The sequence below is a fragment of the Pteronotus mesoamericanus genome, unplaced genomic scaffold, assembly GCF_021234165.1.
Source record: "Pteronotus mesoamericanus isolate MK-2021 breed Mesoamerican mustached bat unplaced genomic scaffold, CSHL_Meso_final contig_591, whole genome shotgun sequence".
NCBI lineage: Eukaryota > Metazoa > Chordata > Mammalia > Chiroptera > Mormoopidae > Pteronotus > Pteronotus mesoamericanus.
This window is the reverse complement of record NW_026555208.1, coordinates 868,062-1,003,819: the sequence shown is the minus strand read 5'-3', so window position 1 is coordinate 1,003,819 and position 135,758 is coordinate 868,062. Positions and strand designations below refer to the sequence as shown.

At 39.8% G+C, this 135,758-nt stretch overlaps 4 protein-coding genes and 3 pseudogenes across 4 annotated transcripts; 5 read left to right on the top strand and 2 right to left on the bottom strand.

Moving 5' to 3' along the window:
* Nucleotides 1-2,866: 2,866 nt before the first annotated feature.
* On the bottom strand, nt 2,867-3,817 carry LOC129076505 (olfactory receptor 52B2-like). The gene has a single exon (XM_054580662.1). It carries the CDS (start codon nt 3,815-3,817, stop codon nt 2,867-2,869), a length of 951 nt encoding a protein of 316 aa, XP_054436637.1.
* A 15,219-nt stretch (nt 3,818-19,036) lies between these two features.
* LOC129076445 (tripartite motif-containing protein 5-like) lies at nt 19,037-70,836 on the top strand. The gene is given in 12 exon segments (XM_054580613.1): nt 19,037-19,351; nt 19,353-19,496; nt 20,077-20,169; nt 20,614-20,634; nt 20,845-21,062; nt 41,212-41,680; nt 42,268-42,363; nt 43,008-43,238; nt 58,768-58,790; nt 68,964-69,064; nt 69,354-69,380; nt 69,644-70,836. Coding segments are annotated over 12 exon segments (2,325 nt in total). The 5' UTR covers nt 19,037-19,072; the 3' UTR covers nt 70,267-70,836.
* A 697-nt stretch (nt 70,837-71,533) lies between these two features.
* Nucleotides 71,534-74,598, top strand: LOC129076444 (olfactory receptor 52H1-like; annotated as a pseudogene).
* Nucleotides 74,599-78,219: 3,621 nt separating this feature from the next.
* Nucleotides 78,220-91,896, top strand: LOC129076443 (olfactory receptor 52H1-like; annotated as a pseudogene).
* An 8,098-nt stretch (nt 91,897-99,994) lies between these two features.
* LOC129076504 (olfactory receptor 52H1) lies at nt 99,995-100,942 on the top strand. Its single transcript, XM_054580661.1, has one exon. The coding sequence runs from the start codon at nt 99,995-99,997 to the stop codon at nt 100,940-100,942; it is 948 nt and encodes a 315-aa protein (XP_054436636.1).
* A 2,542-nt stretch (nt 100,943-103,484) lies between these two features.
* On the bottom strand, nt 103,485-104,160 carry LOC129076503 (membrane-associated progesterone receptor component 2-like; annotated as a pseudogene).
* A 22,319-nt stretch (nt 104,161-126,479) lies between these two features.
* LOC129076441 (olfactomedin-4-like) lies at nt 126,480-135,462 on the top strand. The gene is given in 8 exon segments (XM_054580612.1): nt 126,480-126,548; nt 127,914-127,973; nt 127,975-128,031; nt 128,240-128,392; nt 129,404-129,628; nt 132,497-132,659; nt 133,065-133,224; nt 134,739-135,462. Coding segments are annotated over 8 exon segments (1,611 nt in total).
* Nucleotides 135,463-135,758: the final 296 nt, after the last annotated feature.

The window sequence follows — 135,758 nt, the reverse complement described above, 5'->3', positions numbered from 1 at the left end:
GAAATTGGGGGAAGGTGAAATAAAGAGTGACCCGTTAATGAATATGGGATTTGTTTTCAGGGCGGAAGAGATTAGCCAAAGAACATATACGCATATATGCGTAGCCCATGGACACAGACAACAATGTGGCGAAGGCAGTGGTAGTGGTTGTGGGGATTGGGGAATGGGAGGGATGGGAGCTGGGTGGAGCGTATCGGGGGGGAAATAGGGGACACCTAGAATAGTGTCAACAATAAAAATAAAAGTTAAAATAACATTAAAAGTAAATATTAGTTATTTCTATTTCTAAAAAAATGTTCTGGAATTAGTGATGATAGTTGTACAACATTGCAAATGTACTAAAAGGCATTAGGGTACACATTATAAAATGGTTGAAATAGCAAATTTTATGTTATGTGAATCTTATCTAAATAAAGAAGTTAGAAGCTATGCTTAGTGTCATACAAATTATATATGATGAGCATATAGCAAATAAGTCTGCTTGATTCCAAAGTTTTTGTTCTTATCAACTCATTTTCCTACCATTTATTGAGGTAGGATTTCTCTAGCACAGTGACCTCACCCTTTCACACCTTTTCTGAGTTAAACCAAAGCTGCAATTTTCAGGCTTATCCTAACACCAATATGTCAGACCAAATACGAGCTACAATTGGTAATGTGCTAGAGACTGTTCATTCTGACTTATGAGAGCAAAGTCTTAAATTTTTAGGAATTTGGCCAGGAGGCCATTTGAAATTTGCCATAGTGGAATTATCTACACTTTGTGAATCAGCAAATCTACAAATCAAACCCCTAAACATTAGTTATTATGCATTCACCAGCACAACACTGGCTACTGTCCTTGTGAAGTCCGCTCACAGGCCTGGGAGTGACCCTAGCCATGACTTCTTAACTTAAAGCCTGTGCTTTAGCCACTATTGGGCTCTTTTCTTCTTACCTCTGATTTTTATGTCCCTTGGTCATTTTTTTCCCCAATGACCCCTTATATTCTAAACTTGATAGTATTGTTGGGATGGGGGAGGGACACATTATTTTATTGTGATTTAGATAGGCCCTTTTAGGTATGTGAACTTAAGTGGCTACAAGTAACGGAATGGGAAGGAGAGACAAGGAGAGACATAGGGACTGCAACCATCCAAGACTTACAGGGTTGAGAAGACCATTTATATTGGAAGTTTGTACAGATCATGTGTTAGTTCTTAAATATTAATGCTATCGATCTTATCCTGAATGCACACAAGTGTTCTAAATCAAGGACTGATTATCGTTATTCACATAAAAAGCAGATAATTATTGTGTAAGCCTTCACACCCACTCCTTAGCCCTAGGACTATATAAATGTCCTATTCATATAAAGTCAAGAAATGAAGAAAACTGCATTTTCTCTGCTTATAAAAATCCAGAGAGACTATTTTTCCTCTCTCTACCTTCCCTTCTTCTGAGGAAGTTTCTTTGGAGATTGATGGGAAATAAATCTCTCTGGGGAAACGATAAGATCATTGTCTCTATCTCTAAAACCTGGCCATGTCCCCATACTCCTGGAGTTAGCTTAATCTCCTGGAGTTCTCTCACTATCTATAGTTATATCACTAACTATAGTTATAAATTAATTTCCCAAGACTTGGTCTTAGTCCAGGATCCCAAGATTTTGAGAAAATTTATTCAGAAAGTCCAACTCAGAAAAAACACAGAAGTATTTTCTCTATATCCTACAATATGCCATACATCTGAGCAGACAGCTTGGAAGAATAAAGTTCCATGGTTATGGAGCAAGGCAAAATTTCCTTTGAAATTCCCAAAAGGACTTTTAAAGGATGGAAGGACAGGGCTAGCGCATGCTACCTGGAAGGTGGACAGTGTAGAAGCCTGAATTGTGGCCTGATGTCATCTTCTGTTTAACGTGGGTGGTGCACATGTGATAGGAAAAAGTTGTGGGAGGCTGCCTCACTGTAGGTCGATGAATTCTGATTGGAAAAGAAAGAAGAGACTTTGCTGTAGACAAAGGACAGGTCTTTTCATTTGTTTTGTTTTTAACCTTTGACCATAAAAAGGGTAAAAGCTCATACCAGGGAACATAATAATATTAACTATAGTGCCACAACACATTCGTACAAAATTTTATAGTTTCTAAAGTACTTTAGCATCCACTTCTTTATTGGGTCTTCATACAACAACTTTGTGAGACTGATGTTAATAAGTTTAAAAAGAGGGTTGCTCAACTGCAAATTGGGAAGGTTGCATTGGACACCCAGCATCCAAGGCAAGTTTTATCTCCAAACACTTAATTAACTTGTTCTTTTTTTTTAATTACTCCCAAATCATGCACTTATAGCAGTAAATATCATTTCATTTGTGTGAATGGTATTATCTAGTATTGTTTGGTATTCCCATTTGTATTACAATATTGTTAAGATCTTTTGTGAATAAGATGAATGAGAATCGGGGAGGGTAGGGGAAGGCTCTTATGTTTCCTTTATTTGTATACAATGTTCATATTCACTCTTTCTAATTTGTATTCATCATAGCTCTTGAGGAAGGCACATAGGGATCTAAAATTTAAATAGTAGATGAAGAAGTACTTATATTTCATAAACTTTATTTTATTTGATAGAAAGAGATGTTATGTTATTAAATACTACAGAACCCTACAAACATTTCAAAAATAGCAGTTCATGAATACACTGATTTTCAAGAATCTATTTATCTCTGAAATAAGGGCTTCATACCATTTGGATCATCCTTATTTAACAAAAACAGACTTAATTTCATAGCAAATATAGCCTATCCAAAATGGCAACTGTCTCCTCTTTTCTGATAGGACTTTTCCTTCTCACCTATAAATTACCACAATGTGATCCAGTCAACCTCAGCAATACTTCCTTTTTGAAGAAAACACAAGGGCCACTCGTTCACGAATCTGTTTGGTCTTTACTCCATAGATAATTGGGTTCATCATGGGGGGAACAATAATATAGAGATTGGCCAGCAGGATGTGGGCATGCTTGGGGATTTTTTGGCCAAAGCGCTGAGCAATGACAGTGAAAATCCCTGGAAGGTAGAACATGAGGATGACACAGACATGGGAACCACAGGTGCTGAGTGCTTTCACCTGAGCATTATGGGATGGCAGCCTGAAGACTGCCCGCAGAATGAGGCCATAGGAGATGACTATTGTCACCATATCTAGCATAACACTGAGTAATGGCGCAGAGATTCCATACCAAATATTGATGGTGATATCAGCACAAGCCAGCTTTGCCAGCCCCATGTGTTCACAGAATGTGTGGGCAATAATGTTTGTCCGGCAGAAGGGTAGGCGTTTCACAAGGAAGACAATGGGGAAAACAGTTGCAAAACTCCTGATCACTACAGTACTCCCAATTTTTCCAATGACACCATGGCTAAGAATGGTGGTATACTTCAGTGGGTAGCAGATGGCCACATAGCGGTCAAAAGCCATGGCCAAGAGAATGCCTGACTCCACTACAAAGGCAAAATGCATAAAGAAGAGCTGGGTTACACAACCACCAAAGGAGATGTCCACGTCATCAAACCAGAAGATGCTCAGGGCTTTAGGTACTGTGGATGTGGATAGAATCAGATCCCAAAAAGCCAACAAGGAGAGGAAAAAGTACATGGGTTCATGAAGACTGCGCTCCACTGCCACCACATAGATCAGGATAGCGTTTCCTGCCACAGCCACCAGGTACATCACGCAGAAAGGGATGGAGATCAACATGTGTAGCTCTCTCAGGCCAGGGATGCCAATGAGGACAAACATATCATAATTGACAGTGGAGTAGTTGGGAGCTGACATGCCTGAATTATGGCATGAAATTAAATTTCTATCATTTACCTGTAAGGAGAACGAGAGTTAGAGAGTGAGCCTGTCACAATTAACTAGAATATATATACTTACTAAGTCTTAGTAGGCTCAGATGTGCTATAGAAAATCTCAGTTAATGAATTTCCACCTACTAAGAGGTTTTAATTATGGACCAAAATGTGTGTAGTAGTCTGCTTTGCAGAGAAAGATTCCAAAGATTCGAAGTGGGATCAAAACATTTTTAAAAGATGCTTCCAGAGAAAATCCCGCAGCAGGCACTATTTTCTCACATAATTTATATAAACTTAATATGATGGTCCACAAAATGTTAAAATCTGTAAAAATTTTATTCCCTGGCTAAACATTTTAAGCCTTTTTATAAATAATATAAAAAATAAAAACACAAAGTTTTTTTCTTAGTGAACTGAACAACAGCTTTGTTATCTAGCACACATATTTATCTATTCAACTATTTTTATTTGTTTTTTTTATCTTTTCCTTTTTCCTTTTATGTTTGTATTCTTTATCTTTAGGCATATATGAAAAAACTGATGAATTGAGTTTGTTGAACTTAAATAACTATATAGGTCATAAATACAAATGTTTCAGGGATGTCTTATTAAGTGAAAAAGTCAATAATAGTAATTTAAATAATAATAAATAATACTAACTTCCAGCATCTTACCAGTTACAAGGTACTTTCATCCAAATCTCATGCGAACCTCATAGCAACCTACTACTGATATTTCATGTCTGTGAAAACCGAGGCACAATGCCAAAAGTGGACCTTGCTCTAATTCTAGTAATTTTCCCATCTTATTTTTCATGATTGCTTAACCAACTATTGATCTGTTGGTTACCTAAGCATCTACTGATCACTTACCATGTGTACAGAGACATCAACATGTGCACAAAGAGGAATAAGAGTTTAAAGCCTATAAAATAAAAATCCTGCACATATGGTTATAATCTATTGAACAAAAGTGTCAATATAAATGTTTTCTGTTTGTCTGTTTAATATTATTATCTATTAAGTACAGATTGTTTTGAAGCTACATTAGTAGAAGATTTTATTAAATTATAAAGTACTATCACTACAGTTAGAGATGATGCTACTTGAGAATGAAAGGAACTACAGTTGTAACATCTGATGAGTACTTTTTCTGAAATTCAGCATGAGATGCTATGCTGAAGTTTAACCCAGATTATTCAAAGGTATTACATTTCTATCCCAGAGTTTTCTTTATTAATACATCCAACCTTTATTCTGTAAAGCAGCTTGATCAGAAATAAGTAACCTGATCAAGTCAAAAATATAAATCATGGATAAAAGTGGATACAGCTACCAACCACTTCTTATTTAAACTTTTCTTAACATAGATTTCATATTTCTTTTTTTTTAAATTTTATTTTAATTTATTGTTTCAAGTACATTTTTCTCAAATATGAAGATTTCATATTTCTTTATTTGTTGGTTTTTAACTTCTTAAAGTTTTATTTGTGTGTGTGTTTGTGCCAGGACTGAATTTAAATAAAATTAGTAATGAAGGAAACTTTGTCCTTCATGGCCTTAGTATAGTTGATCTCCTCAAATCTCCCAGAGATTTTTGCGAAACCCTCACACCTCAGTCTAAATGGGTTTCATTACTGAATAAGGAAACTACAATGGAATAGGCTATACACTTCAAAGAAGACAGAATTAAAACTTTTAACCTTTTAAATAGCCTAAAATAATAATCTTCATTACAAAGTAAACTAATTTCCTCATTAACAAACAAAATGCTCTTTTTATTCTGTACCAGGAAAGACCGACCTACACAAATGAATGCCATTTAAAATTTAAAAAGAGGTTACAAAACAGTTATGTTTGGTGTCATTGTTGAACAATAGCAATGATGAATAAATATATTTTAAATATATTTTCATAGCTAGAATGTCTGATAGATAAAACAGAAATATAACTAATATATATAGGTAGTGAACTAATGAATAATTTTATTTTGTCTGATAATTTTAATTTTTCTATCCTATGAAAAAGTATTTTATTATTGTCATATGGCAATAATTTGATGAAGTTTGTTTTATTATTAAATTGAGAACTAAAAGTTTGGACTTTCATTAGAAATTATTTAATTTATATATTCAACCCTTAAAGAAATTTACCCAATATTTCCTCTAATCCATAGTGATCTAATTTACTGTTGGATTAACTCCAGGTTTTGAAGCATCTGGAGTTGTCCTTTGAGAAGTTCAGTATTGATTACTAGCATGACAAAGAGAAGGAAGTTACATTCACCAAAGAGTAGAGGTATATATAGAACAATATATACTCGTCCTTTACTTTATATTAAGATATCTTCCTAATGTTACTTAAAGTTAAAAACTAGGGCATTTTATGTACTTACGAACATTAGCTTGCTGGACAAAATAACATCTCTGATGTGGTGTCTCAAGCTTTTAAAATAGAAAATGTTGTATATGTGAGTCTAGACTTCATAGGTAACTAGGAAGTCAAAGTCAGGACCTAGCCAACCACAGAGACAAGATTTGAGAAGCACCCACAGCATTCCTAACCTCCCCAACCTACCAAGAACTCCCTTTCCCCAGACCACTCTCACCCAGGCACATTTCAGATCTGGAATTCTACCTTGAGTTAAAAGATTAGAGCACTCTCTTGAGATAGACCCTGCCTGTTTCTTGAGATAGACCCTGCCTGTTTCATTCAGGGGCCCTAGACTGCTGGCACTCTCCTCACATATGTGTTTCAGTGAGTAGAAAACTAGAATGAGATCATCACAGCTGCAAAATATCACTGAGGAAGGCTCAGAGAGCAAGGTGCAGGAGCGGACGTTATTCCTGGGGAAGAGCACTAGAAGGCTAAGCCTAGAGGTAGGGAAAAATTACTGCTTGGGGAACAGAGGGGAAATGAAGGTCCAGAGAATGAGAAGCATAGAGAAAGGTCATCAAAACAGTACATTTTACCTCCTGACCTCTTTCACCTCCTGAGGTCAGTAAGACACAGGAATGCCTCTTTGTAGTCTAGGTGGTTACAGTAACGTCTCTGTGTCTGTGTGTCTAAGTTCCCTGGAAATGTTGCACCTGCTATATGTGCAGCCTAAGTCACTCACCTGAAATCATTCCCTCAATCATAGAAGGGAAACTCCCTGCTGCACAGAATCCCAGGAAAACTTATTGCTCCTGGAAAGTCCCAAGGGAGTGACCTCTGGGACTTGGTACCTGGTACTGCCTCCAGCTAAGCTGCAGACAGGGACAAATGAGTCAAGAAAATAATTCCTTTTCTGCTGCACTGCCAATAACACCTTGATTGTTTGTGTACTGAGCAGTGAGCTCCAGAGGGGTGTTTAGGGCACAAAATGTAAGGGCTTACTTAAGATCCTGAGAGTCAGTGCCTCCTTAATTTTGTGCCCTAGGCATCTCATTAGCCTCGTATTGTTGCCAGGTCTGGAGGGAGCATTATTCAATTCCTTCCTGCAGCTTTTCAGCATCTATAACTCCACGTATCTGCCTGGACTACAGTTTAAGTTCTCAAACTATTTTTGTTGTCTCTAAAGATTTACTCCAGGTGCATCTCACATCGTTCCAGTAGTGAGTCCACATGACAGCAAGAATAAGCTTTGCACATTCCCAAATGAAACTTTCCATCAGTCCCCTTCATCCCTTTGACTTTAGAATAGGACCCAGGTTCCAAAGCACAAGGAACAAATTCCTTCTCCCCACCCCAAACCTTTCTAATCTTCCTCTTCTCTTTTCTCATCCTAGCTACATCTGAGGTGTGTCCACATCAAGGTGCACACAGTTCCTCAGCTTTCACTATGTTCTCATTTGCTTCTTCTCATTTGAAATAATGTTCTCTCTGTCTAGCATGTTTGTATTGACATAATTTGTCTTGAAAACTCTTATTTTTCTACGCTAAGTGAAATAAGTCAAAGAGAGAACAACAAATATCATAGGATCTCATTTATATGTGGAATCTAATGAAAAGAATAAACTGAAAACCACCCAGTGCAGGTGCACACACTCACCCTGAGTGGCTGCGAGGGTTGGCGAGCGTGTGTGTGGACCCATGTGGGCTGGCAAGGGCTCCCTCAGGTTGGCGCCAACAGGGCCTGCGATGGAGTGTGCAGATTGGTGGGGGCAGGCATAAACCGACCCGCACGGACCCCGAATGCAGAGTGGTCTGCAGAAATAGTGGATCCCAGGCCAAAGGGGTAACAGAGCTGCCCAGAGTCCCTGGAGGAGAGACTGCAGACAGGATTAAATGGAGAGTCCCGCAGCTGACTTCCTCCCATTTCTGTAGTCTCCATTTTACGCAGACAGGCAATGCACCCAAAGAGCCAATAGTGGGGAAAGCACACAATAGAAGACTCTAAACTGACCAGTGCGGGGGTACCCGCCGGGCTGGGAGGCCAGACGAGTACACAAGGTCGCAAAGAAGCCCCCTGGGCTGGGGCAAGGACGGGCGAGCTGAGGCGGGCCGGGGATCCTGCCAGGCCAAGGAGCATGATCAAGGAGCCAGCGTAAGAGCACAGAGTGATCCACAGAAATAGTCGATCCCTGGCCAAAGGGGTCACAGAGCTGCCCAAAGCAGGAGTCAGACACAGACAGTAGACTCCTGGAAGGCGCAAACAAACGACCCCAGGTCATATAGGGTCAACAGCTGACATCATCAGAGGCAGGCCCAGAAAGAAGAGTAAAGAAAAAATAAATAAATAAAAAGACCTGCCTACTACCACAGAAGTTAATCCACAAAGTCAGGAAATCTAGATGGCACAACTGAAGCAGAAGCAAACATAAATAAATAAATAAATAAATTACTTAACAGACTCTCACAAAAATGGGAAGAAAAAGAAGTTCCCCCCAAATGAGTGGAAAAGGGGACTCCCCACAGACAGAGCTAAATGAAATAGAAGCAAGGGAACTATCAGCTATTGAATTCAAAACAATGGTTCTAAGGAAGCTCAATGAGCTCAGCCAGCTCAAAGAGAACTATGAGAAACTGCAGAGAAACTATCAGGATCTTAGAGCAAACTATAGCAACCTGGAAAAGGACACAGAAACTATCAAAAAGACACAAGAGGATATGCAGAACACCATTTCTGAATTGAAGAACACAGTAGAAGGAATCCAAAGCAGGCTGGATGATGCCGAGGATCGAATCAGTGAGATGGAGGAAAAGATCGAAAAAAGCTCCCAGAAAGAACAAGAAATGGAAAAAAGACTCAAAAAGAATGAAGAGGCATTTAGGGAAATGCAGGACAACCTGAAATGGATTAATATCCATATAATAGGGATACTAGAAGGAGAAGAAGAGGAGCAAGGGATAGAGAACCTCCTCAAAAGAATAATGATGGAAAAGTTCCCCAATTTGAGGAGAGAAAGGGTCTCATGGATCCAGGAGGCACAGAGGGCCCCGCTCAAGAGGGACCCAAGGAGGCCCACTCCAAGACACATCATCATTAAAATGGCAACTATCAAAGACAAAGAGAGAATCCTCAAGGCAGCAAGGAAGAAGGAGAAAGTAACATACAAGGGGGCCCCGATACGCTTAGGAGCTGACTTCTCAACAGAAACCGTACAAGCCAGAAGGGATGGCAACAAATATTCCAAGTCATGAAAAGCAAGGGCCTATAACCAAGGCTGCTCTACCCAGCAAGGGTCTCAATTAAAATAGAAGGGGAAATACGGAGTTTCCCAGACAAAAGAAGGCTAAAAGAATACCTCTCTACCAAACCAGCACTCCAAGATATGCTCAAAGGACTGGTTTAAGAAGATGAAGGAAAGAGTGAAAAAGAGAAAAACACAGGTACAAAGAGAAAAAATGAATAAGTTTCTATCAGTAGTAACTCCCAATGTAAATGGACTAAATGCCCCAATCAAAAGACACAGGGTAGCTGAATGGATAAGAAAACATGACCCACACATATGCTGCCTACAAGAGACCCACCTCAGAGCAAGAGACCTATACAGATTGAAAGTAAAGGGATGGAAAATAATATTCCAAGCAAATGGGCAAGAGAAGAAAGCAGGGGCTGCAATACTTATATCAGACAAAATAGATTTCAAAACAAAGGCCATAAAAGAGACCCAGAGGGGCACTTTATGATACTTAAAGGAAGAATCTATCAAGAAGACATAAACATAAACTTATATGCTCCCAACATAGGGGCTCCCAAGTTTATAAGGAAAATCTTGGATGACTTCAAAAAAGATATAGACAGCAACACACTGATAGTAGGGGATTTCAACACCCTACTGTCAAAAATGGACAGATCTTCCAAACGAAACGTCAATAAGGATATTGTGGAGCTAAATGACACACTGAATCAAAGAGACTTAACTGACATATATAGAACTTTACATCCCAAAGAAGCAAAATACACATTCTTCTCAAATGCTCATGGTAGTGTTTCAAAGATAGACCACATGATAGGACACAAAGCAAACCTCAGCATTTCAGGAAAATTGAAACAATACCAAACTTTTTCTTGGACCACAAGGGCTTGAAACTCGAAATCAACCTCAAAGAGAAACTTCAAGAACTTGCAAACTCATGGAGACTGAACAGTAGACTATTAAACATGAATGGGTCAATAATGAGATATGAGAAGAAATCAAAAAAATTTCTGGAAACAAATGAAAATGAACAGACAACAGTCCAAAACCTATAGGACACAGCAAAGGCGGTCCTGAGAGGGAAGTTTATAGCAATACAGGCTTACCTAAAAAAGATAGAAACATTTCAAATAAAAGGCCTAACACTACAACTTCAAGAACTGGAGAAACAACAATAAATCCCAGAGCAAGTAGAAGGAAGGAAATAGTCAAGATTAGAGCAGAACTGAATGACATAGAGATGAAAAGAACAATTCAGAGGATCTACCATTCCAGAGGCTGGTTCTTTGAAAAGATAAATAAAATTGACAAGCCTGTAAGCAGACTCATCAAGAAAAAAAGGGAGAGGACCCAAATTAATAATATCAGAAATGAAAGAGGAGAAATAACAACTGATACCACAGAAATACAAAGGATTGTCAGAAACTACCATGAACAATTATATGCCAAGGAATTTGAAAACCTTGATGAAATGAACAAATTTTTAGAAAAGTATAATCTCCCAACACTGAAGGAGGAAGAAACAGAAAGCTCGAACAGACCGATAACAGCTGTGGAAATTGAAGCAGTAATCAGGAAACTCCCGACACACAAAAGCCCTGGGTCGGATGTTTGCACAAGAGAATTTTACAAAACATTTAAAGAACGGCTAACCCCTGTCCTTCTCAGACTATTCCAAAAAAATCCAGAGGAGGGAAGACTCCCAGACTCTTTCTATGAGGCCAGCATCACCCTAATCCCAAAACCAGATAAAGACCTTCCCAAGAAAGAAAACTACAGGCCCATTTCGCTGATGAACATAGATGCTAAAATCCTCAACAAAATATTGGCAAACTGCATCCAGCAATACATTAAAAAGATTATCCACCAGGATCAAGTGGGATTCATCCAAGCGATGCAGGGATGGTTCAATATATGCAAGTCAATAAATGTAATACATCACGTAAATAAAAGAAAAGACAAAATCTACATGATCATCTTGATAGATGCAGAAAAAGCATTTGATAAGGTACAGCACCCATTTATGATCAAAACACTCAGCCAAATGGGAATAAATGGGCCATTCCTCAATTTCATAAAGGCCATATATGAAAAACCTACAGCCAACATCATACTCAACAGGCTAAAACTAAAAGCTTTCCCACTAAGATCATGAACACAACAAGGATGTCTGCTTTCAGCACTTCTTTTCAATATTGTATTGGAAGTCCTAGCCACAGCGGTCAGACAAGAAAATAAATAAAAAGCATCCAAACAGGAAAGGAGGAAGTAAAACTATCATTGTTTGCAGATGACATGATAGTGTACATAGAAAACCGCGTAGACTCTACCAAAAAACTCCTCAACCTAATAAATGAATTTGGCAAAACAGCAGGATGCAAAGTCAACATTCAGAAATCAAAGGCATTTTTGTACACCAGCAATGAAGTAGAAGAAGAAGAAATCATAAAAAAAAATAACATTTGATATAGCAACAAGAAAAACAAAGTACCTAGGAATAAATTTAACCAAAGAGGTAAAAGACCTGCAGGCAGAAAACTATACAAATTGAAGAAATTAAGGAAGACACAAATAAATGGAATCATATACCGTGCTCATGGATTGGAAGAATTAATATCATCAAAATGTCCATACTACCCAAAACAATTTATAGATTCAACGTAATCCGTATTAAGATACCACTGACATATTTCACAGAAATAGAACAGACATTTCAAAAATTTATATGGAACCATAAACGACCCCGAATAGCCGCAGCAATTTTGAGAAAGATACACAAAGTAGGAGGGATCACAATACCAGACATCAAATTCTACTACAAAGCCACTATACTCAAAACTATCTGGTACTGGCACAAGAACAGACCCATAGATCAGTGGAACAGAATAGAAAGCCCAGAAATAAGCCCAGATCTCTATGGACAACTAATATTTAACAAAGGGGGCAGAAGCATAAACTGGAGCAATAATAGCCTCTTCAACAAATGGTGTTGGGAGTGCTGGACGGCTACATGCAAAACATTGAAATTGGATCATCAGCGGACACCATACACAAAAATAAACTCAAGATGGATAAAAGGCTTAAATATAAGTTGCAACACCATCAAAGTCCTAGAGGAGAACATTGGCAGGAAACTCTCAGATATCCCACGCAGCAATTTTTTCACTGATATGTCTCCTAAAGCAAGGGACACAAAGGAAAGAATAAACAAGTGGGACCTCAGCAAAATAAGAAGCTTCTGCACGGCTAAAGAAAACATCAGCAAAATGAAAACGGAGCCAACCATTTGGGAAAGTATATTTGCTAATGATACATCAGATAGAATTTTGATATCCAAGATATATAAAGAACTCACTCGACTCCACTTCAAGAAGACAAACGATCCAATCAAAAAATGGGCAAAGGACCTGGGCAGACGCTTTTCCAAGGAGGAGATACAGAAGGCCCAGAGACATTTGAAAGGATGCTCAGCATCACTAGCCATCAGAGAAATGCAGATCAAAACCACAATGAGATACCACCTCTCACCAGTCAGAAGAGCAACAAACAATAGGTGCTGGTGAGGCTGTGGAGAAAAGGGAACACTAGTCCACTGTTGGTGGGAATGCAGACTGGTACAGCCATTGTGGAAAGCAGTGTGGAATTTCTTCAAAAAGCTGAAAATGGATCTGCCTTTTGATCCAGTGATTCCCCTGCTGGGACTATACCCTAGTAATCCCAAAACACCAATTCAAAAGAGCCTATGCATCCCAGTGTTCAAAGCAGCACCATTTACAATAGCCAAGTGCTGTAAGCAACCTAAATGCCCATCAGTAGATGATTGGATCAAAAAACCATGGTACATTCACACAATGGAATACTACGCAGCAGAAAGAAAAAAAGAACTACTAAACTTGGCGACAGCATGGATAGAACTGTAGAGCATTATGCTAAGCAAAATAAGCCAGGGGGCAAAAGACAAATACCATATGATCTCACCTATAAGCGGAACCTAATGAACAATACAAAGATATAAGGAAAATAAGACCGGCAACACTGAAAGGAAAAGAAATGAACAGAGACAAGAGGGATGGAGGGAGGGGGGGACGGGGGGAAAAGGAAGAGAATGGGAGGGTCGGGGAACGTGTAGCAAGGTCTCATGGACAAAACCAAAGGGGAAGGATTGAGGGAGGGAGGTAGGAGGGGACAGGGGAAAGTGGTGGGGAGAAGGCAGAGACAAATGTATTTGAAAAAATAAAGAAAATAAATTAAACATAAAAAAGAAGAATGTACCTGTGAAGTTAAAAACCTGAAGATGATATATATCAGTGTCTAAAGTTGTGTTCACTGGTGTACAGAACATTCTATGAGACTAAGATTTGTAATTTGACACTGAGGGCTAGACAACATAGATGAACTCTTCTCTTTGTGTTCCTTGTCCCTTTTTTCTAAGGTTACCTGCTTTAACCAGCCTATCCCACTTTCTCAGATTCTAGTATAGTAGTTATAATAGTTAATGATAGGAAATCATAATCAAAGTAAATGTTGCAAATAAAATTGTAAAAAAAAAAAAGAATAAACTGACAGACAAAATAGAAACAGAGGCATGGATACATGGAACAGACTGACAGCTGTCAGAGGGGAGGTAGGAGCGATCGGCTGGATGAAAGAAAGTGAAGGGAGTAGCCAAAGAACATATATACAGGTGACCCAAAGACACAAACAATAGTGTGGTGGTGGCAAGAGGAAAGGGCGGGGCAGGGGCTGGGTGGAGGTGGGCAAAGGGGGAGAAAATGGGGACATCTGTAATAGTGTCAACAATAAAATTAAAGTTAAAAAGAAAAACAAAACAGCTTCAATATAAAATTCTTGACCATCTTGCCCTGTCTCCTAACAGCTCCCTGTGGTTTTTTTCCTACTTCTTGTCACTCTACACTGAAATTGCCTACTTCCATGTGTGTTTTTTCCACTAATGAGTGATCGTCTGGAGGACAGTAAAAAATTGCCTTAGTCATATCAGCATCCACAGCATGTTACACAGTAATTAGAGTTAAATGACTGATTGTATTTTTCCAAACAATGTACAAAGTGCCTTACATACATACATCACAATCAATCCTCAAATCTTATGGTATAGGTCAGGTCTCCATGTACACATGCACATGTGAGGACTGGTAGAGTTGGTAAATTGCAGCCAGTGTTTTGCCTCAAGCACTATGCCCTTAGTCACCTCTTCTACGTTGTCCTGTGGATTGCCTCAACATTTGGTGGTTGGATGAAGGTGTAAAGGAATAGATGGCAACCTGGGACAGGGAACATGCTGTTAACTTAATATAGTCTTTCAAGATAGTTCCTTAAACAGGCTACTTACATACTAAAAAAACTCCTTTTATTGCCCATAATTTTTCAAGTTTATTTTTTTAAAAATATATAGACCACAAATGGAAAACAAAATACCTGCTGCTAAGGAGATTATATTTATATCTTCTTTCATTTTCCCTAAGGGCCTTTGCACATACTTTGGTCTGGAATGTTCTCTTTCCTTTAGCCTACTTGAGATAAGACATCATAAAGTGAAATAGAAGTAGGGCTTAGGAGTTAGACTACCTAAGTTAGAAAATTCTCCACTTAAAAGCTGAACAATTTTTTATTTTTATACTTTCTGAATGTCATTTAATTCATTTTTCTTTAAATAACCAAATATTGAGAACTTTACAAAAATGCCAATTATATTTGTTAATATTCTTTTCCCTTTCTCCTAAGCATGGGTGGGTTTTTTGTAGACACACCTTTTAGTCCAAAGGGAATGTGATCGATTCTCTCTCAAATCAACTTTTCCAAACAGAAATCCCTGTGAATAAATAGGACCAGTCTGTGTTAATTTTCTTGTGATGGTGTTAGTTGCCAAAAACATCTTTAGCGAATGAATAAAGGGGAAATGTAAAGTACTGTGTTTTGCTTGGTGAATCTTGATTGCAAAATTTCTTCTTTCAAAACTTTTCTCCTGCTGCACTTGCTAGTTTTTCAGCCATGATCTCTTACTACTTTCTTTGGTTATATCTTCTGAACTCAGAATCAGCCAGAAGTTCTTCCACAATAGTTTTTTCTCTTTGTTTCTTGGGAATTCATGAGTGGTAGAAGTCAGCTGGATTGTCAACAACGGTTCCCATTTAAAAGTACTCAGGAAAGCCATCCCTATCATTTTTCTTATAAAGCCTTTTTGGGTCCATGACAGCTCTCATCTTCAGTCTTTGAGATCATTTTTTAGTTCATCTGACAATTCTGGAGCTTTCATACCAAACCAGCCATCACCTGTAACAGCTGAATAATTTAGATAAACTTTCTACCTGTCATTTTTCTCACTTGTAATATGGAAACAATAAAGGATCTATCTCACTGGGAGGGAGTAGGGACTAAATCTGATAATGTTTCTAAAGAGCTTGACCATGTAATTGACACACAGCAAGAGTTTAATAAACATTACCTGTTATGTTAGCTCTTAGTTAAAATTAACCTTGTCTTTCAAATATTTTCCTCAAAGGATCTTTTCCTGTCTCCCCAGGCCTGACTCAGATAGCTTTGCTATTTGCTTTCTTAACACTTTATAGTTTTCCATAACAGCTATCAAAGGTAGTGATTATTTTTATATACATTATCTGTTGATTATTTGAATAATATGTGTCTTTCACAACAGAATGAATACTGCATAATGAAAGGCATTCTATCTATTTTGTTCTTTACTATGTCCTGCTATTTAGCCAGAGCCTTGCATCTAACAGCTGTTCAATATATCTGTATTGAATGATTGAATGTGAAAATGCATGAATGAAGGTTCAGTTGTCTGCCTGCCTCAGCAGTTTCATTTCTTAGCACTTAACTAAATGTCCCTGGGTCTACTAAGCAACACGGATTTCCTGGAATACAATATATACTCTTAGACCTCTCAAGCCTTTGTACATGTTAGTTTTTTGGCCTGAAATGTCTTTTCTGTGTCTTGCTCTAACCCTTATTTATCGCTAAAACTTATTAAGTTACCCCATTCCTCAAGATTTTCCCTAATCCCTAGGTGGTGATATTACCCCTTCACTCAGTTTCCATGGACATCTTTGTTAGAGGAAGTCATTGAGAGCATGTGATGCCCTGTTGGCCCACAAGCTGGACCTGTGCAATCCAATGTTCTTGACCTCCTACCTTGTCCTTGGACTACACATTCCACCCACTGTTCCCATAGATGGAGCCATTATTCAAGAACACAGCCTTAAGAAAGCATTGTGTTGTTGACACCATCTGGATGGTATACAAAACTGTATCCTGTTAAAGCCCCTATTAAAACTTTTAAGATGCTGACAGGTGGATCCAGAGATCTATTTGTCTTGCAGCCACCCAAGACAAGTCTTGTATATAAGATCTCTTGCTTACTAAACCTGCCACCTGTCAATCTGGAGTGGTCTGTCTCTTTCGTTAATTTTTCCTTGCCCTCCTTGTACAGGGGCAACTTTCAAATTTCACCCAGGGAACTCCTGAGGTCATGAATCAACATCTTTGGATTTCCTCTGACTCTAATTCTTTCTTGAAATTGTATTTTACAAGTTTGTTGATCAAAAGTGACACACTTGGTTATAAAAGCTACCATCCCCTTATAAAAATGGGAGTCTAAGTTTCTTAACTAGCATTTGCAGTCTATGTAAAGTCCTCCTAGTCCAAATGAACTTTATACTTCAGGCTATGTTTATGATGGTAGGTTCCTCAAAAAAATTAAATTAAATTAAAAAAATGTAGTAAGAGAAAAGTAAGCCAACACTACATTTACAGGAAGAAGGAACCCAGGCCCGATGTTAACACTTTGTTCTCAGATAACTAATCTAAATGCCAATCTTTTCCTTTACCTCATGGCATATCTCACTCTCTCATCACCTGATCTCCATTTCTTTCATCTCCTTGTCCTGAAAGCTATCATCATCTTTCTGCTGGGCTATTGTGCATGCATCCTACTCATCTTCCCAATTACGCAGTGAACTCATTTAATATTCCACAGCCCAACACATGATAATTTTTTTGCTCCTGAAAAGGGGGTCCCTAAATGTTGCATAACTGGGGAACTGCCCTATATCATGGTCACTACAGGCTCATGTGATACTGAAAGCCCAGCAGTTTTTTCCACATCCAGCACACTGGCATTTTCAAACTCAGACAAGGTGGGGCATTTTTTTAACATAATACATTTTTTTCTTGTTTCCCATTTCTTTCATCTTCTTCAGGAACCCTTATGTTTTCAAGATAGAATTTCTGGACAACTCTTTATCTGCTCCCATAATTTGACTTCCCAACAACATGCACATCCCTCTAGTAGTATTTTTCATATCAGCTCATTTGTATATATATGGCTGATTATTTAATTTTATATTACTTTCCAGGCAAATGTCAAGGTAATAGAGGTTTAAACCCTCTATTTACTCATTTACTCATATTTGTGTTTATAGATGTTAGTCCAGTTGTTAGTAAGATAATTAGTTGAGTGATGTTTCTTAATATTTCGATACTTCTTTCTCAAGACTGACACTAATTTTATTTCATTTTTCATTTTTTTCCGGTATGTGATTTCCGTGTTCCTCTGAGTCTAGTTATGCTATCTCCCTCTTCACTGCCCACAAGCATGCACATGTTTAAGTTCTTATGAATGTCCTTGACATATTTCTAGGCCAAATTGAAATGTTACCATTTACAAACACAAGACTCTCCAGGATCTCCTAGCTGGTCTAGATCTCCTCAGTTCCACAGTTCCCATTATATAGTTATCGTGAGTCCATGAAGTTACCTCTGTTTGTCAATGATAAACTCAGTGGTGTAGGAACAAATCTCTGAAGGGCAATGTAGAATACATTAGGGTTCATCCCCACTCTGTGTATTGAAGATAAACTATCTTTACAAGTCACTTATTTTCTCTATGTATACATCTAATAAAGGTTTTGCTCTTGACACATACACAAACACATTTCATAATAGGAGAAATCATTCCAAACATTCAGCAAATATAGGCAGTTGGTTACACTATAAATAAACAAGTCAGAGCAGGTATGTCTGATAAAAAGAAAAAAAAACCATGTAAGGAGAGAGTTAACAGAAGGAAGAGAGTGGGTTCTACTTATAGCAAGGGCAGCGTTGCATGCTGAGAGAAAGGAAGTAATAAACCCCAGACACCTAAGAGGTTTGGTGCTTTTGTCATCAAGCTGTGCTTTTATCATCAAGAAAGAAGAATTGAGAAGATGTTGGGTCACACAAGGATCTTGGTAGAAAGGCCTCTGAGGTCATCCTTCTATTCAGTAGAAATAAAAGACAATAACAACCATCTCACACATAAAAATGAAATTTGTTATGTTAGATGATATAACAGTATTTAAAATTATTGTGAAATGTCCTTTTACCAGGTCACCAAGCTCCTTTCCTTGTCTCTCGACCTTTTCTTTTTTGTCCTTCAATATTTGTTTTTGCCCTGTCCTTGATTTTTGCAGAGTTGCTATGATTGTATGCTATCTTTCTTACTCTGTTCCCTTTTAACCCTTCCCACTAGGCCAGGATCTGTGAGCAAGAGAAATTTTGGACATCAGGACAAGTAGGAGCAGGGGAGCAGCTGCGATGGCTTCAGGAATCCTGGCGAACATGAAGGAGGAAGTGACCTGCCCCATCTGCCTGGAGCTCTTGACAGAACCCCTGAGCCTGGACTGTGGGCACAGCTTTTGCCAAGCCTGCATCACTGCAAACAACAAGGAGTCCATGATCAGCCAAGGAGGAGAGAGCAGCTGCCCTGTGTGCCGAATCAGTTACCAGCCTGGGAATCTGCAGCCTAATCGGCATGTGAGCAACATAATAGAGATGATTAGGAAGGTCATTTTTAGCCCAGAGGTGGAGCAAAAGAGAGACTCTCTGTGCGTGCCATGGAGAGGAACTCCTGCTCTTCCGCAAGGAGGATGGGAAGTTCATTTGCTGGCTTTGTGAGAGGTCTCAGGAGTACCGAGGTCACGACACGTTCCTCATGGAGGAGGTTGCCCAGGAGTACCAGGTAATGGACCAGGATGGAGGAAAGCCTGGGCAGAAAATAGTACCTGATTGGAAATCTGTACTTTGCATTTGGCTCTAATTACTTTGTCACGATAAGCCTGAGACCTGTGATCACTTTTGTTCCTATACTCACCTTCCAAGGCCTGAGGGACATTTCTGTGCATTCCACACAATTAAAAAATGATGAGCAGTCAAAACAGAAAGATAATTTTTATAGCTTCAGCTAATAGGTGGAGGTTTGGTCCCTAAGTAAAGCTGTCATTGCCCTGTAGGCAGGTGGAGTAAGTGGGCACCGGGGTGGATCAAAACCTACGTTCTTTCCTTACTACAGGACTAGGTTTCTTCTTCTAGGACACAGGGAATCAGTCTTCTGAAATGAGAATGGTGACTTCTACCACCTGAATCTTAAAGAACACGTTCACCATATTAGGTTTCCTTCCAGTCACAGATTCTAATTGTTTCACAGTTCCTGTAAACTATAGTCTCTTCAGAGACTAGTCTGATTTCCCCCCACTTGTCTTCTATTCTGATGCTTAGAAAGCCCATAGCCTGACTCTGGTATGATTCCTCTCTCACAAGAGAAACTCCAGGCAGCTCTGGACAGGCTGAGGGCTAAATAGCAGAAAGCTGAAAAGTTGGAAGCTGACATCAGGGAAGAGCGAACTTCCTGGGAGGTAGGAGGAGACTTTTCCTGAGGGAGTTAGACAAGAATCTGGGCATTTCCTTGGGTGTTAGTCCCAAGGAATTCGCTTTCTCTTGTTCCCTGACAGTCAATATATCCAATCATTGATTAGGCATTCTTTCTCCTTCTCCTTATAGGGGTGGGATAAAAATAAACCTGTCACAAGTTAACACAGGTAATTGTAGGTTAGTGATTCTCATAGAGACTCTCAGGTGAGATTGGCTAGTAAATTATGTTTTCATTTCTGTCATTATTTTGAGTCTTTAACATTTCCAGGGTAAGACAATTGACAATGGCTTGTGGCTCTTTCCCCCATGCTCAAAGTTAGGCTGAGGTTGAGGGTGGGGGTCAGGAGTAATGCAGGAGGCATGACTGTCCTGGGCAGCTGCGTGAGAGCTGAGCCACACCCAGGTGTCCCATTTTGGTACAGGGTTAGCCTGAATAATGCAGACTTGAGGCCATTACTTTGGAATGTGATGAAGAAAAAGTAATAGGAAAAATCAGCTTCCCCAAGCATTGCTCCCCTGCTTCCATCTCCCTTCCCTCTGAGAACTTCCACATCAGGTACTTTTTTTTTCTGGCTCCCAGTCTCTGCCTGATAGCCTGAGTCCCTCTCTGTCTTTCTCATTCCTGAAGAATCAAATAAAAACAGAGTTAAAGTGTCGAGGATTATTTTAAACAACTGAGAGGCTTCCTGGACCCTGAGGAGCAGGAGCTACAAAAGCTGAAGAAGGAGGTGACAGTTATTCTCTGTGTCCTGGAACAGTCTGAGAGTGAGCAGGTCCAGCAGAGTCAGTTGTTGAGAGATCTCATCTCAGATCTGGAGCATTGGTTGCAGGGGTCAACAGTAGAGACGCTGCAGGTAAGACTTGGGAAGAAGTCCCAGCATTTGACTTGAGGAAAATGAAAACTAAGTTTTCTCTGCTGTGTGGCTGTGCTGTTTCTGATGGTGATACTGAGATTTCTTTGGTCTTGCATTTCAGAGGTTGTAGGAATAATTTAATGCATAAATAACAAGGGAAAATCTTGTTTTAATGTATTAATTGCAACGCAAACATTTGAGTTTGGAGAAAACTATTGTGTCCAGTTATAGTCTATAGGCCTCTGCATCTAGCTTATGACACTTGAGATACCTCTTTATGATCAAATTTTTTTTTTTCATAGAAGGAGTTGAGATTTTTCTCCTCTTTCTGTATTTTCTGAATAAACAATTATGAAGAATTGTTATTATTTATTCTTTAATTATTCAATAGATTCACCAATGAAACCATCTCACTCTGGTCTTTCTTTTTGGAAAAGTTTAAAGTATTTTTTTTGTTTTTGTTTTTTATTAGGTTTTCTTAGGCTTTTTAAAAGAATATTTCTTCAGTTGGATTTTGATAATGTACATCTTTGTAGAAATTTGTCCATTGTAAGTTATCAGGTTTGTAAACATGAAGTTAGCCATTATAATCCGTCAGAATCTCTCATTTCTACAGTACTCACAGTAATGTCCTTCTTTTGTTTCTGATATTAATGGTTTGTTTTATTCTTTTTTTGGTCAATTCAGTTATGTTTGGTTAATTTTATTGATGACTTTCAAGGCTGAACTTTATTGTTTTATTGATTTTTCTGTTTTTGGCCTTTCTATACAACTGATTTTGTTCACTTATATAGTTTCCTTTGTGTGTGTGTATGTGTAAATTCACATGCATACATGAGTGCATCATGTTTAATTTGCTGTATTTTTTTTCTTGTTTCTTAATGTGAGAAACAAGAATATAAACATACCACTGAACTTTTCTGTTACAGTTTTTAATAATATACATGCATTATTTTAGCTCTATTGCATACTTTTAGATTATTTTTTATTTTGATTCGATTCACCTTATTTTCAAATTTTCTTTTTTTTTTTTAACACTTGGAATATTTGAAACTATGTTGTTATATTTACAAACACTTGGTGATTTTCATTTTTTCTTCTTCTGGATGTTTTAAATTTAATTCCTTTCTAATCAGAAAACACGTATTTTGTTATTTCAGCCTTTTAAATGTATTGACACTGTCTTACAGACTAAATTATGGTATATACAGACATTTTTATATGAATTTGAAAAATAATGTGTATTGTGCTTTCATTGGGTGACAGGTTCCATATATGACATTTAGGTAGAGGTGGTTGATAATGTTTGTCATGTTGTTTACATTCTCGATGATTTTTAATTCATTTAGAGTGGTTTCTTTCTTCTTTTTAATTTTATTTTTTTGTTAATTCTAGTACAGTTGTCCCAGTTTTTCCCCCTTTGCTCTTTTCTGCCCAGTCTACCACCTGCTCCCACAGTCAATCCCTGCACTGTTGTCCATGTCCACAGGTCATTCATACATGCTCTTTGACTCATCCCTTCCCCTTCTTTCTACCATTATCTCCCTCTCCCCGCTCCTCTGGCACCTGTCAGTCTGTTACATGTTTCCGTGTCTCTGGTTCTATTTTGCTCATTAGTTTTTTTTGTTCATTAGATTTCTCTTATAAGTGAGCTCATATGGTATCTGTCTTTTACCACCTGTCTTATTTCACTTAGCCTAACTGTCTCCAGTCCCAACCATGCTGTCACAAAAGGTAGGGATTCCTTCTTTCTTTCTGCTAAATAGTATTCTATGGTGCAAATGTACCACAGTTTTTTAATCTACTCATCTACTGATGGGCACTTACGCTGTTTCCAGCACTTGGCTATTGTAAATAACACTTTATGAGCACACGGGTGCATAAATACTTTTGGATTGGTCTTTTGGGATTCTTAGAGTATATTCCCAGCAGTGGAATTGCTGTCAAGAGGCAGCTCCATTTTTAGTTTTTTGAAGAAATTCAATACTGTTTCCCCAGTGGCTGTACAAGTCTGCATCCCCACAAACAGTGCACTAGGATTCCCTTTTCCCCACATCCTCCCCAGCACTTGTTGTTTGTTGATTAATGATAACCATTCTGACAGATGTGAGGTGATGTATTTTTTTGTGGCTTTAATTTGCACCTCTCTGATGGCTAGTGATGTTGAGCATTTTTTCATATGTCTATGGGCCACCTGTATGTCCTCCTTGGAGAAGTGTCTATTCAGGTCCGTTGCCCATTTTTAATTGGATTGTTTGTCTTCCTGGTGTTGAGTTGTATGAGTTCTTTATATATTTTGTAGATTAAACTCTTGTCTGATGTATCATTGGCAAATATATTCTCCCATACAGTTGATTTTCTTTTCATTTTGATGATGGTTTCTTTATCCAGGCAAAAGCTTTTAATTTGATGTAGTCCTATTTGTTTATTTTTCCTTTATTTTTCTTGCCTTAAGAGAGGAGTCCCTAATTCCTGGCCCCCACACCAGTCCTGGCCTGTTCCTTATTAGGACCTGGCCACACAGCAGGAGGTTAGTGGCGGGCAAGCAAGCGAAGCTTCATTTCCATTACCACCTGAGCTCCGCCTCCTGTCTCTCCTCCCCACTCCCCAGCCTTCATTGGAAAAATTGTCTTCCATGAAACCAGTCCCTGATGCCAAAAAAGTTTGGGGACCACTGCCCTAGAAGATACATTAGCAAAAATATTGCTAGTTAGGATTTCTGAAATTTTCTGCCTATGTTTTCTGCTAGGACTTTTATGGTGTCATGATTTATATTTAAGTTCTTTATCCATTTTGAGTTTATTCTGGTGTATGGTGTAGTTGGTGGTCTAGTTTCATCTTTTTGTGTGTGTCTGTCCAGTTCCCTCAACACCATTTTATTGAAGAGACTGTTTTTACCCCATTATATGCTTGTGACCTCATTGAAAATATTAATTGACCATGGTGACATATGTTTATTTCTGAGCTCTCTATTTTGTTCCATTGATCTATGTGTCTATTCTTATGCCAGTACCAGACTGTTTTGATTACAGTGGCCTTGGAGTAGAGTTTGATATCAAATATTGTGATCCTTCCAACTTTGTTCTTCTTTCTCAAGATTGCTGAGACTATTCAGGGTCTTTTTCATTTCATATATATTTTTTAAATATTTGTTCTAGATAATTGAAACATTTTAATAGGTATTTTAATAAGGATTGCATTGAATCTATAAATTACTTTGGGAAGCATGGACATTTTAATGATGTTAATTCTTCCAATCCATGAACACAGCATATGCTTCCATGTATTTATATCTCCCTCAATTTCTTTCTTCAGTGTTCTATAGTTTTCCAAGAATAGATCTTTTACCTCCTTGGTTAAATTTATTCCTAGGTACTTTATTTTTCTTTTTGCTAAAGAAAATGGGATTTTCCCTCTAGTTTCTCTTTCTGATAGTTTATTGTTGGTATACAAAAATGCCTTCAATATCTGAATATTGACTTTGTATCCCTATATTTTGCCAAATTCATTTATTATTTTGAATAGTTTTTGGTGGGGACTACGGAGTTTTCTATGTACACTATCATGTTGTCTTCAAACAATGAAAGTGTTACTTCCTCCTTTCCAATTTAGATGCCTTTAATTTTTTTTCTAGTCTGATCACTGTAGCAAGAACTTCCAGTACTATGCTGAATAAGAGTGATGAAAGCAGACACCCTTGTCTTGTTCCTCATCTTAAGGGAAAGCTTTTAGTTTTTGCCCATTGAGTATGATGTTGGCCTTTATTATGTTGAGGTATGTTCCCTCAATTCCCACATTGTTGAGTGATTTTATCATAAACAGGTTCTGGATTTCATCAAATGCTTTTTCAGCATCTATTGATATTATCATGTTAATTTTGTCCTACATTTTGTTAATGTGGTATATTATGTTTATTGATTTGTGAATATTGGACCATTTTTGCATCGCTGGGATAAATCTCATTTGATCATGGTGTATGAGTTTTTTAATGTATTACTGGATCCAGATTGCCAATATTTTGTTGAGGATTTTAGCACCTATGTTCATCAGAAATATTGGCCTATAATTTTCTTTCTTTGTTGTGTCCTTACCTGAGCATAGAAGTGCATAAGTACTTTTGAATTGGTCTTCTGGGATTCTTTTGTGTGTCTTAACCTGGCTTTGGAATTAGGATGTTACTGGCCTCATTAGAAAAAGTTTGGAAGTCATCCCTCTTCTTCAATTTTTTGAAATAGTTTGAGAAGGATAGGAGTTAGCTCTTCCCTAAATGTTCGGTAAAATGCACCCCTGAAGCCATTCAGCCTAGGGCTTTTGTGTGCTGGGAGCTTTTTGATTACTGCTTCAGTTTTGCTAGTTGTTATAAGTCTACTTAGGCTTTCTGCTTTTCCTTGATTCAGTTTTGGAAGATTGCATGTTTCTAGAAATTTATTCATTTCACTGAGTTTGTCCAATTTCTTGGCATATAACTGTTTATAGTAATTTTTTACAATACTTTGCATTTCTGTAGTATTGATTATTTTTTCTCTTTCATTTCTGAGTTTATTTATTTGAGTCCTCTCTCTTTTTTTTCTGATGAGTCTGGTGAAAGTTTTGTCAATTCTGTTTATCTTTTCAAAGAACCAGCTCCTGGATTCATTGATCGTTGAATTGTTTTTTTAGACTCTATGTCATTTAATTCTGCTTTGATCTTGATTATTTCCTTCCTTCTACTCACTCTGGACTTTGTTCTTGTTCCTCTAGTTCTTTCAGATGTAGGATTAGGTTGTTTATTTGAGATTTTTCTATCTCCCTTTGGTAGCCCTGTATTGCTATAAACTTCCCTCTCAGGACTGCCTTCACTGTGTCCCATAGGTTTTGGGTTGTTGTATGTTTATTTCCATTTGTTTCCAGAAACTTTTTGATTTCTTCCTTGATCTCATTGTTAACACATTTGGTATTTAATAACATACTATTCATTCTCCATGTATTTGAATGTTTTTGAGTTTTTTCCTTGATGTTGGTTTCTAGTTTCAAGCCACTGCTGTTCAAGTGAAGATGCTTGATATAATTTCAATTTTCTTGAATTTGTTGAAGCTTATTTTGTGTCCTACCATGTGGTCTATCTTTGAAAATGATTCATATGCATTTGAAAATAATGTATATTTTGCTTTTTGGGGGTAGAATGTTCTGTAAATATCAATTAAGGCCATTTGATCAAGAGTGTCAGTCAATGCCACAATATCCTTGTTGATTTTTTATTTGCATTGTCTATCCATTGTTGACAGTGGGTGTTAAAATCCTCTGCTATAACTGAATTGTTGTTGATCTCTTCCTTAAAGTCCTCCAAAGTTTTTCTTGTATATTTAGGTGCTCCTATTTTTGGGTGCATATATGTGTTTACAAGAGTTATATCCTCTTGTTGGACTACTCCCTTAAATATTATGTGTGACCTTCTTTGTTTTTTGTTATGGCTTTTGTTTTGAAGTCTATTTTGTCTAATATAAGTATTGTTACCCTAGCTCTTTTTTGTGTCCATTTGCTTGGAATATTTCTTCCATTCCTTCACTTTCAGCTTGTGTTTATCTTTTGTTTTGATTTGGATTTCTTGTAAACAACATATATGTGGGTGGTATTTTCTTATCCATTCAGCTACCTTATGTCTTTTGACTGGAGCATTTACTGTATTTCCCAATGTATAATGTGTACTTTTTTGCCTACATTTTTGAGGGAAAAATAAGGATGTACATTATACCTGGGTATAATGTATACATGGGTATATAATGGGTATAATGAAAGTTTGGGCAAAAAACATGGGTGCACATTATATACGGCAAAATACAGTAATCCATTTACATTTAAGGTTATTATTGATAGGTATTTATTCATTGCCCTTTTCTCCCTTTGTTCATGTGTTCCTCTTTTTCTTCATCTTTGTAAAGCAGTCCCTTTGGCATGCATTGCTGGTTGGTGGAGATGTACTCTTTTAGCCACTTTTTTTTTTTTTTTTAATGTCTGGGTAGCTCCTTATTTTGCCTTCCATTTAAATGAGAGTCTTGCTGAGTACAGTAGTCTTGGTTGCAGGTCTCTGCTTTTCATTACTTGGAATATTTCATTCCATTCTCTTCTGGTTTGGAGCATGTCTATTGAGAAATTAGCTGGTAGTCTTATCGGAGCTCCCTTGCATGGCAGAGCTCCCTTGCATGGCACTAGCTGTTTCTCAGAATCTTGCTGTGTTTAAGATTCTCTCTTTGTCTTTAAATTTTGCCTTTTTAATGATAATGTGTCTTGGAGTGGGCCTCTTTTGGTTCCTCTTGACTGGGACCCTCTGTACTTCCTGAACTTGCATGACATTTTTCCTCAGCAAGTTAGATTAGTATTCTGTCATTATTTTTTTAAACAGGTTTTCTATCCTTTGCTCATTTTCTTCTCCTTCTGGTATCCCTATGATACGAATATTGTTGCATTTCATGTTGTCCTGCAGCTCCCTTAAACTGTCTTTTTTTTTTTTTAAGTCTTTTTTAATTTTGTTGCTCTGACTGGGTATTTTTATCAACCTGGTCTTTCAACTTACTGATTCTATCTTCTGCTTCATCTAGCCTGCTTTTAATTCCTTCCAGTGTATTCTTCATTTCAGATTTTATATTCTTCATTTCTTCCTTGTTCTTATTCATAGCTTCTATGTCCTTTTTCATGCTGATGTAGTTCCCACTAAGTTCCTTGCAACTCCCATAAAATTCCGTGTAGTTCTCACTGAGTTCTTTAAGCACTTTGATAACCATTACTTTGAACCCTGTGTCTGATAAATCGCTTGCCTCAATGTCATTTAGCACTCTTTCTGGAGATTCCACTTCTCCTTTAGCCGCAGAATTTTTTCTTGTCTCCCCATTTTAGGTGATTTTTTTTGTTTGTTTCTGCATGTTGGATTGATCTGCTTTGACTCCCTATCTTCAGGGGGTGGTCTTCTGTGGTAGGAGACCTGTGAGACTCAGTGGTACAATCACCTTGATCCCCTGAACTGGGTGCTCTTGGGATGCCCTTTATACAGTTTATGTGGCCTTTCTTGTTATAATTGGGTTTTCATTGTTGTTGGCTCATTTGTTGGTAAGTTCTCCCCTCTGGCTGACTGACAGAGTCACAACCCTATCATGTCTTGTATGCTGTTTTACAGGTGCTGCCAGAATAAATCAAAACAACCCAGCAAACAAAACCCACACCAGCAAAAATACCCTGCAACCACAACTGCAATATCAACAACAAATGAACAAAGATTAATAAAGTTGTAAAGAGAATAAGAATATTATAAGAAAGGAAAAATAATATGCAGTGACTAATGGAAAGAAAGTTGTTTTGAGAGGATGGAGGGAGGAGAAGTAGTAAGAGTGAGAAATAGAAACACAGTATAGAAAGAAAAAATAAATTGAAAATGAAAATAATAAAGGGAAGGAAGAAATCGAAATAAAGAGAAAGGAAGAGTAAAATATGAGATTTGAAATAAAACTAAAATAAAAAATAGTGAAATAATAAGAAAAAATGAAGGGAAATGTTAAAAATGTATGCAGGAGGAAAAATAATGCAAATAATGAAAAAAAAAAAACAACCAAACGAGATGGAATTTACCTCACTAGAGTTTAGTGTTTGCCTACTGTTTTCTCCTTCTGGATCCATCTCTGGTAATGTCTGATGGAGTCTAGCTTTAGGGAGCCTGTTTGAGGCTATAAGTGATCCACAGTTTGTGGCTATCTCCTTCAGGATGGCTAGTCCTTGCTGTTTTGCCCTCCTGGCTTTTTATCAGCACAAGGCTTAGGGGTAGTTCATCTAACATCTGACAGCAGTTCATGTACCACCTTCACCTGCCTCTAGAGTGGGCTTCTGGTGCAACTGGGAATGTGGAATCCCTGTTTCTTCCCTGGGAGGGGCTCTTGAGTCATCAGGAAAGAGGGTGGATATGTTCTAGCACTCTTGTACCACACTTCTTGGTCTGTTTCAGGTTATTTTGAATAATATATAGTCTCTGATAAATTAACTGTGTGTTTCATGTGAGAGGCTAATCTGTGTAAAAGGATCAGCTTTTTCCTGCTTGGTGCTGATGGCATCTCTATATAAGAGCTGAGGGTAGGCAGGACCCTAAATACCCCTTGCAGTACAAATTTCTAATCTTTCTGCTCTGCTGTTTTCAGTGGAATAGGGTCCAAGGATGAACCAGTGTAGCTTTCACATTTGTTAAACATTCAGTGAGGGCTCATTTGGAGATTATTTTTATTTATCCTGTGGATGCACCAACAGGGAATTCTTGAGCTTGGCCATACTGTTCTGTGGAGTTTGCAATCCTGCAGGTGGGGTTGGGCACAGCTTCTTCTTCCCAGAGCTTTGTACTCTGCAGCGTGAGGGGAACTGACTGACTGCAAAGAATCTCAGGTGCTCAGTTCTTGCCCATCTAGCTAGCTCCCAGCCCACTGCTCTCTCAGGGGCTTTAGACTCAAACTCTTCGTTTAGCACACAGCCCTCCTCTACAGAGGTGCACTGGGTAGGGCCCCACAATTGCTTTGCTATCCAGTTTTCTAATCTCCCTGCTTAGATGGATTCTCTGGGTACAAACTGTGTTTTCAATCTGGTTTCTTTGCTAACTGAGCAAGCTGCACACACATGTGAGGTTCCTGCCCAGCCATACTTAAGTTCTCCTTTTTAAAGCTGTCTGTGTGGCACCCATACTGCAGCACCAAGTGACTGCCCAGATCTTCATACCCTCAACCTCCCCAAAAAGCAGAGTCTCACTCTCAGTCAGGGCTGGCTACAGTCTGTCAGTGCATCCGACAGTTTTAGATGATAGAATTTCTCTCTGGAACTCTCCTGGTTGATGCTGCAGCAATGGGCGGGCTGTTTGTTGTGTGTGTGCAACCTGAGTCTCCCAGGCTCTGTGCATCTTCCCAAGCCTCTCCTGATTAGGGATGGGGCTTCCATGTGCAAGACTTGTGCCTCCTGCTCTGAGAGGGGAGGGAGCAACTAAGCTGCATCTTCTGTCTGGTCTCCCCTGCTGCAGGCATGTCACACAGGGTATTTCCCCTTCAACTTATGAAATCTCTTACTGGATGGTACAAAGCAACGTCTGTACTCCTTGGCTTCAAAAATTCATATCAGCTGAGATTCCATTGATTGTTCAGATCACTTATCGGAAGATCAGCCAAAACTCTGTTCTGGGTGAGTGAGCAAGTGAGCTCAGCTTCTACCTATTCTGCCACTATCTTCCTCCTCTTCTTCTTAAGTCCTTTTTATATGTTTTGTAATGCTGGTTTGGTGGTGATGAACTCTTTCACCTTTTTCTTATCTGGGAAGCTCTTTATGTCTCCTTCTATTCTAAATGATAGTTTTGTGGGTCAGAGTAATCTATGTTGTAGGCCCTTGCTTTTCATCACTTGAGTATTTCATGTCAATGCTTATTGCCTGCAAGATTTCCAGTGAGAAATTAGCTGATAGTCTTACATGATCCCTCTTGTAAGTAACTAACTGCTTTTTGCTTGCTGTTTTTCAGATTCTCTCTTTGCATTTTTCATTTCTTACTGGTGTTTTTTATGCTATCTTTTTTTTTTTTTATGTTTCCTATTTCTTTGTTGGAGTTCTCACTAAGATCATCTATTCTCCCCCTAAGTTCAGTGAGCATCTATATAAAAAGTGTTTAGAATTCTTTATCTGGTAGGTTGCTCGCTTCCATTTTGTATAATTATTTTTTTTTTTGAAGTTTTATCGTGATCTTTGATTTGGGCCATGTTTCTTTGTGTTCTTATTTTTGCTGCCTCTCCATGTTTATACTTATGTATTACGAATATTTGCCAACTCTCCCCATTTTGGCAGAGTGGCCTTATGTAGTAAGTGTCCCTTAGTATTCCCATTTACCTGAATAGAGTGCTTCAGGGGTGTCACTAGTGGGGGTTGTGTGTCTCTTCTGTTGTACTGCTGTTGGTAAATTGGTGGATGTGATTTACCCTCAGGCTGAGTGGCTGTGAGGAATAGCATTTATTACAGTGAACAAGCTGACTCCATGGTGGGATTCACTTTAGTGGGGCTGTAGTGCCTGCTGAGTCCACCCTTTGGGTGTGTCATTTGTGGTGCTAATTGGTTGGAGTTCTGGTGTGGTTTGAATCTGGCTACCATGTTTGTTTGTTCTTGGGCCTTTTGGGAGGGACTCTGGTGTAGGCCAAGATCAGGTACCACCTGTGTCTGGCTCAACACCACCTGGTAGAAGCTACAAAGAGATGTGAGGTTGGTGGTTGCCTGTGCTGAGCTTGGGGGTGCCTTGGAGAGATAGCACTATGCAATTCATTAGTTTTATCTTCATTTTATTCATTTTATCAGTTCTGGTTTTGGTGGATGGTTTAAAAAGGAACAAACATTTCCCACAGAGAGTGAGGAAATTAAACAATCATGGAGGTGTCATTGTTACCTGGCTTAAGACTATACTTGAAGAGCACCATCTGTTAACCTCCATGTTCTTCCTGCCTCCTAGTTGCTGATAATATGTCACTGACACATTTCTACCACCATTATGTCAGGAAGGCTTCCTCATCTGTCTTTCCTAGGTCAGTAATAAAAACTGTTAATTAATTGGTGGAGCCCTAAGATTAAATGCTATTGCCCTGACCAGGTAGTTTAGTTGGTTAGAGTGTTGTCCTGATATACCAAGGTTGTGGGTTCCATCTTTGAGCAGGGCACAAAAAAGAAGCAAAGATTGCATAAATATGTGGAACAACAAATCGATCTCTCTCTCCCCTCTCTCTCCCTCTTTCTCTCTCTAAAATCAATCAATAAAAGTAAAAATATTCAATTGTATTGTGGAAACGTTTTTTCAATAGGCTCAAAAATTTTCTAAACAGCAGCTCTTTGTAGCTGTAATACCGATCATACTGCACCATAAAGGGCAGGTACTGAGGTTTTCTGGATCATGATTTTATTCTTAGTAAGTAGTTTAAGACATGAACATAAAATAAGCTTAACTAATAGTTACAGGATTGAATTAAAATTCTGAATATCCAGACATGCTGTACAATATATTAATAGAATTCACATTCTTATTATTTAAGTATTCTTGCTAAAATAATTTGCAAATGGAATAAAACAGAGTAATTGAGCGCCCAGCTGATGTAGGTGCTAGAACATACTGGAGAGTTAATTTCCCAAGTGTACCTCTAGGTGGCATTGTTCTTAAGTTTCTGTTCTCTTTTATTTTTGGTTTTGTTTCCAGTCCTGTAAGTTTAACTTTCATTTCCCACCCTTTTCCTGTGGGGAGCTCCTTCATGGATAGCTAAACTCTGGCTTGGTGAGTGAATCTGGACCAGTCCTGCAGCTGATATTCTCCACTGAGTTTTGACTTCTGTACTTCTGAAGGTAAGTGGGCCAGTTTCTGAAGGGAAGGGTGAAGGCTTTGGGGAAAGAGATTGAATGTGCTTGGTGACTTAAATCGTGGTTCTGAAGCTGCTCTGTTTGTGCGTGTTTTTTCTAAAGTGGCAGAAGAGGAACATTGAGTCTGGGGGAAGAGTGATTTTTAAAGAAGGGAGGTTTAGTAGAGCAGAGTCTTACTTGTTTCTTGGAGGAACCATTATTTCCTCATGCCGTGCTACCATCATCTCCTTCCTATTCTGTTGTTTTGACTTTCTACCTTGCCAATATGAAACAAAATAATAATATTTTTCTCCCCCCAGGAAGATAATCCCTTCATCTTTTTCTTCAGTGAAGTCTGTTTGATGGAGCCCTGCTTTTCTTCTTCATAAAGCAAAAGCTCCTGGTAGGGCCAGCTGAAATGAGAGCCCTTATCTGAATGCATGTGTAAGGGACAGGATCTTAGGGACTTTCCAGGAATCAGCGCTCTCATTGCTGATCCTTGTACTCTTGTCCTAGTGACTTCTGGGAAGCTGTGTACAACCTTCCTGGTAAATGATCAGCCCTTTGGCAAGCCTGATGAGGGAGGCTGGATGATTAGGTTGCTGCCCATCTCTGTGGCTCCCATGTTGTCACTTGTATCTTTGGGGGCCAAGCACAGGGAATTTGTTGTCCTCTGAGTGCCACAGCTTACTCTTACCTCTGTGCACCCCATGACCCGCTGGTGTTCCTTCCTGCTTTTGATCTTTCTCTCCATCATCTAGACATACCCTTCTGTTGTTTATTACTTCAAACCTAACTCAATTTTCCCTTATAGTAAGCTAAGAAATGGATTTGGTAGTTTTTCTGGAAACAAAACAATACAAAACAAAACTCTACTCTATTTCTTAAAATATTTAAAAAAAATTTTAGAGTTGATGTTTAGTTTGAAAAGTACAAACCCCTGACTACACATTTATATACCCTACAAAGAGATCACTCTGTATACCCATCTGACACCATATATAGTTAATACAATTATTGACTGTATTCTCTATGCTGTAGTTTACATCTGTTCTGTAACTACCAATTTGTACTTCTAAATCCCTTCACCTTTTGCTTATCATCCCCCTTCCAATCTGGCAACCATCAAAATGTTTTCTGTATCTGTGAGTCTATTACTATTCTTCTTTTTCATTTATTTTATTTTTGTTTTTGTTTTTTTAGATTCCACATACAAGTGAAATCATTTGCCATTGGTTTTTCTCTGTCTGACTTATTTCATTCAGCAAAATATCCTGTAGTTTCATCCATGTTGTTGCAGATGGCAAGATTTCACTCTTTTTTATGGTTGAATCATATTTCATTGTACATATGCACCGTTTCTTAATCCATCCATCTTTTGATGGACACTTTGGTTGCTTCCATATCTTGGCTATTGTAAATAATTCTTCAGTAAACATGAGTGTATATGTCTTTTAGATTTAGTGTTTTGGGCTTCTTCAAATAAATACAGAGAAGTGGAATTGTTGGTTCCTTCTTTGTCTGTTCTTATAGCATTTATATTTAAATCTATTTTGGCTGGTAGAAATATTGCTACCACAACTTTTCATTTGTTTTTATTTTCCTTCCATTCTGTGTGTGTCTTTTGATTTGAAGTGAGCCCCTCGGAGATAGTATATATAAGGGTCAGTCACCATATATCTTTTGATGGAAGAATTTAATCCATTTGCATTCAAAGTGATTATTGATAGAGAAGTATTTATTGCCATTTTACTATTCTTTTTTAAATTTTTTTATTCTTCTTAAAGAAGACTGTTTTACACTTCTTGTAATACTGATTGGGTGACAATAAACTTCTTTATTTTTATTTTTTTCCTAGGTGGTTCTTTACCTGAACTTGGATTTAAAAAAATATATATTTTTGCTGGTTTGAGTAAGAATGTATATAGGTTTTTGCTTTTCATCAGTATGAAATTTCCAGACTAATCTCTTCTGGCCAGCAAAGTTTCTGTTGAGAAATCAGCTGACAGTCTTATGGGAGCACCCCTATAGTTAACTAACTGCATTTCTCTTGCTCCTTTTAAGATTCTCTATTTTTCTGCAATATTTGGAATTTTAATTATGATGTGTCTTGGTGTGGGCCTCTTTCAGTTTATCTTGTTTGGGATTCTCTGAGCTCCTGGACTTGTATGTCTAGTTCCTTCACCAGGTTTAGAAAGTTTTCAGTCATTGTTTTTTAAAATAGGTTTTCAATTTCTTTCTCTCTTCTTTTCTAGCTCTCCAGTTATGCAAATTCCGTTATGCTTGAAGTTGTCCCAGAGGCTCCTTATATTATACTATCCTCATTTTTTTGATATTTTTCTTTTTACTATTTTGATTGGGTGTTTCCTGTTTTTTTCTTTTTTTATCTTCCAAATCACTGATTTATTCTCTGCTTCATCTACTGTTGATTTCCTGTAATCTTTATTTTATTTAGTCTATTCTTCATTTCTGACTGTGTTCTTTTTTATGTTTTCTATCTCCTTTTTTATGTGTCTTATCTCGTTATTTAAATTCTCACTGAGATCATCTATTCTTCCCCTAAGCTCATTGAGCAAACTTATAACCAGTATTTTGAACTCTGCATCTAGTAGATTGCTTATCTTCATTTTGTTTAGTTCTTTTTCTGGAATTTTGTTCTGTTATTTCATCTGTGATATGTTTTCTTGTCTCCTCTTTACCCCTGCCTCCATATGCGAGTTTCTATGTATTAGGCAGAGCTGTTATGTCTCTCCAGCTTGGTAGAGTGGCCTTATATAGTAGGAGTCCTGTAAGGCCCAGTGGCTTAGCTTCCTCTGTCACCTGAGCTGAGCACGCTAGGTGCACCCACCATGTGGGTTGTGTGCTTCCTCTTGTAGTTGAACCTTGATTGCTGTTGGAACATTAATGGGAGGGATTACACCCAAGCTCATAGGTGAGGAGGACTGGCTGTGACTCCTGTGAAGAATTTGCTGTTGTTGCCAAGCCCAACAACAGAACACAGTTCAGCAGGGCTCAGGTACCCACCAAGTACATCGCTGAATGTGTTGCTTGTGGAGATGGTTGGGTGGTGCTTCAGCATGGTCTGAAGCTGTCCACTGAGTGTACTGGCTCTGGGGCCTCCTGGCAAGTACTGGCCAAGATCACCTGACCCGTGTGCCCTGCAATGAGCCACCTGGCATGAGCTACTAAGAGATCTGCAGATGATGGCTACTTGTGCTGGACTGGAGGTACCCGGGAGTCTCCATGCTGTGAACCAAGGCCAGGTGCTGCTTTTTCCAGGAGTGTGTAAACTTCACAAGCAGTATGGGGTACACAGAAGTCAGATGTTGTTTGTTGTAGCAGTTTCAGGAAAATCTGAACATTGAGTCATATAGATTGTTTGTACCAAAATGCCTCTGGAAACAGCTTGGGTGGGTCTGAAGGTTGTTTTGGGCGGGAAATCACCAGGCCTGGATGAACAGTGTTAGACACATTTACTGATACTCAGATATGGTGCCCATCTGCCTGGTCAGTGAGGTAAGGACACAACAAAGTAACAGTAACTTCTGCCAGCAATTCTGTCTGGGAGAAACCTGCTCCTCCTCCCCTCATCCTGAAAGACAGGTAACTAAGTTCCTTCTCATATGTCCCTGGCACCTTTGAGGCTGCTGCCCCCATGCTGGGGCTCAGAGTTAGTGAATGGAAATAAGTTTGTGTATGGTCTCTCTTTTTTAAAAGATTTATTTATTTTTAGAGAGAGTTTAGAGAGAGGGGAAGGGAGGGCGAGAGGGAGAAAAACATCAATGTGTGGTTGCCTCTCATGCATCACCTACTGGGGACCTGGCCTGCAACTCAGGCATGTACCCTGATTGGGAATTGAACCAGCAACCTTTTGCTTCGCAGTCCAGTCCTGAATCCACTGAGCCACACTAACCAGGGCTGTATGTGGACTCTTTAAGAAGAGATGCCTCTGACTCCAGAAGCCTCCATCTCTGTCAGCCAATATCTCCTCTGGTATTCACAGCCAGAAATTATGGGGACTTCTCTTCTTGGTACTGGAAACCTGGGTTGAAAGTTCTTGTGTGGGGCTCTAGTTCCACAAGGGGGACCTCTGAAGCTGAGGTTTTCTTGCAATTTTTATTTGCCCCATGTGGGTACAAGACCAGCCCATTCTGCATCTCCGCCCTTCCTACCAGTCTCCGTATGGCTTCTTCTTTATATTCTTAGTTTATAGAACTCTTTAGCTAGATTTCAAGCAATTCTGAATGGTAGTAGTTTTGTAGTTTAATTTTAATTTTTGTGCAGTTATGGGAAGTGTGAGTACCATGTATACCTACACTGCCATCTTGACCAAAAACTGAAAGAACTCCATGTTAATTTCACCTTTGATCATTTTGTACCCTGATATCTCTTTTACATATATTTTGATGTGTATTTCCCTTTTCTCCTTTTCAGAGGTCATGAGACTATGCCTTATATATGCACCATGTCCATTTTTGATCTATATAAATTGACTCCTCAGGGGCTGTCAGAAGTCCCAAAATACAGGAGAAAATAAATTTTTATAAATGTTAAGCATATTTTATTAAAATCACAAGAACAAGTGCATACACCTATGGTATAAAACCGTATTAACTTCTATTGAACCTGCAATAAATGTTAAGTACCCACAAAAATTGTATTTCCAGACACGAAAGAGAAAGTAAACATGCAGAAAGAGAAGGGTATTATAAAACAAAATAAAAATTACTATGTTATAAATGTAAAACAAAGAAAGAACAACAATAATAGATCAAAAAGGTTACAACTAGGCAAGGTATCTATAAAACACTGATAAAAAGCTTTGCAATTTTAAATAGATTGTAGATTAGGTCTCAGTGTGGGAAGGTGGTTTTCATTAGAGTCTTCAAGGAAATGATGAAACTCATCCTAAGTGATTAAGAATCATAAAAGTGATGAGCGTGTGTTGAAGGAAAGTTAGGCTGAGAGAGTAAAAAAATAGAAGGGGATGTGTAATATAACCTAACTAGACTGTGATAAAGTTATTTGCTGAGAGGGTGCTTCTCATCTGCTCTGTGTACAGGGAATAACCCCAGACCAAACTCTGCTACTTGGATATCTCATTTACATAAAACATATCTAAATGGAATTTTAGGTAGAACTTGGACTTACAGAGTTTGGCCTTCCCTTTGTGTAGGGAAACACAATTAATGTTGCTACCTGAATCTGTATCTCTAGGCTGCAGTTCCTTTTCCTCAAATACATGCTTTTTGTTCTTTATTACCATCTAAAATTAATTTTGGTTTTCATTTTTGACTCCATCTTGTGGAGGATGGGTAGGCTGTGGGGATAGAGAACAGGAGACAGGACATGCTGGCATGGTTCTTTGGGTGTGATCTCAGTGATGTCTTTTACAGATGCAGGTGGTACTTTATTCCTGTCTCTTCTGTCTTCTAAGAAGCAGACTGACTATATATGTGTGAAATTGTAGTAGGCAGTAAGATGAGCATGAGCAGAGTAGGAATGATGGGCCAGGTATAAAGGATCACCAGGGTGGAGAGCCCAGATGCCTAGCAAGGGCGAAACTACTATCTCTTGCATGATCGTGCCCTAACCCCTGGAAATAGTACCTAGGCCTCAGGTGTGTTTCAGCTCCACGCCCAGAAAGGGAGCAAGGCCAGGCAGAGCAATGCCATGGCTGACATTAGGACTGGCAGCAATGACTAATGACCCCTCTCTTCTAGTGCTGATCAATGTGTGGAAAACATGACCCTGAGGAGACACACCAAGAAAGCTGATGAATATTCTATTGAGATCCTCAGCTGAGAATTCAGAAAAAAGCCCTCAGGAACGGGGGCCCAATGAGGCTCGCTCTCTATGGAGCTTGCCTGAGGCTTTCCCCGCCTCTTTCTTTTCCAGGGATCTTTATCTCTCTTTTGGACAGGCCTGAACCTTTTTTCCTTTGCCCTTCTTTCATCTCTCCAGGCACATGTCTCTCTTCTCTCTCTCTCCCCTAAGCTCCAAGGGCCCTACTTTTGCCTCTGTAACTTGTTTCCTGAGCCATTTTGCCTATGGTTCCCTTCTTCTACCTCTGTGATTTTCTAAATAAACTTTTGTTTATAATTTGAGTTGTGGTTCTGAATGCTTCTCTTAGCCAGAAATCAAGTACCTAGGCTGCCGAACCAAGGTCTACCAGTTAACAACTGGTACCATTTTTGTCACTAACCAAACTAGCATGGTTTATGTAAGCCTAGTGATTATAAAGGACCAATTACCTTCAAAAAGCCCATGAACACAACTTCCAGGAGCCTAAAAGAAACATGTAAGTTATGAGTTACATGCCACTTATGAAAATTAAGGTCTATGCTAACTGGCATTTAAGGTCTATGTAAAGTCTCTGTAGCCCAAATGCATTTTACACATTTGTTCATTTTTACTATCTGTGATGTGGCCTTGCAAGTCAGCTGACCTTCCACTTTATTGTAACCCAGTAGGTTACCCCCACTACTCTCCCCCTCCCCGAAAAAGCAACAACAAAACCAGTTTACTAGACGAGTAAGTTAATTTTACCTTTACAGGAATAAAGAACCCAGACCTGATGTTGACCTTTCATTTCCACATATCTAACTCCCCTCCTGTTCTTTTACCTCATGGTATGTCTTACTCTAATCCCCTGCTCTTGACTTCTTTTATCTCCTTGTCCTGGAACTTGTCATCATTTCTCCCCTGGGCAATGGTGCATGCATCCTACTCACCTTCCAAATTCTACGGTCAAAGTAAAAATGGCAAAACTTGTAGAGTTTTTAAAAAGATTTATTTGAGCCAAACAGAGGATGTGCCTGGAAACACAACCACAGCAGACTGAAAAAAATACTTTGTAGAAAAGCAGTTTTTAGCTTCTTTTAGCCTTCTTTTAACTTAAGGAAGATGGTAAGGAAGATTACACAAAAGTTGGCAAAAGAAAGGCAGGAATTACAGGATAGTCAATTGTGTGCTCTCTTGAGGGTGGCCTCACTTCTAAGAAGCTTCAAAAGAGGCCTTTCAAAGGTGTGCTAAACCTAAATGCACAGAAACAATGCACAGGTCTTGCTTAAGGCAAAGATAATCCTTTCAGTAAAGAAGTTATATGCCTGAGGGGTGACTTGCCCAGTTAGGAATTTATGATCAGATCACCCTATGAGGTAACTATTCATAGAACCCCTCTTTCAGCTACATCCACTAACATTGTACAGCCCATAAAGTGTAGAGCTAATTATATTCCCTGTGGCCTCTGGTGGGAAAATATGGGTAATTTCTTTTGTTCCTGGAAAAGAATACCTAAATGGTACATATTGGGGAAATGCCATATATCATGGTCACTGAAGGCCACATGATATCAAAGACCTGGCAGTTTTCTGCACACCAGTCATACTAGCATTTACAAACTAAGACGAGGTGACATATATCTTCCATAAACAGGTCCTTTCGTTTACCTAATACTTTTTTTCTCTCCCTCAGTTTTTTCATCGGTCCATTCAACCGTTATGTTTTCAAGTTGAAATTGTTGGGCAACCCTTTCTTTATCTGTCCCGATTATTGAGGAAATGTGCACCTCTCTTTTAGTGTTTTTCACATCATGTCATTTGCATATATATATATATATATATATATATATATATATAACTGATTGTTTAATTTACTCTTTATTTCCAGGTGAATGTCAAGGTCCTAGTGGTTTAAGCCCTCTGTTTAAAGTAATCTTTGTGTTTATGAATATTAGTCCAGTTATTAGCATGTAATTCATTGTCTGTGATAACTGGTTGAATCATATTTCCTAATATTTTGAGACTTTTTTTCTCAAAACCAACATTAATTTCATTTGTGTTTCTCTATTCTTAGATATGTGACTGAATCCTGCGAGTATATTTATATGTCTCCCTTCCTACCATCCACATTCATACACACATTTTGCCTCCTGTAAATGTCCTTGGCATACTTCCAGGCCAAGCTGAAATTTCATTCTTTACAAGTACGAGTCTCTCTGAAACCTCCTAGCTGGTCTGTATCCCTTCACTACCACACCTTCCGCCATTTGGTTATTAATGAGGTCAATGATGTTACCTCAGTTTGTCATTGGTTGACTCTGTCGTGTAGGAATTGTTATCTGAAGAGGGATATCCCAAATATGTTAGTTTCATTTCAACTCTGTATATTGAAGATAATGATTTTTTTAAATGCACTCACTATTTCTATGTGCTCATCTGATAGTTTACTTTTGTCATGTATGCAAAGACATTGTCACATAGTATGTCATGATAATAGGAGAAGCTATAAATGTTCAACAAGGGATGACAATGGTTAAACTGTAAACAATAAAATCAAAGCAGACTTTTCCGATAAACAAACATGTCAGGAAGAGAGTGAGTCCTACTATACCAGTGCCATCACTGCACGCTGAGAGGGGAGCTGGTATAAAAGCCAGGAAGCACGAGTGGTTTGGTGCTTTTATCATTGAGTACGTGTTTGGCTTAGGAAAGACGAATCAACAGTGATAGTGGGTCATACAAAGATCTTGGTAGGAAAAATGTCAGATCAAGTTTTTTCAGTAAAATAATTAAAATAACAACAGTTTCATATATAAGGTTGTAATTTGTCATTTGAGATAAGCCAGAAGTTAAGTGTTTGAAATTTTTATGCAAAACCTTTATTCCAGGTTTCCAACTTCTTTCCTTGCTTCCCTTATTTTTTCCCTTCAATTTTGGTTTCTGCCCACTTTGATTTCCACACAATTAACATCAATTATTTTTACCTTTTTTACTCTGTTCCTTTTTAACCCTTTCCATCAGGCCAGGATCTGTGAGCAAGAGAAATTTTGGACATCAGAACAAATAGGAACAGGGGAGCAGCTGCTATGGCTTCAGAAGTCCTGGCGAACATGAAGGAGGAGGTGACCTGCCCCCTCTGCCTGGAGCTCCTGAAAGAACCCCTGAGCTTGGACTGTGGGCACAGCTTCTGCAAAGCCTGTATCACTAAAAACAATAAGGAGTCCTTGATCAGCCAAGGAGAAGAGAGCAGCTGCCCTGTGTGCCGAATCAGTTATCAGCCTGGGAACCTGCGGCCTAATCGGCATTTGTCCAACATAGTGGAGATGCTTCAAAATGTCAAGTTGAACCCAGAGGAGGAGGAAAAGACAGATCTGTGTGTGCACCATGGAGAGAAGCTCCTGCTCTTCTGTAAGGAGGATGGGAAGTTCATTTGCTGGCTTTGCGAGCGGTCTCAGAAGCATCGTGGTCACCACACGTTCCTCATGGAGGAGGTTGCCCAGGAGTACCAGGTAACAGGATGGAGGAAAGTCTGGGCAGAAAATAGCACTTGATGGTAAATCTTTACTTTGTATTTGTTTCTAATTTCCTTACCAATGTATTCTTGAGGCCTGGGATCACATTTCTTCCTATGCTTACCTTCCAAAGCCTGAAGGACATTTCTGTGCATTCCACACAACTACAAAATGACATGGAGACTAAAAACCAAAAGTAGAAGCTTTTTACAGCTTGCGCTAATAGGTGGAGGTTTGGTGTCCAAGCAAAGCTGTCATTGCCCCTTTGAACAGGAGGGGTAAGTGGGCAGGTGGGTGGATTGACCGACACTAAATTTTTTCCTTACTACAGGATCACATTTCTTCTTCTAGGACACAGAGAATCAGTCTTCTCCTCACATGGAAATGGTGATTTCTATCACCTGAGTCTTAGAGAAAATATTCACCACATCATGTTTCCTTGAAGTCACAGATTCTAATTACTGTTTCATAGTTACTGTATACTATAGTTTCTTCAGTTTTCAGTCTGATTTTGTCCCCATTTGTCCTCTTTTCTGATGCTGAGAAAGCCCATAGCTTGACTCTGGTGTGATTCCTCCTCATAGGAGAAACTCCAGGCAGCTCTGAAAAGGCTGAAGGCTGAAGAGCGGAAAGCTGAGAAATTGAAAGCTGACATCAGAGAGGAGAGAACTTCCTGGGAGGTAGGAGGAGACTCTTCCTGAGGGAGTTAGACAAGGATTTGGGAAGGTCATTGAGTCTTAGTCCCAAGGAGCTCCTTTTCTTCTGTTTCCTGAGAGTTGATATGTCCAGAGTCATTGATTAATCATTCTTTATCCTTTTCATGAGAGAGGTGAGACTGAAAATGAACCTGTCACAAATTAACACAGATATTCGTAGGTTAGCTATTCTTAGAGAGACTCTCTGGTAAGGATTGCTAGTGACTTCTGTGTTCATTTTTGTCATTATTTTGAGCCTTTAACTCTTCCAGCGGAAAACAATTACCAATGTCTCAGGATTCTGTTTCCTGGTTCTCAATATAAGGCCGAGGGTGTTGGGCTGAGGAGTAATGCAGGAGGCATGACTGTCCTGGGCAGCTGTGCGAAAGCTGAGCCACACCCAGGTGTCCCATTTTGGTTCAGGGTTGGACTGAATAGTGCAAATTTGAGGCCATTACTTTGGAATGTGATGAAGAAAAAGTAATAGGAAAAATCAGCTTCCCCAAGCATTGCTCCCCTGCTTCCATCTCCCTTCCCTGTGAGAACTTCCACATCAAGTACTTCTTTTCTCTGGCTCCCAGTCTCTGCCTGATAGCCTGAGTCCCTCTCTGTCTTTCTCATTCCTGAAGAATCAAATAAAAAATGAGACCCAAAGTATCCAGGATTGTTTTCAACAACTGAGAGCCATCCTGTACAATAAGGAGCAAAAAGAACTGCAAAAGTTGGAGAAGGAAAAGAGAGAGATTCTCCATGTCCTGGAACAGTCTGAGAATGAGCAGGTGCAGCAGAGCCAGTTGTTGAGAGATCTCATCTCAGATCTGGAGCATCGGTTGCAGGGGTCAACAAGGGAGATGCTGCAGGTAAGACTTGGGAAGAAACCCCAGCATCTGAACTTGAAAAAAATAAGGATTAAGTTTCTTGCTCTGCTGTGTGGCTGGGCTGTTTCTGGTGGTGACACTGAGGTTCCCACGGTCTTGCAGCAAAATTTTCCTGCATACATTTCAGAGGTTATAGGAATAACTGTATGAATGAGTAACAAGGAAAAATCTTGTTTTATTTTTAAATTAATGTATCAATTGCAATGCAAAAATTTGACTATGGAGAAAAGATCCATCTATAGGCCCTCATATCTGTGATCTAGCTTAGAACATTTTTGAGATACCTTTTCATGATCAAAGAGGTTTTTTTCTTAGAATGAGATGAGATTTTTCTCCTCTCTCTGTATTTTTATGAATATACAATTATGAAGAATTGTTATTATTTCTTTAATTATTCAAGAGATTTGCTATTGAAACCATCTGACTTTGGGCCTTTCTTTTTGAACAAGTTTAAGATTTGTTTTTTTAACTTGTATTACATTTATTTTATTTTTAAATATTTCTTTACTTAATTTTTTGATAATATATTTTTTATAGATATTTGTCCATTTTAATTTGCCAGATTTGTAAACATGATGTTAGTCATCATAATCCTTAGAATTTATTTTATTTCTACAGTACTCATAGTAATTTCCTCTCTTTTATTTCCAATCTTGGTAATTTTCTTTTAAATTTTTTTGTCAATTTAGTTATGTTGGGTAAATTTATTGATTTTTTTTTAAGAATCAGCTATATTGCTTTATTAATTTAGCTATTTTTAACCTTTTTATATAATTGATTTTGCTCTTATATAGTTCCTTTTGTGTGTTTACTTGTGTATGCACATGCATATGTGAGTGTGTGTGTTTCTGTGTTGTGTGCTTACTGTATTTATTTTTCTCTTTATAGTTTCTTTTTAAATATTTTTTCTTTTTTATATATTTTTAAAATTTTTTAATGTTGTTCAAATACATTTGTCTCCATTTTCCCCCCACCACTTTCCCCTGCCCCACCCACCCCCACCTCCCACTCTCAATCCTTCCCCATTTTGGTTTTCTCCATGGGTCGTTTATACATGTTCCTAGATGATCCTGCCCCTTCTTTTCTCCCATTACCCCCTTCCTTCTCCCCTCTGATTATTGTCAGTTTATTTTTTAATTTTTTTTATTTAACTGTTGCTGTTTATATTTTGCTTGCTTGTTTGTTTTATTGATTAGGTTCCACTTTGTAGGTGAGATCATACGGTATTTGTCTTTTACCGCCTGGCTTATTTCACTTAACATAATGTTCTCCAGTTCCATCCATGCTGTCACAAAGGGTAATAGCTTTTTCTTTCTTTCTGCTGTGTAGTATTCCACTGTGTAAATGTACCATAGTGTTTTTTTTTTTTTTTGATCCACTCATTTACTATTGGGCATTTAAGTTGCTTCCAATACTTGGCTATTGTAAATTGTGCTGCTATGAATATTGGGGTGCATAAATTCTTTTGAACTAGGGTATAATCCCAGCAGAGGAATTGCTGGGTAAAAAGGCAGTTCCATTTTTAGTTTTTTGAGGAAATTCCAAACTGTATTCCACAGTGGCTGAACTAGTCTGCATTCTCACCAACAGTGTACTAGGCTTTCCTTTTCTCCACAACCTCGCCAGCATTTGTTGTTTGTTGATTTGTTTATGATGGCCATTCTGACTGATGTGAAGTGAAATCTCATTGTGGTTTTAGTTTGCATCTCTGATGACTAGTGATGCTGAGCATCCTTTCATATGTCTCTGGGCCCTCTGTATGTCCTCCTTGGAGAAGTGTCTGTTTGGGTCCTTTGCCCATTTTTTAATTGGATTGTTTGTCTTCCTGGTGTGCAGTCATGGAAGTACTTTATGTATTTTGGAGATCAAACCGTTGTCTGAGGTATCATTGGCAAATATATTTTTCCATACAGTTGGCTCCCTTTTCATTTTGTTGATTTTTTTAACCATGCAGAAGCTTCTTATTTTGATGAAGTCCCATTTGTTTATTCTTTCCTTAATGTCCCTTGCTCTAGGGGACATGTTGGTGAAAATATTTCTGTGTGGGATATCTGAGAGTTTCCTTCCTATGTCCTCCTCTAGGACTTCTATGGTGTTGTGACTTTTATCCAACTTGAGTTTATTTTTGTGTATGGTATAAGTTGGTGGTCGAATTTCTTTCTTTTTTTTTTTTCATGTAGCTGTCCATATCTCCCAATGCCATTCATTGAAGAGGCTATTTTTATTTCATTTTATGCTTCTGCCCCCTTTGTCAAATATTAATTGACCATAGAGACATGGGTTTACTTCTGGGCTCCCTATTCTGTTCCATTGATCTATGTGTCTGTTCTTATGCCAGTACCAGACTGTTTTGATTACAGTGACCTTGTAAAATAGTTTGATGTCAGATATTGTGATCCCTCCTACTTTGTTCTTCTTTCTCAATGTTGCTACAGCTATTTGAGGTCATTTATGGTTCCATATAAATTTTGGAAATGTTTGTTCTATATCTGTGAAATATATCATTGGTATTAATTGGTATTTTAATAGAAATTATGTTGAATCTATAAATTGCTTTGGGTAGTATGGACATTTTGATTATGTTAATTCTTCTAATCCATGAACACAGTTTATGCTTCCATTTATTTGTGTCTCCCTTATTTCCCTCATCAGTGTTACATAGTTTTCTGAGTACAGGTCTTTTACTTCCCTGGTTAGATTTATTCCTAGGTACTTATTTTTCTTATTGCTATAGCAAATGGGTTCTTTTTCTTGATTTCTGATATTTCATTGTTGATGCTCAAAAATGCCTTTGATTTCTGACTACTGACTTTGTATCCCACTCTTTTGCCAAATTCACTTATTAGGCTGAGTATTTTTTTGGTGAAGTCTGTAGGGTTTTCTATGTACACTATCATGTCATCTGCAAACAATGACAGTTTTACATCCTCCTTTCCAATTTGGATGCCTTTTATTTATTTTTCTTGTCTGATCACTGTGGCTAGGACTTTCAATACTAAGTGATGAAAGAGGACATCCTTGTTTTGTTCCTGATCATAGTGGGAAAGCTTTGTTTTTGCCCATTGAGTATGATGTTGACTGTAAGTTTTTCATATATGGCCTTTATTATGTTGAGGTATGTCCCCTTTACTCCCACTTTGCTGAACAGTTTTATCATAAATGGGAACTGTCCCTTATCAAATGCTTTTTCCACATCTATTGATATGATCTGTGATTTTTGTCTTTCTTTTTGTTTATGTGATGTATTACATTTATTTGCAAATATTGTACCATCTTTAATTGTAAAGAAAACTTTATTTTCTCCTCATACATTCATAATGTGGTAATTTAGACCACTGATTTGACAGAATATTTTCTGTTATACATTTTAATATATAAATGCATTTAAAAATTATATTCCCCACTTTGTTTTATTTATTTTTTAAATTCAATTTACTTATTTTCAAATTTCCTTTTTGATCTCTTTTTTAAACTTGGGATATTGACATTCTTGTTGTTTAATTTACAAACAATTGGTGATTTGTAATTTTTTATTTTATATTTAATTTCTTTCTTTTTTTCTTTAATTAATTAATTTATTTTTTCAAATACATTTGTTTCTGCCTACTCCCCACCACTTTCCCTTGCGCACTCCCTCCCTCTTTCACCCCTCCCTCCCTACCTCTCTCAACTCTTCCCCTTTGGTTTTGTCCATGACTCCTTGCTATATGTTCCTTGACTTTCCCCTTCCCTTCCTTTTCCCCCACTCCCCCCTTCCCGCTTGTCTCTGTTGGTTTCTTTTCCTTTCAGTGTTGCTGGTCCTATTTTCCTTGCATCTTTGTATTATTGGTTAGGTTCCACTTATAGGTGAGATCATATGGTATTTGTCTTTCGTCCCCTGGCTTATTTCTCTTAGCATAAATCTCTAGTTCCATCCATGCTGTCACAAAATTTAGTAATTCTTTTTTACTTTCTGCTGCGTAGTATTTCATTGCGTAAATGTACCATAGTTTTTTGATCCAATCATCTACTGATGGGCATTTAGGTTGCTTCCAACACTTGGCTATTGTAAATTGTGCTTCTATGAACACTGGGGTGCATAGGTTCTTTGGAATTGGCGTTTTGGTGTTCTTAGGGTATAGTCCCAGCAGGGGAATTACTGGATCCAAAGGCAGTTCCATTTTCAGCTTTTTGAGAAAATTCCACACTGCTTTCCACAATGGCTGCACAAGTCTGCATACCCACCAACAATGTACTAATGTTCCCTTTTCTCCACAGCCTCGCCAGCACCTGTTGTTTGTTGATCTGTTTATGATGGCATTTCTGACCAGTGTGAGGATGTACCTCATGGTGGTTTTGATCTGCATTTCTCTGATGGCTAGTGATGCTGAGCATCCTTTCAAATGTCTCTGGGCCCTCTGTATCTCCTTGGAAAAGCGTCTGCCCAGGTCCTTTGCCCATTTTTTGATTGGATCGTTTGTCTTCTTGGAGTGGAGTTGAGTGAGTTCTTTATATATCTTGGAGATCAAACTTCTATCTGATGTATCATTAGCAAATATATTTTCCCAAATGGTTGGCTCCCTTTTCATTTTGCTGATGTTTTCTTTAGCCGTGCAGAAGCTTCTTATTTTGCTGAGGTCCCACTTGTTTATTCTTTCCTTTGTGTCCCTTGCTTTAGGAGACATATCAGTGAAAAAATGGCTGTGTGGGATATCTGAGAGTTTCCTGCCAATGTTCTCCTCTAGGACTTTGATGGTGTTGCGACTTCTGTTTAAGTCTTTTATCCATCTTGAGTTTATTTTTGTGTATGGTGTCCGCTGATGATCCAATTTCAATGTTTTGCATGTAGCCGTCCAGCACTCCCAACACCATTTGTTGAAGAGGCTATTATTGCTCCAGTTTATGCTTCTGCCCCCTTGTCAAATATTAGTTGCCCATAGAGACCTGGGCTTATTTCTGGGCTTTCTATTCTGTTCTGCTGGTCTACGGGTCTGTTCTTGTGCCAGAACCAGATAGTTTTAAGTATAGTGGCTTTGTAGTAGAGTTTGATGTCCGGTTTTGTGATCCCTCCTACTTTGTGTTTCTCAAAATTGCTGTGGCTATTCAGGGTCGTTTATGGTTCCATAAAAATTTTTGAAATGTCTGTTCTATTTCTGTGAAATATGTCATTGGTATCTTAATAGGGATTGCATGGAATCTATAAATTGCTTTGGGTAGTATGGACATTTTGATGATATTAATTCTTCCAATCCATGAGCACGGTATATGCTTCCATTTATTTGTGTCTTCCTTAATTTCTTTCTCAATTTGTATAGTTTTCTGCGTACAGGACTTTTACCTCTTTGGTTAAATTTATTCCTAGGTACTTTATTTTTCTTGTTGCTATATTGAATGGTATTTTTTTTCTGATTTCTTCTTCTACTTCACTGCTGGTGTACAAAAATGCCTTTGATTTCTGAATGTTGACTTTGTATCCTGCTGTTTTGCCAAATTCACTAATTAGGTTGACTAGTTTTTTGGTAGAGTCTACAGGGTTCTCTATGTACACTATCATGTCATCTGCAAACAATGATAGCTTTACTTCCTCCTTTCCTATTTGGATGCCTTTTATTTCTTGTTGTTGTCTGACCGCTGTGGCTAGGACTTCCAATACAATGTTGAAAAGAAGCGGTGAAAGCGGACATCCTTGCCGTGTTCCCGATCTTAGTGGGAAAGCTTTTAGTTTTTGCCTGTTGAGTATGATGTTGGCTGTAGGTTTTTCATATATGGCCTTTATGAAATTGAGGAATGCCCCATTTATTCCCATTTTGCTGAGTGTTTTGATCATAAATGGGTGCTGTACCTTATCAAATGCTCTTTCTGCATCTATCGAGATGATCATGTGGTTTTTGTCTTTTCTTTTATTTATGTGATGTATTATGTTTATTGACTTGCGTATATTGAACCACCCCTGTATCCCTGGGATGAATCCCACTTGATCCTGGTGGATAATCTTTTTAATGTATTGCTGGATGCAGTTTGCAAATATTTTGTTGAGGATTTTAGCATCTATGTTCATCAGTGAAATTGGCCTGTCGTTTTCTTTCTTGGTAGGGTCTTTATCTGGTTTTGGGATTAGGGTGATGCTGGCCTCATAGAAAGAGTCTGGGAGTCTTCCCTCCTCTTGGATCTTTTGGAATAGTCTGAGAGGGACAGGGGTTAGCTCTTCCTTAAATGTTTTGTAAAATTCTCCTGTGAAACCGTCCAGCCCTGGGCTTTTGTGTGCCAGGAGTTTTGTGATGACGCTTCAATTTCCCCAGCTGTTATCAGTCTGTTCAAACTTTCTGTTTCTTCCGCCTTCAGTGTTGGAAGATTATACTTTTCTAAAAATTTGTCCATTTCATCAAGGTTTTCAAATTTCTTGGCATATAATTGTTCAGAGTAGTTTCTGACAATCTTTTGTATTTCTGTGGTATCAGTTGTTTTCCTCTTTCATTTCTGATATTATTCATTTGGGTCCTCTCCTTTTTTTTCTTGATGAGTCTGCTTAAAGGCTTGTCAATTTTATTTATCTTTTCAAAGAACCAGCTTCTGGATTGGTTGATCCTCTGAATTGTTCTTTTTGTCTCTATGTCATTCAGTTCTGCTCTAATCTTGACTATTTCTTTCCTTCTACTTGCTCTGGGATTTATTTGTTGTTGTTTCTCCAGGTGTTGAAGTTGTAGTGTTAGGTCTTTTATTTGAAATGTTTCTATCTTTTTTAGGTAAGCCTGTATTGCTATGAACTTCCCTCTCAGGACTGCCTTTGCTGTGTCCCATAGATTTTAGATTGTTGACTCTTCATTTTCATTTGTTTCCAGAAATTTTTTGATTTCTTCTCTTATCTCATTATTGACCCATTCATAGTTTAATAGTGTACTGTTCAGTCTCCATGAGTTTGCAAGTTTTTGAAGTTTCTCTTTGAGGTTGATTTGCAGTTTCAAGCCCTTGTTGTCCGAGAAAATATTTGGTACTATTTCAATTTTCCCGAATTTACTGAGGCTTGCTTTGTGTCCTATCATGTGGTCTATCTTTGAAAAACTGCCATGAGCCTTTGAAAAGAATGTGTATTTTCTTCTTTGAGATGTAAGGTTCTATATATATGTCAGTTAAGTCTATTTGATTCGGTGGGTCATTCAGCTCCACAATATGTTTATTAATGTTTCGTTTGGAAGATCTGTCCATTTTTGACAGTGGGGTGTTGAAATCCCCTACTATCAGTGTTTTGCTATCTGTATCTTTTTTGAAGTCGTCCAACAATTTCCTTATATACTTGGGGGCTCCTATATTGGGAGCATATAAGTTTACAATGTTTATGTCTTCTTGATAGATTCTTCCTTTAAGAATTATAAAGTGCCCCTCTGGGTCTCTTTTATGGCCTTTGTTTTGAAATCTACTTTGTCTGATACAAGTATGGCAACCCCGGCCTTTTTTCTTGCCCATTTGCTTGGAATATTTTTTTGCATCCCTTTACTTTCAATCTGTGTAGGTCTCTTGCTCTGAGGTGGGTCTCTTGTAGGCAGCATATGTGTGGGTCATGTTTTCTTATCCATTCAGCTATCTTGTGTCTTTTGATTGGGACATTTAGTCCATTACATTGAGAGTTATTACTATAGAAACTTATTCATTTTTTCTCTTTGTACCTTGTTTTTCTCTTTCTCACTCTTTACCTTCATCTTATTAAACCAGTCCTTTGAGCATATCTTGGAGTGCTGGTCTGGTATAGATGTATTCTTTTAGCCTTCTTTTGTCTGGGAATCTCCATATTTCCCTTCTATTTTAATTGAGATCCTTGCTGAGTAGAGCAGGCTTGGTTGTATGCCCTTGTTTTCATCACTTGGAATATTTGTTGTCATTCCCTTCTGGCTTGTAGTGCTTCTGTTGAGAATTCAGCTCGTAGGTGTTTTGTGGCCCCCTTGTATGTTACTTTCTCCTTCTCCCTTGCTGCCTTGAGGATTCTCTCCTTGTCTTTGATAGTTGCCATTTTAATGATGATATGTCTTGGAGTGGACCTCCTTGAGTTCCTCTTGAGCGGGGCCCTCTGTGCCTCCTGGATCCATGAGACCCTTTCTCTCTTCAAATTAAGGAAATTTTCCATCATTAGTCTTTTGAGGAGGTTCTCTATTCCTTGCTCCTCTTCTTCTCCTTCTGGTATCCCTATTATATGGATATTAATGTGTTTCAGGTTGTCCTGCATTTCCCTAAATGCCTCCTCATTCTTTTTGAGTCTTTTTTCCATTTCTTGTTCTTTCTGGGAGCTTTTTTCCTACCTTCTCCTCCATCTCACGATTCGATCCTTGACTTCATACAGCCTGCTTTGGATTCTGTCTACTGTGTTCTTCAATTCAGAAATGGTATTCTTCATATCCTCTTGTGTCTTTTTGATAGTTTCTATGTCGTTTTCCAGGTTGCTATAGTTTGCTGTAAGATCCTGATAGTTTCTCTGCAGTTTCTCATAGTTCTCTTTGAGTTGGCTGAGCTCATTGAGCTTCCTTAGAAGCATTGTTTTGAATTCCATATCTGATATTTCCCTTGCCTCTATTTCATTTAGCTCTGTCTGTGGGGAGTCCCCTTTTCCACTCATTTGGGGAGAACTACTTTTTCTTCCCATATTTGTGAGAGTCTGTTAAGTAATTTATTTATTTATTTTTACTCTGCTTCATTTGGGCCATGTAGATTTCCTGACTTTGTGGATTAAACTTCTATGGTAGTAGGCAGGTCTTTTTATTTATTTGTTTGTTTGTTTATTTATTTATTTTTCCCTTTACTATTCTTTGTGCGCCTGCCTCTGATCATGTCAGTTGTTGACCCTATATGACCTTGGGTCATTTGTTTGAGCCTTCCAGGAGTCTACCGTCTGTGTCCGACTCCTGCTTTGGGCAGCTCTGTGACCCCTTCAGCCAGGGATCGACTATTTCTGTGGATTGCTTTGCGCTTTTACGCTGGCTCCTTGATCACGCTCCTTGGCCTGGCAGGATTCCCCACCCGCCTGGGCCTGCGTGTGCTCGCCCCAGCCCAGGGTGCTTCTCGACCTCTTGTACTTGTCTGGCCCCCCAGGCTGGCGGGCACCCCCTCACTGGTCAGTTTAGTGTCTTCTATTGTGTGCTTTCCCCGCTCTTGGCTCTTTGAGTGCATTGCCTGTCTGCCTAAAATGGAGACTACGGAAATGGCAGGAAGTCAGCTCCAGGACTCGCAGGTTAATCCTGTCTCCAGTCTCTCCTCCAGGGACTCTGGGCAGCTCTGTGACCCCTTTGGCCCGGGATCCACTATTTCTGCGGACTGCTCTGCACTCACCGGCCCGCGTGGTTCGATTTACACCTGCCCTCGCCAATCTGTGCACTCCCTCTCAGGCCCCATCAGTGCCAATCTGTGGGAGGCCTTGCGGGCCGGTGGAAGGGTTCCCCAGCCCGCGCGGGTCACACACACGCTCGCCTACCCTCACCAGTCACTTGGCCCAAGTGTGCACGCCTGCTCTGGGTGTTTTTGGGGTGTCTATGTGTGCTTTTCAACTTTTGGCTCTTTGGGGGTGTGGCCTCTTCCTGTGCAATGGAGACTACGGCAAGGAGAAGGAGTCGGGACTCCCCGGTTCCTCCTCCCGTTCTTTCCCCAATGCCTCCGTTTCTAGTCTCTCTTCAGGGATCTCTGGGCAGTTCTGTGACCCCCTTCGGCCAAGGATCCACAACCTGTGCAGCCTGCGTTTCAATCGCGGGCAGTCTGGTTCCTGCATGCCCCACTTCTGCCTCTTTGGGGGCGCACTTTGCCTGCCCAGAATGGAGACTACAGAATGGGGAGGGGTGTCGGGACTCCCCCGTTCCTCCTCCCGATTTTTCCCCAACGCCTCCGTCTCCAGTCTCTCCTCAAGGCGCTCCCAGCCAGTCTGCTCTTAGCCCGGCAGCTCACATGCCCACAAGCTGCGTGCGGAGCGCCAGAAGGCAGGTTAATTGATTCCCTTATGCCTGAGTGAGATGGTAGCTGCAGAGTGGGAGGCGCGCCGTCACCGGGGCTCCACCGGCTGCCGTCTCAGTTCTCATCACAAAGTTTTCCTCACCAATCTTTTGCCAGGCACCAGCCCACCCTGCTGCTGCCTCTACCCAGAGATCAAGGAGGGTGGCTGCCACTGCAATTTTTGCATTGGCCCTTTAAATCTCTCTGCATCCCCAGCCACCTGTCTCTGGCAGAGAGCGCCCCTAAGCTTTTTGGAGTTGTGTTTTGTTTGTATTTTCCTGGTTTTAGCTGCTGTAGTTTAGAGGTCCCTGTTTATGATTCAGACCCGTTCTTCTCGAGGGGAGCTAACTGGCCATTTCAATGTCCCTCTGGTGCTAGTGCCCGTGGGCACCCAGCCCACCCTCTCGAGCTTCCACAGCACTTCTCACCCATTGGCATGTGTGAGAGTTGAATCCACTGTCTGTCCGGGGCTCCAAGGCTCCTCTCTCACTATAGTTCCATTGTTTTCCAGGTGATTACTCCACTATTTAGTCACAATTCCAGTTTGGTCTTGGGAGGGGGAGGTCAGAGTGACTCCCACTCACTCCTCCGCCATCTTTCCCTATATTTAATTTCTTTCTAATCAGAAAACATATATTTTAGTTTTTAAATTTATTAAGTGTATTGACGTGTGTTTATTGCTTAAAATATTGCATGTACAAAATTATTACATGGATTTAATTTAAAAAGTGTATTGTGCATCATTAGGTGACAAAGTTTATAGATGACAGGTAAACCTTGCTCATATTGCACATTTCATCTACATTCTTGACTTCTTTATTTATATATATTTTCAAGCTTTTTTTTTGCAAAATATTTTATTTTATTTTATTTTTTTACACTTTTTAAAAAAATTTATTTTAATTTATTTTTTCAAATACATTTGTCTCTACCTACTCCCCACCACTTTTCCTTGCCCCCTCCCTCCTTCCCTCCCTCAGCTCTTCCCCTTTGGTTTTGTCCACGAGTCCTTGCTATATGTTCCTTGACTTTCCCCTTCCCTTCCTTTTCCCCTCCCCCCTCCCTCCTTCCCTCTTGTCTCTGTTGATTTCTTTTCCTTTCAGTGTTGCTGGTCTTATTTTCCTTGCATCTTTGTATTGTTGGTTAGGTTCCGCTTATAGGTGAGATCATATGGTATTTGTCTTTCTCCCCCTGGCTTATTTCGCTTAGCATAATGCTTTCAAGTTCCATCCATGCTGTCGCCAAGTTTAGTAGTTCTTTTTTTCTTTCTTCTGCATAGTATTCCATTATGTATATGTACCATAATTTTTTGATCCAATCATCTACTGATGGGCATTTCGGTTGCTTCCAACACTTGGCTATTGTAAATTGTGCTGCTATGAACATTAGGGTACATAGGTTCTTTTGAATTGGCGTTTTGGTGTTCTTAAGGTATAGTCCCAGCAGGGGAATCACTGGATCCAAAGGCAGTTCCATTTTCAGCTTTTTGAGAAAATTCCACACTGCCTTCCACAGTGGCTGCACCAGTCTGCATTCCCACCAACAATGTACTAAGGTTCCCTTTTCTCCACAGCCTCGCCAGCACCTGTTGTTTGTTGATCTGTTTATGATGGCCATTCTGACTGGTGTGAGGTGGTACCTCATGGTGGTTTTGATCTGCATTTCTCTGATGGCTAGTGATGCTGAGCATCCTTTGAAACTTTTTAATTGTATTTTTCCATTATGATTTATCCCCTTTACATATTTATATTTTTTATTTTTTTCTTCTTGTTCTTAAGTCATTTAACATTTATTGTAATACCATTTGGTGCTGATTAACTCCTTCATCTTTTTCTTCTCTGAGAAGCTATTTAGGTCTCATTGAATTCTAAACAATAGCCTAGTAATCTAGGTTGTAGGTCATTGTTTCTCATCACTTTCAATATTTCATGCCAGTCCCTTGTTGCCTGCAAAATTTTCATTGAGAGATGAGTTGATAGTCTTATGGGAGACCCCTTAGGGATAACTAAGTGGTTTTCTCTCGCTGCTTTTCAGATTGTCTCTTTGTATTCATTTCTCACTGGAGTTTTCAATGCTCTCTTTTTTTAAAAAAAAAATTTATTTATTTTTAGAGAGAGGGGAAGGGAAGAAGAAAGAGCGAGTTCAATGTGTGGTTTCCTCTTATGTGCGCCTTACTGGGGACCTGGCCCACAACCCAGGCATGTACCCTGACTGGGAATCGAACCAGAAACCCTTTGGTTCACAGGCCGGCACTCAATCCACTGAGCTAAACCAGCCAAGGCTCTCTCCTCTTTTATGTTTCCTAGATCATTGCTGAAGTTCTCACTAAGATCATCTATTCTTCCCCTAAGTTCAGTGAGCATCCTTATAATAAGTGTTTAGAATTCTTCATCTGGTAGATTGCTTGCCTCAATTTTGTTTAGTTATTTTTCTGAAGTTTTGTCTTTTTATTTGGGACATGTTTCTTTGTGTCATCATTTTGGCCGCCTCCCCATGGTTATTTCTATGTATTATGTATGTCTGCCAAGTCTCCTCATCTTGGCAGAATGGTCTTATGTAGTAAGTGTCCTTTGAAGTGTACCCGTTCATCTGATCTGGGTGCCAGGGGTGTTGCTTGTGTGGGTTGTGTGTCTCTTCTGTTGCAGCTGAGCTTGATTACTGTTGGCACATCTGTGGGTGGGATTGACACTCAGGCTGAGTGGTTGTGAGGAATGGCATTGGTTACAGTGAACAAGCTGTTGTAAGGGGGCTAACTCAATGGAGTAGGATTCATGGCAGGGGGCTCCAGTGCCTGCTGAATCTCCCCTTTTGGGTGTGTCATTTGTGGTGCTAGTTGGGTGGTGCTCTGGTGTTATCAGAAGCCGGCCACCAAGTTTTTGGGTTTGGGGCCTTGCGGGGGGTGGGGGGGTCTCTGGTGTAGGCCAAGGTCAGCCACTGCCTGTGTGTGGCCCAATGCCACCTGGTATAGACTACAAGGAGATGTGCGGTTGGTGTTTGCCTGTTCTGGACTTGGAGGTGCCTTGAAGCTGTTCTGTGGTTAACGAAGGCCAGCTGCCACTGCTGCTTGCCTGCAGCTTCTTAGCAAGAATTAAAGGGCATCTGAAGTCAGCAACTTCTTGTCTAGAGTTTGTGGATCTTTAAGAAATTTTAGGAAAGTCGGTGTGTTGGCTGGCAAGTGTGTCTGTGTTTCTGAAAAAGATTTGACCAGAAGCTTTAATTATTTTGTGTTTGGTGGGGTCTCAGAGAAACACTCGAATGGAATAAGAGCGCTATTATCCAGGTTAATGAAGACTCAGATTTGGCACTGACCTGGGCCTGCAGTCTGTGTAGGGGCAAGGCTCACAGGAGAAAAATGGCACCTGTTGGTACTTTAGTCCCTGGGAGAGCTTTCCCTCCAGCCCTCAACCTGAAACCAGACAATTCAGTTTCTTTCTGTATGTTCCTGACCCTTGCAAGCTCCTGTCCATACTCTGAAGCTTAGGACAAGTTTTTGTGAGGGAGTCACTCTGTGTTAGGGCATCTCCACCTCACGTGGACTGAGACCCTGGTGATTTTCACAGCCAGATATTGTGGGAACTCCTCTTGATACTTCTATCTGAGCTTGCTTTAAGGCTGGGATTACTTGTTCCTCAGTAGGACCTCTGTAGCCAAGATATTTCTCCCATTTCTCAACATGTGGGTGGGGTACCTGCCAGTTTAGTCTCTGCCCCTCCTACCACTCTTGAGGTGGCTCCTTGTATATTCTTAGTTATAGGAATTCTGTTCAGCTTATCTTTGTGTGATTGTGGGAGGAGATGAGCACAGCATTTACCTACTGCGCCATTTTAATGGGAATTCTATCTTTTTACTTTTGCCATACTTGTGTCTTCGAACCCAAAACATGTCTGTTGTAGATATCAATAATTGAAATTGCTATTTATCTATTCTAACAATCTCTGCTTTTTGATTGGTGGATTAAAACAATAAAATTTAATGTAATTGTTGATGAAGCTCTATTTAATTTATATTGTATTATTTGTTTCTATATGTTGCCTGAAATTTTCTTTGTTCTCTTTTTCATTGACAGACTTCTTCTGAATTAAAGAGATATTTTTAGTATAAAATTTTAAGTTTACTATTTTCTATTTTTGTGGTGTTTGCTTTCCTAATAACAACAGGCATCTCATGACCGCTTCAGATTAATACTAAATTACAGTAAAATATGGATACTTGCCTCCAATATTGTTTTATATTCTTCCAGCAACAACACAGTGATGGTTTAATATGGCAATTGATCCAATGCAAGCCAGTGCCATACAGGCCTCAGTTATTTGATGTAACTGGGGAGATAAATTCTATTTTTTTTTCAGGAATTTATGTGAGGAGATTAATATTTTCTTCATGAACTGAGGATAAAGTCAAAATAGAGGGCATAAATAGAATTTGGAGAATGACATAGACCAGATCCTGATGACAATGTCCAAGCTTCAAAATTAAGCTTTGATAAAAGTCACAATGGTCCCCCAAATTCCTTTTCTTTGCTTCATCCACTTTTAATTGTTTTTGTTATATGCAGCAATAAAGCCCTAACACAGAAAGCGTGTAATCGTGTGTGTGTGTATATGTGTGTGTGTGTGTGTACCCAGAAGTTGGCCTACTTTTTGGTGTCATGGAAAGAAGTAGCCTGAGATACAGAGACCATATACATTAGAACATATGTGTTAAAAGAAATAAATATGTGATGGTAAATATGTTCAGATGACTAAAAACTATTAACAATGTGGACTAAACTGGCTTGGTAGAGGGTGAAATACAGGTAAACATTGTAGTGTTGAGGCCAGTGACTGAATAGATATGGGTAACACGGACAAAGGGGTATAGGGGAGGAGACAACCTGGTTGGTGAAAGGTAAAGTACATATGAGACATCCTAAGTTACTGGTTCCTGTGACTTCTTTATTAGAGAATATATTAACCTGTATTTAAGAGACAAAACTGAGTAAAAATAAAGGCTTAGAAATCAATTGCACATGTATGTGTTTAATTTAGGGAGTGAATGAGGCCAATTCTAGATATTGTATAAAATGAGGAGAGACTTGAGACAGGCCTACTTTAATATATTGTTTTGCTAGTACCCTCAGCAGAAGTCAAGTTCTTGAGGAATTCTATAACTACTCATCTTTATTTCTCCCAATTATGGCATAATGTTTGACAAGTAATAGTACATCACTTACATTCATGTTGAATAAATGAACAAGCCATGAATTATTCAAACCATCTTAGGAGGAGCCTTGTGAACATGGGGAAAATAACATGTACATCATGCTTTCCTCCCACGTATGTCTTATCACCAGGTACTGGAAGATCATTTTGTGCTTCCACAAGGGTCAAAATTCTTTTTATATTGCAGGAAACCTGACAACTTTAACTGAGCCTTCTGGAATAATTGACCTGGGTCTTTTCTTTAATTTTGGCTCTCACATAGGGACCATCTCTTCCCACCATATCACAGGGTGGTGGGGATGAGATGAAGCTTTGTAAGTGAGGCAGGCTTATTGTTTATTGACTCATGTTTTCTCTTTTCTCTTTAGGATGTGAATGGCGTCATGAAAAGGTATGTGTGGGAGACCAGAGATGAACTTTTGTGCTGTCAAATAAGGTTTAAAGCCATTAAAGTTATTTAATTTTTTAAAATTATATTTTATTGATTATGCTATTACAGTTGTCCCATTTTTTTTCCCTTTTATCCTCCTCTACCCTCCACCTCCATCCCTCCAGTATCCCTCCCCCTCTTAGTTCATGTCCATGGGTTGTACACAAAAGTTCTTTGGCTTCTCCATTTCCTATGCTATTCTAAACTTCCCCCTGTCTATTTTGTGCCTACCAATTATGCTTCTTAATCCCTGTATCTTCCCCCGCCTTCTCCCACCTCACCCTCCCTGCTGATAGCTCTCCATGTGATCTCCATTTGTGTGATTCTGTTCCTGTTCTAGCTGTTTGCTTAGTTTGTTTTTTGTTGGAGAGGTGTTCAGTTGTTGATACTTGTGAGTTTGTTGTCATTTTACTGTTCAAAGTTTTTATCTTTTTCTTTTTCTTAGATAAGTCCCTTTAACATTTCATGTAATAAAGGCTCAGTGATGATGAACTCCTTTAACTTTATCTAGGAAGCACTTTATCTGCCCTTTCATTCTAAATGGTACCTTTGCTTGGTAGAGTAATCTAGGTCATAGGTCCTTGCTTTGCATTACTTTGAATACTTCTTTCTAGCCCCTTCTTGTCTGAAGGTTTCTTTGGGGAAATCAGCTGATAGTCTTATGGGAACTCCTTTGTAGGTAGCTCTCTCCTTTGCTCTTGCTGCTTTTAACATTCTCTCCTTATCTTTAATCTTGGGTAATTTAATTATTTTGTGTTTTGGCATGTTTCTCCTTGGATCCAACTTCTTTGGGATTCCCTGTGTTTTCCTGGACTTGCATGTCTAGTGCCCTCGCCAGATCGGTGAACTTCTCCTTCATTATTTTTTCAAATAAGTTTTCAATTTATTGCTCTTCCTCTTCTCTTTCTGGCACCCCTATGGTTTGGATGTTGGAATGTTTAAAGTTGTCACAAAGGTTCCTAAGCTTCTCATTTTTTTGAATTCTTGTTTCTTCATTCTGTTCCAGTTGAAGGTTTATTTCTTTCTTTATTTATTTTTAATTAATTTATTTACTTTTTAAATACATTTGTCTTTGCCTTCCCCCCCCTCTTTCCCTTGCCCACTCCCACCTTCCCTCCCTCAGCTCTTCCCCTTTGGTTTTGTCCATGAGTCCTTGCTATATGTTCCTTGACTTTCCCCTTCCCTTCCCTTTCCCTGCCCTCCTCTTCCCTCTTGTCTCTGTTGATTTCTTTTCCTTTCAGTGTTGCTGGTCATATTTGCCTTGCTTCTTTGCATTGTTGGTTAGGTTCCGCTTATAGATGAGATCATATGGTATTTGTCTTTCGCCCCCTGGCTTATATCGCTTAGCATGATGCTCTCCAGTTCCATCCATGCTGTCGCGAAGTTTAGTACTTCTTTTTTTCTTTCTGCTGCGTAGTATTCCACTGTGTATATGTACCATAATTTTTTGATCCAATCATCTACTGATGGGCATTTAGGTTGCTTCCAACACTTGGCTATTGTAAATTGTGCTGCTATGAACATTGGGGTGCATAGGTTCTTTTGTATTGGCGTTTTGGTGTTCTCAGGGTATAGTCCCAGCAGGGGAATCGCTGGATCAAAAGGCAGTTCCATTTTCAGCTTTCTGAGGAAATTCCACACTGCTTTCCATAGTGGCTGCACCAGTCTGCATTCCCACCAACAGTGGACTAGAGTTCCCTTTTCTCCACAGCCTCGCCAGCACCTGTTGTTTGTGGATCTGTTTATGATGGCCATTCTGACCGGTGTGAGGTGGTACCTCATGGTGGTTTTGATCTGCATTTCTCTGATGGCTAGTGATGCAGAGCATCCTTTCAAATGCCTCTGGGCCCTCTGTATCTCCTCCTTAGAAAAGCATCTGCCCAGGTCCTTTGCCCATTTTTTGATTGGATCGTTTGTCTTCTTGGAGTAAAGTCGAGTGAGTTCTTTGTATATCTTGGAGATCAAACCTCTATCTGATGTATCATTAGCAAATATATTTTCCCAAATGGTTGGCTCCCTTTTCATTTTGCTGATGTTTTCTTTAGCCGTGCAGAAGCTTCTTATTTTGATGAGGTCCCACTTGTTTATTCTTTCCTTTATGTCCCTTGCTTTAGGAGACATATCAGTGAAAAAATTGCTGCGTGGGATATCTGAGAGTTTCCTGCCAATGTTCTCCTCTAGGACTTTGATGGTGTTGCGACTTATATTTAAGTCTTTTATCCATCTTGAGTTTATTTTTGTGTATGGTGTCAGCTGATGATCCAATTTCAATTGTTTGCATGTAGCCATCCAGCTCTCCCAACACCATTTGTTGAAGAGGCTGTTATTGCTCCATTTTATGCTTCTGCCCCCTTTGTCGAATATTAGATGTCCACAGAGACCTGGGCTTATTTCTGGGCTTTCTATTCTGTTCCACTGGTCTATGGGTCTGTTCTTGTGCCAGTACCAGATTGTTTTCAGTATAGTGGCTTTGTAGTAGAGTTTGATGTCCGGTATTGTGATCCCTCCTACTTTGTGTTTCTTTCTCAAAATTGCTGCGGCTATTCGAGGTCGTTTATGGTTCCATATAAATTTTTGAAATGTCTGTTCTATTTCTGTGAAATACGTCATTGGTATCTTAATAGGGATTGCGTTGAATCTATAAATTGCTTTTGGTAGTATGGACATTTTAAGGATATTAATTCTTCCAATCCATGTGCACGGTATATGCTTCCATTTATTTGTGTCTTCCTTAATTTCTTTTTTCAATGTTGTATAGTTTTCTGCATATAGGTCTTTTGTGTCTTTGGTTAAATTTATCCCTAGGTACTTTATCTTTTTTCGTGCTATATCGAATGGTATATTTTTTCTGATTTCTTCTTCTTCTATTGCATTGCTGGTGTACAAAAACGCCTTTGATTTCTGAATGTTGACTTTGTATCCTGCTGTTTTGCCAAATTCACTTATTAGGTTGAGGAGTTTTTTGGTAGAGTCTACAGGGTTCTCTATGTACACTATCATGTCATCTGCAAACAATGATAGTTTTACTTCCTCCTTTCCTATTTGGATGCCTTTTATCTCTTTCTCTTGTCTGACCGCTGTGGCTAGGACTTCCAATACGATGTTGAAAAGAAGCGGTGAGAGCGGACATCCTTGTCGTGTTCCCGATCTTAGTGGGAAAGCTTTTAGTTTTTGCCCGTTGAGTATGATGTTGGCTGTAGGTTTTTCATATATGGCCTTTATGAAATTGAGGAATGCCCCATTTATTCCCATTTTGCTGAGTGTTTTGATCATAAATGGGTGCTGTACCTTGTCAAATGCTTTTTCTGCATCTATCGAGATGATCATGTGGTTTTTGTCTTTTCTTTGATTCATGTGGTGTATCACGTTTACTGATTTGCGTATATTGAACCATCCCTGCATCCCTGGGATGAATCCCACTTGATCGTGATGGATAATCTTTTGAATGTATTGCTGGATGCGGTTTGCCAATATTTTGTTGAGGATTTTAGCATCTATGTTCATCAGCGAAATGGGCCTGTAGTTTTCTTTCTTTGTAGGGTCTTTATCTGGTTTTGGGATCAGGGTGATGCTGGCCTCATAGAAGGAGTCTGGCAGTCTTCCCTCCTCTTGGATTTTTTGGAATAGTCTGAGAAGGACAGAGGTTAGCTCTTCCTTAAATGTTTTGTAAAATTCTCCTGGGAAACCGTCTGGCCCTGGACTTTTGTGTGCTGGGAGTTTCTTGATTACTGCTTCAATTTCCCCAACTGTTATCGGTCTGTTCAAGCTTTCTGTTTCTTCCTCCTTCAGTGTTGGAAGATTATACTTTTCTAAAAATTTGTCCATTTCATCAAGATTTTCAAATTTCTTGGCATATAATTGTTCATAATAGTTTCTGATGATCATTTGTATTTCTGTGGTATCAGTTGTTATTTCTCCTCTTTCATTTCTGATATTATTAATTTGGGTCCTCTCCCTTTTTTTCTTGATGAGTCTGCTTAAAGGTTTGTCCACTTTATGAATCTTTTCAAAGAACCAGCTTCTGGATTGGTTGATCCTCTGAATTGTTCTTTTTGTCTCTATGTCATTCAGTTCTGCTCTAATCTTGACTATTTCCTTCCTTCTACTTGCTCTGGGATTTATTTGTTGTTGTTTCTCCAGTTCTTCAAGTTGTAGTGTTAGGTCTTTTATTTGAAATGTTTCTATCTTTTTAAGGTAAGCCTGTATTGCTATGAACTTCCCTCTCAGGACCGCCTTTGCTGTGTCCCATAGGTTTTGGACAGTTGTCTGTTCATTTTCATTTGTTTCCAGAAATTTTTTGATTTCTTCTCTTATCTCATTATTGACCCATTCATTGTTTAATAGTGTACTGTTCAGTCTCCATGAGTTTCCAAGTTTTTGAAGTTTCTCTTTGAGTTTGATTTCGAGTTTCAAGGCCTTGTGGTCTGAGAAAAAGTTTGGTATTATTTCAATTTTCCTGAATTTACTGAGGCTTGCTTTGTGTCCTATCATGTGGTCTATCTTTGAAAAACTGCCATGAGCATTTGAAAAGAATGTGTATTTTTGTTCTTTGGGATGTAAGATTCTATATATGTCAGTTAAGTCTCTTTGATTCAGTGTTTCATTCAGCGCCACGATATGTTTATTAATGTTTTGTTTGGAAGATCTGTCCATTTTGGACAGTGGGGTGTTGAAATCCCCTACTATCAGTGTGTTGCTGTCTATATCTTTTTTGAAGTCATCCAACAATTTCCTTATAAACTTGGGGGCTCCTATATTGGGAGCATATAAGTTTACAATGTTGATGTCTTCTTGATAGATTCTTCCTTTAAGTATGATAAAGTGCCCCTCTGGGTCTCTCTTTATGGCCTTTGCTTTGAAATCTACTTTGTCTGATACAAGTATGGCAACGCCAGCCTTTTTCTCATGTCCATTTGCTTGGAATATTATTTTCCATCCCTTTACTTTCAATCTGTGTAGGTCTTTTGCTCTGAGGTGGGTCTCTTGTAGGCAGCATATGTGTGGGTCATGTTTTCTTATCCATTCAGCTACCCTGTGTCTTTTGATTGGGGCATTTAGTCCATTCACATTGAGAGATATTACTGATAGAAACTTACTCATCTTTTCTCTTTGTACTTGTGTTCCTCTCTGTCTCATTCTTTTCCTTCATCTGCTTAAACCAGTCCCCTTAGCATATCTTGGAGTGCTGGTTTGGTAGAGATGTATTCTTTTAGCTTTCTTTTGTCTGGGAAACTCCGTATTTCTCCTTCTATTTTAATGGAGAGCCTAGCTGGGTAGAGCAGCCTTGGCTGTAGGCCCTTGCTTTTCATGGCTTGGAATATTTGTTGCCATTCCCTTCTGGCTTGGAGTGTTTCTGTTGAGAAGTCAGCTCCTAGGCCTATCGGGGCCCCCTTGTGTGTTACTTTCTCCTTCTCCCTTGCTGCCTTCAGGATTCTCTCTTTGTCTTTGACATTTGCCATTTTAATGATGATGTGTCTTGGAGTGGACCTGCTTGGGTCCCTCTTGAGTGGGGTCCTCTGTGCCTCCTGGATCCATGAGAGCCTTTCTCTCCTCAAATTAGGGAAATTTTCCATCATTACTTTTTCGAGGAGGTTCTCTATTCCTTGCTCCTCTTCTTCTCCTTCTGGTATCCCTATTATACGGATATTATTGCGTTTCAGGTTGTCCTGCATTTCCCTAAATGCTTCTTCATTCTTTTTGAGCCGTTTTTCCATTTCTTGCTCTTTCTGGGAGCTTTTTTCTACCTTGTCCTCCATCTCACTGATTCGATCCTCAGCTTCATCCAGCCTGCTTTGGATTCCTTCTACTGTGTTCTTCAATTCAGAAATGGTATTCTTCATATCCTCTTGTGTCTTCTTGATAGTTTCTATGTCCTTTTCCAGGCTGATATAGTTTGCTGTAAGATCCTGATAGTTTCTCTGCAGTTTCTCATAGTTCTCTTTGAGCTGGCTGAGCTCATTGAGCTTCCTTAGAACCATTGTTTTAAATTCCATATCTGATAGTTCCCTTGCCTCTATTTCATTTAGCTCTGTCTGTGGGGAGTCCCCTTTTCCACTCATTTGGGGAGAACTTCTTTTTCTTCCCATTTTTGTGAGAGTCTGTTAAGTATTTTTGTCCTTTTCTTTCTGGGCTTGCCTCTGATGATGTCAGTTGTTGACCCTATAGGGCCTTGGGTTGTTTGTTTGAGCCTTTCAGGAGTCTAATGCCTGTGTCTGACTCCTGCTTGGAGCAGCTCTGTGACCCCTTCGGTCAGGGCTGGGCTATTTTTTGAGATCTCTCTGCGCTCTCACGAGAGCTCCTTGAGCGCGTTCCCAGCGCGGCAGGGTCCCCCACCTGCCTGGGCTCGCATGTGTTTGCCCCAGACCAGGGGGCTTATTCGCGACCTCCCGTGCTCATCTGGCCTCCCTGGCACGCGAGCTTCGCGGCACTGGTCAGTTTAGAGTCTTCTATTGTGTGTTTTCCCCGCTTTTGGCTCTTTGGGTGCGTTGCTTGCCCTCGCCAAATGGGGACTACGGAAATGGGAGGAAATCAGCTCTCCGGTTAATCCTGTTTCTGGTCTCTCCTCCAGGGACTCTGGGCAGCTCTACTTATTTTGTGGGCTGCTCCGCAATCGCGGCGGGTAGGTCAATTTATACCTGCCCTTGCCCCTCTGTGCAATCCCTCGCAGGCCGTATGGGTGCCAGTCTGTGTGAGGCCTTGCCGGCAGGTGCAATCATTCGCCAGCCCGCGTGGGTCACACACACGCTCGCCAACCCTCGCCAGTCACTCGGCGCAAGTGTGCACGCCTGCTCTGGGTGTTTTGGGGGTGTCTATGTTTGCTTTTCGGCTTTTGGCTCTTTGGGGGTGTGGCCTCTTCCCGCGCAATGGAGACTTTGGCAAGGAGAAGGAGTCAGGACTCCCCGGTTCCTCCTCCCGTTCTTTCCCCAATGCCTCCGTTTCTAGTCTCCCCTCAGGGGCCTCTGGGCAGTTCTGTGACCCCTTCGGCCAGGGATCCAACCCCTGTGCGGACTGCGTTTCAATCGCAGGCAGTCTGGTTCATGCGCACCCCGCTTCTGCCTCTTTGGGGTCGCGCCTTTCCAGCCCACAATGGAGACTACCGAACGGGTAGGGAGTCGGGACTCCCCGGTTCCTCCTCCCGTTCTTTCCCCAATGCCTCCGTCTCCAGTCTCTCCTCAAGGCTCTCCCAGCCAGTCTGCACTCAGCCCCGTAGCTCACAGGCGTACAAGCTGTGTGCGGAGCGCACAAAAGGCAGGTTAATTGATTCCCTTATGCCTGAGCGAGATGGTAGCTGCAGAGTGGGAAGTGCGTTATCACCGGGGCCCCACCGGCCACCATCTCAGTTCTCTTCACAAAGTTTTCCTCACCAGTCTTTTCCCAGGCACCAGCCCACCCTGCTGCCGCCTGTACCCAGCGATCAAGGAGGGTGGCTGCCGCTGTAACTTTTGCGTTTGCCCTTTAAATGTCTTTTTGCATCCCCAGCCACTTGTCTCTGGCAGAGAGTGCCCCTAAGCTTTTTGGGGTTGTGTTTTGTCTGTATTTTCTCGGCTTTAGCGGCTGTAGTTTAGGGGTTCCTGTTTATGATTCAGATCCCGTTCTTCCCGGGGGGACGCTAACTGGTCGTTTCAATGTCCCTCTGGTGCCAGTGCCCGTGCGCACCCAGCCCACCCTCTCGAGCCTCCACCGCAATTCTCACCCTTTGGGATGTGTGAGAGTCGAATCCGCTGTCCGCGGCACCAAGGCTCCTCTCCCACTATCGCTCCACTGCTTTCCAGGTGATTACTCCATTATTTAGTTGCAAATCCAGTTTGGTTTTGGGAGGAGGTCAGCGTGACTCCCTTTCACTCCTCCGCCATCTTTTTTCTCCTTATTTCTTCTTTTTGTTCCAAATTATTGATTTGAGTCCCAGTTTCCTTCCCTTCACTGTTGGTTCCCTGTATATTTTTCTTTATTTCACTTTGTATAACCTTCACTTCTTCCTTTACTTTATGATTAAACACAATAATTTCTGTGAGCATCCTGATTACCAGTGTTTTTTTTTTTTTCCATTAAAGATTTTATTTTTTATTTTTAGACAGAGGGGAAGGGAGGGAGAAAGAGAGGGAGAGAAACATCAGTGTGTGGTTGCCTCTTGAACATTTCCTACTGGGGACCTGGCCCGCAACCCAGGCATATGCCCTAACTGGGAATCAAACCAGCAACCCTTTGGTTCACAGGCTGGTGCTCAATAGACTGAGGTACACCAGCCAGGGCTGATTACCAGTGTTTTGAACTCTGCATCTGATAGATTGGCTCTCTACTCGTAACTTAGTTCTTTTTATGGAGTTTTGATCTGTTCTTTCATTTGGGCCAGATTTCTTTGTCTTGGCACACCAGTTACATTGTAAGGGAAGGAACCTTAGGTATTGGCCAGAGCAGAGCAACCCACTTTGCTGCATTGTAGAGCTGTATGTAGGGGAGGGGTCAGAGAAGAAACAATGCCGCTTTCTTGGCTCTCGCCCTACTTTCAGTCATTTCTCTTACTTCCCACAAGCAGATTGTGCTAATTCCCACATGTATGGGCTTATGCATGTTCTAGGGCTTTGTGGGTCCCTCCAAGGGACTCTCCTGTGAGATTGTCAGCTTCTCCTGCTGCTGCAAGCCCCACAAGTTTCTACAGCCAGAGGTTTTGAGGCTATAGTTTTATATGTTGGAACCCTGGGTTGTGCAGTCTATCTCACTCCCCAGTGGTTCCTCCTGGCTTACCTGCACACAAATGTGGGATATCTTGGTCTGCCAGCAACTGCCTTGTTGCATGTGCTCACCACCCTGGCCTCCTGTCTCCATTCCTCCTACTGGTCTGGATGAATGTTTCTTCTTTAACTCCTTGGTTGTCGGACTTCCATACAGTTCAATTTTCCAGCAGCTCTGGTTGTTTTTTGTTTTTAAATTAGTTGTTATCCTTCTTTTTGTTGTGCGAAGAAGTGAAGTATATCTACCTAGGCCTCCATCTTGGTTGGAAGCCCTAAAATTATTTGGTGTTTAATTAGAATAAAATATTGGTAAAGGAAGAAAAATTTGGGTGTAGTTTTATCTTAAATTTTTGTTCACATATCATGGTTTGCATGTTATATAACTATTGAGACTGGACCAGATTCTATGATAGGGAATTTAGGTTGGGGGAGTTGCACTTAGGGATGAGATATTGCAGTATCAGATCCATGTGATTTTATAAATTTTATTCACCCAGCATGCCTATATTTAACTCAGTATTTCATAGCTGCCCAATCTATTGTGGGTAGATTATGTCTTGTATACCTGCCAAACACCCTGAATTGGAGATAACTCATATATTTAAATTTCTGTTCTGAGAATAGGAGAGATCCAGTGCTCCTATACAATTCTCTTTATTTTCCAAAACCAGACCTGAATCACAAAAAATATTTTGGCCCTGGTGCAAACAATTGCTCCCTCTTGATCATGCTCTTTTGAAGCCAAAATGAAAGGACCACACCTTTTTTGTCTAAATTTGCACACATACCTGGCTGCATTAAGCTCTTCAAACACCTGAAATTCAGACCGCTATTAGTATGGTATATATGATGTCTTCTTTTCCAAATGTTAGAATTTTTCCCAGAGAACCTGAAATCTCAGATTTTATTCTGAGGATCTCCCTAATGGTGAGCAGACTTTAAAGGTTTTGATGCCTTCCAGACAGTATTCCCTCACTTGACAGTGATGTATCTAAAACAACTAGGATCCAGGTCCTGCAACCTCACTTTCATGAAATATCCCTCCACATCCATTCAGTGACTTTTCCTCATTATTTTATTTTTACAAACCAAAGTTTCCTTTAAAAAAATTATTTCATATAATTTTAATGATTCTAGGACATAAAATGTATAGGTTAGTTATCATTTTGAAAGGGATAAACTGCTTCTGAGAGGTCAAGGCCTTCCTAAGATCACACAACATGTACTGTAAAGTTAGACATGAGCACATTCCTTTGGCTCCAAGGTCAGGAGTCTGCTCTCTCCTTTTTCAGGGGTCCATGGAAGGCGGCTTAAGTGCTTAATGGGGCAAATACACAGAATTTCAGTAGTTTTGGAGAGATGAAATGTCAAATATGTGGAAATATTTTTTTTTTGTCATTCCTAGTAGTCAGACCTTCACTCTGAAGGAGCCAAAAACTATCTCCAAAGAACAAAGGAGAGTATTCCGAGTTCCTGATCTGAATGGGATGCTGCAAATATTTGATGGTGAGGAATGCTGAGCAAGTGGGTGGCTGTGGGATTTTTGTGAGGATGGGAGTGAAAGAGAGAGGAGGGTTCAGTTTCTAGGTGTGGATAGAGGTGACAAAAGAGGATGGATGTCATGTGTTGATGATGTAGTCATAGTTAGTGGGGATTGACCAGCTATCTTGTTCACCTCATTCTTCCATTTACTATCTCACATAGCCCCCAATCTTTCCCCTCTTCTGGAGAGGAAATAGATTATAGTGCTGACTCCTTTGCTTATATTTAATATTACGGATTTTTATCATTTCAGAGCTGACAGAAGTGCGCCGCTATTGGGGTAAGGAAAAATCACTGTATCATGAAGCCTCTGTCCTCATCCTCTTTCAGAATTTTGGATTTCCTGCTAGGTCCCTTGTTTTAACACCCAGGATCCTTCTCCTACACATGCATACATATTATGCTTCAGCAGTGTTTTACCTATTCCCAAGAATAGAACTAGGTTCTTCCCAATTTCTATTTGTGCTATTCTCAAGATCCCACTACAATGTCACAAGTACAAATACATCATACACCTCACCCAATTCTGTAATTTTTCTACAGCTCACATTACCCTGGACCCTCCCAAGGACAGACGAAATAGAAATGTTGCCATTTCTGCAGATCGTAGACAAGTGAAATATGAATACCATTGCAACTCAAAAATGAGACAAGAATACTCTAACAGATGCCAAGAGAATGATTATGGTGTGCTCGGTGTACCAGCTATCACATCAGGGAAACATTACTGGGAGGTAGATGTCTCAGAGAAATATGCCTGGATCTTGGGGGTGTGTTGTCAAAAATACCCTAACCTCAGTCTGTTCCAAGATCTCAATAATGTGCATGTTGTTAGAAAAGCTGACTCGTGTCCAGGTTTTGAATATTATGACCAACGTAAAACTGGCTATTGGGTTATAGGATTAGTAAATAAATTTAAATACAATGTTCTTTCAGAATCTCCCCCCTCTAGTCCCTTGCAATTAACCCTCTGCCTGACTGTTCCTCCCCATCGTGTTGGGGTTTTCATAGACTGCACTGCTTGTACTGTTTCATTTTATAACATCACGAACCATGGGTTTCTCATCTATAAATTCTCTCAATGTTCCTTTTCTCAGAAAATTGAACCATATTTCAATCCTATGACATCCTCTGCCCCCTTGACACTGTGTTCTCCAAGCTCTTAAATCTCTTACACCCTCACCCACTTCTTCGTCATGCCTCTGGCCTTGGGTGCACCTAACACCCTGAGCTTGTCTGCACCATTCTCACCAACTTTTTATTGCTGTCTCCCCAGTTTTTTTCATGTCAACATCCTTCATTTAACAAAAGTACAAAATTTGCCTTGTGTCAAGCATATATTTCCCAATGTCTTGTTTGCACTAGTAATGAATCTTAAATCACTATTTTCTATCATCTTACATAAAATGACTAATGCCTCAAAAAAAAGACCCGCATAGTCCTGATGTAATTTTGTGAGAATTAAACAACAAATGTTTTCCGTAGCTTCTGTCATTAAGCACATAAGCAGTAATCAAGTATGCTGTCTCTTCATTTTTTGTTTGCCTCTCACTGTGACTGAAATAAATGATTTTAAGAATACATGTTAGTTTACTTTCAACCTTATTACCCTTACTTTGTTTTAAGAAATAAAATAATTTGACGAGAGAACTACAGTTTTTAAAAAAAAATTTGGGTAATTGTAAAATAAATGTTTCCACTGTTTTTAGCTACCTAGTCTCCCCCCACCCTCATGTTTCTGGAGTAATTCTATTTCATTGAAGTTGAATTTATGTATTAGCTTTGTTTTTTAAAAATATATATTTTATTGATTATGCTATTACAGTTGTCCCATTTTTTTCCTCCCTTTTATTCCTCTATGCCCTGCATGCCCTGTCCCACCAGCCATAGGAGACGATGTTACCATCATTTTAGAGAGGATTTCACTAACTCAGTTATCATTATTCTAACAAGCTCAGTGCTTGTAGGAGTTTAGTCTGCATCAAACCTGCAGGCTATAGATTCTTATAGACATGGGAGCAGGTGTGAGGAGTGGGGTGAGGACTGCCTCTGGACAGTGGTGTTATCAGTGCAAGCATGGTTCTTGCAGTGTCACAGGAAAAAAATTTCCTGAGACCCACCTGGGAGGATGGGATTCTATGGTAAACTTTACTGATGGTGTACAATTAAGGGGATTCCCCTCCTAACTACTCGATGTCCCATGTCCATTTGTCCTGCCATGGAAAAGGCCCAATCTTGTCTTCAGTAGGGCCAGAATAAAGGTCAACGCCCAGAGTTTCTGCTGCATATTGAAGTCCAGTCCAGTCCAGCATTCGTCTAGCATAGCGTATGTTTCAAGCTGCAGTCCATTGCTGAACCACAATATTCAGGCTCCCTCCTGGAGCCTCCATGTGGAGTCCTCACAGCCATGGGCTATATGGCTGCTAGCGCCACATGGCCATGGAGAGGACAGGCACCTGTACTGTGTGAGTACCAATCATTGGATGAGAGAGACAGAGAGGGAGAGCTTCATTCTTTTTTTCCCTGGGATTATACTAGTTTTTGGGTTCGGGATGAACCAGGTGCTTTTTCAAAATGACTGGTCAATTCCCCAGCATTTGTGAACATTTGACAGGCTTAAACACCCTAGTTAGACTGACAGGGCTTTATGGTCAAACACATCCTCCTGTATCCCCCAACAACCTGGTACTGGAGGGGCAAGGGAGGAGTGTTAATCACCTTGACAGAGTAATGCTATGATCTCCTGGGGTAAGAAGCTATAGCTTCCTGGCTGAGCAGTCTCATGTTCCCCAGTTTATTTAGCTCAATGTATAACTCCCTTTGCTCTTTTTCTAGCTAAATACTGATGGTAACATTGGGGGCTAGTTACATTCCTCCTAGTTAGATGCTTTGTTCACTTTGGCGAATTAAGGACTCTGGCAGTAACAAAACCATTCCCTAAATGAGAGAAAGTCACTATCTCTGTTAAGCTTTGACTGGGGTTCTGGCAAAGATATCATAAATCCTGTCTCAATCTAGTCTTCCCCGCTTGTGCCCCAAACTACAGATTCCTGTCCAATGTCCAATGCAGCAACACAGAACTGTTATGACTTATCCACAAAATCTACTTCCTTTTCTTAAAAGCTTTTCATATAACTTTGTAAATTTGTTGGAAGGGTAAGAACTAAATCTCTCCAAAACTACTCTGAAGATGGTTCAAGTTGTGCTGGGCTTCTCCATTGTTTCACTCCTGATATCACCTGGTGTCTCTTCTCAAAAGTAGTTATAAAATAAATCACACAATAGAGTTAAATCTCAAAGGATATTTTTAATGCAAAAAGCACCTCCAAAGTCAGGTTTTATTTAGTGAAATGCTATAGATTGCCAGAGATGGGTTCCAAGTCCTACAGACTACAAAAGAAAACATTGGGATCCAACATCTTTATTATTCTTTATTTTATCTCTATAAGGTAAGAGTCTACTCTGTTTGACTTTGCCTAAACCAAATCACATAGGAGAATATCTGTTATAGGGGCATTGCCAGTATGACTAATGGATAGAGCTACCTTACCTACTAATGTTGGGAAACGGAGATCCTCCAAGGTCGAGGGCATTGTCCCTGAAGCCATAAATCATCCTCAGAGCTCACTTCTCTCTGCCTGAGTCAGGGAATGCTGCTCTCCTGTCCCCATGTCTTTTCTGGTAGGTGCATTCTTTTATTATATTCACATCCCAGTAAACATCTATTCTAATTTGAAATGTATTTTAATACCATGTGTAATAAGCTCACATACCATACACAGCACTAGAATTTTTCCTATCATTTTCATTCCCTTTTTTCATTATTGTTTTTCTACAGCTTTATTGAAACTCTCCAGCTTATTTTATAAAATCCATTTCCTGAAACATAATACTTCCTCTATAAAGATCAATTACTCCCCATTTAATATTTTAATCTCCCTCTTCCTCCTGCCTCCCCTCATACCCACCTCTTTCTTCTCTCCATACATATTTTTTTATTTGATCCTGGGCCTATTCTACATAATCTGCACTAAGATAAGGACAGAGTTATTTAGGTTTAATCACATGAAATTGCTTACCTACAAAAATAATCTCCTATGGTTTATTAAGAAATATATAATTATACAGAAATGTAAGGCTAATGGCAAAGAAAAGGGGGCAATAAAGGGTCAATTCTATAAGTGCAAGGTCATCTAGGGGACAAGAGGTGCTTTGCATGTAGGCACCCTGAATGTGACAGTTGCAGTCCTCAGCCATGTGCAGTACCAGAGTGGAAGTCTTGTCTTTCATAGCCACTCTGACATAGGATTTGTCCTCAGGGCTCAAAAGTCAGCGGATCCTTCACTGAAGAGACTGTGTATAACTCAAGCTGTTACAACTCTAGTTTCTTTTTCCTTGTTCGAATACCTGGCCTGGTGAAGTTTTACATATGGACTGGGATTCCCTTTTGTGTCATCTATGTTGTGGCTATTGTGGGCAATCACATCCTCCTCTACCTCATTGCAGTTGAGCACAGTCTCCATGAACCCATGTTCTTCTTCTTTTCTATGCTGGCTACCACAGGCCTTGTCCACTGCCACAGTGCCAAACTGCTCAGTAACCTCTGGCTTGGCTCCTAGGAAATAACCTCCTCTGGTTGTCTCACCCATATGTTCTTATCCTACTTCAGCTTTGTGGTGGACTTAGTCATTCTGTTGGTCATGACATTTAATCACTCTAGCCATCTGCTTCCCTTGAGATACACTGCCATCCTGACTCCACAGGTGATCATCAAGCTTGTGGTAAGCATCATTGTAAGGAGCTTCTCTGTTACCCTAACATGTTTTTTGTGCTGAATTTTACCCCTCTAAAGGACACATATCATCCCACACCCATACTATGTGCATATAGGGGTTGGTTGGCTTTCCTCTGCTGACATCTCCATGAGCATCTAGTACAGATTTGCTGTTTCTCACATGACTGTCCTATCAGGAGTGCTTGTTAAAAAAGATTTTATTTATTTATTTTTATATAGAGAGAAAGCAAGGGAGAAAGAAGGAAAGAACTATCAATTTGTTGTCTCTTACACACCCCTGACCTGGGCCCTTTCCCACAACTTAGACATGTGCCCTGACTAGGAATTGAACCGGTGACTTCTTGGTTTTCAGAACAATGCTCAACCCAATGAGCCACACCAGTCAGGGCTCACATCTGATCTTTATTACTGTTTCCTGTATCTTCATCCTCCATACTTCTTTCACCTCTCATCCCAGGGTTCCTGCCAAAAGGTCCTCAGCACCTGTGACACTCATGTCTGTGTTATCCTCATGTTTTACACATCTAACTTCCTCTCCAACCTCACTCATTGCTTTGGGCACAGTGTCCCTCAAAACATGCACATCCTACTTGCGAACTTATATGTGGCCATTCCTTTTGCTCTAAATCTTGTTGTTTATGGAGTGAAGACCAAGTAAATTCAAGACAAATTTATTCTCCTTTTGTCTTTGAAGAAGACATGAGTGGGGAGGTCCATGGAAGGAGAAATTTAGGTAAAATTGATTTGGTGAAATTTTATGTAACACAGGAAGACAAAAATAAGGCTGCAACTCCTATTATTTTGGTATTTTAGAGTTCTACCCATGTGCAAAATATACGCAGTATTAACAAGGGAGAAAGAAAATCTTCAAGACTTCTAAAAAAATCAAGGGTGTTCTTGGTTTAGTTTTCTTTCCACTTGCATGAAGAAGGTGATGGTGGATATAGAAAAGCACTAAGACTAAGGTTCACATTTTTCCTATTGCTGATTTTGAGATATTTGAAGGTTAGATATTTTCTAACATGCAACTCATCCCTGCATTTCTTAGTTTTTGCATTAAATTTAAGTAGTTATCAGTTCTCTCTACTGCAACTATCAAACTTACTGCTTCACACTTCAGTCCTGATTCTACACATTATTAATTCTCCTTGCTGCATCCTTTACTTGCTTTGTTTCTTTCCACTCATCTCTGATTACACAATCAATTATCTTCTGTATTTATTTTCAATTGCATACTCCAAGAAAGTTTCACTACCTTCGTTCTATAGTTCACAAGGATACAAGTAAATATATTTGATTAAAATAGTTATGAGAGGGTAATATTAGTTAATTCATTTCACAGATGAGGAAATAGAGACTTATAAATATTACAGAAAGACAGTAACTAGATTCAGGATCCAAAACTAATTCTGATTCTGAATTTTTCATCCAGTTTGCCTCCTAGATATCTACTCACTTAAATGGCTCCTAAAATTTTCAAACTTAATTACTCTAACATTGACCTGGAAACTCACTAACCTTCTCCAATAAAAAGTGCTCTTCCTTTTGTATCTTCCTTTAAGGTAAATGGCACCACCACAAACATGAATTTCAAGCTAGAAACTTGTGGCTTCTCCTTGATTTATCCTACATCCCTCTCTGACAAAATTAACTCAATATTTGAGTTGACTCTTTAATTTTGAGGTGCATATAAGTCATTCTAGTAGATAAATACATCCCATTCTCACCTTTATCATGGCCACTTAGTTTGTCTGGGCCCTTGTCTGTTGTGGAGGAGCGCTGCACAGGGTGCTCCTGGATCTGAGGGTTACTGCCTGGAGCCAGCTGCGGAGGGAGCAGGGCTCTGAATTCTACAGAGCTCATCCTGGTGTTGTCACAGAAAGACGGGGGGCAATAAACACTAGTCGTAGCAAACACTTCTCTGTTTGCCAGGAGAGAGGACATGGCTCTTCTCTCTGGTGGAGAAGGCCCTGAGACCCTACGTCCAAAGACTTTTATTGAGAACCATATGTGCAAGGGTATACAGCAAAACTCATCAATCAATGTCAAAAGGCTATGTTTACAGTAAACAAATAGACATCACAGACAACAATTGAAGGAACACAAGAGATCTGCCTCAGGTCAGGGTCTATGAATAATGTAAATCTCCTTCTCAGTATGAGCTGGTTATCATAGTTTTTGAGGGAAGAATAAAGCATGCTTCAAGGAACTTACTTCTAGGCCTGATTGTCCCCGGGAACTGCCTGATCCAGTTTAGGGCTGCACCTTCCTTTAGTATTGTTTCAAACCTGAGCCAGGTGGGTGGGGCAGAGCCACCAAGAGGTAAGGAACCCTCTTTCAGACAGAATGAGGACTCTGACCATGTCCAAGCCAAGCTGAGGGGTGTGGACCTTTTTACCCTTTCTCTCTGTCTCCCAAGTCCCCATACTGGCTGTGTCTGTCTTACGTTATTTTTCCTCCTGAGGAATCTTAGCTGTCATTGACTACCAACCATCACAGGACCAAGTAGGGTGATGTGAGGGAGGCAGGGGCTGTGCCCCCGCCAGGGCAACAGTTTTCATCTCTGCAGTGGCCTGTTTTCCCAAGGTCTCCTTGCTTAACTCCAGCCTTGGGGCCCTCCTGCCTGTCAGCGAGGCTACAGACCCTGAAACCACATGGGGCATTTCCCAGCACTTGTCTATTATCCATCTCTAGAAGAGTATTTCAAAGTCATCTTTTTAAAGGAGTACCCTTGCTCCACTCTATCCACTCTATAAAAGCCAGAGTGATCATTTTACAATTTACAGGATTGTGTCATTTTGTGCTTTGAAACTCTTCAATGATTTTATTTTCCTCAAGATTATATGTAAATAATGTTCTTAGGTTCACTGCAGGGAATGAAAGACTTTAATGAAAAAGACAAGTTCTATGAGACTCAGAGCCTTGCACTTAATTTACATTTATTTACACTGAATTTATGTTTATTTTTACTTTATTTGTGCTCCCCTGACTCTTTGAGCATGTAATTGCAGAAGTAATATTCTCTTTTTTGTTTTGTCCTACCAAGTGTCCTGTTATTTTACAGAAATAAATCTTGGTGTGAGTAGAGTATATATTGGGTATAATTGGGTGGAACCATCCACTTTTTCCTTAAAAAACTGTCCCAGGATAAAATATTTACTTCCTAAAGTCTCCACTGGAAAGAAGCCATACAATTAGTCAAGATAAATGCATTAAATTACTTGGGAGTAAGAAGTAAATCCTTACAGGACACTTATCTTTTGTTGGCATTTGACGATTTGCAACACCAGGGACCCAAACACATGTAGACTGGACCCATACACTATGCAGCAGTAGGCAATGGTAAACCACTGCTGCATTTTTTTCTCAATCTCTTTCTTACCTTGGAATCCTTCTGATGAACCTGTTCATCATTCATAGGGTCATGAAGAATCAGAGTCAACGAGACTCCAGGTAACAACAATAAGATATAAAGATTAAAATTGGCATGTTGAGGTAAGATGGTTGTGTGTGTGTGTGTGTGTGTGTGTGTGTGTGTGTGTGTGTGTGTGTGTTACATTTTCTTTAATGTCTGTAATGACCTTCAGGAAATTCAGAAGATATATATGCAGATACTGCTTTACCATGCCACTATTGTAATAATTCTATACTTACTTGTTTGTGTATATCTAGCCACACCTATATTATGACCTCCTTGAAGGCAGAAACTTAGTTCTATGCCTATTGTTATACCTTGTCTTCTGAAAATACCTGACCTACCATGCATGTTACAATTTCATGACAATCCTAACTTTTTCTTTCTCCCTTCTCTATCCAGCTTAGATTTCATGGTATATTATTTCTGTCATCATCTAATTTATTCTAAACTAAACTTGTCCTAAACTCAACTGTCTGTTCTACATACTTAGTTGAAAAAATATTCCAGGAATCTTAACAGTTTTCTTTGTATTTGGGGGATGTTGGAGAAATTGACCCCATATGGCTGACTGATACTGCTGTTAATGACACCAAACTTGCCTGGTTTCAACTTCTTAAATGAATCAAATTCCTTTTTTTCTTTCCCACTAGTGCCTTCTTTTTATTTTTTTTGTTTGACAATTGTTATTTAAGCTTCAGTTAACAATTCTGCCACAGAGATTTCTTTCTTATTTTATTATTATTTTATCCTCACCTGAGGACATTTTTTCATTGCTCTGTGTGTGTGTGTGTGTGTGTGTGTGTGTGTGTGAGAGAGAGAGAGAGAGAGAGAGAGAGAGAGAGAGGTGTCTTTCTCATATGTGCCCTGACTGGGGTTCAAACCTGAGACCCTTCATTCTATGTAACGATGCTCCAACAAACAGCCATACGAGCCAGGGTGATATTTCTTTAATCCTGCATATAGTATATCTTGCATAAACTCTCATTGTACAATGTACTATTTTATTATAGGACTTATCACAACTTTAATAAGGTGATTGCTTGTTTACTTAGTCAGTTATCCCCTCCCTCATGTCATCGAGGATCAGGTTAGTGTCTGCCATGTTTACCATTGCATTCCTACACCTGCAAAGCTCCTAATTCATAGTAAGCATGCAATAACTATTTCCTGATTGTAAAAGTTGAAATACACATGTTGTAATTAATAAAATCTCTACTTTTGCCTTCTATGGTTTTTCTTCATATTATAGAACTAATATATGAAGGTAGAATTTAATGAAAAAGATACCTACCCTTAAGGTTACAAGATCACTCTTTAAAGGAGGCTTAAAATATATAAACTACAAGGAAATAAATGAAACTTCTCCAGAGGGTGGTATCTAATAGTATTAATAATAAAAAAGGCTGAAGTACACTGAACAATTCAATAACAAGGACTGAAAAATCGGGCTATTTCAGAGGTTGAAATAATAAGCACAACCTTCAGGAAAAGAAAAAAACCTCAGGATTTTACAAGAAGCACCTTTTCTATAAATGGAGGAGCATTAAAAAAAGCTTGCAGGAGCAGCAATATTTGAGGAACACAGTGCAGCCTACCTGAAATGAATACTAAGAGTAGACACTTAGAGCACCACGAACATATAAGAACAAAAAAATCACTCAGATTTTTTGAAATCACTCAAAAAAATGTTTTATGATTAGTCATTTAATTGACAAATAAGTATCAGCTTGTGAAAGGGCCTGAGGCAACATTAGTCTGAGGAGCTGTGATTGTAGAAATTTACTTTCTGCAGAGATCTGAAAGTGATTTTTTTTCATCTGATTTAAATGGGATTGAGGTACAGAAGGAAAGTTCATGTGCTATAAAATATCATCAACCTCTCATAATTATTTTATTTTTCTTTTGTCTTTGGTGAGACAGTTTGCAAAAACGATTTATTTACACCTGAACACAATATGTATTGTGGGAACTGTGCCAGGAAAGCTGGCAGCATCAACCGATTCTGAGAAAACAGGGAACTAAGGAAAATCAGAGAAAACACAGGAAGGAAGCTTATCTGTCCTTTCTGGCTTGGACAGTTTTCCTTCTTGAAAAGTGTTATTACTTTATGGTTGATTCCACTGTGAAATGAGCTTCATTTCTCTTCTGTGGGTTTAATCAGCAGTGGTGAGAGCTCTTGCCATTTTAAAAGCCTCAAGGGATTCTGCTCAGTCAAGATACTGCCTATCCCAGAAGACCTGGCACCGCAGGGACTTAGTAGTCCACCCAGCCTTTGGGACTTAAGAGCCTGAAGAACTAAATCCCTGGGAAGGGCCTCATTGTGTAGTCCACAGGTCACTCAGGGGCCCACAATCTCGAGTGCCCTCTTGAAGTCTAGGAATAGTAATGAGGATCATTCACTTGATGGTCCTTGTCAAGGGCTTGGCTTTGGTGAATATTAGATAATGGGCAAGGCAGGCAAGGTGGAAAGTCAAAGGCACATCTCAGACCCAGATCCTGGAGGAGGCCTACTAAAGGACATACAGGGGAACTACAAGGAGAAATATACTGAGATTAAGAAAAAACAAGATGGGCTCAGACCAGCATTCTTCATGAAATAGAGTCTGTAGGCATGCGGACCAGATTTTAATTTCTTAAGCGGTTGGAATGAGGACATATAAATGGGGCAGGAGAAAACAAGTAGAATTGTGCTATCTTGAGGATACAGTTCAACAGCCAAAACCAAATGCTTTGAAAGGTTAGATCCAGAAGAGCTGACTTGGACTCTGTGGTTTCCTTGTGATTTAAACTTTCTGTCATTATGTGGGTTTCTGCCATTGGTGTGTATTTGCATGTGCTTCTGATAATAATGATACTACATGATAGTGGCTATGCATTGAGAGCTTAACATTTCCAGTCACTGGGTTGAGGCCTTTTCTAGTATGATCCCCACAAAAAATTCTATGAAGAAACCGGTGTTCTAGAGAGATCAAATAATTTGTTTGGTATACTGAAAAGAAAGAGCACAGATCAAATGTAAATCTAAGACATGGGACTCTAAAACTTGATTTCTTTAGCAGTAAAAATAATGTGACTCTTGTGCAGACTTTGCCTGTGATTCCACATGTTATCTGGGTATATGGGTAGTGTGTGTGTATATGTGTTTTAATTTACTCATTTATTCATTAAACTTCACTTTAATGGAACACAGAATAAACAGAGGAGTGAATAGAGGTGGGGTGGGGGAGATGGGGCTAAAAAAGCACAAAGTTCATGTACCAAAGAGAAGCTTGTGTGCAATGATTAAAAATTATTTATTTAATGAAACTTAAGTGTTTTACAGAAATTGACATAAAATAAATATGAAAATGTCTTTACACTAAAGAACAGAAGATAAGCAAATAAATGAATTAAATTATAAGTGTTTCCCTAGAACATAAGTACATAGTTCTGTGGATGTGAATAAGTATTATATATATATAATACACACACACACACACACACACACAGATGTGATGATGTGATGCATGATCTGATAGCTGCCTTGTATCATGATTTTATATCTAATGACCTCTAGCTTCTCTATAAAGTAAAATAAAAGATTACCTATTGAGAAAGAGGGCACTAGAGATGGTGAATGTATTTAGAGGAGAGTCGAAAAGGGAGATTGAGCTGAACAAGATCATGCTGTTGGATCACTGAACAGTGTCAAATATTAAGCTTATGGTTGAATATCGTGGAATTATGGAAACACAAATATGCACAGTTAAGAAGTCATTTCCATCAGACCTAGAGTATTTATTAGGCTGATTATTCTAGGAATTGAGTTTCACTCCACATACCTGATAGAAGGTCATCAAACAAAATATTTGTAAAGAAGTGGCTGAAATGATGAATTATAGACTTTAACTTAGATAAAGAGAAATGCAAAGACACCTGGGTACTGAATGAATAGGGAAAAATTCACTTCAGTAGAGAACCCGAGGTTGTTGAAGAACAAGTTAGAAATAATTGAACCATATAATTTGATAGATACAAAGTATGATGTCTAAATGTGTGACCTATGAGATTAGTCAGTTTTGGATTATAGTACTTTAAAGATATGGTTTTGGAATTGGGTGGCTGAGTTTCAGTAACAAAATAAAGTCATCCAGGATGACATGCTACTTAGAGGAAACATGTTCTGGATAGGTGAGTGAATGGACGTTAAATTTGCTTTAGCTAGATATGTGTTTTTGAAGAATCAAGAGATTTAAAGGAGGTCTTTGAGAAATAATTTTTTAAAAGAGAAATTTCTTTATGTACTTATTTATTTAAAATAAGAGTTCCAAGAATAAACATCTGCATATGATAACATGTTCATTAAGGTGTATTCATTTTAATAGTACAAAATATCTTTTACTTTAATATTTTAAATTTAATTTTCCTTTTTCTTTTTTTATTGTTGTTCTATTACAGTTATAGCTTTAATCACCTTAAATGAAAAAAGACTCAAAAAGAATGAAGAGGAATTTAGGGAAATTCAGGACAACCAGAAACATAATAATATCCATGTAATAGGGATACCAGAAGGAGAGGAAGAGAAGCAAGGGATAGAGAACCTGTTTGAAAAAATAATGATGGAAAACTTCCCTCATTTGAGGAGAGAAAAAGTTACACAAGTCCAAGAAGCACAGAGGGTCCCATTTAAGAGGAATCTAATGAGGCTCACTCCAAGTCACATCATCATTAAAATGGCAAATATCAAAGACAAAAAGAGAATCCTAAAGGCAGCTAGAGATAGTAAGAGGTAGTAACATATAAGGGAGCTCCAATACAGCTAGCAGCTGACTTCTCAACAGGAATGCTGCAAGCCAGAAGGGAGTGGCAAGAAATAAGAAATATTCCAAGTAAAGAAAAGCAAAGGCCTGGGACCAACACTGCTCTGCCCAGCAAGGCTCTCAGTTAAAATGGAAGGTGAAATAAGGAGCTTCTCAAACAAAAGAAGGCTAAAAGAATACACCTCCACCAAATCAGCACTGCAAAATATGCTAAAGGGACTGCCATAAGAAGATGAAGAAAAAGTCTATGAAAACTCAGTTCCTTTTATGGTCACCCATACTTGATATAATGTTTTTAATACTTATTAATCTGTTTGTGACAGTGATGTTACTTTAATTGGTACTTTATTATTTGTTGAAACTAAACCTGTTTTTTTATATATCTTGCCTATTTCTATTATTTTTAAAAAATCTTTAAATGACTTTTTTGGTATTCTTTATCCATTTCTTGATTAAATGTTTGTAGAATTTTTTCTCTAACACAACAAAACAAAACAAAAAAAAACCCTGTTAATCCTTTCACAGATGTGTTGCAAATAATTTCCTATTCTATTACTTGTCTTTTAACTTTTTTTACATGGATTATACTGTATAGTCTTAAATGTTTAATATAGTCATATTGTCAATATTTTACTTTATAACTTCTGGGGTTGACTATGTTACCTCAGGGTATGGACAATACTATTTTGTATTTTCTCCTAAAACTCCTAGATTTTATTTATTTTATTTTATTTTTTAATTAATTAATTAATTGTTTCAAATACATTTGTCTCTGCCTAACCCCTATCACTTTCCCTTGCTCCCTCCCTCAACTCTTCCCCTTTGGTTTTGTCCATGACTCCTTGCTATATGTTCCTTGACTTTCCCCTTCCCTTCCTTTTCCCCCACCCACCTCCCCCCTTTCCTCTTGTCTCCGTTGGTTTCTTTTCCTTTCAGTGTTGCTGGTCTTATTTTCCTTGCATCTTTGTATTGTTGGTTAGGTTCCACTTATAGGTGAGATCCTATGGTATTTGTCTTTCGTCCCCTGGCTTATTTCTCTTAGCATAAATCTCTAGTTCCATCCATGCTGTCGCAAAGTTTAGTAGTTCTTTTTTTCTTTCTGCTGCGTAGTATTCCATTGTGTAAATGTACCATAATTTTTTGATCCAATCATCTACTGATGGGCATTTAGGTTGCTTCCAACACTTGGCTATTGTAAATTGTGCCTCTATGAACATTGGGGTGCATAGGTGTTTTGGAATTGGCGTTTTGGGATTCCTAGGGTATAGTCCCAGCAGGGGAATTACTGGATCCAAAGGCAGTTCCATTTTCAGCTTTTTGAGAAAATTCCACACTGCTTTCCACAATGGCTGCACAAGTCTGCATACCCACCAACAATGTACTAATGTTCCCTTTTCTCCACAGCCTCGCCAGCACCTGTTGTTTGTTGATCTGTTTATGATGGCATTTCTGACCAGTGTGAGGATGTACCTCATGGTGGTTTTGATCTGCATTTCTCTGATGGCTAGTGATGCTGAGCATCCTTTCAAATGTCTCTGGGCCCTCTGTATCTCCTTGGAAAAGCGTCTGTCCAGGTCCTTTGCCCATTTTTTTGATTGGATCGTTGACTTCTTGGAGTGGAGTCGAATGAGTTCTTTATATATCTTGGAGATCAAACTTCTATCTGATGTATCATTAGCAAATATATTTTCCCAAATGGTTGGCTCCCTTTTCATTTTGCTGATGTTTTCTTTAGCCGTGCAGAAGCTTCTTATTTTGCTGAGGTCCCACTTGTTTATTCTTTCCTTTGTGTCCCTTGCTTTAGGAGTCATATCAGTGAAAAAATGGCTGCGTGGGATATCTGAGAGTTTCCTGCCAATGTTCTCCTCTAGGACTTTGATGGTGTTGCAACTTATATTTAAGTCTTTTATCCATCTTGAGTTTATTTTTGTGTATGGTGTCCGCTGATGATCCAATTTCAATGTTTTGCATGTAGCCGTCCAGCACTCCCAAAACCATTTGTTGAAGAGGCTATTATTGCTCCAGTTTATGCTTTTGCCCCCTTTGTCAAATATTAGTTGCCCATAGAGACCTGGGCTTATTTCTGGGCTTTCTATTCTGTTCTGCTGGTCTATGGGTCTGTTCTTGTGCCAGAACCAGATAGTTTTGAGTATGGTGGCTTTGTAGTAGAGTTTGATGTCCAGTTTTGTGATCCCTCCTACTTTGTGTTTCTCAAAATTGCTGTGGCTATTCAGGGTCGTTTATGGTTCCATAAAAATTTTTGAAATGTCTGTTCTATTTCTGTGAAATATGTCATTGGTATCTTAATAGGGATTGCATGGAATCTATAAATTGCTTTGGGTAGTATGGACATTTTGATGATATTAATTCTTCCAATCCATGAGCACAGCATATGCTTCCATTTATTTGTGTCTTCCTTAATTTCTTTCTTCAATTTGTATAGTTTTCTGCGTACAGGACTTTTACCTCTTTGGTTAAATTTATTCCTAGGTACTTTATTTTTCTTGTTGCTATATCGAAAGGTATTTTTTTTTCTGATTTCTTCTTCTTCTACTTCATTGCTGGTGTACAAAAATGCCTTTGATTTCTGAATGTTGATTTTGTATCCTGCTGTTTTGCCAAATTCACTTATTAGATTGACTAGTTTTTTGGTAGAGTCTACAGGGTTCTCTATGTACACTATCATGTCATCTGCAAACAATGATAGCTTTACTTCCTCCTTTCCTATTTGGATGCCTTTTATTTCTTGTTGTTGTCTGACCGCTGTGGCTAGGACTTCCAATACAATGTTGAAAAGAAGCGGTGAGAGCGGACATCCTTGTCATGTTCCCGATTTTAGTGGGAAAGCTTTTAGTTTTTGCCCGTTGAGTATGATGTTGGCTGTAGGTTTTTCATATATGGCCTTTATTACGTTGAGGAATGCCACATTTATTCCCATTTGGCTGAGTGTTTTGATTATAAATGGGTGCTGTATCTTATCGAATGCTCTTTCTGCATCTATCGAGATGATCATGTGTTTTTTGTCTTTTCTTTTATTTATGTGATGTATTATGTTTATTGACTTGCGTATATTGAACCACCCCTGCATCGCTTGGATGAATCCCACTTGATCCTGGTGGATAATCTTTTTAATGTATTGCTGAATGTGGTTTTCCAATATTTTGTTGAGGATTTTAGCATCTATGTTCATCAGCGAAATTGGCCTGTCGTTTTCTTTCTTGGGAGGGTCTTTATCTGGTTTTGGGATTAGGGTGATGCTGGCCTCATAGAAAGAGTCTGGGAGTCTTCCCTCCTCTTGGATCTTTTGGAATAGTCTGAGAGGGACAGGGGTTAGCTCTTCCTTAAATGTTTTGTAAAATTCTCCTGTGAAACCGTCCGGCCCTGGGCTTTTGTGTGCCGGGAGTTTCGTGATTACTGCTTCAATTTCCCCAGCTGTTATCAGTCTGTTCAAACTTTCTGTTTCTTCCGCCTTCAGTGTTGGGAGATTATACTTTTCTAAAAATTTGTCCATTTCATCAAGGTTTTCAAATTTCTTGGCATATAATTGTTCAGAGTAGTTTCTGACAATCCTTTGTATTTCTGTGGTATCAGTTGTTATTTCTCCTCTTTCATTTCTGATATTATTATTTTGGGTCCTCTCCCTTTTTGTCTTGATGAGTCTGCTTAAAGGCTTGTCAATTTTAATTTTCTTTTCAAAGAACCAGCTTCTGGATTGGTTGATCCTTTGAATTGTTCTTTTCATATCTATGTCATTCAGTTCTGCTCCAATCTTGACTATTTCCTTCCTACTACTTGCTCTGGGATTTATTTGTTGTTGTTTCTCCAATTCTTGAAGTTGTAGTGTTAGGCCTTTTATTTGAAATGTTTCTATCTTTTTTAGGTAAGCCTGTATTGCTATGAACTTCCCTCTTAGGACTGCCTTTGCTGTGTCCCGTAGGTTTTGGACTGTTGCATGTTCATTTTCATTTGTTTCCAGAAATGTTTTGATTTCTTCTCTTATCTCATTATTGACCCATTCATTGTTTAATAGTCTACTGTTCAGTTTTCATGAGTTTGCAAGTTTTTGAAGTTTCTCTTTGAGGTTGATTTCCAGTTTCAAGCCCTTGTGGTCCAAGAAAAATTTTCAATTTTCCTGAATTTGCTGAGGCTTGCTTTGTGACCTATTATGTGGTCTATCTTTGAAACACTGCCGTAAGCATTTGAAAAGAATATGTATTTTGCTTCTCTGGAATGTAAGGTTCTATATATGTCAGTTAAGTCTATTTGATTCAGTGTGTCATGCAGCTGTACAATATCCTTATTAATGTTTTGTTTGGAAGATCTGTCCATTTTTGACAGTGGAGTGTTGAAATCCCCTACTATCAGTGTGTTGCTGTCTATATCTTTTTTGAAGTCATCCAACAATTTCCTTATATACTTGGGGGCACCTATGTTGGGTGCATATAAGTTTACAATGTTTTTTGTCTTCTTGATAGAATCTTCCTCTAAGTATTATAAAGTGCCCCTCTGGGTCTCTTTTATGGCCTTTGTTTTGAAATCTACTTTGTCTTATACAAGAATGGCAACACCGGCCTTTTTTCTTGCCCATTTGCTTGGAATATTTTTTTCCGTCCCTTTACTTTCAATCTGTGTAGGTCTTTTCCTCTGGGGTGGGTCTCTTGTAGGCAGCATATGTGTGGGTCATGTTTTCTTATCCATTTAGCTATCTTGTGTCTTTTGATTGGGGCATTTAGTCCATTTACATTGAGAGTTATTACTATAGAAACTTATTCATTTTTTCTCTTTGTACCTGTGTTTTTCTCTTTCTCACTCTTTTCCTTCATCTTCTTAAACCAGTCCTTGGAGCATATCTTGGAGTGCTGGTCTGGTAGAGATGTATTCTTTTAGCCTTCTTTTGTCTGGGAAACTCCGTGTTTCCCCTCCTATTTTAATTGAGATGCTTGTTGGGTAGAGCAGGCTTGGTTTTAGGCCCTTGATTTTCAGCACCTGAAATATTTGTTGTCATTCCCTTCTGGCTTGTAGTGTTTCTGTTGAGAATTCAGCTCCTACGTGTTTTGTGGCTCCCTTGTATGTTACTTTCTCCTCCCTTGCTGCCTTGAGGATTCTCTCTTTGTCTTTGATAGTTGCCATTTTAATGATGATGTGTGTTGGAGTGGGCCTCCTTGTGTCCCTCTTGAGTGGGGCCCTCTGTGCCTCCTGGATCCATGAGACCCTTTCTCTCCTCAAATTAGGAAAATTTTACATCATTACTTTTTTGAGGAGGTTCTCTATCCCTTGCTCCTCTTCTCCTTCTGGTATCCCTATTATACGGATATTAATGCGTTTCAGGTTGTCCTGCATTTCCCTAAATGCCTCTTCATTCTTTTTGAGTCTTTTTTCCATTTCTTGTTCTTTCTGGGAGCTTTTTTCCTACCTTCTCCTCCATCTCACTGATTCGATCCTCAGCTTCATCCAGCCTGCTTTGGATTCTGTCTACTGTGTTCTTCAATTCAGAAATAGTATTCTTCATATCCTGTTGTGTCTTTTTGATAGTTTCTGTGTCCTTTTCCATGTTGCTATAGTCTGCTGTAAGATCCTGATAGTTTCTCTGCAGTTTCTCATAGTTCTCTTTGAGCTGGCTGAGCTCATTGAGCTTCCTTGGAACCATTGTTTTAAATTCAATATCTGATAGTTCCCTTGCCTCTATTTCATTTAGCTCTATCTGTGGGGAGTCCCCTTTTCCACTCATTTGGGGGGAACTTCTTTTTCTTCCCATTTTTGTGAGAGTCTGTTAAGTAATTTATTTATTTATTTATTTATTTTTGCTTCTGCTTCAGTTGTGCCATCTAGATTTCCTGACTTTGTGGATTAAACTTCTATGGTAGTAGGCAGGTCTTTTTATTTATCTATCTATCTATTTATTTATTTATTTCCTTTACTTTTCTTTCTTGGCCTGCCTCTGATGATGTCAGTTGTTGACTCTATATGACCTTGGGTCGTTTGAGCCTTCCAGGAGTCTACTGTCTGTGTCTGACTCCTGCTTTGTGCAGTTCTGTGACCCCTTCAGCCAGGGATCGACTATTTCTGTGGATTGCTCTGCACTCTCACGCTCGCCCTTTGATCACGTTCCTTGGCCTGGCAGGATCCCTTGCCTGCTTGGGCTCAGGTGTGCCTGCCCTAGCCCAGGGGGCTTCTTCGGGACCTCGCGTACTTTTCTGGCCGCCGAGGACGGTAGGCACCCCGGCACTGGTTAGTTTAGGGTCTTCTATTGTGTGCTTTCCCCGTTTTTGGCTCTTTGGATGGGTTGCTTGCCCTCGCCAAATGGAGACTCCGGAAATGGGAGGAAGTCAGCTCCAGGACTCGCAGGTTAATCCTGTCTCCAGTCTCTCCTCCAGGGACTCTGGGCAGCTCTGTGACCCCTTTGACCCAGGATCCACTATTTCTGCGGACTGCTCTGCACTCACGGGCCCGCATGGGTCAATTTAAACCTGCCCTCGCCGATCTGTGCACTCCCTCGCTGGCCCCATCAGTGCCAACCTGTGGGAGGCCTTGCCAGCGTGCGCGGGTCCACACACACACTCTCCAGCTCTTTCTGGCCATTCGGAGCAAGTGCGCGCGCCTGCACTGGGTGGTTTTGGGCTCTCTATAGTGTGCTTTTCAGCTTTAGGCTCTTTGGGGGTGTGTCGGCTTCCTGCACAGTGGAGACTATGGACAGGAGAAGGAGTTGGGACTCCGCGGTTCCTTCTCCTGTTCTTTCCCCAACACCTCTGTCTCCAGTCCCTTCCCAGGGGTCTCTGGGCAGTTCTGTGACCCCTTCAGTCAAGGATTTACCACCTGTGCAGACAGCGTTACAATCGCGACCAGTCTTGTTCGTTTGCGCCCCGTTTCTGCCTCTTTGGGGGCATGCCCTGCCTGCCCAGAATGGAGACTACAGAATGGGGAGGGAGTCGGGACTTCCTGGTTCCTCCTCCTGTTCGTTCCCCAAGGCCTCCATCTCCCGTCTCTCCTCAAGGCTATCCCAGCCAGTCTGCACTTAGTCCCCCAGCTAACACGACCCGAGATGGTAGCTGCAGAGTGGGAGGCGCGCCATCACCGGGGCTCCACAGGCCGCTGTTTCAGTTCTCTTCATAAAGTTTTCCTCACCAGTCTTTTCCCAGGCACCAGCCCACCCTGCTGCTGCCTCTACCTAGAGATCAAGGAAGGTGGCTGCCACTGCAATTTTGCGTTGGCTCTTTAAACCTCTCTTTGCATCCCCAGCCACATGTCTCTGGCAGAGAGCGCCCCTAAGCTTTTCAGAGTTGTGTTTTGTCTGTATTTTCCTGGTTTTAGCTGCTGTAGTTTAGAAGTCCCTGTTTATGATTTAGATCCCGTTCTTCTCGAGGGGAGCTAACTGGCCGTTTCAATGTCCCTCTGGTGCTAGTGCCCGTGGACATCCAACCCACCCTCTCGAGCCTCCACCACACTTCTCACCCATTGGGATGTGTTAGAGTTGAAGCCACTGTCTGTCCGGGGCTCCAAGGCTCCTCTCCCACTATAGTTCCATTGTTTTCCAGGTGATTACTCCACTATTCAGTTGCAATTCCAGTTTGGTCTTGGGAGGAGGTCAGCGTGACTCCCATTCATTCCTCCGCCATCTTTCCTCTCTCCTAAAACTCCTATATTTTACTTGCTGATTTTTAACTCACCTGAATACTTGTTGATGTATGAAATAAGGTTCTATATTTGTTTTATTTCAAGTAATAGTGATCTATGCACCTTATATGTTGAATAAGCCTTGTTTTCTCCATTGATTTGGAATATCAATTTAATCATATATTACTTTGTTAGACAGATATATACATTTGTTTCTAGAATGCTCATTTTATTTCATTGATCTACTTGATTATTTCTCTGTTGGTATCGTGTTATTTTAATTGCTAAAACTTTATAATTGATTTAAATTTTTTAATATTATATAATGGATTTTGACATTTAAAAACACAAATAAATAAAAGCAATCTGCATTAAAAAAGAAAGAAAGAAATGAGGAACTCCTACCTCTTGCAACAACATGGATGGAACTGGAGAATATTATGCTAAGTGAAATAAGCCAGTCGGTGAAAGACAAATACCATATGATCTCACCTGTAAGTGGGATCTATTCAACAAAATAAACTAAGAAACAAAATAAACCACAGGCAAAGAAACATGGAGCGGACTGAAAGTGACCCACAGAGGGGATGGGAAGGGAGGACAATGGTGGAAATAAGGAGAAGGAACTAAACAAAGAACATGTATGAATGACCCATGGACACAGACAACAGAATGAAAATTGACTGTGGGAGAGGGGGGTGGCGAGGGATGGGTGGAGGAGGGCAAAGGGGGAAAAACTGAGACAACTGTAACAGAATAAACATGATTTAAAAATAAAATAAAAAAGATTGTTCTAAATAAATTATATTTTATTAGAGCCTGACACATAGTAGAAGTCTGTAATTATTAATTATCTTAATATTTTCTCAATTGTTCAACATTTTTCTTAGTTTCTATCTCTACATGGGGTTAGATTGTTTTTATCTATTCTTACATCTATGCAGCAACAACTTAAACTTTACTCAGTCATTAAAATTGGAATAGAATTTTATATAGTTTGAAGAAGACTCTAGAGTTACTGGATGATTAGTACCAGGAGTATTGGGTCTTGGGAATCTTTCCTAATAGATCAGCAAGATGAGCATGCTCTAAATAGCAATGGGAGTATCTTTCTTGGCAGATAGGAAAGAGGAGAACTGGACATAAGGAGAGGGTAGAGGAAGAATTACCATGCAATTTTTCTCGTATTCATTATGAACAATTTATTTTTAGGATACAGAAGCTATTCATCAGAGCTTAATAGCCTTTTACAATCAGGGTATCCATAACAAATATGACTTTGCCCTTTTGGGAATACCTCGACTTGAGCAGTACCACATCTAGATAAGCAGCATCCCTTTCTGTTTCATCTACCTTGTGGCCATTGTGGGCAATGTTATCCTTCTCAACCTCATTGCAGTTGAATGCAGTCTTCATGCACACTTGTGTGTTTTTTTTTCTTTCCATGTTGGCCATTTATTGACCTCATATTGTCTACAGCATGTATACCCCCCAAAATTACCATCTTTTAGCTTGCTCCCCAGAAAATCAGTTTTCCTGGTTGTCTCACCCAACTATTCTTTCAGCACTACAGCTTTGGTCTTGACTCAGCAGCTCATTAAGCTGGCCTTGGCATTTGACTGCAGTGCAGCCATTTGCTTACTCTTGAAATACACCACTCAACAACATTGTCAAAATTGTTATGGGAATTTTCCTCAGAAGTTTCTGTGTTGTTCTTTTTGCTTTCCTTGTAGATCGTCTACCCTCTGAAGAACACATATCATCCCTCATACATTCCGTGAACCCATCGGTGTTGCCCCGCTTGCCTGTGCTGATCTCCATCTGTATGTGATGTGGGTTTTGCGTTCCCATCATGACAGTAATTTTAGATGTCATCCTAACTGCTATTTCCCACACCCTCATCCTCTGTGCTGTCTTTCAACTCCCTTCCCAAGTTTCCCAAAAGAAGGCCCTTGGCCATGTGGTCTGTGTCACCCACATGCTCTGTATAGCACCATTTTTCTCCATGCTTGCACATTGCTTTGGGATTAATGTCTTTCATACCTTTCCCAGAATGTTTGCCAACCTCTATGTAATCATGCCACCTGCATTCAACCCTATTATCTATGGAGTAAAGACCAAGTAGATTCAAGACAATGTCATTCTCCTGCTCTTTCATAAGGGATCTCAATGATCTATGCCTGAAACCTGAGAGGCAGGGGCAAGCTCCTAATGTATATTAATATAAAGACTAACTCTGTAGCCAATGGCACCAGAGAAAAGATGGAAGAATAAATTCCTTATTAATTAGTACCATGGTTTTGCTTTCTTTAAAATTTTAGGCAGAAATGTACTCAGTCATTATAACTGTTATTAAATAAATTAAGTAAGTAAGTAAGTAATTCTGGGCCTAGGAAATAATAATTAAAAAAAAAATCTGGAAACCAAAATTTGTAATTTCTTATGATTAAGATGATAACAAAATTTTAACTAAAAAGAATAAAATGATCAGTTCTCTTTTTTATTATAAAGATATTATTAAGGAATAAGAATTATTTTTTTCAGATTTATACATTATAGTAGTTTATATATTATAGCAGAGCAAATGATATCTATTGTGATGACTCTGTGAGGTTCTGAATTTTTAGCTTAGTTATTCCAGTCCGCTTCTGAACAGCATCAATTATAGGTTGTGGCATGTATTAAGTGCATAAGCAATGCTTATTAAGTGAATGAATGGCAAACAATTATGAAACTATTAAGTTAAAAAGGCAAATGTTTATTTTGGACAAAGAAAGAAAACAATGATGAAACCCTACACTCACATGTCAATCAATCTTGAGAAAGCCAAATGAGATGTGAGTGGGTAAAGTCCCCTAAGAAGAAATAAACAGAGAGAGTTAAATTCATATGGTCAATAAAATGGAAAGGCATGTATAGACTAAGATGTTGGTTTGGAACTTGACCATTTGGAAGCTTTGGTGGCCCCAAATCTCTTTATACTTGTAGCTCAACAGAGTTGTAGTTTCATGCTAAAAATGTATCTCTATATAATTAATTATCTTTTCAAATCCAGTATGTCAAATTAATTGGTCATAGTGAGTCATTTAGTAATTGAATTATTCAAGGAAATAATTATTTTTGCTTGTGCCAATGACAGTTGATATCTGAGTTCCTCCCATTTTTAATATATTCTCAAAGCCTATTGCTTCTTTCTAAACAACCTCTTGGATTTAGCAGTCCAGTGTGACCATACCTTTCCCTTAACACAACAGTCTACACAACCATCATTTTTTAAATCTAAGTCAAACAACAGACTCCTACGTGGTCTACTTCCAGACTGCTTTTCCACCTCCATAGTACCACCCCATTCACATATCACGTGATTAATATTTTTACAATAATTCTCAGTATAGGAAATTTATGTTCTTTGGACTCAGAGGCTGAAGTTTGAGTATATATTATTTTATTGTGTGGTAACAGCCATATTTATTTTTTACCCACAATTATTTGATATTTTGAACATCATAAATAAAAATGCTGTGAAGTAAAAGTAGAAGAGAAAGTAGAGGCAAATAGAAACACAGATAAAAAGATTAAAAATAATAAGAAAAAGGCTAATACACTTTCCACTTAACCATGAATTCATGTTCTTTTATTATACATGGGTCAAGAATTCAGCTCTACCCTATATGAGATGTAAGCACGTTTTATTTACATAACTCACAGTGCCTACAAATTAGAAGCCAGTTAATTCTTCAGAGAAGTAATATTACTACTAATATGAGGAACAAAGATATCTTCTGAGAGCTTTTACACAAGTCTCCAAGTAATGTAATTAATCACATCCTTATAAAATATATAGTTTCATGGGACTATTCAGTCCATTATTGTAGTATAGAGCAGTAGAACACCCTAAATTTCCATTCAATTAAAGCAAAGAATTCTGTGGGAGTCAATATAATGCTAATCTCCTTAAGTCTGGTTTAGACAATATTCTAGAGTATTCAGAGTAATGAGTGGACTTCAGGCAATCAGATTTTGGTATATACACACACACACACACACACACACACACACACACACAATGGAATACTATTCACCCATGAAAAAAATGAAATACTGCCATTTGTGATTACATGGATGAAGGGCTTCAGGATAAGTGAAATAAGTCAGACAGAGAAAGACATATGCTGTGTGGTGTCACTTATATGTGGAATCTGGGGGAAAAAGAGGATAACATAGAAACAGAGAGTAGAATGGTCATTTCCAGGGGCTGGGCTGGGGTGGAGGGCATGAGGAGATGTTAGTTAAATGATACTAACCTTTAGTTATCTGACTACATCTGGAGATATAATATATAACATGATGGCTATAGTTAATAATACTGTATTGTATACTTCAAATTGACTAAGAGAATAGTTTTTAAATATTCTTACCACCAAAAAAGTAACTATATGATATGATAATTAACTTGTCATATGTATATCTAAATCAAAGCATCATGTTGTACACATTAAATATATAGAATTTTATTGTTTCAATTATGCCTCAATAAAGCTGGGAAAAAAAGAAAAGAAAAAGAAAGTCAGAGGAATTAGTACATGTAAACAAACAGAGCTTAGAAAAGGCTCACTGGAAACTGACACAGAGGCATGGGTTTTAGGTAGAAGAAATGGCAAGAGGTGAGATTGCAGAAGATAAAAAATCCAAATCATTTTAAGGAGTTTAATATACTAAGAACTGCGGGAAGCCATAAGAATTTTAAGCAAGGTGGCAACAAAGTCTAAATTTTATTTTAAAACAATATTCATAAATTTTCTATTTTTGTTATGGAGTTTGCAATAATTTTGGGCCGTGGTGGTTGAGGGATGTCACTGGATTCAGCAGCCAATCTATATTACCAATTTATGGGCCCTTTAACCCTCAGTAGGCAATCAGCCTCCTTAACCAAAGAAAACCCAAGCCTGTCAACTGTCTGAAAGAAAGGTAAAATCAGCTCCAATTAGAAACAAACCAAAAAATATATTTCTGTGGGCAGAGAAGTCCCTGTGAAATAACTCTGATTCCACACTGTGCAAAAGATTAATAGTTAAATGGAATTCAAGTAATTGATAGTGGCCAAAATTAAGATGTATAAAATACTAAAACAAGCATCAGGTAATTTCCACTTAATCATTTAAAAAAGGGTTACACGATTTCTATTTGAACGAATTGTTGTATACATGGTAGTAGTTGAATTTGTGGACTTTCCTTTTTTAAATAGTTGATTTGTCCTCCTGTATGACAGTACTAGATAACAGGAACCACTCAGGTATCACTCCTAGACCATGCTAATGGAAGCATAACATTTCTGTGTAAAATAATAATTGGCCTGCTACTGTTATTTAAGTGGGGGAGAGGTACAGGGTGAGGAGTGTAGTTCAGATTTTTAGGACGTGAATCATAACTGTGCAGGGTAGGGCACCAGAGTATGTTCATATTTTAGTCTAGCAAAAATCATTAACTGATTCACCAGAAAACTATCTTTATTAGCCCAAGTTAAGGCAACATTAAATTCTAAGTTCTATACTCTTATGTATGGATCATGTGTTCAAGTAAAACTCAGGCAAGTTACCTATAAGGGGTTCTTTTCCACACAATTGATTGTCAGAGAAAGACGAATGTCTTCCTAAGGGGACCAAGTATAGTAAATGTAATAATTGGAAATTTCAATGACTCAAACATATCTACTTTTCCTTTAAGAACACTGGTCAGAGAAAACCCAACTTGTACTTCATGAACCAAACATAGGTGTGCATTTGGCTGTTAATTTCAATAGCCTTGCAATGGGGGATGTAAAAAGATAGTCATTGAAAATTGAATTATTTATACTCTGGGTCCAACTAGAAGGAAACTTACCTATAGATTAAGATAAAGGCAAACAAATTAGCCATTCTGGAGTTCACTATTTAGGGTTATTGTTGAATATATTTGCAGACAGGGAGATAGAGAGACCAGATTTGCCAAACTCAAGGAAATTGACCAGGCTGTTAGAATAGTGGTAAAAGAGCCTCTTAAGTCTGGCCTCCAGAACTCCCGCTGGTACCCCAGGCAGATCTAGCTGCCTTCCCAGAGAAGTGAATTTTATCAATTTATGTATATTTTTAACCAATAAAATTATAATAAAGTTTCAATTTGTGCCAAGTCCCAAATAAAAATGTGACAACCACACACAGATCTGGACGAAGATAAATAAAAGAAGGAGGAAGAGCAAATGCCAAGACTGAGATGAGAACAAAATGAGATTGTAGCTAAGACACAACATAATCAGAAGTATGATAATTCTAGAAAAAGTAGTCTGTCTGAGGTGTGGAAAATGCACTGAGGGAGACAAAAGTGGACATAGATCCTTTTAAGGCAATTAGAATAACTTAGGATAAGAGATGAGGGTAGCTGGGCAATAAAGACGGAGAGGAGAATGAATTTGTTGAATATTTAAGGGAGAGCAGCAACGCAACTTGGTAAAAACAACAACAAAACATTCGTATACATAATGAAGTGACAGCTGCTAAGCTTAGAAGCACTGAAAGAGCTTGTTTGAGGGGGTAGTGAATGCAGTTTAGGACATAACTCTCTTGAACTTAAAGTGAACATTTAGGCATCCTTTCACTCCACAGCAACATTCTCATGCACACCTCCAAAGGAACTAGCGTGCAGGATTTGTTCTACTCCTGCCTGCACAGAGACAGGTCCTACCCACTGTCTTGCTTTCCAGTTTTTATATTCACATTGACATGTACCTCACAAAAAATCCATTGTAGAGTTTATGAATGCAGATCCTGGGGCCCCACTCTGAAAACCAGTAATAGAATATCTGAAAGTGGGCCATTTAATAATTTTAAGGGGTGCACTGAATCCACCACTGACTTAACCATTTTTACATGCATTATCTTACTTAGTTAATCCTTATATAACCTTGAGAGGTAGTATCTATATTATCACCTTTTTATAGAAAACTTGTCCAAAGTCTTTTATCTGGTAAGTGAGAGCATCAGCTGGAAACCTAGATGATGTGATAGGCACACATATACACAGGACCACACACACACAGGCACATCAGCTCACATGCAAAAGCAAAAATGCACCCTGAGACAGTGTTAACCTAAAGGCATGGACAGAGTTAATATAAACTTCTTTACATTCTTCCCTTGAGAATAAGAAGAGAGGGCATAAGGTCCCTCTGGCCCTCACTGTTTACCTCTTCCTCACATTGATCTACAACCAGAAAAAATAAATGAGGAGGAAATCAACCTATCAGCCCCCTTCTCTTCCTTCCACTTATTTCTTTGTTTGGTGTGTCTGCCCCTCTTGCAGATTCTCTGCGCTGGTTAGCACAGCTTTTCTCTATTTGGCTCTATCCCAAGATTAGGTAAGTCCTGGATGCTTGAAGGCATGTGGTTAGGACTCAGATTTGGAAAAAAAGGAGAGGGGAATGAAAAGCTCTAGGCTTCATTTCCTCAGAGACATGAACTAAGCACTATAACATTTTTTTCCTGAGCAACTCCTAACTATAAGTCGAGGTAACAGTCTCCAGTTCTTGCATATATGCTCCATCAAATGGACTTCAAAAGATTAGAATACATGGACAATTATACAATTGGGTTAAAACCAGCCATTATAAGTTGTGTCCAGACAATTTCTGTATCAGAAATGTGAAAAGTACCCATAGCTCTAACTTAAAGAATGGAGTTAAGTGTGTGGGTTTGTGTGTCCAAGGGTGCTCTTATTAGTTTTTATACATCTGTCTCTTTTGGTTCTCTACTCTGTGGTCTGACTACTAGTAATAATACTGATGATATGAAATATAACATGAAAAAAAGTAAAAATTTTTACATGCTTATCATGGGCCAGGTACTACTCTAAAGAGTGGTTCAGAGAGTTATTATTTTATCTTAATAATAACTACAAAAATTAGAGATATTAGGCCCTTTTCAAAAGTGAGGACCAGATGGTTCAAGTAAGTTTGTCCAAGTTCACACAGCTAGTAAATTATGAAACCGGCATTAAAGTGCCTACTTTTCTGGTTCCAGAGCACATACTCTGTACCAATATTTTATTAAGATACTGTGGGCACTTATGTATATATGTGTGTATATAATATAATACCATAATCACAGTAATAAAAATAATACTAATTATATCATCTAATTACTAATACTTCATTTTAAATTTCTCTAATTATACATTATTTATCTTTTATACTTGAGTTTAATTAGAATCCACTCAAGAATTGCTTTTGCTTGTTACTTCTCTGAAAATTATTGTAATGTATGAAGGCAATTTCCTCATTTAAGCCCCCTCTCTTTTTTTTTTAATGTCATTGATTTTTGCAGAGACCAGAGACTGTCTTGTAGACTGCTCCACACTATAAATTTGTTTAGAATGACAAGTCTTAAAGTTAACTTTCTTTATGTGTGCCCATGTATATTTGTAAATGCTTTTGAATGACTGTATAAACATCTGTTGTGTCTGAATGTATCAAAATGTAAAAAAGATAAAGAAGACCTCTCCTCACATGTTTATGCACGCTGGATGACCTCAGGCAAACTGGAAGAGCTGTGGTTCAAAACGTATGGTTTCAGGGGCTGATGCCATGTATTGTTGGAGTCCAGAAGCAGCACAGAAGAGAGGTTTCAACACAATGGCTGAACAACCCAATCAGATCTTTTTGTTGGCAAAAGATGAACTTTAGACCCCCAGTGGACAAGAGAGCCAACATGAAGCTGTCTAAGTTGGAGAACACAGATACTCAGCAAATGGGGGCCAGACTACCCAGCCCACTGCCTGAACTCTGGGCAGTGTTCCTAGAACCTAGGCAATATGAATTGCGAACACACAGTACTTTCCATAAATAGAAACACTTTCCTTATAGTGAAGGTCATAAAGAAAAGAAGAGAACATCTTGTTTCTCATTTGCCAAAAGCAGAATAATAGAGAAAACAAGTATTGGTCTGGGAGATGGAAGGTATGGGGAGATGAGCCTAAGAATAAGACAAAAAGTTGGGGTAGAGATAAGGTTGAAGGTGAATTATATCCTTGTCACATTTGGAATCTGAGGTGCATGGTCATCACAAGCTTCCTCTTAGTTCTGATCTTGGGATTCCCTGGCTTTGCTGTAGTGTTGGTTGTCTGTAGATTATAAAAAACATTCCATATAAACACATTACTGGAGAAGGAAGAAGGTATTGTATGACCTAGTCTTTAAAAAAGAAATTTTCTGAGTAAAGGTTTTTGGAAGTTACAAATCAAATGACAGTGCCAAAATCCCAAATCCAATAATAGATTATTTTGTTTATATTTTCATTAGTGTGTGTGCAGTGCATGTATGTGTCTGGTGTGTGTGTGTGTGTGTGTGTGTGTGTGTATGTGTGTGGAGAGGGAGAAGGGGGTGGGGAGTTTATGGTTGTATAAGATAATGTGAGGGTAAACATAAGATGGTGAAGTGTTCAAGAAAATGTAGATATCCAACAAAGAATGTTTGAGGTTTGTAAGTATTAAATGTGTGCATGCATCTGAGAGTGTATGTGCACTAGGGGTCTATTATCTATCTAATAGCATATGTGTTGACAGGGAAATGATTTTCCTTTTGGACTGAAATCTTAACCAATAGTGTCCATAGGAAACTTTTCTAGTTAAAATTAATCTATTCAACACAGTGTAGAAACTCAGCTCTTGTAAGCTGACTTAAGTTTTTCAATGACAATAAAGGGTTGTTGACTTCACAAATCTAAGAACCACAACCACCGGGAAGATATGGGTAATTGCCCTGAGGCAGAGATTTATATTCCACAATGAAGGAATCAGCAGTTCTTAACCAAATATGCCCCCAAAACATGTAAACTATAATCCACCAATCCATGGAAAAGTATATTCTATAGTTTGTTAACTTGTATTAAGAGTGTACTGCATAATAAAAGAGTGATTGTAGTCACTCTGGAAGGCTGTCTGGGAAAAGCTGTTTAAATGGGAACCAAGAAAAAAAAAGAGAGAAGGTATTCTCTTTATGTAGGATGACTGTGTACTCTGAATATATTGAAGGTAATTCTGGCTTATAAATGTCACCTGCCATTGTTATATACCAACTTTCATTCACTTCAAAAATTCCTATTTTGGATGATAAATTATACGATCACCTTATCCTTAGGAATCAATAATGATGAGTGGTTGGAAGTGAGAGTACTCAAGTGACCCTAACTGTCCTTTACCACCCTCTGTCCTCAGGACCCAGGACAGAGGACCCTTGGTCAGCCATGTTTATTTCCAACTTGAGCAGTTACAACCCAGGATCCTTCATCCTGGTGGGGATTCCAGGCCTGGAGCAATTCCATGTGTGGATTGGGATTCCCTTCTGTGTCATCTATATTGTGGCTGTGATAGGAAACTGCATTCTTCTCTGCCTCATTGCTGTGGAGCATAGCCTTCACCAACCCATGTTCTTTTTTCTCTCCATGCTGGCCATGACTGACATCATCTTGTCCACAGCTGGTGTTCCCAAAACACTCAGTATCTTTTGGTTTGGGGCTCGAGAAATTACATTCCCAGGGTGCCTTACACAAATGTTCTTCCTCCACTATAGCTTTGTACTGGATTCAGCCATCCTGATGGCCATGGCATTTGATCGCTATGTGGCCATTTGTTCTCCCTTGAGATACAACACTATCTTGACCCCCAAGACCATCATCAAGATTGTTGTGGGGATCTCTTTTCGAAGCTTCTGCATCATCTTGCCGGATGTATTCTTGCTCACACGCCTGCCTTTCTGTAAGACACACATCATACCCCACACATACTGTGAACATATAGGTGTTGCCCAGCTCGCCTGTGCTGATATTACCATCAACATCTGGTACGGCTTCTGTGTTCCCATCATGACGGTCATCTCAGATGTCATTCTCATTGTTGTTTCTTACACCCTCATACTCTATGCTGTTTTTCACCTCCCTTCCCGAGATGCCCACCAGAAGGCACTTGGCACCTGTGGTTCCCATGTCTGTGTCATCCTCATATTTTATACGCCTGCCTTTTTCTCCATCCTTGCCCATCGCTTTGGACATAATATTTCCCGCACTTTCCACATCATCTTTGCTAACCTCTATATAGTTATTCCACCTGCACTTAACCCCATTGTTTATGGAGTGAAGACCAAGCAGATCAGAGATAAGGTCATACTTTTGCTTTCTGCCAAAGGTAGAGAATGATGTTCCACTGCATAATGGAAAAGCTAAGTTTATAGTGTATATTAATATAACAATAATTTTTAAAAGGAAAACAAAAGTAAAAACTGCCTGCAAGTACTTTTGCATACCAGGAAAATATCTCTATGAAAGAGATGGTTCTATGTACAAAAAGTTCCTTGATGATGTTTGTTTATGGCTATCCTACAGTTTATAACCAAGAAAAAGGAGGTGAAAATAGAGAGCTGAGTTACTCTAAATGGGGAAAAAAATAAAAATTTGGAATTTGAGATTTACAGTTATGGAGGAAGGAAAATGTGTTAACTGAGACAAAGACACTAAAAACAGGAGACTTCAAGTAAAAATATCAATTAGAAATTTCTTTCTCTTTTGTCTATAGAACATGGTTTATCTTAAGTCCAAAACACACAATTACTCATTTTTCTGAACTACTGCATAATTGTTACTGCACAAATATTTAGGGTTTCTGTACTTACAAGTGTATGTTTATTTCTGAACTTTAGGCTCAAATGATTCGTGTGTGTGTGTGTGTATTCAGTTTAATACAGGGGACATGTACTTTAACAAGTTTGTTCAGAAAATATTTTACATAAAAGCACACAAAGCATTTACTAACACTCTTGTCTTTACACCCAGTCTTCAGCTGAGATTTGGCCGAAGTTCTTCACTTGCTACAAAATATTCCAAGACTGATATAATAGAATGTAGTACAAGTCCTCACTTAACATCATTGATAGGTTCTGCAACTTTAAATGATATATAATGAAACCAATTTTACCACAACATAATTGATATAAACAAGAGTTAAGTTCCTATGGCACCTCCTCAATCTTATAATGCAATGACATTAAAGGAGATGATGTTATCTGAGGACCTACTGCATTTTACATACTTTAACTTGTTATTGCAGTTAAAAGTTCCCCTTTTTTTGATGGCTTCTGCATATTATACTCATAAAGCAGGAGACTTTAATTGATGACTTATAAATAAAATGTCTTTTTTGGTATAACTTTTCCCTAACTAAGCACCAAATAGTTATAATGAAATTGGATCACTGACATATAAGGGTTGTTTTCAACTAACAATAGGAGAATTTAATACCTGTTGGTATATTACCCTTTCCTATTTTGTGTCCAATAACTACCACCTGGCGTGCTATTACTTTAGTATAGTCAGTTGGCATCAAAATATAAAGTAAAAATATGTACACTTTATATATCAGTTCTTACCTGGTCTCTTACAGTGTTCCACAAAGTGGAATTTCTTTCTAAAGTTACAGTGAATGTGGTAGAATGTGTACAACTTGGTTAACCAGTGCCTGTCTTTTCATTTCCAAGAGTCTTCCTTATTTGGAATCAAGTGCACAATCTTGACTACCATATCATAATGCACTGACTTACAGTTTGTATATAAATTCCAACTCAAGCTTATTTTGGTTTATTATACATGCTTTATTAAAACAGTACTGGTATTTACAGAACCTGCAGAGTCCCTTCCAAGGCGCTCTCATACATTCACACACACTCATACAACATTCACACTGCTGCTCCCTGCACCCACACGAGTGAGCTGTGAGGGTGAGACTTCTAAAATTAGGCAGCTGCTGGGGGATAAAGTTGTTGATTTGGTTTTCAATTGTTTTCAAAAGAGGAAAGCATGGGGAAATGCGTTTGGTCATCACAATGCTAATTAAGTTTGTGTATATTAACATATGTGGCACTGTCCTGAATGTTCCTTTTACATTCTGTATATACAGAGTGACATCAAGGTTTTGCGGTCAACAGAATATTCCAACTTTGGTCTCAGTGCTGCTTGTAGTGACTTCTGAATTCACAGAGAGGCTTTCCCTAAAAATAATTCAAGTCTATGTAAGTGAAATAAGGCTCAAAGAATATTGATTTGATCTAGTGGAAGGGACAGGATGAAAACTATTGCAAATGACCTTACTTGTTGGGGTTACTTAAATCCACTTGAAATCCCATCCCCTAATTATTCAAAGATTCCTTAAAAATAAAGTTTTTTTTTTTCCTTTTCCATGACAAAATGCCACAATAAAAATTTTGGGATTCACATTTTTATGTTCCAGTAGCCTAAACTATTCACATTGTCCTGCACCCTGCCTCTCCTGCCTGGATTTCCTCCTTCCCTCAATACTAAAATAAAAGCACAGCACAGGAAATGAGAATCCCTTGCTCTTTCTGAGATTTGTACATTTAATTAGCAAATACATATCTCGTTGTTTTTGATTTTTTTTTTTCCTAAAAGAAAAAGTAACCTTCCGACTTTCTTGCTCTTTAAAAAAATATTCCCATCTCCTTTTCAGGATGATGAAGCCCCAACCAGACATTACAAACAACTGCAACAAATGAGTTTGGTAGCATAGATAATGTCTGATATTCAAATCTTTTTAGACTCATTTAGCTTGTACACAGTCTGTTGAATGTTTTTTGCAGCAGGTGAACCAAACCCAAAGATTCTGGAGGTTCTGTGAAAAGGAGTAAGAATTGCAGTTCTGAAGACCCCTGACTTTGATTGCTTACAAAGTTCAATCCTCTTTATTGTGATCCTTGATATCTTCTCCATCTGTATATTCTGACTTTTCTCCTGGTTTTAAGAGTCTGCTTACATAATCATATTTTTCTTTAAACTGCATTTCCCATTCTCGAACACTCTCCATTTGTATGGCATTCAAATCTGAGAGATCATCGCATTCATTTTTAAGTTCACCTTTACCGAGGCAAAATGTCGCCAGTCCTCTGGAGGCATCCCAACCAGCAAACATTCCAAACGGACCCGCAGGCCCACAGGACGTGCTGCCTTTGGTCACGCCGGAGACCCACTGACGGTGAGCAGGACGCGCGGGGGGCGGACCCGTCGCATTGGCGCAGAAGCTCCATGCTGAAGTCGCGCTTCTTCTTGAGCGGCGGAGTGGCGGCGGGGCTCTCCTCGGCGACCCTGCCCTGGCGCCCAGGCCCCGCAGTCCCCAGGGCACCCATAGCTGGGCAGGCCCCCAAGCAGCGCCAGCACCACATTCAGCAACATCTCCCCGCCTCCCGTCGGAAGCGCCAACGCCGCTGCCTCCCGGATGCTCACTTCTGCTGGGGTTCCCGCGCTGCCCGGGCTGCCCGGCTGCCGCCGCCGCCGCCGCCGCCGCCGCCGCTGCTGCTCTCACGGCCACTCCCTCGGGTGCCTAGCTTCAAGTCCCCATCACCCGCTGCCATCAGTGCCCGACAGCACCTGCCTACTAGAAATTTCTTATTTAGGGTATTAGTGGATGGATTTAGGACATTTATAATATATATTTGATTCCAGTTATTGTCCATGTTATGCTTCACTGTGATTCCCTTTAAATGTCCCATGCCCCTGCACACCAGACGTTTTCAGTACAAGTATTCTATAAGCAGTGAGTTGTTCTATTAGCAGTGCTGTAGTGGAAATGGAGTATATTTACCAGTGCCGGAGTGGTGGCTCCCAGGCTCTAAACACCTGGAGGAAGTGAGCTCCCCTAAAAGACATGACCCCTGAAAGTAGTTAGAGATCTGGAAAAATGACTGGACTTCTCATTGAGGGGAGCTAAAAAACTCTTCAACCTCTCCTTCATTATCATACACAGATGAGACCTTAAACTAACCTGAACACTAAAGTTAAAAATGCACCCCATTATCCAGAGGACTAGTGGAGCTCTTATTTATAGGAAGTACTTTCTTAGGAGAGAGTCAATCTGAAGACACTTCTGCAGAGAGGAAGGGGATGAGGAGGGCAACACTAGGTTAAAAGAACATTCATGGTAAGATGCATCCAAATGTCATAAGCATTAGAACTCAGCAAATACTATATGCTGTGATTGAAGAAAGATACAGGGTCCTCCCAATAAATTTAAAAAGGAATTATCCATTCACTTGGAAATTATTTATCGAGTAGATAATATATTCCATACATTATTCTAAGCATTTAGAATATGAGGTTAACAATAAGGAAAGAGGATCTGTCCTGCTTCTATGGAGCTTATATTGTAGGAACAGTAACAAATAATAAGCAAGAAAACAAATACATTCATTGCTTTCAAACAGTAATATAACCAATAAAAAATAAAGCTGAGTAATGGAATGACCTAAAATTAGATGGAGAGGAAAGTGGCAGAGAAGGTAAGGGAATGCAAAGACCCTGCGCTGGAAACAGCATGACATGAATTAAGGGCAGAAGAGAGGTTGGTGTGTCTGGAGCAGAATAAGGTGGGGATATGAAATGAGGGGTGAAATGGAGCAGGACTAGATCCTATGGGACTGGAACCACCCAAATCTCATTCTTGGAAGAGGAAACTGAAGCCCACAGGGTAAAAATGATTTTTCCAAGGCATGTAGTGAGGAAGTCATAACTGTAGAGTTAGACTAGAATCTCTACCCCCTCCACCCCGCCCCAGTTCAGTGATATTCCTTCCCATTGAATATAGCCTCACTCTTGTGAAAACAGGCTCCACAGGAAGGATAGAATATCCTATGGAGCCTGTTTTTATTGTTTTCATGAACTCTAGTTGTCTTAAATAAAGCCACATTAGACTGAGGATTCTGCTTTCTGTGCCAGCTTGCTAAAAATACTTACAAATGTCAGAAGAGATTATCTCTAATTCTCTCCTGCTTATTTCCCTCTTGCTGAGAATGTGAATTGGCCAACAGCTGATATTTTTAAAAGTTTACTGAAGGAATAATAAATAAATAGAGTCTGAGCTGAGATAATTTAAGAGTACATACATCTTTCATCCTGGTAGGAACTCAAGCCCACGATTATTCACTGACATGCACCAATGGCTCCCATGAAAGCTTAGCTACCTAGAAAAAGAACAAAGGGAGGAGTTATCTCCTGCACTTTTTCCATTTCCTTCTCCCACACTTTGTCTTTGGCCCACTTATCTGTTATTATGTTTCTACCCCTTCCAGTAGAGTTCATTTATTTCTATGGCTTCATGGACTCTTTGCTGGTAACTCTAGATCTCAATTTTTATATGTGAGCTTCCTTATAAATTTCAGTGTCTCCTTTCCTACCTCAGGGAATTGGAACTAGTATTAAACAAATTATAGATGAACATGCTTTGCAGATTTTAAAATGTTAGTCTAACGCTGGCTGTGATGTTAGTACTTTTACTAATTACCACTGCCATTCTCATCTTGGACCCATCATGTTTAAACCTGAGCTCATTATTATTATTTAAAATTCTCCCAACCCACAGCATAGGGAATATAATCAATAATATTGTAATAACTATGTATATGGTACCAGTAGACTTATTGAGATGATCACTGTAAGTTATATAAATATAATCATTATGTCGTACACTTGAAATTAATATAATATTATATGTGAAATATAACTTAAAAAACTAATGAAATACTCCCTTTCCTTTACAGTTTATGGGAAGAGAAAACACATTAGGCCCAGCTTTGCTCTTCCCTCAACTTTAAATTTACTACCCCAGCTGCCAGTGACTCTTTCCAGTGAGACTGGTTGCAAATATCCTGTCCCACTGTCAGACCATGAATAAAATAACATGTTTTGGCTTGGATTAAAGAAGAATAATTACACAAAAATCATCAGGTAATCTTCTTACACATAACCTGTCTCTTCCTATATCTTTTCCTTTTTGTGAAGTCCACATCTATTATATTAAATATGAGCTATTAAGACTCTATCAATAAGGCATTGACTTATCTTCTCATCCTAAGACTTTAGAATTCTAGTCTATAAAAGTAGGGATCAACAAATATGTCCCTCATACTCTCTCTTCCAGACTTTCTACACCTAACCATCCTTTAGGTCTTTGTGATTCAATTTCTGTTGTCTCTTAGATTTTAGCCGTACTCGCTTGCCATCTCCTTTGTCCCCATCTTGGTCAGATATATGAACCTTGTACCTGGGCCAGACATTGCATATTTGATTAATGTCATATGCCAGTCACTATTAGGTATAGTTATTGTGTTCAGAAGAATAATGTAGGGGTTATTTAAAATGAATAATGAAACAGATATAAAATGTCTGCCTTAGAAGAAAAGAGATAGTTGGAGGTTTTTAACACCTGTATCTGCTATTTTTTAACGGAGTTAGGTCATAATTTTAGTCCAAGAACATTCACAAAGCACCTTCTATATGAAGGAACATGCATACAAACTGGGAATAAAGATACCAAGCAAGTGCACATTCTGCCTACAATCAAGAGGCTTATAGTTTAGCCCAAGGAATCTATCACCTGTGTAGATACTTTATTCAGATTATCTTACATATTGCAATGATTGGGGTAGGGTGTTAGGGAAGAACAATGGAAGCCTGCTCAACCATTTCTTGGAGTCAAGGAAAGCTTCCTGGAAGGGTTTATTTCTGTGATTGCAGAATAACACCAAAATGTTGAGCCCCAAGAATAAAGGAACAGAACATGCCACCAGAGGGGATTGTCTGAGACTTGGTGTGGAACCATATGTGTCAAAGATCTGCACATCTAGGTTGATGGGGGAATCAGCTCTAGTGACGATGGCATTGCTCAGGAGGTTGCAGGGACTGGGCAGTGAGAAAGGTGGGGGCTCACAAGCCAGTACTCAGTGGGTGTAGGGAACTGATGGAAATATCAGTAGATGAGGTTTATAAATTATTTCAAAGCTTGATGTTATTGTTGGCATTTGAAAGCTAACAATCACACATTCCCTACTTCTTCTTGCAAGCTAATTGTGAGGTGGGCATAGAGTCAGACAGATAGATAGAAGAACATGAACTTTGTTTCTGGTAGTGTTTTATTCAAGAATGTGATATAACTCTATATGCAGATTGGCTTACTACTATTTTATTTCCAAGTCTAAAATTTGGAAGACACACTGAAGAATGAGTGGAGATTCACAGAACAATCCCACTAGCTTATTTGTCTACAGAAGGCAACATTGGATTACAAATGTGGATATACATATATGTGAAAATATGTAGAGAAAGTTCTCGAAATAAACCCCTCTCGAACTACTAGTGGGGAAGGATCACTCTTTTTAATTTCCAAAAACTACAGATTAGTGATTTCATAAAATACAATAAAGTAAATAACTAGAAAAATAATATTTAAAAATAACCATAGTGCATACCAACCTTATTTCTATTATTATATTCAAAAGACACCACATATATTACAATACATATAGCCAGAATAAACACAGAAAAAATAAAAGACTTATAGAAATTGTACATAATTTTATTGAAAGTGTGCATCTGGGTGATTAATGCAGAGAATTTATAGTACATCATAACATTTTGTCTTTCTGCAATTATAGTTAAACAAAACTTATGAGTCAATAGTAAAAGCCTCATATGTAAATGTATGTATTTCCTTTTTGAAGCAATACAACATATATCAATATTTAACACTTTAATGTATCAAATGAACTTGCATCTTTCTTGTTAATTTATCTAACAGGTTGAATTGATGACAATTCTACTTGTACTCAATAATTTATAATTAAATTGTTGTTTGTGTATTTTGTTTGGTTAGGTTTTCCTTTTTTAGTGTGAGCAATAGAGAAACCTACTCACAAAAGCTCTATTAATAGGAATGGAAGGGATAATTTTAAAATAATTTCATTATTTTAAGAACATTTATTTTATCTTTTATTTAAAATTAGGCAGGAAAGGGAAAGTCAAGGAACATATAGCAAGGACTCATGGACAAAACCAAAGGGGAAGACCTGAGGGAGCGAAGGAGGGAGGGGGCAAGGGAAAGTGGTGGGGGTAGGCAGACAAATGTATTTGAAAAAATAAATTTAAAAAATTAAAAATAAATAAAATAAAATTAGGCAGTCATATTTTTATCATTTATCTTAAATGATTCATTAGTAGACAGTTCCAACATTATTTTATAGTTGAATTAAAATGATCTTTCAAAATAAGAAAAAGTCTAAATCTTTGAATTTCTATGTGTGAATTTTGTTTTGATGGAAAATAAAATATAAAAATTTCTATTAAATTTGTAGTGTCCTGTGATAAAGTTCTAGAGATGCATAATATATAGCTCATCACTTATTTTATTAAAATTATTATTCTATGAATTATGTAATAATATTCTGTAGAAAGTCTGATCTTCCAAACTTCTAACTTCTATTTATATGTCTAAAACTTTTCTATAATTGAAAAATATTTGCATGGAAGTATTAAGAATAAAAAGAGTACCAAATATAGTCAGATAAGAAAGTCTCACTGTCTAATTTACACCTTAAGAAGTGGAATCAAAGGTTTATTATTTCCAGAAACAGTGAAAGTTCATCCCGTAGTTTAAACATCTCAGCAAAACTTCCCCATCATAATCATTATTCTTCATTAAGCAGTTGCTTGTTTCTGATCAACTCTCATTCTATCACACAATTAAGAGAATAATCTTGAATTTAACTCATTGTTATAACTCCCCATTCTTACTATAGCACTAAACACATTATTTAATTTAGCTGACTTGTATTTTTCATTGCAAACCTTTTGCTTTACATTTTGATGTAAGCTCCTTCATCCTGGTAGCTACTGCAGTGTTTATCTGTACCTCTTACTATCCCATCAGAACACACTTTTATACCACATTTAAATTCTAAAGTACATTTATTGATATTTTACCCTTCATGATTTTATATACAGTTCAGAGATAGTTGGGTTTGTTTGCAAATGTGTTGAAAGAATAATTCTTCCTTCACATAATTGTCATGCTGAAATTGCATGTACAATAAAATAATTTTCATGCTAGCAATATCTGTGCATTCATCAAGTTGCAATGAAAAAATACTTGTCCAGTCTTATTTATTTGTTCTGTGAGTTGGACTTCCATATCATTAACTTGTTTGTAAATGTGCAAAGTTATGTTATACAAAATGGGCAGCTTCCTTGGGGCAGATACTGCAGAAAGTAGTGCAGGTTGATTTCCTTACTCAAAACCCTCAGGAATAAAGCATCACATTTGCACAGTAGACTTGTTGCTTGTGGTCTCTGGGCCCCATCTCAATAATTGCTTTCATGCCTTTTCGGTTATACTGCATACAAACGCAGGCGTACACACATGTACTCCACAAGGAAAAGACTCAATATGAGGAGAGGTTATTGGACTATTCTAGAATATTAAACACACATGATTACAGTAGCATAATAACTTTTTTGTAAATATTTAATTCATTATGTGACAGTGTAGTTCCTCAATTTTATTAAAACTAGCTCTAAAAACAGATATAAACTGTGGGTGACATACTTTGAAACACATGTCATCATTACATTTATTACGTACCACTAAATGAAAGAGAGCACTTTTTTTTTTTGAGAAAAGGATGATGTTGTGAAACTTATGTCTATTATTAGGGTCCAATAACTACCCTGTGTGGGTCCAGCAAGCATTCAGATAGCCAGAGTTTGTCCTGAAGCTGACTCTTTCCAAGACATATTACCTAAAATAATGTTGCATTAATCCTCCTCAGCCTAAGGCACCCTGTTAGGTGCTTTATGTATGTTACCTTAATCTTCACAATCTTTTAGGGAAGGTACACTAATCCTCATCATACAAAGGGAAAACAAACCTAAAGTTAGGAAAATTAAGATACTTGCTCAAGGCTATGCAGTAGAAGAGCCTTATACAAACTCAGTTCTGCCTGATTCAAAAGCCTGGGCTCTTTCCACTGAGTTAGTTGCTTTGTTTCTTTAAAAGGCTAAGGTGGCAGAAACAATACTAAATAATGATGACTGTCAATTTCTAGATGGCAACTAGGTTTGTCCTTAGAGTGAAGCACGTGTCCATCTGAATGTGCTGCTGTCACATCAGTGGTTCTGAAGAGACCTCTCCACTCAGTCTCTACCTTTCTCCAGGTCCTGAGTGTGCCAGGCATGTAAACCTGGGGATCAGGAAAGTCATCAGGGGTGACCACAGACGTCTGCTAATTCCTCATTAACAGTTCACACATGCCACTAGAAGGTTCTCAATTCCTCCAGGGTCTCAGGGCCCATGCTTTCTTGAGGGACTCAGTGAAGAGACCCATAAATCTTTCTCACCACACCCCCTCTCTCTGGTTTATCACATGAGCACCTTTGGATCCCTTTGGCCCCCAGTGCAGTGACTGCTGAATGGGTAAGTTGGAGTGGCAGAGACTGAAGCAGCATTGGGTAGATAGAGCCTGGATGCCCATTCCTCATCTTTTTTTTTTTTTAATTTTATTTTAATTTATTTTTTCAAATACATTTGTCTCTGCCTACCCCCCACCACTTTCCCTTACCCCCTCCCTCCTTCCCTCCCTCAGCTCTTCCCCTTTGGTTTTGTCCATGAGTCCTTGCTATATGTTCCTCGACTTTCCCCTTCCCTTCCTTTTCCCTGCCCCCGCCGCTCCTTCCCTCTTGTCTCTGTTGGTTTCTTTTCCTTTCAGTGTTGCTGGTCTTATTCCTCATCTTTAATCCCACCTCCATAATAGCGAGGTGAGAGGCTCCTGTCCCATTGGCAGGAATTCATCTGCCACGAGCAGTCACACTCTAGACAAAGTTTGGGACTCCTGAAAATATCTCCTCCCCATTTCATACCTGAATTTATTTCATATTGAGCCAAACACAGAAGATCTTTTTAAAAGTGCCCATTCTTAAGGAGATGCTCCAGGAAGCCTCTTGGTCCTGATGGAAATGAGTTCTTAAAGAACAACTTTGGAGGCCAATATGACTTAATTTTGAGAACTGGCGCTAAGGTGTCACCACCCCCTTTCTGTCTCACTGTTCCTAGATCAGAATAGTGTGGGATGGTGGAGGTTGGGTATTGGGAACCAGGAAGAGAAGGCAGAGCTACCAAATTCCCCATTTTATTAAGAAAGTTTTGTACTCAACCTACTTTTTTTGTGTCTGTTGGCAAAAGAAGTTCTTTCTTTGGTTTAATTAGATCAAATCTGAATCTCTCAGCCTGTCTTTTAGCCAAAGTTTTTTAAAATACAAGACCATTCTGCTTTTAAATAACTTTAGCTCAGTCCCCAAGTCATCATATTTTTAAGATATAATAAATGTTTTTAAAAATTAGATTATGAAATTGAGAACTAAGAATTAAGTGGAAAATGATTGGATTCAAGGAGTAATAAAAGTGCTAAGGATAAACAATACTGTTTAACATGTATTAGGCATTTACTGTGTTTCAGGCACTGTTGTGCCTTATGTAATTGCTTTACATACTTTATCTTTTCAATATTCCTGTAAAGTAGGCATGTTTATTATTATCCTGAACTTATTAATAAGGAAATAGAGAAAATGAGAAGCTTGTCCAAAGTCACACAGTTTGTATGTAGCTGAAGTAGGATTCAACCTTGATAATCTGGCTTCAGAGCCCATGCTGCATCTTACCCACTGTGCTTAAGTAGGAATAAATAGAAACAAGAAAAATGTGACCTTGAACCATGTTTCCTTCTCATGCCTAACTCCTTCAAAATCACTGTGGGGACCACATATCTTGTTTGAAGCAAGGTTCAAAGTAATTAATATATTCACCCCAAATAGTATAATAAATCTAGACAGCTCTCCAAGTTCAATTACTGATCTCTTTCCATTACGTCTTCTTTTTGCCGTAATGCTTCCAGATGTATTTAATGTGTTCCTTGATGTTCTACTTATTCCTAGAGGATAAGGAATACTTGTCCCTCAGCTTCTGTAGGCAGGACACAGTATGTGAGCCACTCTGAGTAAAACAGCTCTGGGGAGCCAGGGCCCCTCTGAGAAAGATCAGCAGAAAAAGAAGAGGGAGTTGATGAGCTCTGGCCTGGAATCCCACGGAAAGGAGGAAGCAGATGGTGGAAAACAAGTCACAGTCCATGGCTGGTTCATGCAGGTCTGTGTACCACCAGTGGCCCCATAGTCTTATGCCAGAAAGAAAGATTATGAATGGAGTCAGAATGAAGACTCCCTCAGAGCAGGAGTGGAAGCCCAGAGCCACCAACTCTGAGAAATAAAGTGAGCTTCTCCTGCCAAGGAGAAAATTGTTGTCAGTTGAGGAACAAGGCAAAGATTCCAAGAGAAGAAGCAGTCCTGGAGTGGGATCTAGGAGATATTGTTCCTGGTCCCAGCTCTATGTGACCCAGTCTGTTTTATACATCAGTTTCCTGATCATTGTCAGGGGCACATGAGAGTGTTATATCTTTGAAGTGCATCACCATCAAGGAGAATTGCCAGGACCCCAAGCCACAGGGCAGACAGTCCTGCATCTGGGAGCTCAGATAGAGTAGAGAATCTATTTTACTTCTCCCTCAAAGCATCTGTTGCTGAACTCCTGACCTACAGAGGAAGATGAGTGACATTGGGCCTGGGGATGAGGCGAGGGACTGGACAGGCAAGGAGAGCAGAACAGGCAGGTAGATAATGAAAAGGGTGCAGCTGTACCTAAGAGAACCAAACACAGAGCAGAGGCTGAGGCTTCCTTCTCCTCCCTGTCATTCAGCCTAGGGGAAGAAATGAAAGGAGCAGAAGTGTGAGCTATGAACATGGGGGAAACAGGGAAGTTGTTCCTGGAATTTTGTCAAGAGGAAGTGTGCTAGTAGGGCCAACACCCTGAGTGCAGGACTTTCTTACTAGACCTCTGCCTGGGTACAGTTGTGCTTACCCTGTGGTTTTAGGAGAGATGTTCTCAGGGCCTGATGGATTTGTTATATCCTCCTTCTTTTGTAAAGCCTGGGCCTGCTCTGTTGGTCCTAGAATGTTCCCAGGGTTCAGAGGAACCCACAAGCACTCCCATTGTGAGAGAGGCCCCATGACTCAGTGAAACCTCATCTTTCAGAAGGAGGCTCTGGTTTCTAAACCAACAAGACTTCCATGTAGAAAAGTCTAGCTTGGCTTATTACCTGACCCTCTCCTGCAAAATTCAAAGTGTAGGAATGTGAGAGAAGGCTCAGAAAACAATGCTGGGAGGAGGCCAAGGCACACACACAAGCTTGAGAGCTTCACTCAGGGCCAGAGACCCTTTTCTCTGCTCACCTGCCCCAGGTTCTGCAGTCCCCAGGGCTATATTAAATACATGATGCTATACCTTATAAAGTTCAGGAACATAACTGTGGTCTTTAAGTAGAGCATGGAAAGCCTTCTTTTAGGCTGTTTTTAACTACTTAAACCCAGGTAAGTAAACTCCTCCTGGCTCCACCATATTAACCTGACCACCAGTTGCACTATTCCTGTGGTATCTGACCCCAGTCACTTCTCCTGTAGCCCAACCTGGATGCTCTGTTGGATCCTTGATAGGATCAGAACTTTCTCCAGCTGAGTTCTGTATAACCCAAGGATTTAGCCATGGACAGAGACAGAAGAAAAAGAGCCACAAAGCTGAGTCAGGACATGAATGTCTGTACTGGTAAATGGACAAGTTAAGTTTTGTTACCCAGGTACATAGAGCTATGGTGCATTGAAGCTGGAGGGAGGGATGTCAGAAGACATCAGCAGCCGGGAAAAAGTACTGGACAGTTTGGGAGGGCTGTGGCACTTGTGAGAGTGGGTTGGAGCTAATAAAGTGGCTTTTGGAAAAGGGCCTTGGGAGAAGAGAGTTGTCTGAGCAGTTGTCTTGTCAGTAAATGGATCAGAAAATAGCCATCATGCATTCCCTTCTGCTTTACCTCTCCCCCAACTGTGGAGGGAGGACAGAGGCTGTATAGAAGTTGGAGAGATTAGGCTTAGATAACGTGACCGGCATCATCTGGGACAGGGCATCAGGAAAAGCTCACTTCAATTTCTCCATGAGCCTGAGCTGACGAGGAGACATCTAGAAAACACTGTCAGAACTGGAGCATGGTCTTTATCCAAATGAGTGTTGATACAAATCTTGGTTCTATTTCTCAGATGTGTGACCTGTAGTAAGTCTGTTAACCTCTCAGAAATGAAATTCCTTGATCCATCCTATGGAACAATAGCAAACCCACACACCATTAGAAAATCTGTAGGTCAGGCCCTGCTCAGGTAGCTGGTTGGAGTGTTGTCCTGATTTACCAAAGTTGTGGGTTCGGTCTCTGGTCAGGGCACATGCAAGAATCAACCAGTGAATGAATAAATAAGTGGAACAACAAATCGATGTTTCTTTCTCTCTCCCCTTTTCTCTTTCTCTGAAAGAAAAGAAAGAAAGAAAAAAAGAAAGATAGGAAGGAGGGAAGGAAGAGAAAGAAAGAAAGAAAGAAAGAAAGAAAGAAAGAAAGAAAGAAAGAAGGAAAGAAAGAAATAAGGAAAGAAAGAAAGAAAGAAAGAAAGAAAGAAAGAGAAAGAAAGAAAGAAAAAGAAAGAAGGAAAGGAAGGAAGGAAGGAAGGAAGGAAGGAAGGAAGGAAGGAAGGAAGGAAGGAAGGAAGGAAGAGAGAATGTATAGGTCAGCATATGCCAGATTCTTAAAACTGTGTGGCACAAAGATGGCTCTGAGTAAATGCTGTAGCATCCTAAGCCCTGATCCCCATCCCCATTTACCTAAAATCTTTGTAGAATGCTTGATTGCCTCTCATTGGCTCCACTTACACCCTGCAGGGACAGATCCAGGTGTAACCAGGTGATGGAACTGGATCCCACATTTCCGGCTTTCAGCCAGACTGTGCTCATCTCTGGACCTGGGCGCTTTGTCTTGCTGGGAACGCCAGGACCGCAGGCCTTGTATGCCTGGCTTCCTGCACCTGTGTGCCTGCTGTACATGGCTGCTGTGGCAGGGAATGACCTTCTACTGGGGTTGGTGGCAGCTGAAAAGACTCTCCAGGCACCCATGTACTTGCTGCTGGGGCTTCTGACAGCTATGGACTTGGTTCTGGCCACATCCACAGTGCTCAAAGCCCTGGCTACGCTCTGGGTTCTGTTGGATGAAATCTTCTTTGGGGCCTTGCATGGCTTAGCTCTTTGTCTCCCAAGTGGCCTTCATTACTGAGTCCTCAGTGCTGCTCACTGTGTCTGTGGACTGCTTCATGGCCATCTGCCAGACTGCGCTATGAGGCATTGCTGATGCTGTCACTCGTGGTACCTGCATCATGGCGCTCCATGTAGTCCTGCTCCAGAGACTGTCTTATTTTGGACAGCGGGTATGCCCCACACCGACTGTGAGCACATGGGTGTGGCTCAGCTGGCCTGGGGTGACACACGCCCCAACATCTGGTACAGACTGGCCTCACGTTGCTCTCTCCAGCCCTAGACCTAGGGCTCACAGGTGCTTCCTATGTCCTCATTATCCATGTTGTTTGTTGCCTGCCATCCCATGGTGACTCCCCAAAAGCCCTGGGTACCTGTGGAGCCCATGCCAGTATCAGCATTCTATCCTACACACCTGCCTTTTTCTCCTTCCTTACTCACCGTTTTGGCCGCCACACAGTGTCCAGCCATGTCCACATCGTACTGGCTAAACTCTACGTGGTGGTGCCACCTGCCTTTAATCCTGTGGTCTATGGAGTGTGGACCCAGCAGATTGCTCAGAGGCTCAGGCACTTGCTTCAGCTCTGCTGGGCAGGAACAATGAGGGATGTGGGCCCTGAGAGGGCCTCCCATGGGAATGAATAAGCACTCTATTTTCTCCATTCTGCACCCTCACATGGTCAAGCAGTGGAGGAGAACCCATCTGGGGAGAGCTCTAACCAAGGCATTATCCATCATCTGCCAAAAGATGGTGCTATGCTCACCCTGGTTCTATCCCCATCATAGGGTCAGAATGTATATTGAGCGAACTTCTCTCTGCCCGGGTCTCCCATGTTTGGACTAGTCCTGCTCTTTCTAACCCTATATTGATCTCCATAGGTGTACCGCACACATATAGAAAAGGTTAGGCCTAGACCATGACAGACAGGGAAACCCAGGACACAGCCTGTGGATCAGGATCTTGTTTTTCTCCATCATCTGTGTAGCCAGAATCAGATTAGTGAAAGGTGGCTCTGAATAGGGCCTTTCTTACAGTGTGTGATACTAAGCAGGGACTTCATGTTTCTGAAGTGATGAAGACAGTAGGGGTTGGGGAAATGCCACAGCGTGAATAAAATAGAACATATCTCTAGAAACTGACCTGGATTTTGACCTGAGTGGTCAGTAACTAAATCTGGGGAGACCTGTTGGCTCTGGGAAAGAAGGGAGTGGACAATACTGTGGCTGCCTCCCTAAGCTATTTCCTCACTTAGCTCAGATGCTAAGCTTTCTGCTTTTCCCACAAGTACTACTTGTTAGTTTCAGCTGTCAGATAATAGGATGATGACCCCAGTACCAGTTTTCATGCTTCATGCTCTATCTGTTCTTCCACCCTTCCTTCCCTCCATCCCTCCCCCCATCCTTAAGTTCTAGTAACACCCTCCTGCACACTGATTCTGGGTAGGTTTCCAATTTCATGCAGCTTTGGTTTTCCAACTCATTTCTTATCTCCTTGACCCCTGTGCCTCTTCTGGATCCCTTGGTTACATCAAAACCAGACCAGAGGAGTTGGAGAATGGATCCTGGGCCTTGGGCGGGAAGTCAGAGGGTAATAATCGGTAAAGCAAGATAAGGTATAATAGCTCATCAATGATTTCCCTGTGGAGCCCAAGGCATGTTTCCCTGGAGTCACACACCCACCTAAGCTCTTGAACACTTTCCCTAGAAGGAGAAGTGGAGGTTTCACGTGCCTTTCCCCACTAGACATTGTATGTTGGGCAAAGGACCCTAAAGGAAAGAATGAGTAAGCAGAGGGCCTTTATGCTGACTGCCCTTAATGTCTGAATTTGGGGGTACAGTGAGAAGTCAGGAACTAATAAAGAATACGGACAGTGGAGCTACAAAGACCAAATTCATCAATGGAAAAATGGTGGCGGGGGGGTGGGGGCGCTGCTCATGCTTCACCGAAAATCTGACATCCACTTTGGCATCTGGGTGGGTGAGAGACTTGCCAGTGCCTAAAAAGTACTTAAGAGGCATAGCAGCACCAAGGACACAGAACTATGATTCTTTATCCAGGACTCAGGACCCAAACTCTTCTTTTTCTGTAAGGAGACCAGTCAAGAGCCCAGAGGACTGGAGGCTCAATAGGCTTCTGTGGCTGGTTACAAGATATTGGGAGAGAACTTTCTTGAAGGACAGACAATGGAGGCTGTTGACATCAGGAGTTCAAACTGGGGGATACATTTGAATAGTGGGGTAGGATAGAAATGTTTAGAAAGCCTGTAACAGTGTAGGAGACAAATTTCTAGGGGTGAGGCAAGGCATATAACAGAGTAGACCAGTACAGTGTTGCTGAAGCAAACCCCTTAGATACACTGCTTGGCCCTCATCCAAAGGCACATGGTTAAGTTAATGGTTCTGTCCTTGAGATGAAGCAGGTAAGGTTGTGTAGCGTCCCGCACCACACCAGCCCCCGTGGGATGAGGAGACGTGGAATGAAGAGTCAGGGTCGGGAGGACTGATCAGCAATCAGCAATCAGCGTTTATTAGCCAGCACAGCAGTACACTTATAGTCAGTTTACCCGGTCACTGGGCTACGCTCCGTGACTGAAAACAATATCTCTTGATCTGCCTGGACAAGTTCTTTATGGATGGCCTACTCTGCCAATTCTCAAGGAAAACTTTCTTGTCCCACGCTCTGGCCGAGGACTCAAAAGAGCCCCTTAAGGACACTATTGTTTTCAATGTCCTCCTCCTTGCATGGCTATACAATCAGCAAGTCCGGGGGCCAGTTGAGGGCGAGTGCCTTGCCAGCAACTCTCACACACCTGTGTTTACTTGCTGGCTCCCAACAGCTCCCCCTTCTTTACTTTTTAAAAACAACCCATGCATAGTTGTTCTTAGCCGAAGTAAGGAGTGTCCTATGAATTTTATCAAGACAGGGGTGAGACAAATTAGAATTAACAGAGTAGCGCCAAAGGCCATTACAGAACTGAGCACAGATGACAGTGATAAATGCGAAAACCATTCCCTAAGTGTTTGTACGATATTGTTGGCTACTTCAGATATAGGGAGAACTGGAGACCCACTGTCCTCTATATTGGTAATCTCTGTATGTAATCTACTCAAATCCAATGATAAGTTGTTATGTTGCCACACTCCTAACAAGTGTCGCTTAATTTTTTCCCAATCCCAGGTGCTAGCATTATATTTATGTGAAGTTACACATATATATGAAAAAGCAGCATGACATCTGAGGGTATTTCTGACTCGAAGAGCTTCCAACTCCTCTCCCATTTTTAGGACAGTAGCTTCAATAGCATCCAATCTCTGTTCTAGTTTTCTATCAATTCTTTCCTGACTTTCTAAGGTGGCAGTAACATTTTTTGATAGGGCTTCTACATAGTGAGCAGTGTGAACTTCTTGAGTTAAAGCAATAGCAGCTGTAACTGCCGTGGCAATAATGCTAACTAATGCTACGATTCCTGCAATCACTAAACCAATCATCCTCTTAGGTCTCATTAATTGATTATTCACTTCTTTAAAAATTTGTACTCCAGGCTGATGATACCAAGGCTCTGTAAGATTGACAGGTAACATGACAAATGCAGGTTGTTTTACAATCATTATAACAGTTTTAGGTTGCTTATGAGTAATGCAATTGGTTAATGAACAATGTGTGCAATTTACTTCAAATACAGTGTGATTCAACTCATTAATACTAATATTTCCTATAACTAATAAGTATGGTGGTGCCACACAGGCCTGAAGGTGGATAGGCTGTTGACTGGTTGTGTTACGCTTATATTGAATAGAACTCGTGGCAGCCATTAATCTCCATAGGTAAGGTTGTGCATTCCCCTGTTCATTTGACAATATGGGGGGCACCCATCCCCCAGGGAAAGGGGACGGAACATCTAAATAAGAATGTGATTCATTAGGATGATAGTGTCCCCAGTCATATATGAAGTAACTACTATTAGTCAGATTATGCCTTACTGGGTGCTCAAAATGACAATACAGCCACAGTGGATGCCTATCCTCCATGGGTCCAGGTAGTGACCGTTCCTGGACGCAAGAGGGTATACCATGTGGTCGAAGAATTGCAGAGTCATTGGTTACTTTGTCCCAGCTCCCTGGCCCGGTCATACTTATGACATACGTGGTATTGTGATGGAATGGCTGTTGCAGCTGAGAGCCATCTAAACTTGTTACAATTAATTCCTTTATATCTATGGTCCCCTGATGTATATGTCCCGTCCTTAAACAGTACTTCTGTTCCTTCACATACCCAAAGCATATCGGGGGACCAATGGACTGTCCATAATAAGTAAAGTTCTCTGTGCGGTAATGAATCTGTTACCCGGACCCCCCATCATTCTCGTGTCATTCACATATACGTGAACAGCAGGCTGATTCCACGTGACAGGGCTCAAGAAAGGAGGATCCGGTAAATACGCCCAGTAAACCCCGCCTTGTGTCTCAGCAGGTAATATTGTCAGCATAATAAGAAGCAGAGCCCTCAAATTGTTAGGCTTCGCCTGTTGTTGAGCTTGTAAAGCCAGCCCCAGCATTTGCTTAATCATCGGCGAGGCTTCCTTCTGGATCTTTTGCCTTCTCATTTTCCTCTTCTGGTTCCGCCGACGGCTGCGGGGATTGTCCATCGTCAGCTGCGCCATTTTGGCGATTAGTTGCTTTGTTGCCTTGTTCTTCGACCGGGCGGACCAAGCGGGCTGGCACCCATCTAGGAATCTCTGCATCTGTAGGAAAAACACAAACACTGCCTCGGGCCCATACCAATACTGGATCGGGTCCTTGCCATTTTAGCGTTAGTGGATCTTTCCAGCGAACTAACACTTGTGCTCGCCTGCAATTTTGGCTCTGCTTTTCAAAAGCTGATACATTATCTTTATCCAAATTCAAAAAATTGAGAGTAAAAAGAGCAGAAGATAGAATATTAGTGGGGGAGTGTATATGGAGGCTCCCTAGCTCCCCCTTCTTTACTTTTAAAATTTGTGTTTTAAGGGTCCGGTGGGCTCGTTCTACGATACCCTGACCCTGAGGGTTATAAGGAATACCAGTTATATGACAAATATTAAATTGTTTGCAAAAGAGCTGAAAACCCTTTCCAGTATAAGCTGGGCCATTATCTGTTTTTATGACTTTTGGCCGGCCCAGTGTGGCGAAAGCTTGAAGACAGGTAGTGATCACATGTTTTTGAGCCTCTCCAGTTCGGGCTGAGGCAAAAAGAAACCCACTAAATGTATCAATAATAACATGTACATATTTAAGGGACCCAAACTCTGGTACATGGGTCACATCCATTTGCCAGATGTGGTTAGGACGAAGGCCGCGAGGGTTAACTCCGGTTAATGGAGGGGAAAAATTAAAATCCTGACAAGTAGAACATTGTTTGACAATTTGTCAGGCTTGTTCCTGAGTCAGATCGTATTGCAGCCGCAAACAATTGCTATTCTGATGAAACTTACTATGGCTGTCAATAGCATGTTGTAACGCAGTACAAACAGTAACTTTGTTGTCGATAAAGGCGTTACCCTCACTTATGACCTGGAAGGGACCTGGAAGCCCAGAGTGGGCTCGTATATGTCCTACATAATATTTATGCAGTCTTTGGTGAATTGATTTCTGTAATTGAAGAAAGATCAAAAATTTCAGGTGATGTATGAGAACCAATAATAGCAGTTTCTAAGTTTTGCATTACCTTAGCCACATATTGGCTATCAGTATATACATTGATTTCTTGATCAACATATGTTGAAAAAACTTTGTGCATAGCCAGTAATTCCACTTGCTGGGCAGAGGAATTATTACATGCATAAGTATGGGCCTGTCCATTAATTGCATATCCATAGGTTCCTTTAGAGGTACCATCAGTGAATATAGTTAAAGCAGAGGTAATTGGCGTTACACTCTGTTTCTGGGGCCAAATTAGTGTAGTGGTTTTGAAAAATTCCAACAGTTTAGAACTTGGATAATGATGAGCAATTTTTCCAGGGTATGTACTAAGAGCAATCATCCAGTCAGTGGATTGCTGTAATAATTGCTCAACCTGTTCCGCTTTCAGGGGAACAACAATCTCAAAGGGTTCAGACCCAAAGAGCTGTCTGGCCCTTTTACGGCCTGCCGTGATGACTTGGGCAATTGCATCAGCATATGGCAGAATAACCCTTTTCCGGGAAGATGGCAGGTGGACCCACTCAAGAGGTCCCTTCTGCCAAAAAAGTCCTGTGGGCAAAAACTCTGTTGCTAGAATTAAGTATTGCCATGGTTGGTCATAATCAATTTGAGTCACAAATTGAGAATTAATTTTGTCTTGGACCATATCCAAGAGTTCGGCAGCTGCAGGAGTTAAATCCCTAGGTGAATTGGGGTCAGACTCCCCTTTTAAAATATCAAAGAAGGGTTTGAGCTGTCCTGAGGTAAGCCCCAAAGAGGGACGAATCCAGTTGATATCTCCTAAAACTTTCTGCCAGTCATTTAATGTTTTTAATTTGTCCTTGCGAATTTCACATTTTTGTCTCCTAATTGTTTGTCCCAAGATAATATACCCAAGCTATTGATAAGGATATTGCAATTGAACTTTTTCATCAGCAATCTTCAGTCCTGCCTTTAATAAATTATCTTTTGCTTTGCAATAGATTTGAGCCAATTCAGACTTAGTCGGGGCAGTGAAAAGAATATCATCCATATAATGGATTATATAAGCCTGGGGATACGTACTCCTAATTGGTTCAAGAACCCTTGCTACAAACTGTTGGCATAAGGTGGGGCTATTGGCCATCCCTTGGGGTAAAACTTTCCACTGAAATCTCCTCATGGGTTCTTTAAAATTTACAGAAGGTACAGAGAAAGCAAATCTTTTGAAATCCTGAGAAGCTAATGGTATAGTATAAAAACAATCTTTTAAATCAATAATAATCATACAATAAGTCTTTGGAATAGCTACAGGTGAAGGGAGTCCAGGTTGTAGGGCTCCCATAAGTTGCATAGTTTGATTTACCTGATGTAGGTCTTGCAACAACCGCCAGTTGCCAGATTTCTTTTTAATGACAAATATAGGACTATTCCATGGGCTGTTAGAAGGTTCAATGTGTCCAAGCTGCAATTGCTCCTGCACTAAGTCATTTGCAGCTTGTATTTTCTCTTGTGTTAAGGGCCACTGTTCTACCCAAACAGGATTGTCATTTAGCCAAGTTATGGCCTCCGCTGTAAGGGGTGCAGTAGCAACAGGGCCCGTTAAGAAAAAGAATGCAAGGAATGATCCTGGGTCATTAATACTACATTCATATCTTTTAAAATGTCCCTTCCCCATAAATTAGCTGGTAATTGGGGTAATATATACAGTTGGAATGTTCCCTGATGACCTTCGTTGTCTGACCAGTCAAGAAATCGCGAACTGCGAAGAGGATTATTAGATTGCCCTATTCCTTGTAAATGGGTGAGAGATTGAGTTACAGGCCAATTCTTTGGCCAGTGTTTCAGGCTTATAACAGACACATCAGTTCCTGTATCTAATATTCCCTTAAATTTATGCCCATTAATATATAATTCTTTCTCCGGCCTCTTTTGCGTTATCTCATGTAACCAAAAGGCAGCGTCAGAGGACCCAAACCCTTGATCACCTCGACTACCCTTCAAAGGTTGTCCGATTGTGGGAAGAGGTAATAGAATTAATTGCGCAATGCGCTGTTCTTTATTTATTGTTTGAATTCCTTGTAATGCTGCACACATAATTTTTATTTCTCCTGTATAATCTTGATCTATGACGCCTGGGAAAACTTGCAAACCTTTCATGGTCAAGGAACTTCATCCTAAAAGCAATCCAAATGCCTTTTTTGGTAGAGGGCCATATATGCCAGTAGGAATTGCTTGCGGTCCTAAGTCAGGGGTTAGTACCACATATATGCGGCTACTTAAATCCAATCCTGCACTTCCGGGTGTTGCTCGGAAGAGATTTTCGATAGTCGGGCCATTTCTTCGGGAGTGAATGGAGGGAACCCCTTCCTCATTACTGGGTATGCCTCAGTTGCTGCCCCTATTGTCTGCCGGGCCGGGGCTGGGCCCCTCCTCCTGTTTCCCGACGACAAAGGGCTGCCGTTTTTATCTGTTTTCGAGCGGCATTCATTCGCCCAATGCTTGCCACGCTTACATTTTGGACAAGTGCCTGGTTGCTTTTTATTGTTACTATTATTATTAGTAGTACTGCCGCCCCCTCTCTTTTTGCGACAGTCTTTTTGGAAATGCCCTACTTTGCCACAACTAAAGCAGGTCGCATTCTGCTGCATTGTCCTATTAATTACCCCTTCCAAGGTGGTCCCCTGTAAAGCAGCAGCGAGAGTCATTCCCTGGACATATGAGGGCCCTACATCGGCACATAATCTGATATAATCTTCCAAGGACCCTTTTTTCTGAAAAGGGCGAAGCAACGTTTGACAGGCTGTATTGGCATTCTCAAAAGCAAGTTGCTTTACCAATAACGTTCCTGCTTCCCCATCATTAACAACTCTGCCAACTGCTTGTAGCAGCCGGGATACAAAGTCCTGAAAACGCTCATCGGGTCCCTGTTTAATTTTAGACAACTCTTGAAGTCAATGTGTGGTGGGTAATCTTTTCCAAGCTCGAACAGCACACGCATTTATTTGCATGTACACATCTTCAGGGTATCTAAGCTGCACATCATCACCATCAAAATGTCCTATCCCCTCTATCATAGCCGCAGTCCATTGCTGCTGAGGGTTGGCACCTGTCATTCTGTTAACTCGGCCCTGCTCTCTAGCCTGCTCTTGAAATTCAGATTTCCAAAGTAAATAATCTCCCCCTGAGAGGCAGGATCGGGCCAGCAGTCTCCAATCATTTGGTGTTAGGGCAGTGTTTTCAATAGTACTGATAAGACTCATCGTGTAAGCAGCAGTGGCCCCATATTGAGCACATGATTGTTTTAATTCCTTAAGCAGCTTCATAGGAAATGAGGTATGGCGTCTAACGCTTTGCCCTGGATTGTTAGGATCATTGACTTCTTGAACGGGAGCAATTAAGGGGAACCCACATTCAAAACTCTCCTCTACATTAGATAATAAAGTTCTCTGCAGTGTGCTCAATCCCCGTGGGAGTCCACTAATTAGCTGGCTCGAACTTTGATAAGGCGGAGCAGTTGCCTTAACCTCCTCGGTCCTAGGTTGGACTGGAGGTTCCCATGGAGGCGACTTACAAGGGACTCTCTCCAAAGCTGACTTTATCCTTTCTAGCTTGTCTAACAGAACCTGCCCTTCTAATGTTGAATTAGCAGAATCAGTATGATCACGAAAATCCTTTTCTATATCCTCCTTAACCATCTCATCTTCCAAATTTCCATCATCATCAGGGATATCATCATAAAGGTTTTCTACCTGCTGTGTCAACCCCTGCACCTTGGGGATGGAGTCTAAAGAGCGAGAGCACACAATCCCAGTAGGGGGTTCCCACAACAGTCCCAAAGCATCTCTCACTAATCCCCAAATAGAGAATGTATCTAAGGGAGTTCGCAGGGGATTTCCTGCATGAAAATCTTTCAGCTTTTGACCTACTCTATTCCACGTCTCTAAATTGACAGTTCCCTCCTCTGGAAACCATGGGCATTGTTCTTGAACAAGTTTAAGAAATCAGTTTATCTGTTCCATAGACACCCGAACTCCTCGGGCTACTAACATAGATTTTACCATCTGTGCATATAATTGCCTTTCCTTTGACTCAGAATGCTCCATGTTTTACTCCCGATTAGGTTCTTTCCCCAGTTTTTATTATCTTAGTTTCACTTTCACTTATGATTTTGCCGGCAGTCTCGGGGGCTTCTCACGGACTTCTCCTTCGGGTCCCTGTTCGGGCGCCAAAGTGTAGCGTCCCGCACCACACCAGCCCCCGTGGGATGAGGAGACGTGGAATGAAGAGTCAGGGTCGGGAGGACTGATCAGCAATCAGCAATCAGCGTTTATTAGCCAGCACAGCAGTACACTTATAGTCAGTTCACCCGGTCACTGGGCTACGCTCCGTGACTGAAAACAATATCTCTTGATCCGCCTGGACAAGTTCTTTATGGATGGCTTACTCTGCCAATTCTCAAGGAAAACATTTTCTTGTCCCACGCTCTGGCCGAGGACTCAAAAGAGCCCCTTAAGGACACTATTGTTTTCAATGTCCTCCTCCTTGCATGGCTATACAATCAGCAAGTCCGGGGGCCAGTTGAGGGCGAGTGCCTTGCCAGCAACTCTCACACACCTGTGTTTACTTGCCGGCTCCCAACAAGGTTGCACTTCCTTCTAGAATATTTCTGCCCTCAAAGCTGAGGGAAACACCGTAATCCCTCCTTAAAGGAACCCATCTGAAGGCCCCCACAGAATGTATCAGGTTTGCCTTAATCTGTTTGGACAGGGACGCCCAGCAGAATGAGGGAAGATCTCAGCTTGGGGATGGATGAGAAAGACCCTGTGTGTAGTGAGAAACTCATTTCCATCCCACATCTGCAGGCACCTGTGTGTCGCAACCCTTACCCCCCACCGCTTATCCTTATACCTTCTCCACAGCCTCTCTTACCCTCGGTTCATTCATATGTCGAAATCTGTGCCCCTCCTGGTGAGACTATTCACTTGGATCAGAGATATAAGCCTGTGGGAACTCAGAAGTCTTAGTCAACCCTGCAGCTGATGCAAGATGCAACCCATCCCAGCCCTTCTGACCACTCTGCTGCTGCTGCCCCTGGCGCTCCTCGGACAGCCTCAGGTACAGGTGGACCGTGGGGGGATCACAAACAGGGAGGGAGATGATTCTGTGTTTTGTATTGGCTTCCCTCACTGCTCAGGTCCTTCAAGAACCCCCAGGTTCTGGGAGAGAGTGAAGGTAGAGAGGGATGGTTGGAGGAGGACAGAGCACCCTGCCCGCTCTCATGATCCCTGGGCTTAGGAAGGCAACAGGGTGAGAGAGGAAAACAAGGATGAAGGTGGGTGGGAAGAATTCTGCACTGTCCACCTGCTCTTTATGAACCTTCATTTTATGCAGAAGTCTGTGACCCTATACCAGTGGTAAAGATGCAAGAACTGAGGGAGGTCATCCTGGGCTGTTGTATGCATGTGACCTCTGCTCCATTGTTCCCCAAAGCTACACTGTTGAGGTGGAGTTGCAGCAGGATGAAGAAAATGCCATATTAACTATTAGGGCCACAGAAGCTATGTGTGGGACTATTCAGAGAAGGACCAGGAACATATCTTAATCCTTGAAGATACTGTAGAGAAACCTCAGCTGGTGCCACAGGCCTAGTGAACAACTTGGAAGGGAGCTTCCAGTCTAGTGCTGGCTCATCCAGCTTCAAAATAGGAGTGGGCAGATGGACATTGAGGATCATAACTAACAGGCTAATAAGAGTCTTAATAACTTAGAGCCTATAATAACTAATAATAACCATACTCTAGTAAGAACCTTTGCAAATTAATCTCTACATGTATTTTTAGTTCTTAAAGTAAAACATAAGTATCCTCACTTACACAAAGGACACTGGAATGCAGGGAGAGTAAAGTAATTCACCCAATAGTGCAGAGCCAGAAGTAGAACTTAGGTAGTCTGGCTCTAGAATCAGTAGGTTATAAGTTAAGATTATAGGTAAAGGGGAGAGGATCCAAAATTATGCCTCTCTCATTTCTAGAACCTTTTTCCCCTCACTCTATTTAGCTGAGGTAAAGCAGCTGTCTGCCGTCTTGCCCTGTTGGCGAGCATTGCACACCTACCCTAACACGGCTGGGAGTTCTGCGGCTCCCTGAGGAGCATGAGCACAGGATTTAGAACAAACATGAAACTTGGGGGCAGCTGGCAGCCTGAACACTTATTAATCATGTGATTCCATAAAGTATTATTTTTTAATTCTCAGAACCTCTGGGTTTTCAATTATAATGCTTAGATTGCCAGTCCTACTTTGTGATGTTCTTGTGAATGCTGAATACCAGTCCAGACTCTGGCGCCAGATGGTGCTGTTAATATTAATTTTCTCTCTTTGAAAATTTAGAACTTTTCATACCTGCTATCTTCAAGACAAAGTAAAGTTGTGGGGATCCACACCTCTACAGTAGGGGCACTGCAAGAAACTGCAGCCCCTAACCTCGTCCTCTGACAAGTCTCTTTAGAGCAGCCTTCCTCTGTCTCACAGAGCATCCAGGAAAAGTCTGATTCCAGTTATGGGAGTTTCAGCCAGATTCAGCCAGTAGGTAGGATAAAGGTGGCCCCATGAATAGGAGCTAGAAGGAAACTGTGGCAGTTCTAAGAAGTCAAGAAAAGGGTCTCTCACATTCATGACAGAAGAATGCCCATAGTCAAGAGTAGCCTCCTGTGCAGAGAGAGAGGGGTCAGCCTCTTCTCTTTCCTCATGTTGCCAAAAAGCACATTGTACCCCAACATTTATGCCTAACGTGCCTGTTACTTTGCAGCTGGCAAAATATGTGCCAGGCTCTGTCGATAAGAATGGCATATGCCATTGTGTGGTTTACCTGCCCAGCAACCTCATCCCTTTGAAGCAGATGGAACAGCTACTGAGTACAGCCCAGGAGCTCATGGGAAAGTATGAGCAGGAGCTGTCCAGGGTGAGTGCTGGGGCTGGGGCTGGGGCCAGGGCCAGGGTTAGGGCTGGGACAGGAAGTAGCATGAGGATAAACTCTGGTAGTAAAGAAGGAACTGAGGGAAACACAGTCCTCACTTTTGAGGCAAATCCTTTGTATGAAGGGAAAACTAGGTACTGCTTTGGGAAACCCCAGGAGTACTAGCAGAGAGGCTTATGTAATGGGTGATTCCTACATTAATGGGTGAATTAGTGAGTATAGATTCACTGGGAGCTGGGAAGAGGGTAGAGAACAAGAAAAGGCTTGGAAGTGGGATGACCAGTGCACAGAAGGCAGGAGAGGGTTTGAATGGAAGAGTTAGAATAGGGGCAATCAGTGGAGAGATGTGTGGGCCAGGCTGGGGAGCTTGGAGCTTGGAATTGGTGCTGTAAGTAAGGATGGGTAAATAGAAATGTATCAGCAGTATGATGTGAGCAGTTGCTCTTTGTAATGGTTACTAGTGGAGCTCCTGGGAAAGGTCGGTGGGATGGGACCAGACTGAAAGCTGGAAGTCAGTCCATTTATTCCCTTACCAAATCTCTCCTGAGAGTGTGTGGCACTAAACAGGAAATAGAGAGTCTGGGTGGTTCAGGAGAAAGCCTGACCGTATTTTGCTGTGTATAAAACACACTTTTTTGCCCAGATTTTGAGGGAAAATAAGGATGTGCATTATAAATGGGTAGTACTAATTCTGTATCTATATACCAAAAAACAAAAGATTTTTCCCCCTGAAAGTTTGAGCCAAAATCATGGGTGCGCATCACACACAGGAGCACATTATATTTTTCCTGCAGGGGAAAGGATGCTAGTATTCTCAGCTGTGAAATGGAGATAATGTTAACAGTTACCTCAAGGGCTTTTCATGGAAGCAAATGAGGTGACAGATATGAGAGTATTTTGTAAGCTGTGTGGCACTGGTGGGGGTTTGTAAATAGATGGGAAGAGCCATAGCTATAGAGGTTTAGGGGAACTCCCTATTCATCTTCTCACGCCCAGATCAGTGAATATGCACACGCCATTGAAGATCAGGATAACCAGGTCCTGGAAATGAACCACGCCCTGAAGTTCAGGAATCCTACTGACCTTGCTGCCTCCTATGAGTCCCCAGCCTTCAACCTGCTGCGCCTGGAGCTGGAGGGAGCACAGGAGTTGGCAGCACAGCTTAAGGCTAAGGGAAGGGTTAGTACAGCAGGCGACCTCCTGTACCAACTCCAGAGCCAGGTAAGTGGATGGATTTAAGAATCTCCCCCCTTTGACCTGGCTGGTATAGCTCAGTGGATTGAGTGCCAACTTGGGAAACAAAGGGTCACTGGTTTGATTCCCAGTCAGGGCACATTCCTGGGTTGTGGGCCAGGTACCCAGTGAAGGGCGCGTGAGACACAACCACACTGTGATGTTTCTCTCACTCTCTTTCTCCTTCTTTTCCCCTCTCTCTAAAAATAAAATAAACAAAATATTTTTTTAGGAAGAATCTCTCTCTCCTTTCCCCCCCTTTTTTGGACAGATATTCTTGTAAGGGCTTTATTTTGTTTATTTTATTTTTCTTTTAACTTTTATTTTTTGTTCAAATACATTTGTCTCCACCTTCCCTCCACCACTTTCCTGTGCTCCTCTCCCCCACCTCCCTCAATCCTTCCCCACTTTGGCTTTGTCCATGGGTCCTTGCTATATGTTCCTTGACTTGCCCCTTCCCTTCCCTTCCCTTTCCCCACCCCAACTTCCTTCCCTCTTGACTCTGTTTCTCTCCCCTTTCTAGTCCCTTGTTTTACCTAATGGCAAATTTGACAGTTTCCAAAAATCACTTTTTTCTGGAGAAGACCGTGATCTGAGAAATGTGGGATCCTGAGTTCAACTCTTTTTTTCTTTAAATTTATAAATCATGTTTATTCTATTATAGTTGTCTCAGTTTTTCCCCCTTTACCCTCCTCCACCCATTCCACCCCCAACCCCTCCTCCCACAGTCAATTCCCACTTTGTTGTCCATGTCCATGGGTCATTCATATGTGTTCTTTGTCTAATCCCTTCCCCTTCTTTCCACCTTTGTCCTCTTTCCCCATCCCCTCAGGTCACTTTCAGTCTGCTACATGTTTCCATGCCTGTGGTTTATTTTGTTCCTTAGTTTATTTTGTTGAATAGATTCCACTTGTAGGTGAGATCATATGGTATTTGTCTTTCACCGACTGGCTTATTTCACTTAGCATAATATTCTCCAGTTCCATCCATGTTGTTGCAACAGGTAGGAGTTCCATCTTTCTTTCTTTTTTCTTTCTTTCTTTCTTTCTTTCTTTCTTTCTTTCTTTCTTTCTTTCTTTCTCTCTTTCACTCTCTTTTGCTCTTTCTTTCGCTCTTTCTTTCTTTCTTCTTTCTTCCTTAAATGTAGATTTTACTTATTTTTTAAATGTCAGAGTCAATTATAAGATATTAAAAAATTTGAAACCATTATAAAGTCTCAGCAATTAAAACAATATGACACCTGCACAGAAATAATCAAGTAGATCAATGAAATATAATGAGCATTCTAGAAACAAATATATATATCTGTCTAAAAATGTAATATATGCTTAAATTGATATTTCAAATCAATGGGGAAAATAAGGCTTATTCAATAAATATGGTGCATGGACTATTACTTAAAATAAAACAAATATAGAGAATATATTTCACACATTATACAAGAAATATTCAGGTGAGTTAAAAATCAATATGTAGAATGGAAGGAGTTTTAGGAGAAAATACAAACTAATATTTTTCTTACCATGAAGTAAAATATTCAAACCCAGAAGCTATAAAGTAAAATATTGACAGTATGACTATATAAACATTGAAGACTATATAGGAATATGCATATAAAAAAATAAAAGGACAAGTAATACAATGAGAAAGTATTTGCAACACATATAAAAAAGGGTTAATAGGTTTTTTTGGGGGGGAAAAATTCTACAAATCTTTACTCAATAAATGAATAAAGAAAACCAAAAAGTCATTTAAAGCTTTTTTAAAATAATAGAAATAGGCAAGAAATATATAAAAACAAGTTTGGTTTCAACAAATAATAAAGGAATAATTACAATAACAAATCATCATCACAATCAGGTTAATATGTATAAAAAATATTGGTAATATCAAGTGTTGGTAACTGTGAAAGGAATTGGGTATTCATAGACTCTTTTTCTTCATCTTAAAACAGTCTCTTTAGCATATTTTGCAGTGCTGATTTGGTGGAGGTCTATTCTTTTAGCCTTCTTTTGTCTGGGAAACTCCTTATTTTGCCTTCCATTTTAATTGAGAGCCTTCCTGGTTAGAGTAGTCTTGGTTGCAGGCCTTACTTTTCATAACTTGGAATATTTCTTGCTAGTCCCTTCTGGCCTGCAGTGTTCCTGTTGAGAAGTAAGCTGCTAGATGTATTGGGGCTTCCTTATAATTTACTACCTTTTTCTCCCTTGCTGTCTTTAAGATTCTCTGTTTGTTTTTGATATTTTCCATTTTAATGATGATGTGTCTTGGGGTGGGCCTCATTGGGTTCCTCTTGAATGAGACCCTCTGTGCTTCCTGGACTTGTGTGACTTTTTCTCTCCTCCAATGAGAGTTTTCTATCATTACTTTTCCAAACAGGTATCCCTTGCTCCTCTTCTCCTTCTTGCATCCCTATTCTAGAGATATTATTATGTTTCAGGTTGTCTTGCATTTCCCTTAATGCCTCTTCATTCTTTTGGAGTCTTTTTTTCATTTTCTTGCTCTTTCTGGGAGCTTTTTTCTACCTTGTCATCCAGCTCGCTGATTTGATCCTCTGCTTCATCTAGCCCACTTTTGATTCCTTCTGCTGTGTTCTTCAATTCAGAAATTGTATTCTTCATTTCCTTTTGTGTCTTATTGATAGTTTCTATGTCTTTTTTCATGCTGATATAGTTTTCAGTAAGTTCCTTGTAGTTTCCCTGTAGTTTTTTGTAATTTTCTCTGAGCTCATTGAGCTTCCTTCTAACCGTTGCTTGGAACTCAAAATCTGGTAGTTTACTTGCCTCTATTTCATTTACTGAGTTCAACTCTTAAGGACACTCAATGACCCACATTCTTGGCATCTAATTTCCACAGGTGGCTAATGCCAGTCTCACACTCAAGCTTCTGGCTGACTCTGACCAGCGCAGCTTCCGTACTCTCCGCCGGGAGGTGGATGTCCTTGAGAGCCGGCTAAGCGAGTGTGAGCGGGAGAAGGAGAAAGAGGCCTCCAGAAACTCCAGCCCATTCCTGCCCCCAGGTGAGGCCTTACATTAACTTTTCCAAGATCTCATCTCCCCAAGGACAGGGTTGGGCGTGTAGGACTGGCTATTGTGCACTGAAGGGTAGGCAGTAGATATTTTGATGTAGAGTAAGTCTTTTAATCCCTTGTTTGGTATATTGCTAAGGGATGCAGACCAAGAATGGTACACTCTCACACACTGGCATACCCACATACATAAACAAGTAAATATACCCACAATCAGACACACACACTAGTCTCTATTCATGCACAATCACATATGCTTATACATACGCTTGTAGACACACTCAGATGCATGGACATACACTCAAATGCACACATGGTTATTGTATATTCATACTCTGCCTTCTGTGGGTCATGTGCTTCACAATGAGCTCATACCATGCCTGCTCTCTTCCCTAGGCTCTTGTGCCCATGGAGGCCTCCAGAAAGTCAGCAGACCCCTTGTGGTGCAGCTCAATTGGAGAGGTTTCTCTTACAAGGCAGGGGCCTGGGGCCGAGACTCAGCCGCCAACTCATCCTCTACCCTGTACTGGGTGGCTCCTCTGCGTACAGATCGTAGGTGAGTCCAGAATGGTTCTTCTGCAGCTAGGTTCATTCCAAATATCCCCTAACCTACCCTAACAGGTTTCTTTGTGGCCCTATCCCAGCTTCTCTCTATTTCAGGTGTGCTCCTGAGCAAACTTGGTCTAGGCCTGACAGGTTACCTCTTAGTGCTATTCTCATGGGTTAAGGATGGTCCAAACTGCCCCAATCTTCCTTCATAAATTCAATGTCTGAAATTTCTAATCCCATTATAATCTGGAGCTGGTTCTATTCCTAGCCTGACTTCATCTCCAGAACAAAATCTTCTATACCTGAGCTCAGAATCCTAACTTATGCTCAGAAAAAATTCAGAGGCTAAACTTGACCATACTTGACACTTGGAGTCAAAAAGATCTGAGATTGATTCTCAATGCTGCCACTTAAGCTAAGTGACCTTGTGAATTAACATCTCAGACTCATTCTTAGTCAGCTGTAAAATGAGACTATCACACAAGATTACATAGAAAAATGTAAACAATATAGTAGGTGCAGAAAAATATTTATTGAAAAATAGCTAAACGAATCAATGAGTAGATGAATGACCTCCTCAATAAACTGGCAGTCTAGCTAGGAATGCAGACACAACTCCCAGATCACGTGTTTGAAGTGAGTACATACAAAGTGTGCTATAGACTCAATTGAGTAAGGAGGTCATGGGAGGAATGGATGAATGTGGGTTGAACTAGTCATTGAAGAACCCCAGTTGAAGCTTATCCTAGAAAGATAAGTTTTCTGCTGATAATAATGCTCCCCAACTTCTATAGATATTTTGTAGCACACAAAACACATTTACATGCTTTTTCTTTTTAAATCCTCTCAGAATCTCTGTGGGTAAAGCAGGACTTACTGCCCAATATTAAGAGATGGTAATACTTACTAAGTCAGGAATAATTTAAGGGACTTTCCAAAGTAACTTTCTGAACCCAGCTTCAGAACTCTTGTCCTACTACAGGGCACCTGTGTCTCAATGGCAGGTGGAAAGCAGTGAAATCTAAACAAAGATTATCCAAAAAGAAGGAAAAAAAAAGCTACCACTTGTTCACTGCTTACCACCTGCCATTAATGAATGCTCTAGTAATTATTTTATTTGCATATCTTAGTCCTGACAAGGAGATTTTTTTTTTTACAAATTTTTATTTATGAGCTGATTAACCTAGAGGCAATTATTTAAACTTTATGAGATAATCTTCTATCTTGTGGGGAGAAAACCTATCTGAAAGTTATTTTATTATAATTAAATGAGCTAATGCATATACAGTGCCTATTAAGTATTATTTTTGTTGGTTATTAGTACTACTGTTACTGTGTTTTTATAATTAATTATTCTGTTATAGTATTTTCTAAGTAAAAAAAGAAAGATTAAAAATCAATTCTCTTTGATTCCAAAGCCCCCAATATTAGTGAGAACACTAGCCTGCTCATTTTTGAACAGCACTCTGTTTCGTTGCTTCTTGCTGTCACCTGCTGATTCTGGTGTGGGGCTTGGCCTAGGTACTTTGACTACTACCGACTGCACAAATCCTATGATGACCTGGTACTGCTGAAGAACTATGAGCAGTGGAAGATGGGCTATGGTGATGGCAGTGGCAATACTGTGTACAAGAACTTCATGTACTTTAACTACTATGGCACAGATGAAATGGCCAAGGTGGACCTTTCTTCCAACAGCCTGGTTCTGCGGCGCCCGTTGCCAGGTGCCACCTACAACAACCGCTTCTCCTATGCTGGTGTGCCCTGGAAGGACTTAGATTTTGCTGGTGATGAGAAAGGGCTGTGGGTGCTCTATGCTACGGAGGAGAGCAAGGGCAACCTGATTGTGAGTCGCCTCAATCCCAATACCCTAGAAGTGGAGGAAACCTGGCGTACCAGCCAGTACAAACCAGCTCTGTCAGGGGCCTTCATGGCCTGTGGGGTGCTCTATGCCTTACGCTCTCTGAGCACCCGCCAAGAGGAGATCTTCTATGCTTTTGATACCACCACTGGGCAGGACCACCATCTCAGCATCCTGCTGGATAAGATGCTAGAAACACTGCAGAGCATCAACTATTGCTCCTCAGATCACAAGCTGTATGTCTACAATGATGGCTACCTTGTCAATTATGACCTCAGTTTCCAGACACTGAAGAGCAGGCTACCAAAGCCACCAGCCAAAAGGCCATCTGGGGCCAAGACTCCACTCAATGCTGTCAAACCCAATAAGCCCCACAGGCCTTGAAACCCAATGGGAAGAGCATTGGTAGAAGTATGTCCTCTTCTTCACTCCCCAAAATAGTGATTAGCCTTAATGATTGGTGGCATTGATTATATCTAGTTAGTTCTTTATATTTAATATCTCAATAAGCACATTAAAGTTCTCTTTAATAATGGCCTAGGTGGATTGATTGAGGTTTGGTTGGGAAACAAAATATGAGCTGGAAAACATTACCTTCTCTTTACCAGAATCTTAGAATTGTAGGAACTGGACTTTTAAAAAAAATCTCATATTTTGTGTTTTGAAAACTGTGAATCCAG

Excerpts from the sequence above, each read along its gene's own strand:
- LOC129076505 (XM_054580662.1), bottom strand. The coding sequence starts at position 3,817 with ATGTCAGCTCCCAACTACTCCACTGTCAATTATGATATGTTTGTCCTC.
- LOC129076504 (XM_054580661.1), top strand. The coding sequence starts at position 99,995 with ATGTTTATTTCCAACTTGAGCAGTTACAACCCAGGATCCTTCATCCTG.